Source organism: Dromaius novaehollandiae, chromosome 19 (assembly GCF_036370855.1).
Source record: "Dromaius novaehollandiae isolate bDroNov1 chromosome 19, bDroNov1.hap1, whole genome shotgun sequence".
NCBI classification, from domain to species: domain Eukaryota; kingdom Metazoa; phylum Chordata; class Aves; order Casuariiformes; family Dromaiidae; genus Dromaius; species Dromaius novaehollandiae.
The window spans coordinates 7,977,006-8,087,525 of NC_088116.1; the positions used below are offsets into that span (position 1 = coordinate 7,977,006).

A 110,520-nucleotide genomic window follows, 5' to 3' on the forward strand; every position below is an offset into this window, starting at 1 on the left:
GGGAAACTGAGGAAGGGGCTTGCCTTCGTCAAGGCGACCCCGCGGCACCGGCAGAGCCAGCATTAGCTTTTGGCGAAATCAGGGCTCGTGGTTGCATCCGTGCCGGGAGGCAGCGCAGGCACCGCTGTGGGACTGCGGGGAGCTCACGGCTTTCCAGAGGCCGGAGAGCCTGGAGCCAAGCGCCGGTGAGAGCATCTCCGCTTACCCGCGCGCGCCTTTTCCCGGAGCGGCGGCTCCCGCGGACGCGTGGGCTGCGGCTGAGCAGTGTTGGGGGGCTCGGAAACGCGCCGAGCGCCTCGCAGCCTGCCCGCGCCCGCGGTGATGCTCGCTGCCACCTCGGCTCCGGGCGCCCGGCGCGGCCGCGTCCCTCCTCTCCAGCGCTCCGGCAGCGCGCACCGAAGCCGCAGCAGCTCATTACCGCTCCGGCTGTCCTCTTCCAAGGGGTTATTTTTGGAGCCAAGCGAGGAAGAATCGAATGTGATCGTGGAGAAAGGAGACGGGGACACGTGAAGGGGAAAGAGCAGGAGCAGAAGCCGCTCTGCCTGGCCTGGTTTCCCCCGCCGGGAGAGCAGACGCGCTGGCCGCCGGAGCAGAGGGCGTTTGCCGTCCCCAGCCGCGGGAGCTTCCTGCAGCCCCTGACCCTGGCTGCTTGGGAACGGGGACCGAGGCTCTGCTTTCCCGAGAGGAAAAGCCCTTAACGCCGCCGGCAGCGCGGCCTGGGGCTGAGCCTCAGCCCCGCCGGTTGGAAGCCGCAGAGCACTGCCAAACTCGCTACGCAGCCGGGGCTGAGCCGCGCTGCTCGAAGGAGGGCGTGAGGGACAGGGCTGTCCCCGCGCACAGGCTGGCCCTCCCGGGGCCCAGCGCCGGCCCGTCCACGCCTCGTCCCGCGGCTCAGCTCGAAGCCCTTTCCTCGAGGTGGTGCTGGCCTCGGGCATGGTGGCAGGCCACCTCGTCACCGCGGGGCGGAGAGGGGCGCCGGGACAGGGACTGACCCCGGGCTCCGTTTCTCTCCCGCAGGCGCTGCCGGACGCGAGGCCGCCCGCGCCGCCATGGCGCTCTACAACAACGGGGCCAACGCGCCGTCGCCCCCGGAGGCCTCCAACGGCTTCTCCCAGCCCGGCGCCTCGGGCACCTGGCACAAGGGCGAGGAGGAGGTGCGGCTGGTGGAGCCCAGCCTGGTGAAGAAGGCTCACCGCGAGATCCTGGACCACGAGCGCAAGCGGCGGGTGGAGCTCAAGTGCATGGAGCTGCAGGAGATGATGGAAGAGCAGGGGTGAGTGACGGCCTCGGGCTGGACCGCAGACGTGCGCCTTTCCTATATAAAACACCCAGAAGTGGTAAATATCCCCACTTGGAAGTAAATCCGCTTTGGCTGTGTTTGGATACGTTCAGCGTATCGGACAACACTGGGGTGGGTTGATGGCTTGGGCTTGTGATGCTAAATCGCTGCTGGAAATCCAAACCCAGGTGTGCTTGGGTTTGGAGCCTCCCTGTAGGCACCGCTGCTCGGAAGTCTCAGCTCCCAGCTCCCAGCGATGACGGCTGGGAAAGCCGAGACAAGAGAGACAAGGGAGTTGCCCAAGGCCGTGCAAGAAGTCAGTGTCAGAGGAAGGGGTAGCCCCCAGCGCTGCCGGACTGGTGCCCTGCTCACCTGTGCAGCGCCTTTGCAGGGGCTCGTCGGGCAGCGAGAGGCCACCGGCAGTGATGGTGGAGGTGGTGGTGGTGGTAGAGGCAGAGGCGGGCGACGCTGGCAGAGGAGCAGGGAGGGAGGTGGTCGGTCTCACCTGCGTGTGTTGGGGAACTGAAGCTGTGGCTGGTTTAGGTGGGACTGGAGGACCCGTCTGCGGCCCCGGGGACAGCATCCAGCTGGCACGTCCCCTGGGCTGTGCGGGAGGGCTCCCGACGTCTCAGGGGCTTTAAACCCCATTGACGGGGCGGGCGGGCGTGGAGCGTGCCGTGCCGCGAAGGGGACCCCATGCAGCGGGAGGGGACCTACCAGGGGAGGCAGGGTCATGTCCCTGCCATCTCCTCGTCCTGCAACCAGGCAGGGGCTGCCGGTCCCCATCCCCGGCCCCCGCTGCCCGCCCCCGCAGTGGCAGCCCCAGCACGGCTTGGCAGGCAGTGCCCGGGCCACCGTGGGACCCTCGGTAGTGTCACGACCTGCTTTTGTCGGGGGCAGGGAGGGGGAAAAGGCAGCGAAACGATTTTTTTGTGCCATCTGAGACATGAACTGTCAGGATTTCTGCTCTCCGTGTTTCATTTGGGAATTCACCGCGCTTTGGGTTTTCACCATGCTAAAAAAAAATACAAGAGCTGCCGTTCAGCCCCAAGCGAGGCCGTTTCAGTGCGTCGGTCTGGTCACCGCCTCGCTCCTCTCCCTGCGGTTTTGGGAGCCGGCCGGGGCGAGAGGGTCCCCTCTGCCCCCAGGTCCCCTCCGGGCACCCAGCCAGGTGCCGCGAGCTGCTCGCCCGCCTTCGCCGTCCGCCCGGGTGAGGCGACGGGCTGGCAGGAGAGCCCGGTACCCCTGACAGCTCGGTAAAACCTGATTGATAGACCAAATTCTTCAGCACGCGGGTAGACGGGGACTCATATCAGCTGGGGAGAAGGAAAATGGATTGAGAGACGACTTCACCAAGGCTTTCATTAAGAGCCCGAGCGTGACCTAGAATTAAATTGTCTCACACAGACTGGAATAATGATTGTGCCTAATTTGTCATTATGGAAATAAATAACGCTGACCTGGTGCCTTGGGGAGCCCCGCTCCTCCTTTCAGGTCCCCATGCCCTACTAGGATCCTTACTATTAATATTATTACTGCAGCGAGTAATAGTGATGTTGCAATCTGTGTTGTTGGTATTGCTATAATTGTCTTTGCTATTATTAATACTATTAATAATGGTGATGACGGTGATACAGCTAAATGATAATATAATTACAGTAAAAATCTTGGTCAGCTTGTTCAATCTCCCCGCCTGCTCTCCCCCGGTGCACAGGGGCTCTCCGGGGCTTTGCGCGGGAAGCGCTTTGGACCCAAGAGGTTTCTGCCTGTCCCGGTGGCCGTGTCCCAGCCATGTCCCCTGTGCCCCGAGGAGATTTATCTCCAAGGGCAGGGCCCCTGGGATTAAAAGGCTTCGTGGCAGAGGAGGCTGCGTGGGGATCGAAGCGCTCGGTGGCCTCCTTGGCGCTGACAGCTCCTCCTGCTTGCTCCGCACCCGGCTGTGCCTCTCGCTCCCAGGCTGCCCGCGTGGTTATTTAGCGGCTGGTGGTTGGATTTCTTTCCTGCAAAAGAGACGTCAGCATTTCTTGTGCTGTTCCCAAACCTGCTAAATGTGTTAAATGCAAAAAAATCCCTCTGACGGGGTTAAAAGCAGAGACAAGGCAGGGAAGGCACTGGAGGGGGCTGGGGCAGGTCGGGGGATTTTCCAGCTCCGGGAGCCTCCTGTCACCGGATCGCTGGGACCCAGCGGGACCCAGGGGTGCCCACACGGGTCTTTTCCTGCAGTGGCTTTGCTGCCCTGCAGCCCTGCTAAGCGCCCACTCCAGGCCCATGGGACCGTTTTGTCACCCATTCCCCAGGCGTTTTCTCAGCCCCGGCTGGGAGGAGAAGGCAGTCAGGGAGAAGGGCAAATCCCCGCCTCGGCCATAGCATCTAAATATCTCCATGGCAGGACACACCTGGGAGTAAAACCCTTAATCTGGGATTGCTCCCAAAGCACCTTGCTTCAGGGGACAGGGCTTCGGGCCCCAGCTCGGGAGCACGCGGGCGCCCACGCAGCCGGGGTGGCCGGTCGGCGCTGAGCCCTGGGCAGCTCCTCCGCTTCCTGCCGCCAGGTCCCTCCACACTGCGTTGCAGTCGCGGGGCTGCGCAGACCTACAAACCCTCGGTGTCATGGCCGGGTTTGGCCGCCAGCCCCGCGGTGCCATCGGGTGCACCCGGACGCCCGGACCAGCCGGCAGGGAGCCGCAGAGCAGCGGCGGAGGAGCTGGCTGCGCTGCCGGGGAGGACAGCAGCACGCTGCAGAGCAATGCCTGTCTGCCGTGTCGGAGAGGGAGCAGCACGGGAACCGCAGCGCCTTGCGGGGCGGGGGAGCATGCTGCGGGCTGGTGTCCCGCCGGCCGCCTCTCCCTGCTCCGCGCCGCCCTTCGCCAAGCCGCAGCCACCCATCTGCTGCTCCCTGTTCTGCTCCACGGCCCCGTGCCAAGAGCACCGGTCGTGGGAATAACCCACGGCAGCAAATATTTGTCTTCCCGGGCGGACATCTCCCCGCTTGCCGAGTGCACGGCTGGCTCGCGGGATGCCCGGCTGCAGGGATCCGTCCTCCCGGCGCGGCCGCCGTGCCCGGCTCATGCACCCACCGGCTAGGATGCCGCGCGGGGTTTGGGGCTGCTGCCCCGTTTTTGGGCTGAGCCGAGGGGCTGCCGTGGTGCTGGGCGGTCGGTGCTGCTCGCCGCCCTCCGCCCACTCCCTGGCTGCAGTAGTAATGAGGCTGCTTCGGTGCAAATCAGCTCATTAATATTAATCCTCCCCATCACCGTCACGCTGTTCACGGCGCCCTGCTGCGAGCGGCACCTCTTCAAAGAGAGTTTGGGGAGATTAAACCCACGCCCGCCGGCGGTGCGTGTGGATGCGGGAGGCAGCACTCGTGGCATCGGTTCTCTGCATTGGCTGCAGCGGGTTACGGCTGGGCAAACGCGGCCGCATCCGTTCCCCTTCGTGGGCCTGAACCGCTGCAGATTTTCCCCATGTTGGGGCACGGAAAAAGCCACCCCAGTGGCTGGGAAGTGCTGCGCGTGGGAGGAGGCGGCTGGCGCAGGGGGTGACGTGGGCCCGCGAGGACGGGGAGCCAAGCGGGGTCCCGCGCTCCCGAACGCAGCCTTGCGAGGTGCCCGCCCGCGGAAACCACAGGGTTTCATCCCACCGTGACTCCCGGCAGCTTCCTGGGTTCATCAGAGGGAAAGCTGATGGGATCTGACTGGAGGCCCCGGTGCAGCTGCTCGAGCAGCCCCTGCTAGACGGTGCATCCGAGGACAGCGCGCGGGCGGGAGCGGCCGTGACGGAGGACATGGACCCTTTCCTCCCGCTGACGCTGGCCGCCTCCTCCGCTTTCAGCTCCTCCCCGGCCTTGTCTCCAGCGCCTGCATCGCCCCTTCCCTGGGGCCAGGACCTGCCATGGTGGGGGAGACGGGCAGCCGTCACGGCCCAGCTACCCAGCGCTGTGCCGCCTTTGAAGCGAGATGACTAGGAATGATTTATTCCTTGATTTCCCGCAGCGCCGCAGGTGCTTGGGCTGGTCTCCGTCCGCGAGGGCTCTGCAACCCTTCACGCCCGTGCGGGTGCTGCAGCCCCGGACAGGTCAGGCACCTCCTGCTCCTCATCCTGCCCTGTCCCCGGGGACGGTGCCATGAGCTCAATGCTGTTTCTTGGGGCAACCTGGTTGGAGGGGAGGACATTTTGGGTGCTAAAGGGATCTTCCTTGATTTTCTAGGGAGCAAAAATGCTCCTCCTGAGAGTAGCACTCCCTTTGGACATTTGCTGCACAGGAGCTATGATTCTGATCATTTTTTTTCTGCCATTAACATACCATGTGAACTGGCCCAGATGCATCGTCCCACTTGGTTGCCATCCTGTCTCTGTTGGTAGCCAACAGTGGATTCCCAGGATGGAGTATAAGGACAGGGCAAGTGTGTTGTGAATCTCTTTGCTTTCCTAATCTAAAACCTAAAAAAAAAAGCCTGTATAAATAGATTAAATAACCAATGAACCACTGTGATCAGAGCAGGGGGTTGCATTTAGCCACAAGAAATATTTCTGGGTGTCTGACAAGAATTTCTTTCCAGCTCATTTCTTTCCAGAACTTTATTCTGCAGGAAAACATATGGAAGAGAAGGAAAAGACAACGACTGTGGCATTAAACCACAGAGCAGCTTTGGTCAGGAGGGACTGCAGGGGCTCTTGGCCCGGGCCCACCGCAAGCAGGGCTGCAGCGCGGGAGAGGCTCCTTGCTCTGGGCGGGAGGGTGGCTGGATCCCGGGGGCCGGGAAGGGCCGGGAGCGTGGGGACACGCGCCAGCCCCTTGCGCTGCGGGGGGAAATCGCAGCCCTGCGGTCCCCCGGCAGCCGTCCTGCCCCGCGGCACCCGCGCTCCGGCCACGGCAGCCCTGACTGTGTGCTCCCCGCTCCAGGTACTCCGAAGAGGAGATCCGGCAGAAAGTGGGGACCTTCCGGCAAATGCTGATGGAGAAGGAAGGCGTGCTCACCCGGGAGGACCAGCACGGGCGCCAAATGTAAGTGAGTCCGGTACGGCTGCGGGCCCTGGCAGCAGCTGGGCTGGCCTCCCGCGGCGGCGGGGACGGCCTTTTCTGTGAGCCGCGTGGAGCAGGGATACGTAAAACCCGACCTCCAAACTTGCTCTGGATGCTGAGAGCTGGAAGAGTGGCTTTGCGAGATCCCAGCTCTTCTGGGAAATCTCACTGCCAGATTCCCTCTAACATGGAGGGATCGAAGGCAGGACCCCATCTCTAGCGAGGTTATCCAGCACTGGTCCTCTGGAGACCTCGGGGCGCTGCGTGACGAGGCCGGTGTTGCAGTGCTCATGTCATGGATGCTGACAGGGAAGCACAGATGGTCTCGATGCTGAGCTCACCCCGCCGGACGGCAGCAGAGACCTCGCAGGTCTTTTGAGCCACAGGTTTGGTGCATCCGGCCAAGGCAGGACTGGGAGTCTGTGGGCAGATCCATCTTCTCCTGCACCGTGCAGTCTGGCTCAGTGCAGTCACTTGGCAGCTGTCGCAAATCTGGCCCGAGTCCTGTGTCTCCCTCTGCCTTAAATGCAAACTGCAGCAAGGGCAGTAGAGCAAAGTGATGCACCAGCTCTGTTTTGGGGGGATGCAAGGGGGTTTGGGCTGTCTCACCTCTGCCCGTTCTCTGTGGATTGGGTCCCCTCTCCTGCCCTTCTTGGGGCTGCAATTGCAGCTCCTGCCCCTCTCCGGGCAAGGGACATGTATGATCGTAATGACAAGTTGTGCTGTAAGGGGCCCAGGCTGGATCAGCAGGGCTGGAGCCTTCGTGGTTTTCCCCGGGGCAGATCCAGAGCCATCCTCTCGGTGCCTGGTTATCAGGCTGGTGTAAATCCTGCGTGGCCTCACTGAGGAAGCTGCTCCAAGTAGCTCCTGCCCCGTGACTCTGTCTTCTAAGAGCTCCTTGCTCTGCCTCTTCCCTGGGGGCTGCTTCTGCCTCGGGGTCTTGGAGCTGAGGTTAGTCATTCAAAATGGCACAGCTCTCGCTGAAGACCTGCCGCCCTCTGCTCCCAGCCGGTTGCTTCCCCTCCTGCCCGCCCAGCGCAGGAGCATCCCCATCCTCGCCAGAGTCCGCCCTGGACTGATCATGATTTATCTGTGAAAAGCTTAATGGCCCAGGCAGCGTGGCTGGCCTGGCGTGCTCCATCTATCAGCCTGGAAACCAGGTCACTTGGGACAGGAATAGCTCCTGCAGGTTCACTGAATATTAATGCTTCATTAGGGTCAGGAAATCAGGGCGAGGGGGGAGGCAGGGAACCCGCGGCGGCAGGGAGAGCCTTCTTCCCGCAGCTCCGCCGCACCAGCGCTGCCACCAAGGAGCCGGGAGGGCCCGGGATCCCGGTCCTCTGCGGCAACCGGTTGCACAAGGAGGGCGTGAGAGACCCAGTCCCTTGCGAGGCAGCTCCCAATCCCTTCCAGCCTCCAGCATCACCATCTTCTAACAGCCCGGGTGAGTGGGGCAGCACTCTGGGAGTGAGGAGAGACCTGGAACGACGGAGTGGAGTGAGGGCTGTTCCTGCATTGAGGCAGTGAAAGGGAAGAGAGCAGCCCTGGCTGTGCCGCTGCCCTGGGCTTGCAGGCAGCCCACCCAAGGCAGAAAGCCTGGCTGGCTGCCCATGGCCATACCAACCAGCACCCGTTGCCCGTTGGGGTGTGAGTCGTCCCCAGAGCATCCTCCCGGGCAGGCTGGGAAGCTCTGTGTGCTGGAGGGGTGCTGCGACCGCTGGCGGGAACCCGGGCTGGCTCTCCCGTTGGAGCTGGCACCGTGATAAATAAGCAGATAGGGAAACAGAAGGGAGGGGAGGGCGAACAGCCACTGCTCTGCCCTTTCCCCACTTGCAGACTTGCTTTTGCACTGTGAAGGGTAATCATTGAAGATTAGTCTAGGGGCTATAAATAGTAGTGCTGATCTGGAAGGACCAGTCTCAAAGTGCAGGATTGCTCAGAGGAAGGTGCCAAGACTGATCCCAGGAGTGGCACTGCCTCCGTACAAGCTACAGTGGAGTAGCTGGCAACCCTGCAGCCTGGAAGAGAGATGATGGAGGGCAGAAAGAGAGCTGCCATATCCTGAGTGGCCTGGGGAAGGTGGCTCGGCACTGACTGTCCCTCCCAGCACAAAGCCAAGAGGTGCTCAGATGAAGCTAGTTGGAGCCAGGTCCAAAAGAAGTGGTTCTTCATGCAACATGCAAACATGCAAAGGCCTTTCCAAAGGGTGCCCTGGGTGTAAAAGCTCTGCACTGGTTCCAGAAGAGGCTGGACAGAGGAGATGCACTAGAGTTACTAAATAAACACACGCTCCTGTCCTTGAAATGGTGTGGAGGCTGGGAGAATACTCAGCAGAAATATCACGTATGCTGATCCTGCTCTGATGCTTCTCTGGACATCTAGTGTTACAGATCAGATATTGGGCTGGACAGACTATTTGTCTGGACCTGGGCAGCTGTTCTTCTTTCAAAGCTCATGTGAAAGATCAGCATCATCTGCAAAATCCCCAAGGGAAACTGAGGCACAGAGCCGAGACATGACCACCTGAGCCCCTAACTGGCTCTCTGCACAATTCCAGCTGTCTTCTCCATCTACGCACATGTAGCCTGGTGGTACAGCCCAGCTCCCGAAGGAGTAACTGCTTGATGGACAGGCTGGTGGGACTGAAAAAAAACCTGATAGCATGTGTCAGGAGGGGAGATATATCTGGAGCAGTACAACCCGGTCTTGAACCGCTGAGCACAGCTAATGGAAGAAAAGCTGCCAGCAGGCTCTGTCTCGGAGCACGTGGTTGGCGATCCGCTCACGGTGCTGAATTTCATCAGCTGCTCACAGAGCAGAGCAAAAATCCCACAGATAATGACTTCTCTTTGCTCCTCTCACTTCCTCCTTTCTTCCCTCTTTCCATGTTTTTATTATTATTTGAAAGGCATATGCTGCCCCTGGGGCATGGCCAAGCCAGAAGGCGTTTGGAAAGGACTCAAAAGGTAGTTGCTCCAAAGCAGGCTGGGGGAATGGCAACCTGAGACCCACGCCATCTCTCCCCCTCTGCCAGCCGACATGGCCTGCTCAGCTGAGCAATCATTTGCAGCAAGGAGAAGGTTGTCTCGCTTGTATTTTCAATCCAAAATACTTTTAATTGGGTTAAACTCCCCAGGGCCTGTCTGCGGCCAGTGAAGCCAACACGTGCCGTTCTCAGATTTGCCGTGTCTATGTAGAAATGCCCCTTCGTTGGCTGGAGGCCTTGGCAGGGCTGGCAAGCAGCTTGGTGCCAAGGGACTGTGTGGCCCCAGCAGCTGCAGGGGATGCACTTCTCCATTAGCTTTGCCTGCAAAATGCTTCCAAGACTGGAAAGTCTGGAGGGACCCACCTTTGGGACATTAGCTAGAGAGTCCAGCTTCCAAAGCTAAATCTGCCCTTGGTAGGTGAAAGATTGGGCTTGTTTGATGTAGGGCATCTCCCAGACATGGCACCATCCATTACAGTTTCAGCCAGGGCACCTGGAGTCTCCTTCTTGAAGGCCATGTCCCTCCCATCTTCCCTGGATGCGATATCCTACATCAGAGCAATTTTCCCCCAGCAGAGATGGGGCTGCTGATACGAACATGATGGAGAACTGGGATGTCCCTACCACTCCACTGTTTCTCTTAGCCCTGCTCTGACTAGGCTATTTCTGAGCTTTTGGGCTTACGTGCTGTTGTTATCAAGAACTTTGGGCTTTGCTTCTGCCCCTGCGGCGCCCAGTGTGACCCCGGTGCCCTTGGCACTACCAGGAGCTTGCCTGGGTCAGCTTGCAGGCAACCGTGGCAGGTCACCTGGGAACAGCACCACTCTGCTCCTTCCAGGAGGGATGCTGGAGAAAAACTCATGCTGGAGAAAACAACCCCTGCTTAACATGGACCAGGCAGAGCAGATCCTCTCACCAATGGGAGAGGATACTGAGGTGCAGGGATTATGGGCTCGGTTTTCAGGTTCCTCAGTGTCTCCCATTCTTTTGGGGGAGGGGATGAATCCTGGGGCTTGCACCCTTGCCCAGGCAGCTGGATGCCGAGTTACTTCTTGTTGGTCACCCAAGGACTTTAGCCTAAAATGGGGCTTTGAGTCCCCGTTCCTGGTACTGTGAGGCTTCCAAGGCCCTGGACGGCTTCTCCTCCTGGGATTTAACTTCTGATATCGCACAAGGAGGGTGCGACTGGTGTGATCACAGAGTATGCCAGAAGTACGTGCTGGAAGGGCAGATCCCACCCAGACATCCTCTGCTGCCAAACACAGCTTGAATACTGGGAGCATAGGAAGAATGGAAAACAAACAGCCTGCACCATCTCCTGTGGATCCTCCAACAAGTCTGGCTCCAGCTCAGCTTCAGGGATCTGTGCAAGGGGCTGAGCTGGAGGCCAGGGAAGCTTGCTCTGTCCTGAGCTCCTGCAGCTGGCGTTGGAGACAGCCCTCTGGTTGTCATCTCCAAGCAGGGACATTGCTAGGAAACGCTTCGTCAGGGCTCTTTGACGTGTTTTTATCTGCTCCACCCCCTTCTTCTCAGCTGCTGTCACCAAGTCTCAGCACCCTCAGCCACCTTTTTGGCCTAACAGCTCTTCCTCTGCTCAGGGCCCAAATCACTAGCAAAGCACCCCCATCCATCCGTAGGTGGAGGCATTTGCCTTTGCCTTGTGCATGGAGGGGCTCCGGCTGGGTTTTTGGAAAAAGGGGGAGCTGGGGGCGGCAGGGGGAGCGGGGGGAGCCCAGGGGACGTGAGGAGAGTGCTGGGTGCCACCACCGCGTGCAGGGGCTGAGCTTGGCGGCAGAGCAGGGAGGTCGCTGTGTCCCCGGGCATGGGCGTCCCTCCGGCTGCTCCTGCACCGACCTCGGTGCAAGAGGCTCAGCGAGCAAGAGGCTGGGAGGCCGGCGGCGCATCCCACCCCTGGCGCCGCTGTCGTCAATGGCAACCTGCCCGCCGTTTCCATGGCAGCAGCAGAATTAATGCTGACGAACTCGGAGGCAGAGGAGACCCCGGGGGTTTCGGGCCTTACGCCTGTCTCAGCTGGCCCGGGGAAGCACAGCCTGGCCGGACCCCCATCGCCCCGGGACCTCAGCCCGCCACCCCCACGTGTCCTCGGGCGGCCCAGGCTGAGCCCACGGCACGTTCCCGCGCCTGGCACAAAGCCTGGATAATCTCGGGTGGCTCCCGCCGACGGCCAGATAATCCCCCCCGGATCCCCCGATCCTCCTGCCGTCTCCTCTCCCTCTAATCCAGCGCCTGCGGCCGGCCTGGGCTGACCCCGCTGGGGAGACCCAGCACCCTCCGCTGAGCCCTGGGATGGGACACGGAGAGCCCCGAAATAATCCGGCTTCTCCTCCTTTGCCAGAGTGATAGAAAACCACCACGTGGTGGATGGGGAGGAGTACGCGGCCGAGTACCCCGAGTACGGCGAGGGCTGCCTGCTGCAGTGCGACTGCTCGGCCGAGTGCTACCGCGACGACAGCAGCCACCGCGAGTACAGGTGCGCCGCGGCCGGCGTTTCCCGGGAACGCTGCTCCCCGCAGCCCGCGCAAGGGGCAGGGTGGCCGGCACGGTCCCGACCGGGTCCGCTTTTTCCCGCAGGCTGAAGAGACGGTCAAGCAGCTCCACCTCTCCCCCGCCCAAGAAGAAAAAGAAAAAGAAATCGGGTCACCGCCGGAGCCGGTGAGTCCCGGGCTGTCCCAGCAGGGCAGGAGGGGACCGGGCTTTCCGCCTGGCCCTCTGCTCCTTCCTTACCCTCTGCTGAGGCTCAAATCCCCCCAGATGCGAGGATTTAATGACTCTGGTCATTATCTCGGCCCTTGCCCAGCTCTGGGGTCGGGGCTGTGGTCCGCAGGGGCTGGTGCTGGGGGCAAGGTCCAGACCTGTCTCCCATCTGCACCCCAACGTGCCCGGCTGCCCCTCCACAGCACTGCAGGGCCCCAAACCTCACCCAGCCTGAGCACACAGCACGGACCTGCATCGCCCTGGTCGACACGTACATAAATACACCGTATACCAACCCCAAAGGCAGTATGTGCACCCTGCCCAGGGAGGCAAGGCAGCCAAACACACCCCCAAGTGCAACACATCTATACGGGCAGGAGATGCAACACATGCCTCCAGCCCGGCCCCTCTGGAAGGGGCTCCTGCGCGCCGGCGAGCCCCGCTTTGGCACTGCCGTTTGACCCGCCGTGGGGGACCCGACCACACAGCCACAGCCAGCTGCTTTGTGGAGATGTGACTTAATGAGGCAATTAGCACAGGGGCTAGTTGATGTGGGTAATTGCAGCATTAAGAGATGCACTATCACCCTTCAGCCTGTTCAGCTGGAAGTGCTGACAAGGACCTCAGGAAGGAAGGACCCGGCTGATCTAAGGCACAGCACTGGGCAGGATCTGGCCCCTAGAGGGGTCTGTCTCTGTCCTCCTGCTGATCCCCTCTCCCCAGTTAGTGCCTGGGGCCTGCTTCCCCCCTGCGCAGCCCATGCTGGGACTAGGAGCTGCTCTCTTTAACATGCCTTTCTTTGCCTTCCCTGTGGCAGCAAAAAGAGGAAACCTGGCTCGGAGCGCAGGTGAGTGCCCTGGCCGCGGTGGGTGGCTCGGTGCAGCAGCGTGCCTGTTGCCCTGGCATGACACCATCGCCCACAGCCAACCGGTACACACGGGGAGCCCGTGCAGGCTGGCCTTTGCCACTTGCTGTCCGGCTGGGAAATGGTAGCGGGAATTGACTCCTCCAGCTGCGTTTCCTGCTGGAGACAGCGGAGCCCACAAGGTGGCAATGGGACACAGCGGGATGCACGTGGTCTGGGACCAAAGTTAATCAAAGTCCATGCTCTAAGAGCTGCTTTCTACCCCTATCGCAGATCCCCTAAGGAAACGGTTTCTGTTTGATGTTCATGTGTCTAAGTCCCATTGGTTGCTCCAGGGAAGTGGGGTGGTGGTGCACTGGAGGGACAGGGTCCCGTGGGCCATGGGGATGGGCCTCGGGGTCCCTGCAGCACCCTGGCCAGGGTCGAAGAGCCCCTCACTCTCAGCTCAAGGGCTTCCACTTTTATTCATTCCAGCTGTGACAGCTCTTCGCCAATCCGCAAGGAGAAGAAAAAGAAGGCTGGAAAGAAACACAGACGTGACAGGTAAGAAGGGCAGCACGTCAGCCTGCGTTTCCTCTCCCTCCTCTCCTCCCTCCTGGGGTGACAGAGAGGGACAGGCACCAAGAAGGGGCTGGTTAGGGGTGAGCTTGGCAAGGACCAATGCACAGAGATGGGGCATGAACCTGCCTGCTCTGTCCCACTCCCACTGTGAATCTGGCCGCGAGGCTGCCTGGGGCCCTGCGGGGGCATGGCAGCACCCTGGCACCCATGAACCGCCATCACCGTGTCCCCACCCTGGGTACCACCTCAGCAGTGCAGCCTGCCCGGTGTCCCCAGCTTCCACGAAGTCCAGGCCCGAGAGCAGCCGAGCCATTGCGAATGGCCAGCCTGAGGTGGCCCTGGGTGCAAGACACCTTGGAAAGGACCTTGGGTGGCGGGGCCTCCTGCAGCCACAATGGACATGCTATAGTAAATCTGGAGGGAGGTGCTTTGGCAGGCAGGAGGAGGTAAGAGGGTGCCAGAGAGCTGGTACCCTGCTGCCTGCCAAGGATGTGCCAGGCACCTGGTGTGTCCCCGCGACATGGGGATGGCATTACTCAGGGTGCTGGGGCTGTCTGAGCAGCAGCCGCCCTGCTCCTGGCTCCCTCGCTGATGGACTCTCACATCCATCGGCCCATCCTGGTGGTTTGTTGCCTCCTGCCCACCTGCCCTCATCCCCATTCACCTCTGGCCCTGGGGGCTGCCCAGCCTTTCCTCCCTGTTAGCCAGCTCAATGCGTCTCCTTTGCCTCTGTCTCGTCTTCGTCCCTCAGGTCTGAGTCTGGATCCCGGAAGAAGAGAAGACACAGGTGAGAGCGAAGGCTGCAGGAAGCCATCCTGCCAGGACCTGCTCTAGGTCCCAGCTTCTCCCCTTGTCGGGAGAGCCCCCAGCCCTCATCCCTCCCGCTGCCCCTGCCACCTCCACCCTGCAGGGGTGGGTCCTCCCTGACGCTGAGCATTGGGGCAGGGGGAGCAGCACACTGAGGAGTTATGGATCCCATAAGTGACTGCCCCATCACAGCCATGGGAGTGAGGCGGGGGGAGCATGGAGATTTCTATGCAGGTTCCATGTTTTATCTGTGATGGGAGATACCAGCCTTGTGATGGCCACTTGACTGGGCTGGAACACCTGTTGGTGATCCGAGCAGGGGCTGGCACATGTTTCCAGCACCCAACAGATGTTGATTCCCTTGGGACTGTGGGGCAGGAATGTGCCTTGAGGTTGGGGCATCCCCCTGAACCCAAAGGCTGGGCACCACTGGTTGTCCATCTACCTCGGAGGTAGCAAGGGGCTACCATGCTGAGGTCTTACCAGCTTCTAAAGTAGCCAGCCATGTTCTGGGCCCAAGTAGGCCTGGGCTCAGCAAGCCCACCCATCGCAGCCTATCATGCTCCCTGTGGCTGGACATTTTGGGTGCAGTAGGACTGCAGAACGCAGGTCTTGCCCGGTGAGGGACTGCTTCTCTGCCAAACGTTGAGACAAAGCCCTGGACCAGTTAGCTAGCACCTAGCTATCTCCTGAGGGCTGCCCAAAGGACCACTTTCTCCTGCCACCAGTCTGCAAACAAGTCCTCTTCTGCTGGGGGCAAACTCATGGCTCTGGGGGAACTGCCTGCCTGCTGCTGGGCAGGCAGGGCTGGCATATTCCTGTGCAGGCACCACTGAGCTGTGCCTGGCCTCCAGGCTTTCTCCAGCCCAGCCTGCATGGCCCTGCAGGTCCCCACCCGTAGGACCAACGAGCCTCTGATCTGCCTGGGGAGGAAAGGATGGATCTCAGAAAGCTTTGCCATGGCAAATCCTGGACATGCCTTGTTCTGCAGATGCCCTCTGCTGGCCCTGCTATTTAGGGAGCCAGGAGGAAAAGACGGCCAAAAGGGCCATCTGTGGGCAGAGCAGCTCAGGAGGTGGGTGAAGCAGGGAAAGGTGAGCAGAGAGGTGACAACTGCCCTAAAACCTGCTGATCCAGAGCAGAAATGGCCCCCTTCTCCTTGGCACTAGCCTGTCCCATCCGGCTGGCCTCATTGAGTGACTTGGTTGGGGCTTGCACGTGGTGGAGACAGTAGCCACCCTCGTCAGTAAGGTCTTGTAACAGGGATGGCCCAGCCCCAAGCAAATCCCCCCCTCCGCTCCCCCCAAATCTTGGAGTTTGCAATGTTTGGAGTCATGACAGGCCTGTTGGGAGCCCCACAAAGGTTTGTTCCTCAGGTGGTCCCCAGCTCTGGGTCAGACCATCTCCAGGCAGAGCTGAGCCTGCAGCTGGGCTCCAATGCCTGCCGTCATGCTGCAAAGTGAGGGGATGGCCAGCAAGGACAGGGAAGACTGGGCACTGAAGGCTCAACCCCGACCTGGTCCTGAGATTGAGCGCCGGGTGCCTGGCATGGGGCAAGGAGTGGCATCACTGCTGTGTGGGCGTCAGCAGTAGAGAGATGCCCACTGGGATGTGGGGCCTGCCCATGCTCCTGCATCTGCATTTTCAGCCTTCTGCTGTTTCCATAGGTCCAGGAGCCCCAAGAACAAAAGGAAAGAGAAAAACAAAGACCGTAAGAGGTGAGATGCCAGCGGCCAGCCCTTGCCGTAGTTGGTCTTACTCCAGCTCTGTGGAGACAGCAGGTCCCAGTGGGACAGGGCTCCCAGAGCCTGTGCTGTGTCAGGAGGGGGTGTGGGGCTATCCCTGCTGGGGTGGGTGGGGGTCCAGCCCATGACCAGGCTGGGAGGGATATCCTGCTGCCAGCAGCACCATGCTGCCCCTCTGTCCCTGTCACCATCCGGCAATTCAACCAGCCCTTCCTCCTTGTCCACTCTGCAGGTCCCACAGCGAGTCCCCAGCCTGGCGGTCACACAGACGCAGTAGCTGCAGCTCCCACAGTGCTTCGCTCTCCTCTGATTACAGCAACTCCAAATCCCCCAGCAGGTAGGAAGACCCCTGCCTTGACCACCACCAGCAGAAACAGCCCTAAAACCTCCCTTTTGGGGTGGTGGAAAGGCGATGAGGAGGGCAGGGAGCCTTTGGATGCAGGTGTCAAGATGTCCAGGGATTGGGATGGGGACCGCAGTGCAGGCGAGGCTCTGGGAGGTGCATGACAAACCTGTCTGTCCCATGCAGGGATGTGAGCCATGGCAGGCCCTTGTGGTCTTAACACAGTCTTGCTGGACTGGAGCCTTTTTCCCCCTTAAATCATCAGCTCCTGGAGTCCCATGAATATGTGGGCATCCCTAGCTGCGTTTCCAAAGCAGATCAGAAAAAAAATGACTTGGCCTCTTGGCTGCAGAGTCTTGTTTGGAAATGTGGCACCTGGCAGGGGTTTCAAACTGCATAGCAAAATTTGAAAGAGTGAAAGCCCAAAACACATTTTTTTCAGCCCATTTTCTGCTTTGGCAAGGCCTGACCTGCAGTTTTGGTCGTGGCCTGTGCCTGGCAGCCCCATGGGAATGAGGCGAAGGGTGAGGCTGTGCCAGGGATGGGAGGCAACTCAGTCCCCGGTGGCTGCCCGTGCGCGCGTGTGTGTCTCTGCCATGGCTTTGCACCGCTTCTTGTGCCCCAGTGTGCTGGCCCGTGGTCACCCGGTCCCCTCGGTGTCCCCACAGGCTGAGCCCCAAGCACCGTGAGGACGGCCCCAAGGGCAGCAGTGCCCACTCCAGCCGCAGCCCGTCCTCCTCGCCCCGCCGCTCGGCCACGCCGCGCCAGAACGGGCACAAGGGCAGCGCCCAGAACGGCAGCCGCAGCGCCTCGCTCGAGAAGCCGCAGGATGTACGTACGCTTTTCTTGGATCACGGTTCGCTTCCCCGACCACCTCCCTCCCCTCCTGCCTAACCAGGACCCCCCCCCGGCTCTCCTCTCCCACCTCATCTCCTCTTCCTCCTCCAGTCACTTTGCTCCAAGCTCATGACGCCTGGCTGGCCGGACCGGGTGGCTCGCTGGGGTCTCGGCACCAGCCCCGTCGGGCAAAGCCCCACCACGATCCAGCTGCCCCTTCCTGATCCCCGCCGGCTTTGCAGGCATGAGCTGGCACCCGGACAGGAGGACACCAGCCATGGCGCTCACCAGCGTTTCTCTGGGTGCCAAATCCCCCCCCCAGAGGGCAGCACCCAGTTGCTTGCAGGCTGGCATTGCCTGCCAGGGCCACCTCTGTGCTCAGCACCTCTGCTTTGAGCCCAGTCAGCCAAGAAATGGGTAAAGCTGGAAAAATTATTTCCCTGCCACCACCAAGGTGAAGGTGTTGACCCCAGAGCTCTGGACCATGGAGCCCAGTCTGCACCTGAGTCTGGGGACAGGATTTAGGCCAGGACAGGCTTTGGAGCTGGTTTGGTGCTGGGTGCTCAGTTTTCGGGAATTCAGGGTCTCCGGGGAGGCTTGTCCTGGGGTTGCCTGTCCCTGGCTGTGCCTCACTCCCCGGGGAAGCCCCTGCTGCTTCAGGGGTTTGTTCCCATAATACAAGTGCTCACGTTAAGGCATAGCCAGTGTGGCGAAAGAGCCGGCCCCAGCCTCACTACCGCCGGGGTGGAGATGAGCCCAGTTCAGCTCCCGGGGCAGGACAGGCGATGGAGGCAGGGTTGAGCCAAGGCACCCAGCGGCACCCAGGTGCCCTGGAGCTGTCCTTGGACACCTCCCGCCCTGAAGCCTGCCGCGGGCTGCCATCAGCCCTCCAGCGGTCTCAGCATCACCCGGGGTGCCGAGGACCCCCCGGTGCTCCCCGGCCCCACGCCGGCCCTGTGCTGGAGAGCATCGCCCAGGCCCCTGAGCTCCTTCTGCTCCCGGGCACTAGTGGTACTTTTCTCCAACAACTTTCTCTCTCTCTCTCTTTCTCTCTCTCTCTCTTTTTTTCTTTTTTTAATCCCATCTGTGTTTTTCTTTAGCCTCCCATTTGAAAAAACCCCAAACGGTAATATACAATTCCATTTCTTGCTCAGCAGAAGCAGGGAAGAGGGGGCGGGAAGGGAAATGAAACGTGCTTTTTCTTTTTTCCTCCTTGTTTAGTTTCCTTTATTATTACTTTTTTTTTTCCTTCGTGATGTACAGAAATGCAAACGATATTTCTATTTTTTTTCTGTCGTCGTTGTGTTGTTCTAGAATTTTTTGCTTTCGTGTGTGTTAATGTGGAGAAGAAAAAAAACAAAAAACAAAAAGCAGATGTGTTTTCTTAATATTTACAACCGTTGAACATTGTATTTCCATTTCTATATTTTGACCAAGGGATTTAAAAGGGAAGGTAACAGTGCCGATCTAAAGCAAAAAGCCATGTGGCTCTACAAAATTGGGAAGTGAATTGCCATTTGTCTCCTTACGTTTAGCCCCCAGTTGCTGCTCGTGGCCGGCGCCGAGCGCCCTTGCAGGCGCGGGCAGAAGCAGGGCTGAGCCCCATCGCTCTCCCCGCCGTGCTGGGGAGATGCCCCAAAGAGCTGCTTTTGCCCTGAAGACTCGACTTCCCTTTTAAATGCACAATCCCCGTCTCCATGCGTCCCCCTGCCGGCTGGCTCCCCTCCATCCTCGCGCTCTCTCGTTCTTCCTCCTCTCTCCTCCTCCTCCTCCTCTCTCTCGCGCTCTCTCTCTCCCACACGCACTCTCTCCAGCACTTCTTTCTCTCTGTTATTTTTTTCTTTGGGCCGCTCCGAGCCGATCCCGGTGCCAAAACGACCCGACGAACCTTGACATGGTCTGCCTCCATCCGTTGCTTTACTTGCATGTGGTTTGGGACTTTGTAATGTTGCGTAGCGCCTTTTTGAGACAGAAGCGCGGTGCTGCTATGTAGAGGCCGGGTGACGCACGCAAGCGAGCAAACCCGCCGCGTCTGGCCGCCCGCCAGAGACTTTCGATTAAAGAAAGAAAAAAAATCGAATGAGACCAAAAAAAATTGAAAATCTAAGCGAAGCAAGCTTTATTAGCAAAGGGGTCTAAATCACATTACTAAAGAGTCATTGTCTTTTTCCCATTCTGCACTCCAAATGTGGAGATTATTGTTTTCTTTTTTTATTATTGCATTCCTGTCACTGACAATTCAGAAGGTAGGTATTTCGTCCACCTCTGCACGTTCACTTCTGCAGATGAGCCTGTTGAAAAGCACCGTAGCTTGATTTAATGTTATTTTCTCTTTCTTACTTTCTTTCTCTTTCTTTCTCTCAGTCTCTCTCTTTCTCTGTCTCTTTCATTTTGTCTCTTTTTGGTGGCTCTATATAATTTTTTTGTATTTTTTTCCCTCAATTAGCTACAAAGCCATGCTCTTTTATGTTTTTTTTTTCTGTTCATGTAATATTTTTTTTCTTTCCTCCCTTTTCTCTTCCTCGTTTACTCGTTCTGTTGGTAGAATGCATTTCTGTGTGTTTTAGCCCTCCGATTTTGTGTTCGTTTCCATAAACGGTACAATTATGTCTAGTCGATTTGATTTCCTCTGTGGCTTTTTAGGGGCTGGATAACAAAGCGAGCAAAACTAACAGCAAATAGAGACAAAGGGCAGGGACAAAACCCCAGCGTGTGAAAAGGAGCGGCAGTGCCAGCAGGGATGGCGGTGGGGGTGGCGCCGGGGTAGCCGAAGCGCAGGAACACAAAATGCTGAATGTGGAAATGCTGCGTTTTTCAGAGGAAATCTCTCTCTATATCTCTACCTCTCTATCTTTTTTTGGTTGCTTTTGTTTTTCCCTTCCTGGCTGGCCCGTGGCAGGGCCGCTGCCGGCTCGGGGCTCGCTCCTGGGAATGCCTCACGGCCGCGGCCCCTCCGGCAGCTGGAGCCTGGCGTTTCTGGGGTCATTTTGCCGTTTGTAGGGTTTAGCGATCACCGCGCTAGCTAGTGGCTTTTCCCTCTCCCTAAAGCAACTGGAAAACTAACAGCTTGTTAGAGAAAGTGTTTAAAAAAAGGAGGAAACCCCAGTGCCCTTCTTCTGCTCCGGAGGGCAGTGGGAGCGATGGCAGTGGTGGTGTACTGGCCCTGCCTGGCCACTAAGGGACGTGTCCCTGTCAGTGATGTCCCCTGGCTGCTCATGGCTTGGGGATGTGTCCCCATCGGTGGTGTCCCATGGCCCTGGCCCTGTCTGGCCACCTGTGGCTCAGGGACGTGTCCCCATCAGTGGCATCCCACAGCCCTGGCCTTGCCTGGCCACGTGGGGACGTGTCCCTGTTGGAGGCGTCCCATGGCCCCAGCCCTGCCTGGCTGCTTGCGCTCGTGGTGTGAAGCCGTGTCCCCCTTGGTGGGGTCTCCGCCGTGGCCACCATTGCCCCTTGGGCTCTGACCCCCTCCCTCTTTTTGGGAGGGAGAAGCTGGGTTTTAGGAGCCAAAGAGGAGGCTGGAGGGAGGGCAGTGGGAGCCTCTTCCCATCCACTTACCCCTGCGTGTCTGAGGTGAGGGGACGGCAGGGAAATGGGCTCGTCGGTGTCGTGCGTGACCCCCAGGCTTGGCCCTGACGCTGCTGCGATCCCCTTCAGCCTAGCGAGGCCTCATGGCCAGCTCGGCGCTGCGGCTGCCCTCCCCACGGTGTTGGGCGCTCGGGAGCCATGGACGGTGGAGAGAAACCCCCCAAGCCGCCCCACAGTGTGGGCCCAGAGCTGGCAGCCCCCGCAACCTCTGGTTTCCGTTCCTCAGGCACCAGCCCCCAGCCGGCAGGCGAGCGGCGGCCGCCATCTTGCCCCACCTTGCCTTTGGGTTCCTCATGAAATGGCGGCCCTGGGGAGCAGCTGGCCTTCACGCGCAGCCTGGGGCGGGTTTCCCTCGGGGTTTCTCATCAACAGGATACTTGCTAGGAGAGGATGAAGAAAGGGGAAAGAAAAACAAAAAAGGAAGATTTTGGGGCTGCCAGAAGTGGAAGTTTTCAGGCGGGTTGCTGTTGGCAGTGGCCGATGCCGCTGGTGTTCGGGGCGGCCATCCGCCCCCAAAGCGAGGGCTGAGCCCCAGGGCGCAGCCGGGCATCCCCAAAGGCGACATGAGGACGGGCCCTGTGCGGGAAAGGGCCCCCGTCTGCTCTGGACGTGGCCCCAGGGCCGACTCCGGAGAAACTCCCGCTGCGCACCGTGGGCATCCCGCTCCCGCCGCCGCTGGAACGTGGGGCCGGGGCCGCCCCCGCGGTGCCGCCGCCGCTGTGCGAGCGTAGCTAGGGTCCGGGGCCTAGGCCAGGCGAGCTGTTTTGTTTTATTTCTCTTCTCCTCCTCGCTCTCGTCTCTCGCTGTCTCTTGCTTTCTCTCTCTCTCTTTCTTTCTCTCTTGCATTTTTGTGAATCTAATGATGCACTTATATTGCCCCGCTTTTCCCTTCTCTTCATACCTTACCTACTAAAGGAGGAAATGCCACTTTTTTGGTAAGTGGATGTTAACCAAGAGGGACTTAAAAAAAAAAAAAAAAAAAAAAAAAAAAGCATATAACAGAAAAAAAGGAAGCAGAAAGCAAAGTCTGTGTTGCGTGCTGATGAGAACTTAGCAGTTCCCTGCAGAGTCACAGCTAAAAAATCAATGAGTATCCCAGGAAGAGTTCAGAGACATTCGTTTATCTCAGTAACGATGACATTTGTGGAGTTTTGGTTTGGTTTTTATTTGATTTTTTTTTTTATGTTTTCTTCTTTCTTTTGGTTTCTTTCAACCTTCTCTCCCCGTCCCCTGTGGCTCCCTGCCTTGCCCTCCATTGTTGCTCTGTGCTGTCTTCCTCATTTTCTTGATTTGTTTTGAGCCAAAATCTGTACTATATGTAAAAACTATGCATATTTAAACATATATATAAATATATATATATGTGCATGCATCTGTGTGAGCAGAGCTCCCAGCCCCTTCCCACCTCCCCGGTCCCACTACCTCCAGTCCTGTTTGGTCTGATCCTGCAGTTCAGTCTAATTTACTCTCTCCCCCATCCCTCCCTTCTCCCCCCACCGCCTTCCCTCCTCTCATTTTTTTCTTTTTTTCTCGTTTTTCCTTAGTTCGTTTGGGTTTTACATCCCTTTTCCTTTCGCCTTTCTTGTTTGGGCCGGGAGGGGGCCAGGGGTTTGCTTTATCTCCGTTCCAGATGTTTGGGGGGTTGTTTCTTTCCCTTTGAGCTCTCCCTCCCTGACTATTTTGGGTTTCTTGGCTTTTTTATTTTCCCCTCCCCTCTCTCTTTGTTTTTTGCGTTTTGCATGCGGAGAGTTGCATGACCCACGTTGTTGAGGGCGAGAGGCTGAGGCGAGAGGAAGGTGCAGAGTAGCGTCTGTGTAGCCTGCCTTATGCAATGTGCGTTGACGTTGTGACTTGAGCCTCCAGCCCGGTGCGCCCCGTTAAAGACCACTCTCTCCTTCTTTCTTCTTTTCTTTCCTCCCCTCCGCCTCTCCCCCTCTCTCTGTCTGTCTCTCCCCCCTGCCAGAGGCCGGCCTCGGTGTCCCCGTCTCCCTGGGCCCACGGCAGGAGCGACCCGCCGTCGCCCCGCACCCGGGGCGGCAGACATGGTGCCAGGAGCCCCCGCTCGCCCTCGCCGGAGAAGGCGGCCCGATGCGGCGGGGCCGAGAAGCACGGCCACCGGCACCGCTCCCGCACCGCCTCGCCGCCCCGGCACCGGGGCCAGAGCAAGGCCAGGGCTGCGGCCCCCCGGGAGATGTCGCCGCCAGCGCTCAGCCCCACGGGCTACAGCAGCGACTCGGAGGGCTCGGTGTGCTCACACGCCTACCACCTGCAGCCCGGTGCCGAGAAGAACCACAGCGTTCATGCCAAGAAGTAAGAGGGGGCTTGCAGGCAAACGGGTGCAATTCAGCCCTTCCTGGGGACGCTGGGCCTTTGGCCTCCAATATTCAGGGCACAGCTGCATGGTCTGACATGGATGTCCATGGGCAGCTTTTTCCTGTACACTTTCATTTCTCAGCACCTTGTTTCCCCCCAGGGCAAGCTTCGGCCCTGCACTGCATGGTGGTGATGGGGCTAAGCCGGAGGAACGGGGAGGCTTGGGGTGAGCTCGGCTCATCTGAAAATCACAGTCCCATAGGACTACTTCTGATGCTCCCTCCTGGGTACCCAGGGGCTTTGCTGTGTTTCTCAGCTCCTTCAGGGACAAAGCAAAAGCTGTGGTGGGAAAAGAGCTTTGGACGAGGCTGTGGCTGTGGGGACAGCCTAGGGATTGCCTTTTCTCTGCCCACTGCAGGATGAAGGAGAGACACCATCGGGGCAGGCCAAACAGCAGCTCAGAGTCATCAGCTAAGCACTCCCGGCATGCATCTGAGCGGAAGAAGAGCCTGTCCCACAGCACGGGGCACAGGAGCAGCTCCTGGAGCTCCAGCGGCTCCCTGTCCAAGTCCCGGTCCCGCTCCCGGGAGAAGCGAGCAGCACGGAGCAGGACCCGGTCTCCATCGCAGAAAAAAAACGCGAGCAGGTCAGCCCCCAAGGATGGTGTGAGACACCCTGTGGGGTTGTCCAACAACCACACTTCCCTGGAGAGAGTTGGTTGCACCATGCAGCCTGAGTCCTTGGGACGCAAGTCCCGACACACTCATTGCCTGCACAAGTCCTTCCCCAGAATTGAGGCCAAAGGCCAAAAAGCCCTTTCTAGACTGGTGGTCTTTCTGTAGAAGTGTCCCTACTGCAGAGGAGAAAGGCCCAAGGTCTCAAGGGGTCTGGTACCCTGGTCTCTGTAGATCCAGGCCCAGTACCGTTCCCAGTGCTGGCTTTGGGTGTCGGTCTCACTCCGTGCGGGTGGTCACCATGCATGGTGTCTACCCAGCATTCATGTCCCCAAGCTTCAAGTCTGCTCACTGGACCCCTGTGCAACGCTCCAGCCAAGCACGGGTATTTGCTTCCCCATGGTCACTAATATGAGTTGTGATTTTTGATTTAGAGAGAAGGACAACGAGCCCCGAACACGCCACAGCGACCCTGATCCTGCCCGGGCCAGGCGTCGCTCCAGAAGCTATTCTCCCATCAGGAAGAGGAGACGTGACTCTCCCAGTTTCATGGAGCCCAGGAGGATTACAAGGTAGATTTCAGCACATGCCATATTCCCCACCCCTAGTGCTGGTGTGGCCTTGGGGCTGAGCTCTGCTGCCAGGGAGCCCAGGGTGGATGGATGGACAGACTGATGAACATCTCTGAGGACAGATAGAGCCTGAGCATGAATGGATGGGTGCATCAGGCTAGCTAGACAGATGGCTAACCAGACAGACTGCCTTCAATATTAAAAACTTCTGATGTCTTCACATTTAGAAATAGAAAATATGAAATTGTGTATGTATACATACACAATTGTTTGAATCGTTTGAAATTGTGTATGTATATTCCAGCAAAAGGTACTGTCTCAAACGTGTTTCTCTCCTGCCCTCTAAAAGCAGTTATCTCCTCCTTGAGATCCTATTGATTCAGGGTCCTGGGCTTTAAGACAGGCAATATTTAGTGCCAGACAAAACACTGTATGCATATATAGTATCTCATTAGCATTCAGTGCTGGTGAGATTACTGGTGTGGAGCTGAGATTACCTCTTCTCTGACCTATTTGTCACGAGCTCTTATCAGCTGGGAGATCTAAGACTGTAATGCGAAGGTGGCTGGATTTTTAGAAATCAGCTCAGTATGGGAGGATTTTTTTTGCCTTGGCTGGACTGAAGTTTTAAGGAGAGAAGATAGGAGAAATAGCTGTTCATATATTGTTTTAAAGCTCTCTGCAGGCTTCTGCTAATAGATTGCCTGTAAAGTATACGGGCCAGGAAAGCTCTTCACAGCACAAAGGTTTCTCAGCCTCTCTACCACATGGTGGCTTTGCTGCTCCAGGGTGGTGCAGCCCTTCCTCTCCCAGGCCAAAATCCCTGTTGGGGCAAGCATATGTCAAAGAAGCCACAGTGCGGCGGGACTAAGGCGTTAGTGGTGGGCAGCCTGCTCTTCCCAGCCCTCCCTCTGCCGTCACCTGCACAGCTCGGCCGTGGTGCAGTGCCCCTGTCCCTGCCCTGAGCTAGTTTTTCCCAGGCTGCCTTGTGTGGGGCTCTCTCCTTGTCCTCGCTGCCTCTCTTGACCCCCCCTCATCGTGTCCCTGCTGCAGTACTGGTAACGAGTCCGGGCTCTCCATCGGCCTCAGAAGCTGCCACCGGTTGCTGTCGTTGGGGCTGGTTGGCCAGGGCATACGGCAGCGGGTCTGGCCGTTTAGTCCTGGAGGCTTGAGATAAGGAGCGAGGCGATGTGCCGTGCAGCCAGGCTGCCGGAGATGGGGCTGCTGCGCTGTGGTCTGTCTCATCCTCTGCCGCGATAGCTCTGCAGACCTCAGTGGGAGAAGGGCAGGGCTCTCCCTGGCCCCAGCCTTGAGCCACCCTGAGGAAAGGGAGAGGAAGGGGCCACACGGCCCTGTTTGAGGGGCCAGCCCTCAGTCCCTGTGGGGACTGTCCCCGGCTCCCAGGAGACAGAGACCAGAGACTGATGCCATCTTTGCTAAGGGAGCTCAGGACAGAGCAATCTGGAGCTCCTGCCTTTTCATCCCTTGTCCAAGGCTTGGTGGTTTCCATAAAGCCTCAGCTCCCAGAGCCTGGGGGTCACAAAGAGAAACATCATTTTCTTTTTTTCAGTCGCTGAAAGGAAAGAGCATTTCCAGCCCAGGGCCTCAGGCCCAGATAAAGGCAGAGGCTGGTCCAGGGAGAGGGCAGCAGGGGGAACAAGTCACAGTCCTTGTCTGCATCTGGGCAAGCTCTGCAGCCTGACGAGGAGCCCCTGGATACCTTTCCTTTCCCTCCCATCCTGTCCTCAGTGCCCACCTGCCCTCCCTGCTGGCCCCGGGTGGGCTAGCACCGCGCGGTCCTGCCTCCTCCGTCAATGATGCCAACATCTCCTTCTCCATTTCATCCCAAGGTTCCTCTCGGAGAGCATCGCCGCAGGCCTGGTTAGCAGGGTAACCTCTCCCCACTCCTCTTCCTCACGGACCCCACTGCATCTCCTCGAACTTGCCGTACGCGGCCTTCAGTGCTAAGCCATGTCTGTGCCATGTGTGTCTCTGTTAGTCCCACTAACACCGCTCACTCTGGTGCGCCCTGCGCCAAGCAGGGCCAGGAGAAGGGGGCAAGGAGCTGCTTCGCGCTGGCAGTCTGCTGCCACCTTTCGCCCCTTGCTGCTACCTCCCGGCTGGGAAGCGTCCTGATCGGGGCAGATTTCTGGGGCTGGCATCCTCGAGACATTGCTGCATCCTGGGGGATGCGGGCACTCTCGTGGGTGCCCCTCTTGCTGAGTCTCATGTGGCAGAGGGGCTCAGCAGGGCTGCCGGGGAACTGAGGGAAAAGGGAGAAACGCAGAGAGAAACCACCTCAGAAGGTGCCCAGAGCTGCCTGGAGGCCCAGAGCCGGAAGGGCCAAGGAGAGGCCGCGCTGCTCCCCAGGACCCAGGAGTCCAGAGGGAGATGGGGAGGCAGCACCCACATCCCAGGCAGAGGCACAGAGGCCCTGGGCAACAGGCGGAGGCCACGGGGCTGTGGCGAGGATGCCGCATGGGGCAGGGGGGCAGCGAGGCCGCCAAGAGCCCCCTAAGCCCGTGCAGCAGTCCCTGGGACCCTCGGCAGGAGTTGAGGGGGGCTGTGAGAGGGTTGCCAGAGCCCCTGCACTCCCCCCTGCCCTCTCTCTGGGTTTGCCCCCTTATTTCTCCCTCTGCCCCATTCCCCTGGCCTTGCCACGTCCCTCCTCTTCCTCAGGAGCCGGTGGGGAGGGTCTGACCCCGGGGCAGGCTCAGCACCCCGCAGCAGCCCGGCTCTCCTGGCGGCCGCCACATCCTGCCTCCCACTAATCCCTAACTTCTCTTTTTCAGCAGCTTTAAATCTTTGGTGTCTGGGAAACACAAAAGCCACATTAACCCGCTCACTTTCTGTCCTCGTCGCTGCCTAATCCAGGACTAACACCCCGGGGTGGCGGCGGGGGCAGCCGGGGCTCGGGGAGGCCGCCGGAGCCGGGCGGGCGCAGGCGGGGGGTGACACCGGGCGGCTGGCTCGCCCACGGACCCCCCGGTCACCCCGCGGCCGGCCCAAGCCCTGCTGCTCTGGGCCTGCGCTCCCCCTCCCCGAGCTGCTCCCAGGGCCTGACTCAGTTTCCCTTTTCCCTTCGCAGCGCTCGCAAGCGGCCCATCCCCTACTACCGCCCCAGCCCCTCGTCCTCCAGCTCCCTGAGCAGCTACTCGTACAGCCGGAGCCGCAGCCGCAGCTACGACAGCTACAGCACCAGCCGCAGCCGCAGCCGGACTCGCAGCCCTTTGAGCCGCTCGCGGAGCCCCAGCCGCAGCCCCAGCTACAACAGCCGCAGCAGCTCGGAGAGCGCGGGCTTCTGAGCCGCGGGGCCCGGCCCCGCCGGACGCAGCCCCCCAGCCCTCCTCGCCGGCCCCCCGCGCCCCGGCCCTCGTGGGGCAGCCAACACCAGCCTCGTCGTGCCCACCCCGCTGCCGCGTGCCACGTCTTCCCCATCGCCCCGAGCAGGGACGGAGCCGGCTTGCCCCGCGGGTCCTGCTCTGGCCCGTCCCAGAAGAGTCCCTGAGCCAGGACCACCGGGAAGGTGGGAAAAAACCTGGGAGCTGCTACAAGGCAGGCCTGGGGGCTGGGGAAAGCAGGGGCATGATGGAAAAGTCAGCTGGATCCGCGCACATCCCCGCATGGCCCACGGTGACTGCATCACGCAGCCCCTCCGTCTGGGACAGGGTGGACTCCAAACCTCTAGGATATTTTGGGGGTGGGGAAGGGAGGGGGGAATATCTCTTGATTTCTGCAAATGCTGGGGGGGGGGGGGGACGGGGTGGGCAAGCACAGAGCGAGGGAACAAATTGCTTAGCAAAGACCTTGGACTGAGCTGGCACGGGGCGGCTGTGGAGCCTGTGGGAGCGAGGAGCTCGCTGGCCCCCTGTGCCCTGGGTCCCATCCTATTTCACTTGCTCCAGCCAGCGAGAGGCCCTCATGCTTTCTTTGATTTGTTTAATTTTTTTTTAGCACAAGTGTATCCTTGGGGGGGTTGGGGAGGGGAAAAAGATGAGGAAAGGGTTTCTGGAGCCAATGCTTAATCGAAGGGGGCAATGCAATCTAGAGGAGAGCCCGGCCTTTCCACCGGCCCTGGCAAAGAAGAGGAATCGCTGCTTCCACGTGGCATTGCTGACTTACCCGGGCTCCTGTGGGCCTCCCAGGCTTGTACCTGTGAAGACAGAGGCAACATGAACTATTTTGGGGGCCCTACAGGCCCAGGCAAGCCCAAGCACACTGAGAGCCACCGATGAACAAAGACTGTGGCCACGGCAAGCGCGCCCCGCTCCGGCACCAAGGCGTTGGCCCGTCTCCAAAGCCAGATGTGAGGAGGATCCTGGCATTGCCTTCAGCCTCGTCAGTCTGTTCCCAGGTGGGGAGGTCTGTCGGGCCACTCCGCACAGGTTCATGCTGCTCTTCTCAGCTCAGGACCTGGCCCTGCCAGTCCGGCACGGCCACCCGAAGCGCTGGCCCGGGGCTCACGGGCCCCACCCCTCTCGCCCCGGGAGGTCAGCCGAAAGCTCCTGGGCTCTTCCGCAGCCTCTCCCATCTCCTGGGGCGGATGGGGCTCGGTGTGGCAGTGGTCTGTGGCATCACGCTGGTGGGGGACGGTGAGGGGACCGTGTCGGCACCATCCAGCTTGTCTGCAGTGGGACGGAGCCGCAGGGCAGAGGACTGAGGAGGGGGGTCTTCCATCTTCGGGGCTGCGTTTCCCATGGATTTCATTTCATCCTGCACCCCCTTGCAGAACAAACTCCCCGGGACTGTCTACCCTGCCGTGGCTGCGGGTCCCTGGGGTGTCCCCTTCCTTATCGCTGGGATACGCTGTGTAGAGGGGAGCCGTGAACCGGCTCCCTGAGGCCAGGCTGGGAGACCAGCTGGAAAGCAAGAGTTTGGGGCCATGAAACATTAGCAGGCGGCTTTCACCCGGGAAAAAACCACACGGAAGACTGCAGCCAGGTCGGGAGGCTGGAGGGGAAAAGGTGCAAGTCTGGAGGTGGCTGCAGGACCCAGGCTGCAGGACTTGGGAGCGCGGGGTGTCCTCACGCAGGTGCCCAGCTCACAGCGGCCATCCTGACATCTCTTCTCTTGCAGAAGATTTGGCAACACAGTCCCTGTCTGCCCCAATATCTCAGTATTTTTCGATGGGGAAGAAAACAAAGAGGTAAAAATGCCCCCTGCTCTGCCCGTAGTCCCTCAGCAGTAGTAGGTGCAAGCCCCCACGCTGGGGCCAGTGCCTGGGCTGCCCGTCCCTTGTCCCTCCAGGGCAGAACTGGAAAAAAATCCAGGTCCCAAGAGCTTCAGCGCCCTGTTTTCATCCCTAAGCCCTTGTCATCGAGCCCCCTTCTCCTTGGTCTTCATGTGGACACACAGCAGCACCAGGAGCCCATTGAAAATGAACAGTTTGAGGGAAGAAGCCACGTGAGATGGCGTTTGAGCCCAGAGCTGAGGTGCCCCCACAGTGTGTCTCCCAACAGGCCCCGCTCCCCTTCCTGCAGAACTAGGAAGCTCTGGAGGACTGTGCAATTGTCCTCACACCCTTCCCTTTCTTGGACACTTCTTCTTTCTTTAAGACACCCAGGTTCATGCATGGAGCCACACTAGGAAGACCCGTTGCATGAAGACACCTTCTCAGAGTATCCCCTGGAGCACAGTAACCTCCTTGGGGTCCATTTCCCCAAGCGGCTGTGCAGTGTCATGGCCTCTTCCCTGCTCAGGGACTGTCTCAGTAGGCCCCTGGGCTGCAGCCACATGTAGGGCCAGTGGAGTGGGGCGAGGTGGTGCCCAAGGACAAGGGCTTGAGATGCTGCCCAGGTGGAGAGGAATGAATCTAGTCCAGCAGGCCTGCAGCTTCAGCAGCACAAGCCCACTTCTTGCCCCATGTTGGGTTCACAGCCCCCCCCACCTCCTTATCTAAATTCATGATCCACTGCCTGGCCCAGATCTGGTCTCGATGGCACTTTTGTCTCACAGCCAGGGCTCCTGACCCATCTTCCAGTTGCATGGCTCGTTCCTTGGGTGAGGTTGCCCTGTTCGCAGTCCAGCCCCTTTCCCAGGAAGCGCAGCCCCAGCTGAAGGCTTCAGCTCCCTTTCTGGAAGATGCTGCCCCTGGTCCCCCTTCGCTGGCACACGTAGGGTGGCTGTGCTTCAGGGTGTGACATGTGAGCAGGACACAGGAGTGCAGAGCAGGTAGGATCTGTCCCAGCCACTCTGGCCACACTTGACTCTCGATCCCATTGGCTCCCATCTCTCAGCCTAGCACAGGCACTTGCTGAAGCTCCTTGAGCAGCAGCAGGGCACAGCCTGCATGTCAGCTTAAGTTTAAAAAGAGAGGGAGGAAGGTCCCGTGAGTATGGGAATTTGCTGAGAAGAAGCAGAGCGGTGTAGCTGGTAGCCCTGATTTTGCAGAGCTTTCCTTCTCACGATTTTCCAAAAAGCTCTTCCCAGCTGCCTGGGGGCTGAGGACAGCTCCCAAGCCCTCCTGCGTGACAGCACCCTGCGGCTGTTTGCATTTAATCCACATGGGCCACGCATTTTCCGCCTCACTGGAGAAAGACGATACGGATGAGCCTCCTTTGGTGGAGAGAGCAGCTGCCCGGATTAACCCGTTGCCCCCAGATTGAAAGCTGGGCTTTGTCAATCCCTCTTGACATCAGTTTCCAGCCAGCCTGGCTGGCTCGGGGGGATTGGTAGGACCGAGTCATCCTTTTTGAATCCTGCTCAGCCGGTAATGCAAAGGCCTCGTTAGTCCATGGCCACTGCATGATGAATTGAAGGTCTCAGGAGGGCAGAAATATGAGTTAAGCCAGGATTGCATCTGGGGCCAGACCCCACTGCGCAGGGCTGAGGTGGTCACAGTTTGCCCAGCCCCTTTCCAAACCTGCCGCTGGAGAAAATGAGCCAAACTCAGAGAGACGAGTCAGGCTGGGAGGATGGAGAGGGCCCTGTGTTGGTGGCAGAGGTGCTCTGGGGAGCCTGGAGACTGAGCAGGGTGGGATGAGAGGGCGAGGGTCTGGGCGCAGCTCCTTTTTGGTGTGGAGACAAGAGCTGCAGGTCATCTTCCAAGCCCGGCACAGGCTGCTTTGAGAAATCGGTTTCCCCTAGGCAGGGAGTCACTAATGTTTGCACTGAGGCCAGGACAATTCACCAGGCCTTGGAGAAGTATCTCTAGGGCCTGGGACATCTCCTGATCCAAGCCCCCTAGTTTTCCAGCCCATCTCTCCATGCAGCCAGTCCTGCTGCACTTGCTCAGCTAGGAGACCCTCTTCCCCACGGAAGCGGCTGCTGTCTGCAGCAAAATTTGCTTCCTGGCAAATGTTCCTTTGCGCAAGGACGTGACAAAGCCTCAGAGATACCTCGCGGAGGTGCTGCAGGGTGGGCAGGGGCCAGGGAGAGACGGGGCCTCATTGTGATTCCAGGCTGGTGCGCCCGATCTGGAAAGGAGCTGAACCAATTGCCCAGAAAAGAAAAGCAATTAGAAACGGATTTAACAGGTAAGGAGGAGAAATGATTGTGTTTCTCAATTGCTTGGCTTGTTCCAGCATACCAGGCTGAAAGCCCCGGGCAGGACAGCCACCCCGGCAGTGTGCTGGGACACACGGACCAGGTGGGCGCAGGGGGCAGGAGTGCCGTGGCACAACCCCTCGCTCCCCCCGCGCAGGCTCCCTTGCTGGGACGGGGCGCTCCCAGGGTGCTGGTGGCTGAGGCGGCTGGGCCTCTCTCTGGTCCAGGTTGTTCCAGCTCTCCGTGGGCCTGGCCTGCCCGTCTTCCCGAGATGCCCCATTGCAAAGCCAGAGTGGGGGTCGCAATGGGCCTGGGTGATGCAGAGACAAGGGTGAGCCGCAGGGCCTCGGAGGGCTGAAGTTTCTCCAAAGCCTGGCGTCAGCGTGGCACGGTCGGGGCCATGCCTTGCCCTCCTCGGTCCCCGCGGGTTTCCTGCACGGTACCTCGGTGGCACCGCGGCTCGTCCCCTCCTTGCAGCCCTGCAGCTCCCCAGCCTGGCCAGCATCTCCTGGATGGCTGGTGGGGCGCTTTGCCCTGCTTTGCACCCACTCACCTGCTGTACCTGAGCAGGGGTGGCCTCAGCCGTGGGCTCCTGCTCATCCTCCCAGCTTGCACTGGCCTCAGACTGGCTGTGGGAGCCCCAAAATTGAGACCAAATCTGAGTTTGAACCACCAGAGCAGGTTTATTTTGTGGCATTTTTGCACCAGCCTGGGGAGGCTGTTGCCAGCCCCTGACAAGGCGCCTAGGTTGGACGCACTATGCCATCAACCCCGTGCGCCCCAAAACGCTGCAGTTTTGGCCTCTTCTCCCTCTTCGTCCCCCTGAGCAGAAGCAGCTGCCGGGGGGGCTCTGCTGCCCGCACGCCCCCCGCCCCAGCGCCTTCCCCCGCACCGTCCCTGGTGGCAGCGTCCCCGAGCCCTGCCACCCCCGAGTCCTGCTCTGCGACAGCAACCCAGCTGCAGCGCCGGCGCCGACAAAGACAGCACATCAGGGAAAATTTCCAGTCTTCCTCTTTTACAGTCTCTGTCTCCTGCCCGCGGAGGGAGCTAACTGGAACAAATACTCTGTAGGAATACTTCAGTATTTTCCTCGCGCGCGCGCTCTCTCTTTTTTTCTGGATTGTGAGTACAGCTGTAGATTCAGTGAGCTGGTTCAATTATAATAAAATATACAGTATATATTGTAAATGACTCTGCTGGGCACGGAGCAGGTTCTTCCTGGCGGGGCCGCGGCACGGGGTTAGCACAGCGTTAACCCTGCTCACTCCGTCCAGCCCTTTCCAGGCTCCATCTGTCTGTCTGCCTCCCTGCGGACCCGGCCAGCTCTCGTCCTCGGCCTCCGTCTCCATCCGCCCATCCATCTCCCTCCTCACATCCCTCCTCCCCTCCCTCCCACCCCCACAGCCCCTCCGGCACCTACCGCCTCCCCCATCCCCGCGGGGCTCCCCGCCAGCTCCGGGCAGGATGCGGCCCTCCGCATCCAGCCCTATCCAATTCGGCTGGTTTTATCCCTTTTTCCCCCTGCGGTTTCCATGGCAACGCTCCGGCTCTCCCAGCCGCTCCCCTTCCCCAAACAAAAGGGTTTGCCAGCTGCCGCGGCACGGGGTGGAGGGACCCCCGACCCCCCTTTCCTGAACATCCCCTCTCCAGTCCTCACCACAGCCTCATCGGTGTCCTGCAGGGGGGGGGATCCCTGGGTTTCTGTGTCCCTGCACTGAGTGCGTCAGGTCTCAGCTGCACCCCTTCCTCTGGCATCAGGCTGCTGCGGAGGAGCCCCCTTCCCCCCGCCCCGGCCTCGCCCCGCGCCGGGGCAGGTTGTGCCGGGCCCGGGAACCTGGTTTTCTGGGGCCACCGTGAACTGATTCATTGGCAGAATATGGGTCAAAATATGGGACAAAGAGGCCAAATTTCAGTGCTGGGCCTTAAAAACAAAGCTGTGAGGCTGCAGGGAGCTGGGAAGGGAGCGAGGACGGGGCGGGGGGGAAGTGATGAAAAGCCAGCTTGAGGCTAAGTCAAAGCTCAGCCCCGGGGAGGCACGTCCTTGGAGAGGGGCTGCGGGGCCGTGGGGCAACTCTTCCCTGGGTCTGGGGGCCTGGAAGGTCCCTCTGGAACTGGGAATGAGGAGTCTGGTTGAAACCAGCACTGCTGCCCAGGTGGCAGCGGGTGCCGCTGGCCAGAGGATGATATTTGGACATGAGAGCAAAGGACTCCGGGAAGGAGCCATCCTCCTGCCCCGGAGTGCGGGCTGCCCTTGTCATCCCCATCATCTTCCACCCCCCAGCAACTCATTGGTCCCCATCAGTCCCATCACCCTCACCAGTCCCCATGAGCCCCATCAGCTGCAGTTGCCCCTGTTGGCCCCGTCAGTCCCATCAGCCCCACTGGCCCCCAGCAGCCCCCATGGACCCCCCCCCCCATTGACCCTGTCAGCTCTATCAGCACCCACCAGTTTCTGTCACTCCCCCATCAGCCCCTTTGGCCCACATCAGTCCCTTTCCCCCATCAACCCCCGTTGGCCCTCCTGGCCCCCATTAGGCCCTACAAGCCCCCACCAACCCCCACTGGTCCTCATCAGCCCCATGGACCTGCACTGACCCCACGGGGCCACATCAGACCCACCAGCCCCTATTAACCCTCCTCAGCTCCATCAGCTGTGTCAGCCAGCACGGACTCCACCAGCCCCATCAACCCCTGAAGGTCCCCACTACCCCCCATCGACTCCTGCCAGCCCCAGCAGCCCCATAGGCTGCCATCCCCCCCCCCCCATCAGCCCCAGCAAGCCCCGCCAGCCCCACCAGCCCCACAGGCTGCCATCAGCCCCCATCACCCCCATGAATCCCGGTCAGCCCCAATCAGCCCCATAGGCTGCCATCACCCCCCCATAGCCCCATCATCCCCCGTCAGCCCAGTAAGCTCCTACTGGCCCCACAGGCTGCCATCAGCCCCCATCAGCCCCATCAGCCCCATCAGCCCCATCAGCCCCCATCAGCCCCCATCAGCCCCATCAGCCCCGTCGGCACCCACCAGTCCCACAGGACTCCCCGGCTGCCTCGGGCAGCGCTGGATGTTTCTGAAGACGCCGTCCCCGGCCGGGAGCGCAGGGCCGCGGGGACGAGGCCGTCGCGCTCTCGCGGGAAAGCGCCGGCAGCGCCGCGGAGGCTCCCGGCCGCTCCAGAAGGTTCTGGCCGCGTCTGGCGGGGCCGCGGCCGGGTGACACAGCAGGCGCAGGGCCGAGCGCCGCTGCTCCACTGACTCATCCCTCGCAGCCCGCCCTGCCGGGATGCACCGGCCCCGAGCGCCGGGCTGCTGCTGGCGGCTGCCCAGCCGCGCCGCCCCCTCCCCGCAGCGCCGCGCGGCCCTGCGGCTTTTACGGGAAAGGGGGAGAGAAAGGCCGGGAGCAGCTCCAAGCGCAATCCGTCACCTGCGCCGAGCGGCGCGGAGGCACTCGCAGCCGCGGCGGGGATGGGGAGGCCGGGGCGCTGGGGAGGCCCGCGGCTGGCCGGGGCCGGCGGCTGCGCACTGCCGCCCGGGCCTGGGAAAGTTGGCAGCGCCGGCTCCCGGCCGCTCCTCGGCCGTTCCCAGGCCCTGCTGCAATTTCCATTAATAGCCAGCTGAGAGGCCCGGCTAAAAATAACCGCCCGCCCTCTTCATAAGGCCCCGGCGCCGCCCCGGCAGCAGCCGCAGCCCCGGCAGCCCCTCCGCACCGCGCGAGATGGCCGAGCGCCGCGTGCCCTTCACCTTCCTCCGCAGCCCCAGCTGGGAGCCCTTCCGGGACTGGTACCACGGCAGCCGCCTCTTCGACCAGTCCTTCGGGATGCCCCACATCCCCGAGGACTGGTACAAGTGGCCCAGCGGCAGCGCCTGGCCGGGCTACTACCGGCTGCTGCCCAGCGAGAGCCCGCTGGTGCCGGCGGTGGGTGCAGCCTACGGCCGGGCGCTCACCCGGCAGCTCAGCAGCGGCGTCTCCGAGATCCGCCACACCGCCGACAGCTGGAAGGTCACCCTGGACGTCAACCACTTCGCGCCCGAAGAGCTGGTGGTCAAGACCAAGGACAACATCGTGGAGATAACCGGTGAGTCCTCGCCACCGCAGGCCAAAGCGGCAGCGGGGCCGGTCCTGCTGGCAAAGTGGTGATGGGAAACCAGAAAAGAGGGAGCAGGGGGAGGCAGGGAGGGGAGGAGGCACGGCACGGCGTGGCCATCCCGGGGGGGCTCGGAGCGAGGCGCTGCACGGGCTGCAGGGACACTGGAGGAGCCGCGGGGACACTGGCGCGGGGCTGCGCTCGCCCACCCGGCCGGGATGGTCCCAGCAAATCCCCCGGCTGGGGCCAGGCACCGGGGAGGCGAAGCCCCGCGGCTGCGATGGGCCGAGGCTCGGCCAGGGCCGCCCTGACGAAGAACAGCACCTGCGGCACTGGGCCAGACACATGCCAGTGCCTCGTGCTCTGGGGGGGCTGGCGGCCGTGGGCGGCCTTGTGCGTCCCCCCCCCCGCAGCGCCGGTGGGTTTGGGCTGCGCTGGGTGCAATTCCCCAGCCGGTGGGATTTGGGACCCCCGTTCGAGGCCTTGGGGCCAGCTGGGGTGCAGAGGTGGGCTGCAAACCCTGCAGCTGGGTCTGGTCCCCGCTGCCAGCACCGGCTCCTTGTGCCGCCGGGAGCAACTGGCTGCCCCTGAGTTTGGGGATGCTCCTGGAGGGGCCAGTCCTGGGCCCTGCTTCCTGCTGGGGATGTGGGAAGGGGAGGAAATCCTCCACCCCCATCATCCAGCCCTGCTTCTAGCCTGATACCAAGGCAGGGAAACCCAGTGCCCTTGTCCCCATCCCACGCCATCACCCCAGCTCTGCAGGGAGCAGAGATGAGCCCCCACCCCATGCCTCCCTCCCCGCAGCTCTCAGCCTTCGACCCAATCCTGCACAGCAGGGAGGGTGCCCAGCCCCTTGTCTCCCCAAAACGCTGCCTCGTTTGAGCTGCACCATGGCTGGGATCTCGCCCCGCGGCATGGGGACCTCCCCGGGGTGCTACCATGGGGAAGGTGGACCTGAGCATGGAGGCCCTTCCAGCTGTGGTGCCCAGCCACCAGGCTTCAACTTTTCCTGGCTTTTCTTCCTCCAGGGAAACACGAGGAGAAGCAGGATGAACACGGCTTCATCTCCCGCTGCTTCACCCGCAAATACACGTAAGTGCCAGAGCGAGACGGGATCCTGGCAGCCCCACACCCCTTTGGGGACCTCTCCCATCCACCAAGTCCTGCCCTATCCCCTCCGGTGCCTCCCCTGGGCAAGCTGGGGTTGTCGCTAGCCCAAACGGGGAGGACGGGAGGCAAAAAAATGGGGCTTTTGAGAGCACTGGGGCCTCACGGCGCTGATCCCGCTCTCCTGCCCGCAGCCTCCCGCCCGGCGTTGATGCCACGGCCGTGCGCTCCTCGCTCTCGCCGGACGGCATGCTCACCGTGGAAGCGCCCCTGCCCAAGCCGGCCATCCAGTCCGCCGAGATCACCATCCCCGTCACCGTCGAGAGCCAAGGCAAGAAGGCAGAGGAGCCGGCCAAGAAGTAGCCGGCCCTGAGGAGGGAGCGAACCCACCGCCTGCCGCCACTGCCCTGCACAAAACAGCTCCTCACGCTGCCCCCCGCTTTGATCCCCCTTTTTATTCGTTATTTTGTACTCACTCTGTCACTGAGTGTCTCAAATAAATGTGAAGAAAAAAGTAGAATCAACCGGAATAAACGGCCGTGAAATAAAGCCGCCCTGTGCCCTGTGTCCCCCGGGCAACAGGCCTGGCCGGTGGAGCCGGGCTGGGACATGTGCTGCAGGCATCCATGCTCCCCCTCCGGTGGGGCTGGCTGAGCCGGTGGCCCTGGCCATGACGGGGCACATGTGGGTGCTGCCTGGGACCAGCATTGCTTTCGGATGGGGCACAGATGCTGCTTGTGCTCGCACCATCCCCATCCTCTGATATCCCTGGCCTCCAAAATGCCAGGTCTCCAATATCGCAGATCTCCAGTATCTCTGGTCTCAACATTCCTGGTCTCCAATGTTCTGGGTCTCCAATATCCCACATCTCCAATATCCCACATCTCTAATATCCCAGGTCTCTGATATCCCAGGTCTCCAATATCCCAAGTCTCAACATCCCTTGTCTCCAGTATCCCAAGTCTCCAATATCCCGAGTCTCCAATATCCCAAGTCTCAACATTCCTGGTCTCAGCATCCCAGGTCTCCAATGTTCTGGATCTCCAGCATTGCAGATCTCAATATCCCACATCTCCAATATCCCACATCTCCAATATTCCAAGTCTCTGATATCCCAGGTCTCCAATATCCCAAGTCTCAATATCCCAAGTCTCCAGTATCCCAAGTCTCCAATATCCTGGGTCTCCAATATCCCAAGTCTCAACATCCCTGGTCTCAACATCCGAGGTCTCCAGTGTTCTGGATCTCTGACATCCCGGATCTCAATACCCCACATCTCCAATATCCCTGGTCTCCAACATCCCGGATCTCCACTATCCCAGGTCTCCAATATCCCAAGTCTGAACATCCCAGGTCCCAACATCCCAGGCCTACAATAGCCTGTGTCTCTGATATCCCAGGTCTGAACATCCCACATCTCCAATATCCTGGTTCTCCAACATCCTAGGTGTCATCATCCCAGGTCTCCAGTATCCCTGGTCTCAACATCCCAGGTCTCCGTTACCCTGAGTACGTGGCTCCGGGGGGATCCCAGCCCCTAACACCCACCCCACTGCGTCCCCTCCTTCCACCTCCCCCCCAGGCACCGAACGTGCCCCAGGCCCCAAAACCAAGCAAAGCGCCTGCAGGCCGCAGGGGAGCCGGTGGGCAAAGCCGTGCCCGCGGGACGGAGCGCAGCCCCGACGCCTTTCAGACACCGGCTCCGTCCCCCGGTCCTGCCTTCGGGCGGGAGCAGCCGTGCCGGGGCCAGCTGCAGGCAGGGGTCTGCCGCGGGAGGGCTGGGGCCGGCGCCCGGGCGGACGGGAGCCGCGGCGGTTGCGTTCCCGCTCGGCCAAATCCCCGCTAATCTCCCCGTGAGTCATCCCGGAGGCAGGAAGCCTCTCCGGGCGCCGCTGACCTGCCAGGAATCCCGCGGCCACCGGCCCCTTCCCGCCCGCTTGGCAGCCCCCTTCCCCCGGGCTGCCAGCCCCTCGCCTCCAGCACGGCCTGTGCTTGGTGCAGCGAGTTTGGCAGGTCTCAGACACCCCGGGTGGCGGTGGCGAGCGGAGGTGCTCCTGCGCGGGGGCAGGCGTTGGCTGCGTGTGCCCCCCCTCCACACCGCCCCGGCCCTGCATCCCGGAGTGGGAGACGTGCGGGACCCCCCTCCCCCCTTGCTCTTCCCACCCCCCCTCCCGCCGGCTCCAGCCCTCCATCATTTTGGGGACGGTGGCCACGGCAACGGGCGCGATGGAGACGGTTGCCATAGCGAGCGGCAGCCCTCTGGCACCCTGCCCGCTGCGGAGGCACCAGGCAGCCCGCGGGGAGGAGACGCAGCAAAGCTAGCATGGCCCCCCCCGCCCCCGGCCGGCGCTGAGGCCCCGGGACCCCCCTCCAGTGCTCGGTGCAATGAGTTTGGCAGGCCTCGGGCAGGCACCGTGGCCCAGGCCGCTGGGGCGAGGAGGCAGGTGCTGCAGCGCTCCGCGGCAGGGAGGTTTCCAGGTGCCAGGGCTTCGCTTTCCCTTGCAGCAAGAGCCGAGCTGGCCAGTGCTCTTGGGTGTGATGAACTGCCCCATCCTCAGCCGGAGGCTGGAAAGAGCCCCAGGACACCGGCCATGTCCCTGCCCTGTCCCCCACCGGGGGAGGCCTGTTGACTCCCTCGGTGAGAGGAGGGGAAGGTCATCTGTGACACAAGTGGGGCCGGGCTCAGCTTGGCAATGCAGCGATCTTGCTTTAGAAGAGAAAAAAATAAAGGGCAAAAAAAAAGAAAAAAAAAAAAGGCGGGGAGACTTCGCCCCATGGCCCCAGGGTGGGAGCTCGGTTGGGGCATCCCACCCTGCCCGGCCCCGCGAGCCCCTCCGCGTGGCTCCGTGCCCCCTCGGGGACCCCGTCACCTCCCACGCTGTCCCCCGCATTGCAGTTCCCAGCGCCGTGCTGAAGGCGCCGGGCGCTGAATCCTGCCTGAGCCAGCGGAGACAACGCTCCTGTGCTCCCTGCCGCTCGCTTGTCCTCCCTCCGCCTCCCTCCTCTCCCCATTTGCCGTTTTGCAGCCCCCTCCCCGCCACTGCCGGGTTCAGCACCAAGGCCGTGGGCCGGGGAAGGCAGCGGGGACGCGATGGCCACTGTCAGCCCCCCCTGCTCCACCCCCGTGCTGTGCCTGGGATGGTCACCCTGGATGCGCCGTGCACGGCACCCCCCCTCCCCCCCGTGACTCCACGTAGGGAAACCGAGGCCTCCCCCGGCGAGGGGACAGGGATGGGACGCAGGCGGCGCAGGGCTAATCGATCAGGGCTTTAGGGGCTAATTTGCTGGCACAGCGCAGCCCCGCCCGGCCCCAATTTCCCCGGTGAGCCCGGCTGCCTGGGACCGTCCCCAGGGCTGAGCCTCCCCCGTGGCAGGGAGAGGCCCCCCGGGGCCCCGTCCCGGCAAAGAGCCGAGGGGCCGCGGGGGCCTCCCTGCTGGAAGCAGGCATGGCCCGAGCAACAGGGAGGGAGGGAGGGATGCAGGGATGCGGGGAGGGATGCAGGGATGCAGTGAGGGATGCAGGGATGCACAGAGGGATGCAGGGAGGGATGCAGGGATGGAGGGTGGGATGAAGCGTGGGAAAGCCGGAGGGACGGGAGATAAATACAAATCCCTGCAAACCGTGCTGCGAGCGCCAAGGCGCAGGGAAGGGCTCTGCCTTGGCTGCCCGAGGAGCGAGCCAGAGAGGGGGCATCTCCTACCGCAGCCCCGGGACAGCCCGTTCCGGCACCGCGAGCACCTCTCGGAGGGAGGAGACCCCCGCGGAGGCATTCCTGCCCCCGCCCCACTCCCGGGGAGCCAGGGCCACCCCGTGCAGCACAGCTGGCGTTTTGGGGTTCACCTGCCCGGTGTTTCCCCGCTGGCCCCTTCGGGCGCGGGGCGGCCAGCCGTGGTTACGTAAAGCCGCGGGCAAGCGGGCAGGAGGCAGGCCGGGAAGCGCTGCCGGCGCTCTCACCTCCTGAAAAGCCGCTGCAGCCTTAGCAACAGGCAGGCCATTGGCGCGCGGCGGTGTCGGCAGCGTTGCGGCCCGCTCCCCGGGGTGCCCACGGGGCTCGCCGCGCGCGGAGGCAGCGGCGGGGCGGGAGCATCCTCCCGCAGGGCTGCCCGCACCGCCGGGGCTCGGGAGCCGCCGGCTGCATCCTCCGCGAGGCCAGAGCAACCCTCGCGCCAAGGGGCGAAGAGGCCTCGGCGGGGGCGCGAAGCAAAGCCGGCCGCCTAATTCAGCTGCCTTCACCCGCCGGGCCCCCTTCCCGGGGGCTATTCCCCCGCACCAGCCCCCGGCCCCCTTTTCCCGGGACGGCCCGCCCCGCCAGCGCATGAGTCAACGCACATTTTCGGTTTACGGTTTCAAAGGGAGGGGATTATTTTTACAGCGTGAGTCACCGCACGCAGCTTCGAGTGGAAAAAGCCGCGGGGAGGGAGGCCAGGGCCGGGCGCCCCCCGCTTCGCCCACGGCCGCTCAGCCAGTGTCGTCCGCCGCGGGGCCCCGCGTGCCGGCGGGGAGACCCTGCCCGTGGCTCCCCCCATAGGGAAGAGCTCGGGCGCAGCCCTGCCGCCATTTGCCCTCTCCCAGGATCCGAAGGTTAAGCGCAGGCCGGGAGGGAGGCGAGGGACTAGTCAACCATTAACCCGCCGCAGCAGCCAGCCCCAGCGCGCGCTTGAAACCGGAGCCGAGGGCGACGCGCCGGGTTTAACGTTCACGGCGGAGCGCAAAGACCGCCGCCTTCCCCTGCTCCCGCTGCAAGGAGCCGGGGCCCGAGGAGGAGGGTGTTTGTCGCAGGCCACTCCGGCTGTCCGGCCCGCGATAAGCGAGCGGGGCCCCAGATAAAGGCGCTTCCCCATCTGGGGCACGCAGCCGCCCCTCGGACCGGGCCTGCCCTCCCGGCAGAGCCGCGAATAAACTCGACACATGCAATACAAGTAAGCAGCACTGACATCAGATCTGTAAGTTTATTTGCTCAATGTACGACGGCTACATAATGACTCACATTCATGATATTCCATCACTGAGGAAAACTGCTAAGAATGGTCCGTGTGTGAAATAATTCCTTACAGAAACACGGAGTTGGAAAAATAATCACTGATTAGACCTTAAAAATAGTTCACTGCATAACATGACAAAAAGCACAAACAAAGGCTCATTCAAAGAACACAGTCATTGTTCTCCTACACTGTAATAGTTATAATTTCACCATGACGAACACCAGACATTAAGATTAAGCTAACACTGGTGTTTTCTTTTGCTTTTTTCCTTTTTAAAAACAAAATCATATATAATTGCATGTCACTATAGCAACATCCATAACAGATCAGTTTGTTACGATCACTATTTGGTAGAGCAAACTTTACCCCCAAAAGAAAAATAAATTAAAAAACTTTAAAAAATTTTTGAAGACTATTTTGTCATAGGAATACATAACATCTACAGTATAAGTTAATAAATTTCAAGCTACTGTATAGAAATACGACACTAGCATGCACAATATTGTATCAATAGAGTAATGGAGCAGTAATCATTTCACTGGAGAGACAGTATCATAGGCAAGTGCATTTCTTAAAAAACGAAAGAAACCATTCAAGCTGCTTAAAAATCAAGTCCCCCACCCCACTCCACTTTTAGCCCTCTTGTGCGATCTTTCCTGCATAATTTCTCTAAAGCAGCCAGAGCAAAAGCTGAAAATAAAAACAGGTTTTGTAATTCCAGTAAATCACTTCCAAATTATACAGCTGGGACAACACTGCTCACTGGACATGAAGGTAAATCAAATAAAGTTAAGAAGCCTAAATAAATCTTCCAGTCCATGGCGTTTACTGCAGGTTTCTGTCAGCTACCTGGGCCGCGAGGGGCTCACGGGCCGGGCGAGCGGCCGCCCGAGTCGCTCCTGCCTGCGACAGGGTGTTGCACGCAGTACCCGCGGCTCCCGCCCGCGCCGGCTGCCGCGAGCAAGGCTCTGCGCCTCTCCGCGTTTAGGGATCCAGGTCGTCAGCTTTGCTAGTATCGCCGGGGCAATCTCGTCATGAGCATCAGCTACACACTCATCTCTGCTTGCTCCCTTAGGAAGGGAGGGGGGTAAATAACTTCGTTTGACTGCTACGGAGGGGCCACAGCCGGAGCCGAGTCCAGCAGTGCCAGACTCCCCGTGCAAGCGAACAACAGAACGGACTGTACTGCGTGTGCAACACCGCGATGCTCTGTTTACAGACTGACTCTCAAAAGGGACAATGAAAGCCTGTTTTAAAAATGCATGAGTGCGATTTTCCCTACTGCGTAGCTTTAGTTAAAAAGCTACGTGGTACAGCACTCCGCAAGCCAAAGAGAACAGCAGTGAACTTCCAACAGTTATGTAAAAAAATTTACTCAAAATGGGGTAAATATTACCTGCTAAGCAATTCAGGTGCCCCGTCTCCCACCCCCAGCCGAATAGGACAGACTTGGAAAAGAGAACTAAGTTCCTGGGCTCCCGATGTTTGATAGAAATGTCTATGATTGTAGCTCTTCCCTTGTGGATTTCTCTACCAAATTAGTTTCTCAGCTCCTGAAGTTCACTCATTACACCACAAGCTTCCTCAGGAGAAAGAAAACACACCCAGCTTCCCTGATGACAAACAAGGGAGCCTGGGTGCCGGAGATCTGCTGACAAACCTCATGGTACAGTGGGAGAAAGTCAGGCAGAGTGAAATGGCAGTGCAATCCCTGAGGAAGCAGCTGTGGCACCTTAAATCAGGATGGTCTTTGAAATACCAAACACAGTACATGACATACAGACCTGAATTCTCTTTATTTAGTGGCATTTTAGTTAAACACTTCCCCCTTTTCTAATTAAGTTCTTAAACCTTTTGCTGTGGACTAAAATAGTTTAAACAGCCGCTAGCCAAGCACCTGTTAAGCTGTTGACCAAAAAACTAGAGCAGCTTTGATGTTCCTCGGGCGGGCAGTCTTCTTGCCTTGGGCGACACAGAACAGCTAAGCCAGTCCACAGGCGAGGACTGATTAGGAAGGCAAGCCAAAAGAACTAGCAAAAGAAAACAGACAGTCAAAGGCTTGATGTCATATGGCTGTAATGTAGAAATACTGTAAACTGCGTTTTAGTGTTAATACTGTAAGCTACCCTAATAAATATCTTAACAAAAAGGTTAAGTGGCCTAAATCCTGGGGCTTTACGAGCCCCAAATTCTTTTATTTATTTATTTTTTTAAATATTCCTTTTCAATTTGGGGATTTTAAGCCATGCCCTGACAGGCAGAGCGCTCCGGAGAGACGCCCTGCTACGTGGTAACAAACACACGGCACTTGAACTGAAGAAACAAACGCACATAAGCCTTACTGGAACCACAGAACTTCCTTTTTGTGTTGCTATTCTCAAAAACGAGGGCCATTCCATTCAAGTTATTTCATCTTAAAACCCTTTTATTTCTAGCAATAAACTTAAATTAAAGACAGCTCCACTTGTATTAATAATCTACAGAACAGTCCATATGCCAGTGAGGCTGCTATTCCATACCAGCACAGCCAGCCTGACTTCCACTAGTGGTGTTTTGGCAAAAATGTCAAAGAGGCAATCAAAGACAGGTTGTGGGGGGCCTCCCTGGGAAGGTGTCCCCTCCCTTTCCCTCCCCCACCCCTGACCCCCCCACTCGTGGGAAAAAAATAAAGACTGCAGTAGTTAGCATCAGCGTGCGGCTGCCAGTCCATCTGGGGGTCTAATTGTTGCCTTCTCCACCGTCGTCGTCTTGCTGATCGCTTGTCCAGAGCGTTAGGTTGTCGCGAAGGAGCTGCATGATCAGCGTTGAGTCCTTGTAGGAGTCCTCGTTGAGGGTGTCCAGCTCGGCAATCGCATCGTCGAACGCCGTCTTGGCCAGGTGGCAGGCCTGCTCCGGAGCGTTCTGGATCTCGTAGTAGAAAACTGAGTAGTTAAGTGCCAGGCCGAGCCTGATGGGATGGGTCGGCTGCATGTGCTCCTTGCTGATCTCATGAGCTTCGCTATAGGCTTTCTCTGAAGACTCCACCACGGTCGCCCTCTTCTCACCAGTGGCCACTTCAGCCAGGTAGCGGTAATAGTCCCCTTTCATCTTCAGGTAGAAGACTTTGCTCTCGTACTGCGTCTCACTGCAGTTCTTGATCAGGTAGTTGTCTAGCAGGCTCAGCACATCCTGGCATACAGCTTCCAACTCCTTCTCTATTTTCTCACGGTAGGCCCGTACCATTTCTATCTTCTTCTCGTTACCATCAGCAGATGTCTTCTGCTCAATGCTGCTAATTACTCGCCAAGAAGAGCGCCGTGCCCCTACTACATTTTTATAAGCTACGGACAACAGATTCCTCTCTTCATTGGACAGAGGCTCGTTCAGTTCCGTCACCTGTATCGAGAGAGGAAGAAAGAAGAGAAAGACTTGGGTTAAGCTGCAGTCACTTGCCGTTCCTGTCATTACTTAGCATTCAGGTGCTCCCACATGTCTCTAGAGAGGCACAGAAGAACACAGCTGGCTCGTGAAATCCCAATTTCTCATCAGACATTCAATCTCATCCTAGAGGGAGCCAGCTGGGAAACCATGCTGCAGTCCAGTCCCCCTGCAAAAGGGGTAGGTTCAGTTTTATTCAAGGTATTCTCCAGCTCTTAGAAGATGAGTATTTTCCAGACCAGAAAAATCCTTTAGGAACGAGATGCATTTCACCTGCAGAAACAGTGTCAGACTTCAAGAAGCAGAAGGGAGGGACAGTCAAAGCAAGAGGGTGTAGATGTTCTACAGTTACAAGCTAGCTGAATGGATTAACAATACAGAAAATTCAGCTACAGGGTGTTCATCTTTTCTGTTTCCCATGAGCACAGTACATGCTTTTGAGATGCCTAAAGAATACGTTAGGTATTAAAATTATAGCTGCCTTAAGGCATCTATAGGGATAAGGAATTTAAAAGCTCACGTGGTAAGAGTACGTTCCTCCCACACAGGATTTTCTTCATTGAAGATAAGAGTGTTAATGCACAGTATCATTTCTACCTGCCTCACACAACATGGCAATTTAGTCATTATAGCACACAGCAACAGAATGATTAAGGAGACGACGGAGCATAGAGCCATTTCACAAGCAGGCTGCCAAATGCTGTCTTGGCCGATTCAATTACTGGGAAGCATCACGCTTGATACTGTGGTTTCATTCCAGTTCCCACAAATCCATCGCTGGCTGCAGCACCTCCGACAATGGCGAGGCAGCCAGCCAGCGGCTGCACCAGCTACCCTGCCTGACAGGCAGCAGGCAGCTCGGCGGAGGGCTCACGTCCCGCTGACTCCATGCTGCGCGCTGCAGCCACATCTCCACACCTTTGGAGCAGCTCTTTCCACAGCCTCCTGGGGTGGTACAACTGCGCAAGATGCTGCAGCAGCCAGCTTGCTCCATACAGTCACTCAATTCTGTTAGTTATACCTGCACCAACGGACTAAAGAGGGCTCCAACCATTCCTCAACAGATGTTACTTTGAGCCTGGGTGTCATTAATAGCCCACAGGGGAGCTGTTGTCCCCCTCCCCAAAGAGCGTACCCACGCTGCCCATACACGTGTCCTCCAGGCTGGTGCTTTCACTGGGTACTCCACACCTGAGACAGGCTAACAGAGCAGATTTGGCAGGATCCTGTAGTTGTCCACTATGCAGTCACTTTCCATGAGGATTAGATAACAGTTTGGACCAGAAAGCCTTCTGCAAATACTGAGTCATTTTCACAAGCATTTGCAAGGACGGGGTTTGCTTTGGGCCTTGACACCACATTCACGATGGTGTCCAGGAAGCCAAGGGCTCATGCTGGAAGGTTTAAGATGGTTTGGCCCAGAATCTCATTTGAGTGGTCTGGAATGATGCATGCTAGCTTGCATCATGTTGGGCTGTTTATTCCAGTAACATCTATTCATGCCATCACTTCTCCCTTGCAGCTGCTTGGACCCTATTGCTACAGCCTGGCCAATGCGTTGTCCCAAAAACAAGCTATAGTTAAGCATTAGTTTCAAGAAGCTTGCAGAGTACCCCAGTGCTCTGATCTGGACCCCCTCTACTTCTTTCTCAAGATACAGGCAGTAAAAAAGCTTCCTTCCACTGACCCTTTGCACTACTGCGGCAGACTGTGAGGTGCCCTCCTGCCTTAGCACACGAGACAGACTTGTGCTGCTCTCATGGGGCACTCTCAGCCCTGGCAGGGTAACCAGCAAAATAGACTATTTCCATACAGAAGAGGATCTTAGTATGCAAGCTGGGCACAGTTGTCTTCTGTACCAAGGGTAAAAGACAGCTGAGGGACCAGAGAAAGGGGTGTTCTGTTAAAAAGGGTGGAGTCCTCCGTGACTGTCAGCAGTCACCAACGACACAGGACAAGGTGCAGGGCACAGGGTGCCAAGACAGTCCCAGCTTTCACGCTCCAAGGTAAATAGGGCGTGCAACACCCAGGCCATCTGACAGCTCTCGATGCCAAGAGACTAATCCACATCCCACCCCGCCCCAGGCCAGCAGCGGCTGTTTAGCCGCACAGCCCTTGGTTTCGTGTGATATGCTACTTCCTGCAGAGGGACATGTGGCAGCAGCTTAGCCTTGCACACAGGCGGTGACATGCTAAGCTACTCTCCAATTCAACCTGAAATAACAGGTGGCAAGAGCTGAAGGTTCTGCAGTAGTTCACAGCAACCTTGAGCACCAGAGAAATCCCTAGGACAGGCCTCCTTGCCTTCGACTTCAGGGATGCAAACCTCCTTCCCTTCCCTCAATGCTGGGCAGAAATTTCCATCCAACCTGCGAATCGTGTACTGCTCTCAGTACAGTACTGCAGCGAGCCATTTACATTCTGCTTTCAGACTGCCTTGTACCGTAAGCCTGGAGGACTCCAGCTGTCCATATCTACAGGACTTAGTAACTTTGAGATGATTCCATTCATTCTTCCCTTCAGTTGAATGACATCTGCACAAACAGATTAAAGATACTGTGGCTTGAAGCCATCTTTGAAAGATATTGGAGCACAGTAAGGTGTCCCCCTGCCCTAGAGGTTTATGGGTTGTCCATTGTTGGAGATATTCAAACCTTGGCTGCACGGGACCCTGCGCAACCTGACCTAGGTAGCCCTGCTTTGAGCAGAGGGGTTGGACTAGAGCCCTCCAGAAATCCTTTTCAACCTGGAGTACTCTCTTACCTCCTGGCTCAAATCCAAGAGTGTCTGGCAGAAGCCACATTGACGGTTACACTGCAACAGCAGCAAGGGAGTCTGATTCCAACAGTTTTCTGTCTTGACACTAATTATGAAGGTTCATAACCAAATTAGCATCTTGCTTTTAGCAAGATGCTCTTTTGCTATCACAGACCAGGCAGGTACACTTTAAAGCTATCCCACAATCAAGTCTGCAGATATTTATCATGGCAGAGAGCATACCTTAGAAGTACAATTACCTCCTCTCATCAGAAGAGTCTTGCAGGAGGACAAATTTATTAAAACTACAGGGAGTTTAGTAGGATTAGCTTACCATAAACATTTTAAATTGGAAGCTATTAAGGATTATGGAAGAAAGTTGCCTGTCAAAATCCTTTCAACAAACTCGCCGACAGATGGAACATACACCTGTGGAGAAGCAAAAATTCCTCCAGGGAGCTCACGGGGAACTTATCAAAGCACAAAGGATACCTAGTTCATCCCATAGCTCCTTTCTAGCAGGACCCAGGTTCTCAGTAAAACAGAGCATTGCAATGATACATGGAAGAGAAATGCAAAGGTGCATCATGGCTGGCGACAGGGTCAGTGTCCCTCAATACCAGCAGTGGGGAGGGAAGAGCCTACAATCCCACACTTATTTCAGTTTACAATTAAACCAAGAAAGAGAGAAAAGCCATCCAGCACCTGCATTCCCAGCAGGAAGCTAGGAGAAAACATAAGACGAGCAGGACACTGGAGAGTAAGTATGTTTAGCTGCCTTAATTAGACAATCACCGTAAGGCGAAAAACAAGTATCCCAGGATTAACCTGCCTTTGAGAACTGCCATTGCCACAGCCTCTTGGTCTGCTCAGAGCTTGCCTGCCACCTCCCCATGCTACAGCTAAGATGTTAGTACCTGCTCATCTGCCCCACTGCACTGCACACGGTCACCAGAAGGGAAGGTGTGCTGGTGGCAATCAGGTGAAGCAAGTCTGGTGTCTTAGCCTGAGCTGCCACAAAACATTTAGCACTCCGATGCGGGGTTCCATGACACGGCCATGCTGCTTTTGCCAGTAGCCCTGTATGAGTCGACATCTCCAGCAGAAGACCACCCCAGAAACCTCTGCAGCAATTCGTCAGGTGAATGAGGGTCCGCGCCTTCATTGTAATCCTGCTGGTCAACCAAATGCTGTTTTTTCCCCGCACAGCAGGATACCAAGACAAGAAGAGTCTCAATCATGTCAGAGGGCAAACAGCAAGCTCCAATATACTTAATTTATAGCACTGCATGAACCGAATGCCTCTGATGCGACATCGGTAAGGCAATATCCTGCATCAAGCCTGGATCGGATTGCAGAGGTCACATTCCAAGCCCTTTCAGAAAATTTTTGCTATTGTTTCCAGCATCAGCATTAATATTGCCAGAACTCTCACCTTCTTAACCCAGGTCCTGGAGGTGTCTAACCTTCCCCAAGAAGGACAACACCTTCACAGGATAGACCAACCCTGCAAGCGACAGGCCATCTGATGCCATTCCCAAACCAACTCTTAAAATAAAAGCCTGCTAAATCCCCACAGTCATAGCAACATCAATCAGGACTGCCCATTTAAAAGACAAGAGGAAAAGTGTCAGTGCTCTGTTGTGACAAGCCCCATCGGCAGGCCAAGGTGCAGCCATCACTTTGGGCAGACAGACTTCCAGGTCCATAACAGAACAGCAACGTGCAGAGCCAGAGCCATGGACACAAGTCAGCCAGAGGAATATGCCGCTCCGCCAGAATTAACCTTCCACTTAAGACTCATGGCCAGGTCTTAGCACAGGACTGTCATGCTCATTTTGTTCCCCATTTTTGCATGGCACAATAAGATCAACCTGTTTGCTGCAACACCTTCAGGCAGTTGAAGGAAACCCAACTCTCACTGAGTAAAGGTAGGTTCTCATCCAGGAAGGGCTTAGGAAAGGTAGAAGAGTAAACATCAGTGCCTACCCAAGCTTCCTATGCCATGGAGATACTGTTGTTAGTCTAACAGCAAACAGCACCATCACATGCAGTTAGAGACTTGGAATATCAAAGAAATCACAGTCTGACATTCAAAGGGCTTGGCAGGAACACGAAGCCATCAGCTTCTGACTGAAAGTCTACCCACTCTCCGGGAAGCTCAGTCATTTCAGAGTTCTGCTTCCCTGGCTGACAGGCCTCACTGAAAAGCAGAACTTGCACTGCAGATCTCAGTAACCTTCCAGCTTCGTTTCACCCTCGTGCCCCTGCAGATCAACAAGGTAGGGGAGGCAGGAGATACGTGCATTGGAAACGGAGTCAAGCCTTGAATGTTGCATAAGAAGCCAAGTGCGAAGAGCTGGTTCACACTCTCCTGCAGCTGGAAGCTTGATAAATGCAAATCTTTTAGCCATTCTGGAAAAAAGGCCCTTTTCACCTTCCCTTCTACTTCCTCCCACAAAACAAGCCCAGCCTGCAAGACCAGCCACAAGACTAGCTCTATATCTATGCAGAACAGCAGTAGATATCTGCTGTGGTGCCTCTAATTTCCATGCAAGTCTGCAGACACATGACTCACTTGCAAGAGCTTCACCCATGCTCGCTTGCAACATGTAATATGCATGTCAGTAGCCACCCTCTTTGCACACTGAAGAAGGCAGCACTGTGCTCAGCAACCAGAAGCCCTGTGCAAGGGGAGGTGTGGAGGGGGAAGACACCTTGTCAGGGAGTGCAGCTCTAGGCAGCGCTTGGACTGGCTCAGTTTATGCTGATGGGCTTGTGCTTGGAGGCATGTTCCATCACCAAGTTCAAGGACGCTGCCAAGTTCCAGTCTCACCAGTTTCCGCAGCCTTTGAGGGTGCAGCATCTGAACCACCAAGACTCAAGTGCCCTAAAGCAACAGCAGTAGTCCAACGGTTCCCATTAGACAAAAACTCCTGGAGGTTTAGGGTTTCTACTGCCTGAGAGTCCAGAGATTTGTACGCATTTAAAACCCTCTCATTTGTAAAAGAAAAAAAAAAAAGAAAAAAAAAAGAAAAAAGAAAAAACCCTCTTACTTCAGAGAGAGTAAAACCACAGAGAAGGTTCTCCCGATTTCTATATTACAGTGCTGAGTCAGAGCTCACAGTTATGTCCAAAACCTGGCAAGCTCCCAGCATGCTCAAATATCACTTTGCAGCCAGGGGAAGGTTCAGCCTCACACTGAAAACTCAGGGAGCAGGCAAAACTTCTGCCTACACCTAATGTCAAGGTCCATGCTCTCCAAAAGCCCAAGGGTTGGTCCTCCTCCATCTTCTTTCCAGAAACGGCCTAATTAACAGGTTTCTTTGGGATCTATGGGGAAGTTCGCTCTTAGCCACTGACAGGCTTGTTTGCTTATGAGGCTTATTCCAGGACTCTTTACCCTGCATTTCTTACCCTGCATCAGTGCAAGCCTGAAGTAACCATTTTTAAGTGAACGTTGACTCTCCAGCTACAGAGTAGCTGCAGTGGAGATCCATCAGGAGATTTAGTTCTACCCGTTTATTCCCTTACACAGGAATTTTCACTGAGCTTTTGTAACAAAGTGCCTCCGTCCACCCATTTATGGCTGTTGCCTAGCTTTGATGCCTTATCTGAAAGCACACAGCAGAGCAGCTAAACACACCCAGAGATTCTTCCCCTGGGAATACCATCAACATTTGACAGTTTAATCCAATTTATAAGCCTCAATATTTTTGCTCTTTTGATTACCCAGAAGAGATCTTGAAGTCCTGAAGATGCTATTTAGATAGCTAAAATAGAGCCAACCTTTTCTGAAGAGAAATACAACCATGAGAACTTTCAACTGTCCACAACACGTCCCTACCTGTCACAGAGCAGTCACCAATTACTGTGATGCTGTGATCCTGCATGAGGCTAATTTATGATCTGATATTACATACAATTAATGAGATCAGCATACATCCATCAGCTGTTCATTTGCTTCATAGGCCACTCAAACATTTTCAGTCTTAGTCCGGAAGAGCCTGCCACTTGTGAGTCCAGCCTTCTGCTGCTCGCCTGTTTCAGGCCAAGGAGTAGGAACATTTCCTAGGACAAGTTTTGAACATAGCCAGAGTTCATCATCCATCAGGAGAAGCAACAACCATTTCTCCCTCAGCACTTGAGTCTTCACGGTTCTATCTATGGTTTCTGTTCCACATAATTAAGTACGTTATCTTTCAACAGAAACCCTAGCACTTGCCTTGCTTTCCCTCATACGCAATCTGCTAGTCACACTGAGGTCTGGCCTTTTCTGTTTCATTTTTTTTAAAAGGCACACGTGCTTTTAGAACAATGCAGAGGTCCTGCTACTGAAAGTGTGTCTCAGTCTGAAGCCACCGACAACGTGAGCAACCAGCCAACACACGAGCAGCTGGTCCAGGTTCAAGCAGTTGACAAGTGTTCAGGATTACCTGAAGCCATGCCATCTCACCCTCATCCTCCATTTCTCAGCTGCATTTTTTTTGTCTCATGGTAGAGCTCTGCTACCCCTTTGCAAGCATCAGATCACATTCAGCAGCCAGCACCCTATGCAGAAAGGCAAGATATGAATGCTGTCACTTGGAAGTGACAGGTCTGAGAAGCCAATTTTAGATTTCCACATTGCACCCTGATTTTCCCACTCCCATCTCACTCTACGTGTAGTTTCTGAAGAAATGGCTTTTTTTAAAGCCTATTAAATTGTCACCATTACGTGGTGGCTTGATTATAGTCACGACTAAATGCCACACAACTTCAATCAGTCAGTCAAGAATGACCTCTCCTTCTATGCTCAAGAACAAACTGTCCTATGAAACTATCACAGCATTAGGAAAGATGCCTTTTGAAAGGGTTGTCCTACCTTGACACAAAGTAGGTGCATCAAACTAGATCTAAATTAGAAAACCCTTCTCAGACTTCATTGGCTCTGGTCTTTTTCACCTTTGTTTTCCTCTTTTCCCTAGTATTATATTTATGAAATGAAAGTGGTACCATAACTATTTCTCTCCTTGCCAACCTCCTCCCTCCACTGTCCTCTGCGCTCATGTTTTATCCAAGTGCAGCCAGGGTTACAGATCGGGCCCTTCTCTTGTCTCAGACACAGCCAGAAAAGCACAGGAAGACTGTGGCCAGAAGTTAGTTCCCCACTGCTGTCTCGTTTGACTGTTTCGGTATGAATAATATTATTCTAGTTCCTATTTTTAAGTTTATAGAGCCTGCTTTCATCACAAGACAATAGTCAGTAGCTGGAAAAAGCTGAAGGCACATGTAGTAATAGATGGTTCTGCCATTAATTTTCAAATTGCTGAGAGCAAATCAAGGACTAGTGTCTGGAAAGTAAGACTGTATTACTTGCAGCATAACTGGATCTTAGAGGCTATTTAGACACTCCAGACACTGATTAGGATTTCTGCATGCTCCTACAGCCAACAGCAAGCTTTCATCACATCCTGCACCCTTTATTATTTACGACAACTTTGAACCACCTGAGATGAAGTCTTCAAATTAAAAAAAGACATTAAAACCTAGAGCTCATTTATTTCATTGGCCTCTGTAGCTTATTAACTACTTAAGTCAATGTGAACTTCATCATACTACATACAAGTCTGATCAGTTTTTGGAGCCTGGAGATTTACTTCAGTTCAGTCTTGCTCTGATGGATTGAACTTAGAGAAAGAACAGTTTCAACTACACAGAATCATTCCTGCCTTAAGTCTCTATCACATTCTGCATGTGGATGGTCATAAGGGACCCGAGGAGAGAAAGCTAGTGACAAAAGCAGGCTCTGAGCTGTTCCTTTTCTGCACGTATCATTCCTTATCTGCAGAGCTACAGTCTCAGCATTTGGTCTAACCGTTCAAGTTCAAGTAACAGAAGACCTGGACCTCACAGATCTGCCCACCAGCTTCTTCTGTAGCTTTTGAGATAAAGCAAGCATAAGAGAGCACCATCTGCCTTTCAGAGGTAGTTTCCAGGTATGTTGTTAGACCTTGCAATCTGACATGGCTATTGACTTGAAGAGGGCAACCTAGACACCGCAGTAGCTGCAAGGGGTAACCCGAGCTCCCTAGCATGGTCACGTGCACACATTTCGAGTGCATCTGTGTAAAGCTGTAAACTATTTCTGAATTAGCATTCCACAGTCTGTAGCAGTGAGTTGCTTCTATAGCTAGTATCTGGTTTTTGTCATTAAGAAATTTAAGCCCGAGTTCTTCTCATGGTCTGGATTCCTTATTAATATCCTGATTCTTCTTAGCCTTATCAAAAAGGCAGCCTATTAAACAAGATGAAAACTGGTTCATAGGACAAATTGTTTCACTATCTTGCTGCCACTAGCTGCCTTGCACCCATAAAAAAAACTCTTGGGAAAAATAAGCAATCTCTGTCGGTCTAGTGCCTTCCTGCCACCAGATGGAGAAAGCAGCAAATCGAGCTACATCAGTCCTAGCATTTAAAAAGGTCTGTCACTCAGGGCTCATCACGCTGTCTCCAGCAGATGGGATACCAGCACCTTTGCCTGCTAACTACAAAGGAACAGAAGGGACATCAAGTTATTCTTTCCCCAAGATACAGCAGGCTGGCAAGCAACATCTGCCCACTTTTGCATTTCTGCAAGCACCTTAACAGCAGGCCAAGATCACCACCCTACTCCGTCACTCAACAGCTTGGGGAACTCTTCCGCCTTAAGATTATTCAGTCTGTTTCCTGCTAATGAGCCTTTGCTACAAGCTTTCTGCAGAGCGTGTGGAGCATACCACAGCGTTCTGCTGCCACGGGCACAGATAGGTCCTGGTGCAGGATCGAAGTTTTTAGAGCTCAGAATAGATCCTTTTCAAATGAGAATCCCAATTAAGTGGCTTCTAGAGGCTTTTCTGAGCTGCATGAAGAAACTTCAAGGTGTCAGTTTAAAAACTCCTTGATGATGACTGCTGCTCTTTCCTCCACAGCATTTCAACACAGGTTTAGAGACTTCATTTATTTTCCATTCAAGCATTATTCTTCAGAAATTTCATCCACTTACAGGCTTTAAACTGAAGAAGCCAGGCACAGGACCACCACTGGCCATTTATAGAGTCCTAAGACTTGATCAGCACAGGGGAAGACTCACTATTTTTCCAATTTGAGGTAAAACAATAAAAACTAAGACTGACTTCTGCTACTCCAGTCATGTAAACAAGGACAACCCAAATAAATAAACCAAGCTTCATGGGGAAGGGCTTTTAGTGCTGCTGGGAGTATTAGCTGCTTAAAGATTTACCTCACAGCTTCCAAGAGTACTAATCTGGCACAGATATCAGTGTTTCCCTACTCATCTCCAACCCCACTGCTAAGCAAGTAAGTATCCTACTACCAGGTCATTAAATCCTTCCTGGAGCTTCAAGGAACCAGGCCAATGTGAGAAGTTTGTCCTTAATCAGGGGCTCAAAAAAATGACCCTGTGACACTGTACCCGTGAACACTATTCACATCTACCAAGTAGAGAGAGGATAGCAGATGTGCCCCAGGCAGGATGCCCCAGGGAAGGCTGAGAGCAACTTCTGGCTGCTGGAAGTTATGGTCTCCACACCTCTTGGCCTGCTCCCCTGGGCTGGCAACGCCTGCCCCAGCACTGTCGGGCTGCATGCATCCGGATGCTCCGCTCGAGCCTGCTCCCAGGTTGGCCAGAGCAGTGCAAAAGAGGCAATTCTTGTCTTCTCACATCATCTGTTCCTGCTAGGAAAAGCCATCGTACTGCTGCAGTCAGCAAGTGACTGCTACAGCAGAACAAAGTGGGAGAAGTTGCCACCACGCAAACAGCTCCCTGCAGCTACTGATTAAGCTTTTAACTGTTTCATTCCATTACTTCAAACGCTTTGGGAAAGTTTGTTCACTGCATCAAGGCAAGGCTCTGGAAGTGTAAAAAACAAGATTTTTTGCTCTGGGTCTCCTGGCCTGCAGAACCAGCAGTTCCTTTCAGAGTCTGAAATGTGTTATATTAGATGAAAAGACTTTCCAGAATGCCCAAGCAGCCAGGTGGACTCCAGCACGCCAGCTCCACAATAGGTTTAATTTCCACATCAGCGACCAAGGTGATTATCCCTCCAGATGTACTTTCTATCCTCCCACTGCTTCAGGAATTTCAGGCTTGACCTTGCACACCTCTAGTGAAGACAGTTTTCTTTAGTTTCTTAAATGAACTCGTAGAACAGAAATTTAAGTTTTTACACTAGCAACATTCTGGAGCACTGCAGCCAATTTTACATTGTTATCTCCATGAGAACAGTCAGTTTGCTATTCTAGATCTGAGTGCCAATTTAACTACCCTTGCCTGGTTCCAGCCATCTCTTCCCAGCTCTCATTTCGTTTTAGTCCAAGGGACTACACTACTACTGCAGATTTGATCTCAGTTCATCCCCAGTAACAGAGCACTTCAGGCACTGACATCTTGACACCACCACATGCAAGCAGCCAAACTCCCAACTTCAACATAATGAAAAATTTATCACATGTAACAAAGCCCAACAGCATGAAAAGGCAAAGCTCCAATGACTTCCTTAGCTTGGTGTAAATCAAAGGCTGTTAATCTTCCCCAAGTTCTCATTCACTGCTGAATACTAAGTATTAGTCTTTCACAAGCACAGATCTCTTACAGCAGTTTTCATGGGTATGTTAGCATACAGCACAGCAACTGCTTTTCCAACTACTATTAATAAACTTTCTGCTGCAGAGAACCACAACTGTCCAAACAACAACATGTCCATTAGCAACTGAGTTAACTCTGAAGCTGAGACTTCTCACTGGTATTTTTCTAGAGCCTTGCTGAAGACACTTTAAAGCCATATCAGAAGCATAGCGACATGCCAAGTATCTTTGATACATAAGCAAAGACATGTACCAAGCAAGCAAGTTAACTCATTGACTAAGATCAGAGGGAAGCTGCAAACAATTAAGGTGTTTTGTACTTTGAGTTCAAGCAGACTTAGCACGTTCAAGTGCAAGTCTCAAACACCCATAGACTGACTCAGTTCTAACCAACATCTCCTTTATACAGGAAAAACATTAAGTATTCTAATTCCTAATCTGTGGATCCTCTTAAGGGAATCTCATGCCATCAGTGACATGTTCTCTAGTTACTCTCCTATGGCTATTAACTAATACTCTGCCTTTGGTCACTACATCAGCTTTTGGACCGGTATCAGGTTTGTTTAATACCCAACTGGGCATGTGCTGGGTCATTCCCAAGATGTGACTAAGCCTGTTTAACACAGAACAAACTACCACCTCCTCTCCCTACTGACTTTTTTATCTTCCTTTATACTCTGCAGCTGCTTCATATCACCTGCTCAATAGATTTTTAGTTGTAGCCACACTGTCATTGCTACATTTTCGGCTATGTGATCTCACCATGTTTTCAGCCCCAGAGCACTCTTGTGCCTACTCGCAAAGGAGGTTGCAGCTTACCTAGGACAGAGCCAGCATACACTAACTGCATGTCTAAGTAGAATGTGTGTGCAGAACAAACATTTCATTATCTGCTTAATAAAACACCAAAAAAATTGAGATTCAGGGAAAGTTTGTACTAAAATGGGTTGACAGAGGCTTTAACCAAGTACATGAAAGCATTACTTTCAAGCGCCTGTCTTGTAGTATTTCCTGCATCCCTAGAGTTGCTGCCTCACATTTCTTTTCCCTTCTGTTTCCAGATTACACTGTGCAAGTGCTTCTAGACTCCACTGAGCAATCCTCAGTATGGCAGAAAATATGACTGAACGATATTGCAACCACAGCAAGATTCCTATGTAGATATCAAGTCCTGCCTCCATCAACCCCAACCAGTAAGAGAACAACAGCTTCCCAAGATCTAGCCTGCCAAAGGCAGCAGCATGCATTACACAGGGCTGGAGAGATGGAACAGCTTAAACTAGCTGTCACTGTGCACTCAGACAAGCTGGACAAAGCCAAGTTGCTGCTGAACTCCTCCCCAAGGCAGGCTTCCCACTCGAGCAATCCTGTGACAACACTGGCTCCGTGCTGGAATAGCAGCAATGCACAGCACCGTAGGGGAGAAGTCCACAGTCTCGACATCTGGATTCTGGACACAGGAGTCAGGCCTTTTACTTAAAGCAATGTAGAGACTAGAATGAAAGTCCTTTTGTCATCATTTTCCTTGGCTTTAAGATGGGAGGAGGGACTCTGTTCATTAGATTAAGCAGCTGGCGGGAGGGGGAACAAGAGAAAGTTGAATATAACTGCATTGGCTGTGACTATCCAAGACTACACAATACTGAGTTATGTAACCTCCGCAGCCAGCTGGTTGCAGGTTTATATCCTTCCCCTTTCCTATTTGTTCAAGGTCAAGTGCAGATTTATGAAGTCACCCACATGCCACTCAAGAGCTCAACTCTCTCCACTCTGAAGGAGGTAGAGAGGTGGCAGGAGGAGGAGGCAAGAACAGGTACCAGGAGGGGACAGTCCTGGACTTCAGTAATGGTCAATGCACAGCCAGAAGTCTACACAAGAGACCAGAGCCAAGGATTCTTGCAATCTCACTTACACAACTTGGATAGTCCTTTACCACCAATTTGTAAATGCATGGTGTTTTCAAACAGTGCAGCACAAACTGTGAGCTGGTTTTGGATTATAAGAAAATCATTTTGTCTCCACAAGGGAATAAGAGTTCCCACATCCAAAAAGATGGAAAGCTTTCCAGAGGCAGGAGGACAAACAAAGCCTGGCAAACAATAATAATGGCAGAACATTTTATCTGACTACTGTCAGCATGAAACTGGCCTGTGACTATTTATCTGAACACCATCTTGAAGCCAAGATGAAGGCTTCAAAGGCTGAAAGACAAGAACATTGTATATTCAGCAGTACGGCAACAAATTCACAGCTACTTCCATTTCCTTTTAGCAGGTACTAAATGGGTTTCCAAGCTATCGCTTTGCAGCAAAATGACTACCACTTGCAGAAACTGATCAAGTAAATATTTGCTACTGTTTTAATGGAATTTTTGCTTTCCGGACATAAGGTTTTAATTTGTCCACAGTCACATGAACCTAATAGGAGGGAGGGAGGGAGGGAGATTTCAGCCAAGGACAAGTTACATTACTTATCTTTCCAATAAACAACAGAAGCTGGTTAAGAGCTGCAGTCTTCCAGAAGGGAATAAAGAAGGCGTAGATAGCAAGGCAAAGAAGGTCTAAGCTGGCTCCAGACCAGTTAGCACAAAAATATTCAGAATAGCACTAGCTTCAGAAGAAAGGGGGAAAAAAAACAGCAACAAAAAAACTTATCTTTGAGTTGGAGAGCACTGAAGCGTAGAAGAATGCCTGGAAGCATCAAGGGTGCATTAGCTTTTCAGAGATGACTAGAGCCCTAAATCACAGCTCTGCTACAATGAAGTGGAAGATGATGTCTGTATCCAATCAAGACTCAGAAGTGCTTGGGATGCCAGGCAAATCCTGTTTTACCATTATTTGTACTGCAGTTATTCCACTAAGTGTTAATGTTTCACTATCAGTCACAGGTCAGGATGTGGAAGTGGGCAGAAAAGCAGAAAGTACCTTCAGATCTGCAGGGTCCTAAATGTCCCAGATACTAACCCCACCATGGAAAGGCTCTCTTCAGTCCAACTGTAGGCATTTTTCAAACAATACTTCCTCTGTACCTGCCACTGAACAATCTGGTGTCTGATTAACATATACCAAGTAGCTAGCTCTGAATTACTCTGACACTTCTTTCTTCTCCTCCTCACCAGACTGGTACTGAGCTCCCACCACACTACACACCTCTGCCAAGGGAGAGGAGCAGCACCAACAAGTCAAGCAGTGCTCAACTTCCAAAGACACATCTGAAGCTCAGACAAAGGCACCTCCCAAAAAGTAGCTGGTTAATCAAGTACTGGCAATAGGAAAAATGAAAGCTTCTTTTTCCTCTAAATACGTATCCTTTCCCACAACTTTCTATGCATTCATATGCACATAGTTTACTTAGCATGAAGTTGCTTAAAATGGAAGGCTGAAGAGTATAGTTGCAGAGTTTGTGTTATAGCTTGCTAGGTGGGCTATAGCCAGATCTGTCACTGTTCATGGAGGTTTCTCCAGATATGAAGTCAAGGCTACCACAATCTTCTCTCAGCCATAATAGTCAACACAGCCCCTACTCTACAAACTGAGTCCAAAGACATCTTTCTTCCTTTATCCTCAAGAGTCACAGCAAGCAGGGGATCAATTCCTAAACCTAAACTGAAACTGCAAGTGTGTATTACCCAACCAGAGAGGTAAATGCGACGAGCACACCTCACCTTTTGTGACATTTCTTGATGTGAAAATCTGAATACTTACTGCTTCATCCTACCCAAATCCATGCAATTCTACAAAGCCAGATAGGCTAACTGGCCCCCCCATTCTCTCAGAGCATTTACTGGATCTGAGGGAGCACCAATTCTTCAGAGATTTAAGACAGAAGGCTGTATTTCACAGAAACACAGGTTGGAAGGCACCTCTGGAGATCATCTAGTCCAACCCCCCTGCTCAAGCAGAGTCACCTTGAGCACTTTGCCCAAGACCATGTTCAGATGGCTTTTGAGTATCTCCAAGGATGGAGACTCCACAACCTGTTCCAGTGCTCAGTCACCCTCACAGTAAACAAGTTCTTCCATATGTTCAGACAGAGCTTCCTGTGTTTCAGTTTGTGTCCGTTGCCTCTTGTCCTATTGCTGGGCACCACTGAAGAGAGTCTGGCCCCATCCTCTTCACACCCTCCCTTCGGATACTTATACACATTGATGAGATTCCCCCCTCAGTCTTCTCTTCTTGAGGCTGAACAGTGCCAGCTCTCTCAGCCTTTCCTCATATGAGAGATACCCCAGTCCCTTAATCACCTTAGTAGCCCTTCACTGGACTCGCTCCAGTAGCTCCATGTCTCTCTTGTATTGGGGAGCCCCGCTCTGGACACAGCACTCCAGATGCAGCCTCACCTGGGCTGAGTAGAGGGGGAAGGTTACCTCCCTCAGCCTGCTGGCAATGCTCTTCCAAATGCAACCCAGGATACCATTGGCCTTCTTGGCCACCAGGGCACGTTGCTGGCTCACGGTCACCTTGTTGTCCACCCAGACTCCCAGGTCCTTCTCTGCAGAGCTGCTTTCCAGGAGGTCAGCCCCCAGCCTGCACTGGTGCAGGGGGTTATTTCCAAGGCTAAGTTATTGCTAACTGATACAACCATACCAGAAGCTCCTTGATCAGAAGAGACATGCTGACAAAGCTCCCACCATGTGCATTTCATACTGGCAGAGTCCTTTCACCAGCACTGCTTAAACCCACATCCTGAATGGCATGAACCATCCCAGCACAGCTTTACAGAGATATCCTCAGCCTCTTTGAGCAGAGCAGCTCACTAGTACAGCTAGTTCTCAGCTTAGATCCCAGCCTATGAACACTGACATCTTTCTCTGTCTCAGAGCTAACTGTACTTCTTTGAAGTATGTGACGCCCCGGTATGGAGTGGTCCAGTGAAATATTAGGCTGTAAAAATCCTTGTGCCTGTGGTTAAGAGGCTTGGTGTCACCCACCTGCCTGGGAACAAAACACTGGTCAAGCCAGATATTCTCTACAGGCTGCAGGAAGCCATCAGGTCACTTACCCCATCTGCCCAGTTCAAAGCTCTGTGAGGCTGAGTCACCTTATTCCTACCCAGAAAGTCATGCTGACCATGCTCCTGACCAATTCTAACACTGTGCCTGACAGCAGCTAGACCAACCCAGACATGGCAGCGAAAACAGCTTTAAGGAAGGTAAGCCAGTAAGAGTCAGTGACAAAGAGATGGTGCAGAGAGGAAGAAAAAAAGAAAAAAAAGATGAGGGATCCTCAAATTAAGGAAAAGTTTCCTGCTACCAGTAATAGAGAGCAAGGAAGAAGCAGTTTCCCCAGCTGATCACAATCCAAATCCCAAAGAACATCCATGAGTAGTCCTAGGCATCGCCTTACCAGAGGAAGCAGAGCAGGCAATAGGATACACTATTATCTGTATAGCCCTTACTTCTCTTGCAAGCATCATCCAGTAGGTTAATGAGAACTGGTAACATGATGCCAAATAACATTGCCAGGTTCAGAGGAGACAAGCCAAGAATGCAGTGTATATGTTCCAGTGGTCCATAATAAGAGTTTTTGATTCAGAAAACATTTTTGGAGTTGAAGTTCTGTTTCTGTGGTTGCCCTTAAATTGCTGTTCCTGTAATTTTTAGTAAGTCTGAGTTCACATCAGCGTGCCCTAAGAATCTATTCCAGACAGTGACTTTGAGATAAGCTGGTGAACAAGGCTTGGGGAGACAGGGCTGTCCATGCACATTATTTACTGCATGGTGTAACAATAAGATGAGTCTCCCATGAGCCAGCCATCTTTAACCATGAGCACAACCAGCTCAAGCAAACCCAACCCTCCTCCCCCCGCCAGAAAAGAAAAGAAAAAAAAATAGAAAAAACAAGCAAACATAAAAACAACAAGAAAATCCTACCACTCCCACTTTCCTCCACTTTCAGAGCCAGCCACCATCTAAAACTTCTATTGGCTAAGGGCAAAATGTCTAAGGGCTCCTGAAGAGCATTACCCAAGAGTTTTATTGTTTCCATGTACCCCAGTTACCAGGAGCCTTAGAGGAGGATTCAAGAGCTATATTCTCCACTACAACCTCAAGCTCATTTTCATTTAGTTTAAGAGGAGCTATTTCTGGTCAAATGCATATTTAGGTGCTACACTTGACCAACTGAGGGAAACCCATCATGGTCTTACAAGCCAGTGGCTTTTCCTAAAGCCTGTACATAAAGGCTTATTAAGAGCTTAAAGGGAAAAGTCTAAAAGCTTGAGCTGCTGAAGACTAGCCAGTTAATACAGCAAATGCATGTAACACCCGACTGTATTTATGTACAGGACATCTTGGTACCTGTCCACAGCTTGAGTGCAGATGTGCAACTCAGCCTACTGCTGGAATGTCCTGAAGTTGATTTTAGCAGAGGCAACACCAAGACAATCCATGCTGTGAACCGTTATGAGGTCAGAAGTGCAGCAGAGCAGCAGTTTATGACAACAGCCATCCTGTCCTGGCCCCACAGACCTCTGCAAAGGAAGCCCTGTTCACTGCTCATGAATCATGCTCTCACCCAGCTCACAGACCCACGTTCTCACCACACACACATAACAAAACAGCAACTGTGTGATGCAAGAAGCAACTCAGATGAGCAGTGGCACTACCCACAGTTCTTCAGATACTTTGTGCAGCTCAAGCCAAGGCCGATACATCAGCTCTTCATTTGCAAGGTTACAGTGAAGCTGTTTCCATATAAGCCCGTGTTCAGCTCAGAGCCCAGAACAGGGTGCCCTGCCCCTTCATCAGTTACCCTTCCACCCGCACAGGGCTTTGAATGCCCTTGTCTCCTGGTGCTGCAAGCATCTCAAGTCAGGAACAGCAAGGTTACAACTAGGACACGCCTTCCTCAGCACAACATACTAGACCTCAGTTCTGCAGCACAACCTGGGAATTTCCCAGAAACAGCTAGAAAGGCACGTTTGACGTTTCAAGGAGAGTTATGCCTCAGCTCAGGTTGCTGACAGCATTCAAGCAGGCCCAAGGGAGCCTCCTGGAAGTCTCTGGGCCCATTTTTCTGCCTGCACTGAAAGGGTCTCTGCCACTGCCCAAAGCTCAGGGCCCAAGTCACAGAAAGCCACTGCAGCTTTGGCCATCAGAGACATCTGAGTGCAGAGAGAAAGCGAGCACCCGCCCGGGAAGCTTTCCTGGGCTCAGAGCCCCAAGCAAGCTTTCTAGCTGCCATATGAGGGTGGTGGGAGCCATGCAGTAGCCCTCACCCATCAGGAGGTCACCATGGGCCCAGAGCCAAGCAGGCCTTGGCACACCCCCCCCTCACTCTGGCCTGAGCATGCCTTTGCTGCAGAAGGGCTGGAGAGGACTGCTCATCCGCATGCAAGGGTGGGTCTGGTGGCATAACTGGCAGTTGCCCAGCGCTGTGCTGCAGTGCTCCAGGAGACACCACAAGGCTGAAGGGCATTCGATGCGCTTGCACAAGGGGCAGAAGCAAGAACAGCAACACACACGTTAGATGCCAACAAATCTTCTCCACCTTGGTACTGGAAATTGTTCCTCCAAGGCCTTCCCTAGCTCCCCTGGGAAGTGCTACTACAACAGCTTACAATCCTTGCTCTACAACCTTGGCTTTTTTACCATCACAGATGGCCTGCACAGCACTCCTCCAAGGGATGCCCTTCCCTCTCACCTTTTTGTCTCTATTCTACGCTGAGAAGCAGAAAGCAGCTAATCAACTCTACTCCCTTCCCCTGTCACTCTTCAGACATCTGGGTTATTTGTATTTGCATTGCTTCTACCCTTTCCAGGGACAAGTCTGCTATCTGCGTTACAGTGGACACAGTACTTGACGGATGATACCTTGCCAGTCTGAGCAGGTTGGTGAGCTGATATGTCAGGAGCCTGCACAACCCATGCCATGGAAAGCCTGCAGTTCTTTATGCTTGGTCTCCTCCTCCACACAAAATGGTCATTCACTGCATCAAAAAAATATGTTGCATCTAAAGCTTGGGCAACAGCAGCCTGATTTTTGGCATCTCTAACATTTGCCCCTCCACGCCCACCACTGCAGTTGTTAATCCTCACACACAGGACTGACACTATCCTGTACTCTGAGGCTGGTTTCCCACAGTCAAGTAGCCAGGTGTTCCTCACAAAAGGGGCTTTAGGTGGGCCCAAGGAGTCTGCCATATGGTCCCATTCCTACAGAGTATGTGGGTGCAATTTAATATTCTTCCTAGGCAACTTATTCGCTGCAAATGTCATTCCAATACCTTTCTTGTTCATCTACACACCCCCACCCTGAAGGCCCCAAAAGCTAAGGGGATACAAGTTCTCTTACAGAGAAGGATGACTGCGCCCTGCTCCACAGCCCAAAGGAGACCTGCTGGACAGCGCCCGGGAAGCGCTTTAACAGGGATACAAAACTACGAGAGGCACCTTCAGAGATCCCGATTTCTGCACGCCATTACTATTGAGTGCAAACAGGCCCAAGCCAGAGCCTTTCAGGAGCAAGCTCCACCTGAGCAAGCAGCACCCGCTTTCTGCGGGAGAGGCAGAGCACCACCTGAGCCAGACCAGCAACGCATAATCCTTCGCTCAAGGGAGGAAACAGCCCCCCAGGCAGCACACAGCCCAGGAGCTTGGCACGACTCCACCTCCAAAAAGCTTCCATCATTGCTCCACAGCTAATGGATATTGATCTAGAGCCCTGGCGTGAACAGCTGGGTCAGAGAGAAAACTTTTTAGTGGAGCTGAAGCCAAAAAGGCAGCTCACTTCAGCCAGAGGCATTAAGGGCAGCACAGAACCTCTGCAGGTGGTGAGCTAGGAAGAAAAGCCCTGGCACTGCTTGGGCATCAGGCAGGTTGCGATGGCAAGCCCAATGCCTGCCCATATGTGCAGCAAACAGCTAGCAGGCACGGTGACCACTTGAGAGACCAGTGGGAGGGTTTGCAGGCCACAGCATAGCTCCTGTTCTCCGAGTGACTCGAGCACTTTATAGGGCTGGTTTTATCCCCGTGCAGACAGGGCTGAGGTGACAAGACACCCAACAACATGATCAAGGTCACACAGACACACACTGGTGGGGCCATAAGGACAGGCCCAGTCCCACCCGCAGAGCGATCAGCCCCATCATCCTTCACCAGCACAGTTTCACCTTTTGTCCTCCCCAGCAAACCCAGGGGACTGTACGCTGTGTTTTACTGAGACATCTCAGTAACCCTGTAAAATTCAATGACTGAAGTAATAAGCCCGCTTCTGCGGCAGCAATTACCCTGTTTGCGAGTACCAATTAAGGACACCACTGGCTAATGCAGCAAGGAAGAAACTAGTACTTATTACATGTATTATCACTTAGAAGAAACTACTTTGATTCAATGCATCACTGTAACAAGAAGCATTCAGTGAATCAGTAGACATTAAATTAGAAAAACCATAGTATACTCTTTCCATTTTAAGCCATTACAAGCAGACATTTAGCAAAAGGCTCCTAAGCATACAGAGGTGAGGCTTGCTGAGTGATGTGACTGGGTGCTGTGTCACAACCCATTAGGTTACCATTAAAATGTAAGAGACCAGACTGCAGAAGAATTAGGCTCTTTTGTGCATTAGCTACCACTCTAGACTTTTTTTTTTTTTTTTTTTTTTTGGGGGGGGGGGGGGGCAGGCGGGGAGAAAGAGCAACATTTCTCAACATGGTGTCCAGAAAAGAGAACGGAGCAGGCAAATAGCTAACCTCAGATGACATGAGGCGAAACCACGATGTCTGTACTTTCTGGAAAAAGGGATTTGGTCAGACGAGCTACAGGAACACTTCTGCATTACCTTAGCTAGATGCAGTCTGCATGCTCTCTGCTACCACCTGGGTGCATTGCAGCTTGTATCAGTGCATATGACATCACTAGCGTTGCTACGGAAATGAGTGCGAGGTCACAAGCCTCCTGCACAACTGGAATTGGGGGATGGGCAGGACAGAGGACAGTATCAGGAATAACTAAGTGTGACATGCCCATTACCGTGGGACTGAGCCAGAGTTTAAGCAGCATACTGCAGAAATTAAGAACAAAGCTCTGCCTTTTGTTTGCTGTAGGAAGAGGCATCAGCACTCCCACTGTGAATCATTTTCTTATGGCTAAACTACATGAAAACTGATAAGCAGCATTAGCCTGAGTTACTGTTTCACCAGGAGCAGTAAGGGCTAAAAGGGGGGGAAAAAAATGCGTGCGCGCATGTGTGTGTATATATATATATATATACACACATATATGTGTATATATATATAATCTCTAACAACTTTGGTTTAAATACAGATCCACCATAAGTAGGTTAGTGAAATTCACACAACAGAAATATTGCAAAAGACTATGTGTAAAGTCCTCAGGCATATCACTGTTGGCTTTGTAATAATGGCTATATTCTCCATATGAAATAAGCTGTGGCAACTGCACATATTGCAAGCTTTACTTTAAAATGAATAGATGCTGTTCTGTTATCAGAAAATAGTATAAAATCCATAGTGCAGCAGCGGAATAACCCAGTTGTTTTAATATGATATTATCTTGTTCTGATTATCCATATTTCATTCCTTGATAAGACGTCTCCTCCCTCCCCATATCAGGCTGTGACAGTTTTGTCCATTTGATAAATGCAAGGTTATTGACAAAATGGTGCAATATAGGCAAACGGAGCTGCATCCAAGACAGACTGCGACATTCCTAGATCAGCATTCACTTTTCATCAGCAAGGGAGGACACCCCAGCTTCTCTTAAAGGTTCAGACCTGACTAAGAAGACAAACATAAAGAACAGTTTTCCCCTTTAAAGCACCCCCTCCCTCCCTCCACCCAGTCTAGCCTCTCTGCAATATGACAAATGCAGAATCTTCTGGAATGACTTGATCCTGCCTCCCACGATTGCTTTGTTTGCAAGATCAGATCAGAGATATGTTTTTTTACTTCTTATATTGTCAAAATGTCAGTATTGAAGAGGAGCGTTCAGTGTCACAAATCAGATCAGCCTGCTATATGCAGAGTCTTTATTTTAAGAGCGTGAAATGAATACAACATGACTCAATTCATAAATCTCGGAACAAGTGCAGTAAAAATAAGAGCTCTGGCAGCTAAAGGCTCCGATCTTTGGGGTCACAAGCGCACAAGCCCTGCAGACCTGCCGCAGACAGTGCACGGGAAGGGATGCACGCGAGCGGCGGGGTGGCACTTGGGCAGTGGCTGCAGGGAGAGGTGGGCACGCGAATCCCTCCGCAGGGTTTCCTGCGGGCTCACCCCGAGGGGCGGAAAGCCCCTAGGCAGGTTTAGTGCGACCCCGGAGAGAGCGCAGCAGGGAGCCCCGCACCCCAAGGGCGGCTCCTCTGCCCTCCGAGCAGGGGCAAGGACAAGGGACAGGAGTACAGCGGAGGATGCACGTAGGGGGCCTTAGGGCAGGGGAGAAGACAAGGGACAGGGGCATGGCAGAAGATGCATGGGGCAGTGTGGGGGGCCTTAGGGCAGGGGAGGGGATGGCAGCATGGCAGAGGATGAAGGGGGCAGGGCAGGGGGGCCCTGGGGTGGGGGAGAAGACAACAGACAGGGGCACAGCAAAGGATGCAGGGGGACCATAGGGCGAAGGAGAGAACAAGGTATATAGGGCACAGCAAAAGGCGCATGGGAGCCATGGGGTGAAGGAGAAGATCAGGGATGGGGTAGCACAAAGGATGCAGGGGGCCTGTGGGGCAAAGGAGAGGAAAAGGGATGAGGCACAGCAAAAGACAGGCAGGGTCAGGGACCCTAGGGCAGAGGAGAGGACGAGAGATGGGGCAGGGCAGAGGATGCAGGGGGGGCCATAGGGTGAAGGAGAGGACCAGGTATGGCGCAGGGTCAGAGGATGCAGGGGGGGGGCCCATAGGGCAAAGTAAAGGCTCAGGGATGGGGCAGGGCAGAGGATGCAGGGGGGCCATAGGGCAAAGGGGAGGACAAGGGATGGGGCAGGGCAGAGGACACGGGGGGGTGCCATAGGGCAGAGGAGAGGACAAGGGATGGGGCAGGGCAGAGGATGCAGGGGGGAGGCCGTGGGGCAAAGCAGAAGCTTAGGGATGGGGCAGGGCAGAGGATGCGGGGAGGGGGGCACCGTGGGGCGAAGGAGAGGACGCGGGATGGGGCAGCACAGAGGCCAAGCAGGGCAGGGGCGAGGCCCCGGGCCCCGGCTCGGCAGAGGATGCCGCGGCAGGGCGGGGGGTGCCCGGGGCCGGGGCGGCGGCAGCGCGGCGAGGCCCGGAGCGGGGCGCCCCGCACCCGCCCTGCCTGCGGCGCGGCGCGACACCCCCAGCTCAGGCGCGGGAGGGGCGGGTAGGGGGGTCCCGCTGCCTCGCACTGCGGGAGCCCCGCGGCGGGCACGGGGGGGGGGCCGGGGGAGGCGGGCGGGCGGGCGCCGCGCACCCCCCGCCCTCCCGCAGCTCCCGGGCCGGGCGGCGAGGCCCGGCGGCGGCGGCGGGGGACTCACGTTCTTCATGGCGGCCGCCATGTCGTCGTAGCGCTCGGCTTGCTCGGCCAGCCGGGCCTTCTGCACCAGCTGCTCGCGGTCCACCATCTTCGCGGGGCCGGGGGAGGGCGCGGAGGCTGCGGGCGGCGGTTGGGCGGCGGCGGCGGTTGGGCGGCGGCGGCTCCTGGCGCTGCTGCTGCTGCGGCGGCGACGGCAGCGGCTGCACCCGGCTGCTGTGCGCGCGCCGCGGGCCACCACAACCCCCCTGCGGCCCCGCCCCGCCCCGCGCGCCGCGTCACCCGCGCGCCGCCCCGCCCCGCCCCCGCCAACCGCCGCCCGCCAACCGCCGCCGCCCAACCGCCCCCCCGCGGGCCGCCCGCGCGGGGCGCGCCGGGAGTCGTAGTCCGCCGCGCCGCCGCGCCAACGCCCCCCGCCCCGCCGCGAGACTCCATTTCCCGGCGCGCCGCGCGCCCGCCCTGCCTCGCCCCCCCACCCGGCAGGATGGGCCCCCCTGCTCTGGCGGAGGGGCGGCCGCCCTGCCCGCCGGTGGGCTCCCCGCCCCCGCGGTGGGGGAAGCACGGCGGCCGCCGGCTCCCCGGTGCTGATTCACCGGGCGGTGCGCCCCGAGCCTCCCCGCGCGCGGGGCGGGCGGCTGCCATCGCGCAGGCCCCGCACGCGATGGCCGCCCTCGCGCTGGTGGCCTCCTCGCGGCCCCGGTGGGCGAGGGGATGGGGGCCGCCGGCTGCCCCCGAGGAGCCGCCCCAGGCAGCGGACGCCGCGTGTCCCCTCGCCTCGGCGTCTCGCTGCCTGCAGCGACTTTGGGGGGCGCCCCAAAATGGCCGAGCCCCAGAGGCCGGGGCCCCTGTCGAGGTTCAGGCCCAGCTGCCACCATAACCCTCAGCGTGTCACCTCATGGCTCTGGGGCTTCCCTGGTGGTGTTGTGTTGCCCCTGTGTTACTGTGAGACACATCGCATTTGGGGCTCCGAGTTATCCTGTTTCCGTGAAGGATTTTGACAGCGTCAGCCTGAGTTCAGAAATCATGTTTCCAGTCCATTCAGCTGCAGAGCCAAGTTTAAAAGCATAAAACCAGAGCTTTCAAAAGTCTAAAATCTTAAGGGCAAGCCAAAGAAGCTTGGGTTTCAATCTCACGGCTTGCAAGCCAACTTCAGGATTTCTGCTGCCTGACTCATGGTTTCTGAGCCTGGGGAGTGAGCAATGCTGTCCGCTGCCATGTTTGAAAAGGAGCTGGAAGTCTCCATCAGCATCTGCAAATTGCTGCTCGGAAGAGCACCACGTTGTCGAGCTGCGAAGAGCTCCTCCAATTTGGAGACTAGCTCTGTAGCCCCAGAAGGTGCTGCCATGTGTATTAGTACATGGTGTCATGACAGTGCTGAGTCACGCTGTTGTGATACAGTCAGGGACAAACAGCCAACGCTCGGCTTTTCGTGCTTTTCCTTTGGCAGGCCGTGGGGCCGGGGTCTTTCCAGACGGACTGCAGAGGAGAGCAACCTTACTTAAGAATGACGCTGTATAATTTATGAGTGGCCAGCTCACAAGTACGTTACACTAACTCATCAATAACAGATGAAATAAAAATGCATGTTCACTCGCTGCCTAGAAGAGCTTCTAGTGCACATTAGGAATTCTATTAGAAACCATAAGAGATCCTTTTTCCTAAAAAGCCTATAGATAAAGCAGTATTTAGAGGACACTCCAGCATTGTGGAGAAGGAAACGGGTCTAATGAAAGGCAATGCGCTGATCAAGACAGGAGTGCTTTATTCCTAATCAGATAGAGGCCTGGCTGTGCATTTCCCCCGCTGGTGAGTGCCATCTTACCTCAAATATGGTGAGCATGCCCCAAAGGCGTGCTCTGCCCATCCCTCGGCCTTCCTGACAAGCCTGTCGGTGCGTGGATGGGTTGGGAGACCTGACTACAATTCAGGTTGAAGCAGGAATGGTGCTTCGGCCTGCTGACTCTTGCCATCATGTTTGTTGATCCCCTTGTTCTCCGGTTTTCTTTGAAACTTCGTAGGAAACACTCGTGACAGTGGGGACATACGTGGTGTTGGCTTTCACGGGGGCAGTATCTTGGCCACAGCCCATTGTGGCTATTTAAAATCTGTGGAGACAGTCTTGCCCAAATAGGTGGTGACGAACTGAGTTTGGAAATGATGATTGTACTTTATGACAGCGGGCAACACAATTTTGGGATAAGATCTCCATCTTTGTTGTATTTTTAGCACTCTTACAATGCTTTACAGGTAACAAATAATGGTAATGAATGGACTTGTTTTACTTAAACAAAATATTTAATTGTTTATAGCTTCTGAGACTAGAAGATATCAGGTCTTCTCATAAATAGTTCCTTCTCATAAATAGTTCCTGAAAACTAGAAATATGCCCAGATCATATCTATTCCCTGTATAAAATAAAACATTGTCTAACATGTTCTTTCTTTTCTGGCCTCCTTCCTTTGTGCAACTTCTTGCTCAACAACTGACCAATTCATGTTGTAAGACTTGGGCGAGGTCACATAGACGTCTAACAAAGTGAATATTAAGCCTTCCACTTCAAACTGGCTTTTCCCCATAAGCTGTGTAAGGCACGAGCGCATTTAAAAGGTCCAGTTCCAGACATTTGTAATAAGACCTGTGGAGAGGAATCTTGCCAGGGCTGCAGAAATACATTACAGCATGCCTTTTCCCCCTCGCTCACCTTCCCAAAGGTGTTTTCTCTTGCTGACCTTCTCAGCACGCAGCTCGGTATTTTTGCAAGCCGTTTCCTTTTGCCCAGATGGGTAGTCTGACACCTGGCCTCCCCTGTGGATGGCACACAGCTCTTCCCAGGCTCAGCTTGGCCGATCTGGGACTCGACATGACCCTTTTAAAGAGAAAGTGGAAGTTTTGCTGTTGTGCAGGCCTGCTGAAGCCCAAGCGCAGAGCAGGACTCCTGAGTCAATTGCTGTAAATATGCCTCTAAAAGCACTGAAGTGTTCCTGCATCCCGGACTCAGCTCCTTCCTGGCCGCCCGGCTATCTGGCCTCACACCCCGCTGCACATGTGATTCTCGGATGTGAAAACGCCCATTGTCCCGTGCTTTTGTTTACCATGGCAGCTATCCTGAGGATCGTGCCCTGTAGACAACAGCAGTTTATTCCTCTTTTATGATAATGGTGCATTCATTCTCCTAACAAGGTTCGCAATCTCTGGAGAGCTCAATAACAGTTTGTGTGTTGTTTTTAGTATGCCCCTGATGATGCCAGCTTTGGGGATACAATTTGAGCAAAGATGTGCAGAACACAAGAGAACATTAAAATACTTTGTAGGTCCCAGAATTAGCACTAGTGTTTCAGCTATAACTGCTCTTTCTTATGAAGTCTGGAGGTATTTAGAAATGCCACAAGGCATCCGATGCCCCTTTGCGTGTGGTGCTGTACAAAGATTATAAGAGAAAAAGTTTGCCCAAAGAGCCACGCTCTAACCTAGGAAAAAACTGCAATTCCAGCAGATGGGTTTCCAGATAAAAGAGAAAGCTGGCAGCGAGAGACCCGCTGATGAGGGCACGTGTTCTCTACCTTAGGAGCCAAACAAGACTATCCGCCACAATAAAGTTAGATCTGTCTACGCGGACCAGACGAGGGTTGTGTGCTATTCCTGGATGCCGAGGTCCTAAGGCTATTTCAAATGTTGCTTCAATCTTTGTGTTGAATATATTGTTCCGCTAACTTGCAAAAAAAAAACTTGGGTACAACTACTGGATTCTCACAGATAATATTTAACGCAAGTCTAGACCTGAAGAAGAGCTTGTATGTCTTGAAGCTTGTCTATTTTTTCCAAATATATCAACTGGCCTAATAAAAAATAATGCCTCTCCATACAAACCTTATGACACTTATCTAGGAATTTACATAAATATGGCAGATTCTTAGCTAGTCCAAATTATTGCAGCTCTGCCTATTTATGGTGAATAAGTGCTGATTTATACCTGTCAAAGCACCACAGCAATAAATAAATACCACAGGGTGGACAATTTCCTTCCCCATCACAGGTCAGACTAATATTCGTAACGCTGTAAATTCTTCAGAACAGCAGTCTTGCTGTAATTTTTATCTGCAATGTATCCAGGCACCTTTGGGGGCTCTGATACATAAATCAGTTCTCATCACACCACTTAATTATTCTGTTTTACAGACTGGGAAAGTGGCTTGATGGAGGTGGCTGGTGGATGGCTGCTGGTGAGCAGGCCGCAGGTTTTCGCTGCTGTGTAATCCGGACGCTCATTAATAAACGTCTTCCTCCCCGTCCTCCCTGTTGCATATCCTCGGCAAGAGCCTGCAAGGTTGCTGGTTGGGGAAGTTACAAAGACCCGAAGGATGTGGGTCTGTTCTGCAGATGTCCCTGAAAACCCTAATGACCCTTCTTCCACCTACGGTATGGAAATAGCTCTGGAGTGTTCAAACGTGCCACTTTGTTAATTCCTGCGGCCGGGAAGATGAGTCCTTCTCTTCACTGTTTCTTGCCTTCCCTGCTGGGTGTTGCAAATGCCTTGTGACACTGCAAGGGAAGACGGTAAATTCCCTTTGACTTGGAGGCTCGTTTCGTTTGGGCACTGACTGCTCTGAAAATGTGTTTGGGAGTCCTCGCACCTCGCTGGCCGCGGGAAGGTGAGCGTGACGCTTGCGCTCCCCTTCCCTCCGCGCTGGCTCGCTGGGAGCTGGGGAGCTGCACGTCACCGCCGCCGCGCGCCCGGCCCCATGCTGCGAGCTGCACGTCGGGTCCGGGATGCCGAGGGATCGCCTCCCTGAAACCCAGCGGAAAACAGGCAGTGAGGAAGCAAACTGGAGAGCTGCCTTCCTCCTTCAGGCTAAGGGAACGGCCTCCCACTTCGGAAACGCTTGTGGGGTCACTTCGATGTGCGGAGAGGGGCTGGAGGCACCTCGGTGCTTCCCAAAGGGACCTTCTCCTCCCGGCTCCTGCAAACCCGCTGCCCCAAGGGGGATGGACGGCTCCCGTGCCAAGCCCCCTCCCCGCAAGCCCAAATTAATCTTGCCGCTGTCACCCGCCCCGCTGGCCCGCAGGCTGTCCCAGGGCCTGGCTGGTGGCACGTTGGCCCCGAGGCCGCGGCCCCGGCGCGGGTGGGCGATGGGCAGCCCCGGTGGCACGGCGCTGGGCGGCGAGGGAGGCCGGGCCCGCCGCCTCCCCGCGGGGCGTTAATAATTAAGCAGGCGAGTCGGGCTCGGGTGTCAGCTCTTATTTAAGCGGCCGATATAAATACCGCCCAGACAGCGCTTATGGAGAGCCTAAAAAAAGCCCCGGCTGTCTCCGTCGCCGCGGAAGCGGGCGCTGAGCCCTGCGAGGCCGGCGGTGCCCCGGGGAAGGGGCTGCACAGGACCCTGTGCCGCGGCCCCCCCCACGCGGGGACCCCCAGCTGAACGGTGCCGCGGGGCCGCGCAGCGCTGAGTGTCCCCTGCGGGGTGGCAGCACCGTGCCTCAGTTTCCCTCTGCCGAGGGGACCTGCCTTGGCCCTGCGTCCTGGTGCAGGGCTGGGTGCTCAGCCGGAGGCTGGTGGGGCCGGGTGGGAGCTGGGGGGGCTCTGCCATCCACCCTGGCCGCAGGGCTCCCTTTGCACCGGGGACAGCTCAGCCCTGCCCTCTCCCCCCAGGACCCCTCCGAGCACCCCCTCCTCCAAGGGAGGGGGCTGGGAGCCTAGGGATGGAACCGAGCCAGGGGGCAGCAGCAGCCCCTGCCCCCCCCCGCCCGGCGTGGACATCGCCCCTGCCAGCGTCGCCTGCTCCGGGGCTGTCCCGTCCCGTCCCATCCCGTCCCGTCCGTCTGTCCATCCCCGCTGGAGGCGGCGAGCGGCGCCGGAGCCGCTTGCTGCAGTCTCGCTGCGCGGCTCCGCAGCGTGAGTCAGCACAGCCCGGCCCCGCTGCCCGCCGCCCCACGGCCCCCGCCGGCCCCACGGCCCCCACTGCCGCCGGCCCCACGGCCCCCGCCAGCCCCCTCCTGCCAGGGACGCCCAGGGCTGGCGGGGAGAGCCGAGCGCTCGCTGCTTTTGCAGCACCTTCCCAGCCTTTTCCAGGCTTTAGGAAAAAGGATTTTTTTTTTTCCCTTTCTTTCTCTTTTCGTGGGGGATGGGGCCTAGCGGCGGTGCCAGCGTCACGTGGGGAAGTCTGGGGATTTTTAAAGCAATCTGGCGATTGCCGCTGCGCGGGTTTGCGGGAGCCGGCCGGCGGCCTACCGAGCTGAGCTGCGCGCCGGAGCCGGCCCGTCCCCTCGGCTGCTCGGGGGGACGCGGGAGGAGGCCGGGGAAGCCCCGGCGCCCCCAGCCCCGGGCGGGAGGGTCCCCTCGGCCCCACGCCAACGCGTGCAGGGCCAGAGCCGGCCCCGGCTTGCGCGGGGTCCCCAGAGCCACAGCCGGGCCCAGGCCCGTGCGGGGCATCGCCACGGCGGGCGCATTGCTTCCATGGCTCTCCGCGAACGAGGGCGATCACGGCGCAGGCTGCAGCGCGGCCGCGCTCTGGGTTGTGCCAGGGCTCGGCAGCGCACGTGGGAAGGCTCCTGCCGCGGGAACAGGAAAAAAAAAAGGAAAAAGCGAGAGCAGGAGATGATAGATGGGCAGATCTGCAAACGTGGCTATTTGCCGCCTCGGAGGGAGTCCTTGGGCCCGCGGGCGCAAGGAGAGGCGCAAACCCGGCTGCGCCCGCGGGCTGCAGCCATGCGGCCCCCCCGGGCGGCCGGCACCGCGGCCCCCCCAGCGCCGCCCTCCCTTCGCCAGCGGACTAATTGCACCAGTGACTTTGCAGTTCCCAAAATAGCTGCCGGCTCCGCCGGGTGACGTCACCGCGAGGCAGCGGGCCGCACGGGGAGGACGCGGCGCCGGCGGAGGGCCCAGCCGGGGGGCAACGCCGACCCCGCACCCCCCGCCACGGCTCGGCCGGGACCACGTCACCAGCTCGGCGTGGCACACCGGTCCAGGGGACGCCGAGGCCGGGGGTGGCCGGAGGGGCAGACCCACGCGCGAGGGGCACCACGGGCAGGGCAGCGGCACAGCCCAAGGTCACCGGGCGGTGCCGGGCCCGGCAGCACCGGGGATGCTCTCCAGGCCGGGCTGCCTCCGGCGGTGACTCACCCGCGCCGGTGCCCAGCTCCTCCGGTTACAGGCGCACACAGCATTGCCTTACAGGGACACGGCGCGGCCGGGAAGGGCACCCCGGCAGCGGGGGCTCCCCACGGGGCGCTCTCGGCACCTCGCAGCAAGGCCTGGCCTCCGGCAAGGCCACCCCACATCGGTCCCGCACCGGGCTCGCCCACCCCTCCCGGTGCCCCCAGGCTCGGCAGCCCCCCGCGTCCCCGTTCCCGGCGGGAGCGCTGCCGCGCCGCTCCCTGACGTCCTGCCCGGGGACCGCGATATTGTTCTGGAACGCGGCGAAATAATTAAAAACTCCTCCATTTCCCCTTGCTCGTTTGTGCCCCTTCAGCCGGGATTAATGGGTCTCCTCTCCCCAGCGCAGACTCATTCCTTATTCCTAATAGGCCATAAATCCAAGCCCCAAAATAACCCCGGCTTTTGCCCAGGCCTTGTGAAATATTTATTCCCTCTCCCCGGCCCCCCCTGCCCTGCAGCTCCCCCCGCTCCAGCTCCTCTCCGGCGACGGCGAAGGGAACGAATCGATGGCATCGATCAGGGCAGGATCGCAGCTGCTCCGGGCGGGAGAAGGAGCCACGGGAGCGCGGGGGGAGGCAGAAACAGCTGAGGTCGGCAAGAGGGAAGGAGCCCGGCGGGTGTGCGCGGGTGCTCCCGGCACCGCCGGGCTCCTGCAGCGGGCTCTGGAGCAGGTCCTGGCCCTGCCAGCCTCCCCGCTCCGGCAGGCACGGGGGGGCAGAGCCGGGGGGCTCGCGGCACCCTCTTGACCGCTCCGCAGCTGGTGGCGGCCGCGGGGGGCCCAGGTGCGACTGCAGCCCTCCCCTCCGCCTGCCTCCCACTCCGGCAAGCCCCGGGCATCCCCCAGCTGTCCTGGAAGCAGCAGGCGAGACGGGAGGCGGCGGTGCCAGCGGGGGGGGGGGGGGGGTGATGGGAGGAGAGAGGAGGCAGCGGGCTGGGCAGCCGAGCGTGCGGGAGCCTGGGAAAAGGGTGAAAACCAAATCTTTTATTCACCCCTACCCCTCCCCCCCCCCAGGGTGTGACATCAGGGAAAACAAGGTTCGAGCAAGGCCTCCAGAGCCCACGGCTAATTGCGTTGTGAGGGACTGTCTGCAAGATGCTCCCGTGCCTCAGTTTCCCCACGGGTGGCAATGGGGACTCAGCATGGTGCCCTGCTGCCCGCTCCCCGAGCACGCTGCCAGGAGCCCCCCGGGAGCCACACAGTGCCCCACTCGGACACTTCCCTGACGTTAGCGGGGGCCCGGTGGCCGGGACACGTCGTGTCGCAGCACATCACTGCTCAAACCAGCACCGCGGGACGCAGCTGGAGCCTTTCCAAGCTGCCTGGTGATCCGGTCGCAGAAAAGCCTCCCCGAATCGGGCTGCGGGCTCGCGGCCGGCCCGACAGCCCTCTCCCCTCCCTGCGGCCCTTTGCGGCTGCCCCGCGGCCACAGCCCCTCCCGGCAGACGGCCGCAGGCACGTGGCGGTGGCGGCCCCGGGGTCTGCAGCCCCCGAAGCTCCCGGCATGGCTGTTCCTCCCATCTGCTGCTCTGTCTTCAGCAAGCAGCACCAAATTTACTGCCGTCAGCACTGCAGAGCCGCTCCAGCTGCACCGCAGCTACACCCGCTCCGGCAGCTCCCCTGCAGCCTCCGGCGCTGCCAAGCCCGGCCGGCAGCGGAGCGGGAGCCGGAGCCAGACCCGCTCCCCGGGCTGCGGGACCGCGGGAACGGGGGCTGGAAAGGCCCAGGCTCTGCTCCTGGCTGGCTGTAAATCACGGGCTGCTCCAGGGACAGCGAGGGATTTGCACCGACTTTACACAGCCGTAACGGAGCCCTTTCCCCCGGCTGCGGGCACCACCTGTTCCCAAGCCATTTGCCTTCGCCGCGTCGTCGAGGTGTTTATAGAGAAACAAGTGCGCCAGTTCTCAGCACACTTTAAACGGGCTTTTATTTATTCACAAAACAACCCCCAAACGTATAAGAAAAGTGGAAAACCTGGAATATGCACAAGCTATTATTAACAGAAGAATTGTACAAACACAGGAGCAGGTGGGGACGGGCGAGCAGCCGGGACCGCCCCGTGCCGCCGAGGAGCTCCCCCTCCCTCGCACCCATTACACAGGAACGAAGGGGCCGTTTCGCCGGGTCCCAGCAGAAGTCGCCGCCGCTTCACTGCACGTGTCGAGGATCGTGCTGCAAAGGGCAGGCCAGGCTCTTCCACGCGATCTGAGAAGGGAAACGGGGCTTTGCTGCCAACGCCACCGGCCTGGCGGGGCACAGGGAGCAGGCGGGTGCCAACCCCCCCCCCCCATACGGGACGTAAGGGGAGAGCCCGCGTTGACACGGCGGGGCTCGGCGCTGCGGCACGTCTCCAGGGACAGGCCTTCACCCGGGGCACAGCTCCTCCCGCCTCAGCGGGACCCTGGGGATGCACCCGCTGCATTTGGGTCCCCAGCCCTGATTTTTAGTGTTCAAGCTAGCGAGAGCCGCAGTTCGGGAGGAGAGAGGCCGCCACCCGAGCGGGGCTGTGCGAAAGCACCGGGCACTGCTCCCTCCTGCAAATCTGCTCCCATCACTCAGCCCACGGAGCTCAGCTCCTGCGGCACTTAGGTATTTTGGAAACGTGACCTTTCTCCCTAGGGCTAGAAGGGCAGGTGGGGGCCCTTTGCTGCCTGAAGCCCCCAGCCCGGCCAGCCGCTGCCCAGCCGCCCGGAGCAGCGGTGCAAAGGAGCCTCCTCCCTGCTCGGCTGCATCCAGGACACGGGCGGAGGCGTGAGGCCTGATCCCGCATCCCCTGGAGCCTGCGGCAATCGGGAAACGCCCCCAAATTCCCTATCTGCCCTTACGGGGAACAGAAATCTCAGATGAGCTCTGCAAACTGAGCTGGGTTTGCAGAAGGGACAGCAGGAGCGGAGACGAGGCGGGCGCGAGAGCAACCACCGGGCAGCCGAGACACAGCACGGGGCTGCAACGCAGCGCCCAGCCCTGCGCTGCTGCTGCGTGGAAGTCTGGGACCACTCGTTATTACTCCTGCAACCAAAGTGGGAGGAAAACAACACCCCTCATATTTTGATTACTGGGGGCTTTGCAAAGCAAACTGAAAAATGCCAGCAACTCGCTTCAGAGCAGCTGGAATATTCTGGGTTTTATCTCAGCCCTGTTTTACATTTTCAAAGTGAAATCTCCAGTCGATTTCACAGCAGAAAATCCATTTTTCTCTCCTCATCTTTTAAACGACATGGGTGAAACCGACCAAATTTCACACCAAAAACTGTTTTGTTTTTTCCAAAGGCAGCTTGGGGGGAAAGGCTCAGCCAATATTTTATTGTCACTAGTGGGGAAACCGAGGCAGAGCGGTGCGGTGCCCCAGGCCTGGGCCTGTGTCTGCTGCGGTGGGTGGCCCCCACTGCAGCGCGAAGGGAGCTAGGGAAGCCTGGCTCCCACCAGCGCTGCCGGTGCAGATTCTCTGATGTCTCATGAAGTGTTGAGCTCGTTAGGTTTTCCCTCCGTAGAGGCTTCTCCCTCCCCCCGCTGCCTATTTTAAAGACGTTAATGGGAACACATCAGCTCGGAGACCTCTACCCTTCTGTCCAATTTGGGTGAAGTCAGCCGACAGATTCATGAGACAGAGAGACACCCTCACACGCGCAGACAGCGTGATTGCCTAAGCCTCATTTCCCTGGGAAACTGGGCTAGAAACACACCTAATGTCTCATTTGAATGTGCCTGGTGTTGGCTCCCGTCCATCTGATTTATATTCTCACTTTCCTCCAGCTAGATTAAAAAGCCCTTTTGAGGCCGCTGACTTCTCCCCAGCAGGTGCTCCTGCACTCGGTGTCACCTCCCCGCTCTCCGCCAGCGACGCTGCAGCACCTGGCGCTCAGTCCCTCTCCGCCAGGTCCCACCACCAGCTCTCAAGGCACGTCCCCGCCCTGCTTCTGGGCACCTTTCCACGGTCCCCATCCCCTCCACCGCCTGGCCCCACCTTGCCTGTCCCAGGACTCAGTCTCCCAGGCTTGCCCCTGTGCAGCTTGAGCAGCGGGGGAGAAAACCCAGGCACGCGGGGGCTCGCAGCCGGGAGGGCAAGAGGAGCTCTGGGAGGGGTGATGCCCTTTTGGGAGCCCTGCCCATGGACGTGCCCCTCGCCCTGGAGCCCGGCTGCAGATCAGCGTCCCCGTGTGCCGGGCAGCGCCCCACCGTACCTGCGTGAGGTCCCCGCGGGCAGGCCGGGGCGGTCATAGGAGGCTGCAGAGAACACCGGCGTCTTCCGAGTGGTCGCAGTTGTGGACGTCCCAGCGGATGTGGGAGCAGCGCAGCAGCGAGGCCTCGCTGCCTCTGCACTTGAGGTTGTCCAGGAAGATGTAGCCAAGGCCCCGGCCGTAGCGCGCCTCCCCCCAGGCCGCCACGGCGGGCCCGCAGCCCAGCTGCCGACACACCACCCTGGCGTCCCGCAGGTCCCAGGCGTCATCGCACACCGTCCCCCACTGGGACAGGTAGAACATCTCCACGCGCCCCTCGCACCGGTGGCTGCCGTTCACCAGGCGCAGGAACCCTGCAGAGGGGAAACGGTGCTGGGTGGTGAGACAGCACGGGGGCCGCCCCGGCCAGGGTCCTCCAGGTCCCCAGTACCGGACCCCCTCTGCTCTCCGGACTGCTTGCGGCCACAGGATCTCAGCCTTGCTGCCCCGGGACAGGCGGAGAGCAGAGCTGCTGCTCCTTCCGTCCTTCTTGATTAACACTAACAGCCAACTGGGCTGATCTCCCAGGGCCGGTGGAGAAAGGAGCTCTATCCGGGCAGGCCACGGCAGGGGCAAGAAGACACCAGGTCTCCCTTGCCTCTTCCAGGCAGCACCTCCAAAGCAGGGCAGACGGCTGCTGCTCCTCCCAGCTCTGGCACCACCTCCACGCAGACAGGGAAGCAGAGTGCACAGGGGATGCCCACAAATTATGTCGAAGCTAGGTCTGGCCTTAAAAGCATTATGGTGATGAAAAACAACATGGCACAGCAGCTGGAGCTGGGAAGCGGATGCTCAGGTTCCAGAACCAGACAATTTCTGCTGCTGGCTCAGCCCCGCTGGTAAATCATGCCACCTCCCCACCCCGAGCTGCCTGCCTGGTCTGCCTCTCGGGGACACTGCGAGAACTGGGAGACTGTGACAGCAAGCAGTGGTATAGTGCTTTGAGATCCACAGCTTAACAGTGCTGGGAGAGCCACGAGCACAGTTTTTCTCCCCCACACAACTGGGCTGCTTCAGATTAGTGTTTCGGTCACTATCAAAGCTGCTGGCCTCTACCCAAACCACTTCCATTTCTACCCTCCGCCAATGCGTAGCTCCAGACCTCTCCCGGGGCACTCTGGACCTCCTGTCTACGCAAGATACCTACCGTCCTTGGGATGAGTTGGGGCCAACACGGTGGTTGTAAAAGTAGCTTCTTGGAAATCATCTCCTGAGTCATCAGCACCTGGCACAGCAGGGAAGGGGTGAGAAAAACAATTTAAGAGACGTCTGTGCTCTCCAGGGACAGGCCAGAGCCCCAGCACAAGCGATGTGGGGCCAGCAGAGGATGGGCACGGGCCAGCTGGAGGCAAGTGATGCGGGAAGTCACAGTCACCGTGTTTATAGCCTCAGCGGGGGAAGGACCCTGTTAAAGCATGGGCAGAGGTGTCTCCCATGCTTCAGCCATCAGCTTCAAAACATCCAAGTAAGCGTTGTCCTCTGCTTGTAAGGAGGAACCAGACTGGCCTTCGGGGTCAAATGAGGCCCTCCCCTCGGGGTTCACGTTCAAGTGCCCACGTCCCACCGTGCTATTTTAGAGGACTCAGCGAGCAGGAGTCTGTTTCCCGTGGTCAGCCTGAGTGGGGCCGAAATCCTTTCTAGACCTATTACCCTGTGGGATTTCAAAGCTACTGAGATGGACACTAATGAGCCCCCACGGGGGCCCCTGCATGGCCCAGGCAGCGTGACCCAAGGCCACCTCTCCAAGGAACCCGGCAGCCCAGGCGGCTCCTGGCAGGCCACGGTGCCGCGCAAGGGCAACGCTAGCAAGAGCGAACCGCCGGCAGCCGCGCCGGCTCCGGACGCGGGGCGACGCTTGCGCCCGCCCGCCCCTCACCTCGGCAGACGACCCCGGCGTCCTCGTGGTGGCCGCAGTTGTGCTGTCCCCAGCCCAGGTGGAAGCAGTCGGCCAGGCGGGCCTCGCTGCCGGCGCAGCCCACGTTGTCCAGCAGCACGGGCCCGCTGCCGTAGCCGAAGGAGCCGAGGCCGGTGGCGGCGAGGGCCGCGCCGCAGCCCAGCTGCCTGCAGACCACCTGGGCGTCGGGGAAGTCCCAGTCGTCGTCGCAGACGGTGCCCCAGGCGCCGCGGTGCCGCACCTCCACCCGCCCGCGGCAGCTCCCGTTCCCGTTCGCCAGCCGCACGCCGCCACCTGCGGGTGGGCCGCGGCACGGCACAGCGGCGGCACCGGCACCGCCACCGCCACCGGCACCGGCACCGGCACCGGCACCGGCACCGCCCTCCGCGGCATCCACCCCGCTGTCACCCGGGGCGTGGGGTGACCCCCCGGGAGATCCCTTGGGGAGGGGGGGTGACCCCCTGGGAGCCTGTGGGGTAACCCGTGGGGGCGTGGGGAGAGCCCTGGGGATGTGGGGTGACCCCCGGGGGGGCGTGGGAGATCCCCTGGGATTGCGGGGTAACCGCTGGGATGAGCCCTGGGGATGTGGGGTGAGCCCTGGGGACATGGGAGGTCCCTTGGCAGTGTAGGGTAACCCCTGGGGATGTGGGGTGAGCCCTGGGGTGTGGGGTGGGCCTCGGGGTTGTGGGAGATCACTACGGAAGCATGGGGTAACCCCCGGGAGTGCCGGTAAACCTTTGGGGGAGTGGGGTGAGCCCTGAGAGTGGGGTGAGCCATGGGGGTGGGAGACCCCCTGGGGACATGGGTGAACACTAGGAGCATGGGGTGACACTCAAGGGATGTGGGTGACCCCGAGAGCACGGGAGATCCTCTGGGTGCTGGGGGATGACCACCTAGAGGCATGGGGTGAGCTCTGGGGGTGTGGGGCACGTTCCCACCGCAGTCCAGGGCTCCGCGGCAGCCTTTACAGCTGCCCTCGCGTTGGGGCACGCTGAGGACGGAGGACACCATGTGCCGCAGCCATGGTGCCTGAGCAGCACCGCGTCTGCACCCGGGGCTGCAAAAAGAGAGCCGCCGAGGCCGGGGGCCGGGTGCCGAGGGGCTGCGCCGGCAGGGCCTGGCACTTACTGTCCTGCTCCACGGTCAGGAGAGCCGTGGTGATCTCCTCGGTCGCCTGCGAGGGCTGCTCTCGGCCGTCTGTGGCTGCTGAGCCAAGCACAGGGACACGTGGGCATGGGGGGGCAGCACCCACAGCTCCCGCACCCCCTGCGCCCGCCCGGCACGGGGCCCTTCGCCCCCAACAGCGCCGGGGACATCGAGGCGCTGTGGGGAGCCCCTCCATGGGGAAGACTCCCACGGGGAGGAAGAGGAGGAGGAGGAGGAGGAGGAGGAGGAGGAGGAGGAGGAGGCGGCCTGCTTTTGCCAGGCGTTTCCCGGGGACCTCGCCATGGGGAAGCGCCAGCCAAGAGCCCCGTGCGGGAAGCCACGTCTGCGTGGACAGTGAAGTCCTGGCTCTCCCGGCTGCGACCCAAGAGCGAGCCTGGTGGCTGCAGGCGTCCCGCTCGGCCCGGGCCGGGCAGCCTACCTGTGGCCGTGGCAGTGAGCGTCTCTTCGTACTCCAGGGCCACCGAGGTGGTGAAGGAAGTGACGGTGGACATGTCCAGGCCTGCGGGGACGCAGAGCGGCAGAGGTTACACGTACAGGGAGAAGCCGAAGAGCAGTGAGCTCTCTGCCTCCGGCTCCAGGATGCAGACCAGGGTGGTTCAGGTAATCCAGGGCAGCAGGTTAGACCTTGTTGGTCCAGGTATCCCCACTGGCACCAGCGTGGTTTTGCATTAGTGCTGGGCTGGTAAGAAAAGGGCTGGAGAAGGGCTTGTTTCTCAGGCTCAAACCACGCTCGTGCCAGGGTTCCCACCCGCGGGGCCAAGGAGACCCTCGCTTTTTCAAGGCTTAATACGCACAAGATTTATCACCCCACCCAGGCAGGGTCAACAGCAGCACTGCACAGCGGCGGAGGCCAGGGAGCCAGGCAGCAAGCTCTCCGGAAAACTCCTGCCCGGGTATTCCTGTGTCAGGCTGAGCACGGCGGGTGCCAGGGGGCTGCAGGGCGGGTGCCCCCCGAGCTCTGCCCAGGCGAGCGGCCAGGCCGGCGCTTCCCGCTGCCTCCCGCCCGGCACAAAGGATGCTGGAGGAAGAGGCGCAGCCTGCGCAAATCGCCCAGTTCTCCCCACATCAGCCCCTTTGTTAGTTAATAGTGGGAAAGCGAAAGTGGCGGCACTTAGTGCTCCAGTCATTAGCCATGATAATGAGGGAATTCAAGGGGATTATTAACATTATAAATGGTAATCAGTGGATAATGACAGAAATACATAATTTAGAGAGGGGAAGAGAAAGGCAGGCCGGGCCTGGCTGAGCGCCCGGCCGCGACAGCCAATCGCTCACTTCCGGACGAGGCAGCTTGTTTTCCACCGAGCAGAGCAGGGAAAGCGCAGGCAGGCAGAGTCATTTCCCTTGCAAATTGCTGCTCAGACATGTCCCAGCCTCTCCTGCTCTCACTGCTGGGTTTTATCCTTCTCCTGCCTGCCAGCATGACAGCAGATAAGGAGAGAGGATGCTTCAGCGGCCAAGCGCCTAGTCAAGGACCTGTGTTCAGTTCCCTGCACGACCTTGGGCACATTGGTGTCTCTCCGCAGCTCGGGTTCCCCTTGGAGGCCGAGAGGTCCCCACTTTTCTCCCCCGGTAGGGTGGTCCTAACGGCAAGGCTCTGCTCCATTACCTGTGCAAATGACTCCAGCATCCTCGTGGTGGCCGCAGTTGTGGATCCCCCAGCCAAGGCTGTAGCAGGCAGAGAGGAAGGGCTCGCTGCCGTCACAGTTGACGTTGTCTAGGAGGATGTGCCCCGTGCCGTAGCCGAAATAGGCATTGCTCTTGTAATCCAGGGCTTGGCCACAGCCCACCTGCTTGCACACCACGCTGGCGTCACTCAGGCCCCAGTCGTCATCGCACACGGTGCCCCAGTTCCCACGGTAGAAGATCTCCACCCGGCCCTGGCAGGTGTCGGTCCCACTCACCAGGCGGATGCTGCCATCACCTAGAGGACCACAGCACACGGTGAGAGGTGTTTTGCTTTCATCCTGGGGGCAGGTGCCGCAGCGTAAAGGGAGTTGGATCTGGCTGTGCCTGTGATGGCAAAGAAGCTGGCCCAGAGCTTGGCGGCTGGCTGGAAGAGGCAGTGTTTTGGGGCAGCATTATTGGTGGGAACCTTGATAACCTTCTGTAATAGGATTTGACCATGGCAGGCACAAAGTGGGGTCCCCAGAGGTCTTCCCCTCTCAGCCAGAGGGTTTGGGCTGATTCATGGAGGTCTGGAGGGGAAGCAGGTATCGGGCTGGTGGATGGGAGAGGGACAGAGGCTGCTTTCTGCTAGCCTCTCCCAGAAGGACCTGAGGCAGGCAGGGCCCTGCGCGAAGGGGAGGGACGGCGAAGCAGCTTACTTTCCCCATGCTGCACCGAGGCTGTGACGGTCCTGCTGGTCGGTCCTTCACTTGCCTGCACGGGTGAGAGCTCTGGAAAGGGAACCAAAGAGACGGCATCAATTCCTGCCTGCAGAAATCCTTGCGGAGGGGAGCTGGAAGCAGTGCCCCTGCTGTAACCGCAGGCCCCCACGCGCTCCTACGCCGCTGCTCCTCCCGTAGCGGCGCAAGCAGCACCGTGCACACGCTGGCGAGCACGCTGCCTGGCACACGCACCCCGCCAGCCTGCCCAAAGCAGAAGGGCTTGCACCAAAATGAAGCAACCCCAAGAGGTAAAGAAAGAGGGCTTTGCAGTTGCATAGTAAAGAAAGGCACTTGGGGCCAGGCTGTCCACTGGAGGCTGGCAAGAAGCTGTACCCCCATGTGCCCCGAGGCATGGCACAGTCACTGGAGCTAAATTATAATGCCCGGGCAGTCAGGAGTCAAGGCTCTCACCTATCGAGGCACTGGATTCAAAGTCATGGCATTAAGATAGAAAAGAACAGTAATCTTCTAATTTTCCTGATGGTTTCACGTGTATTTCCTTTGGTAACAATTTTGTTTCAAGCAACTGTAATTCCCATCCTATATCAGCCCCCGTTTTACCAGCTGTGCTGGTAAAGCTTTCTGTGGGCTGGGTGGCAAACGGGGTAGGAGAATGGAGCCAAATTATACAAGAACTGGCCACACGCACACAAAACGGCTGAGGGAAATATCGCTCATAGGCCGAACCCCTTTGCTCACAGAAATGCTGACAGCGTGTGAACAGCTGTCTGACTTCATGCTTTTCTCTGTGACCACAACAGCTAGAAAGCTGGCTCTTTAAAAGCAAAGCTAACGTAATGGCACTGGTCCAGGAGCCAGGACATCACAAAACACCACAAAGTTATCACAAACCTCAAGCAAACACGGTGAGAACTCGCAATGCTGAGCAACGGCTGGCTGGCCATGTCCTTGTCCTGGCTCAATGACTCTCGCAGTGGTTTTCAACAAATCACGTAGCCTTTCTGCCTCGCTCAGCCTACCGCAGTTTGGGAACAAAGACATTCCCCTTCCTGCCCATGGAGAGCTTCTCTGGGAGTCCAAGATGGCTCAAGGCCTCTCTACAAGCTGGATTTTGCTGCCCCATGAGGGCCAAAGCCAGAGTGCTTCTCCCACAGGGCCACAGCTGATGCTGAGCTCGCCTGTGCCTTGCTGGCTGTCGGTTCAGTGTGGGAATATTGCCGGAGGGCTGCGTACGGCAGAGCAGCAGGCCCTGGGCTCTGAGAGGGGGCTGTGGCACTGTTGGCTGGACGCACTGTCCCAGCTCGGGCGCGTTTGGGTCTGCGCCTTGCGGGTACCACCATCCGGCTGGTGTCCCTGCTTTCCCGCTGTGCGGTGAGGGAGCATCTCCCCTCAAAGATCAGCTTTGCCCAGTGCTTAGGTTAGAGCCCTGCATCGCCCCGAGAGCCCCCTCAGACCATACCCTCTTAATGACTGCACACTTCACAGCCTACGTCTCCCTTCACCAAAAGCCACCTAAAAGCTCAAGCCGCTCCTCTCCCCCTAGATCCACCTTCCCCAGCTCCCTTCTTCAGCCCTTTTGTGTTTCCTCTCCAGCTGCGCCTTCAGTCAGGGTTCCTCCCTGGCCAGCCCCATCCATAACCTCCTTTCCCCAGTCACTGCTAGATCAATCCATCAGTTAATCCAGCAGCCTCCCTTTCCAGCCCTCCCCCTTCTGCAGGAAATACGGATTCACTGAGCATCTGCAGCTGTGGCCAAGCCCTGGGTCTGCACATCCTCACATTTGCCAGTGTCGGATGCTGAAACGCAGCAGACGATTTTTATGCGCTGTGTATCTGATGAGCAAACTATCACAGCAGTAAAGAGCAAATGCGTATGGTGTGTAGGGGTTGACATGGAGGTGTTCCACTTTCACATGTCAAGTTCAAACACTTTCCACTTCTTTTCTCACCTTGAAGAACATTTCCTACTGAAAAGCTCAGCAATTCAAATAAAGGCAGTCAAGAGGTGAAAAAGCACTTGGGCAGTGGCTGACTCAGAGCCAGCAGCGTAGGTGGGTATGTGCTCCTTCCCCACGGATCACTCTGGAGAGGCTGAGAAGTCCCTGACCTGGGAGTGGTGAGGAATACAAAACAGGCTGGTCACCCTAGCGAGCACCAAAGTGATGAGCTGGGAGATGACCTGGATTGAAAAAGGGGGTAGGGAGAAGACACAGAGGCGCTTTGGCTTCAGAGGAAAAAACTCTGAGATATGACTGCTGGGCTCCCCCAGAGTGTCTGTAGGCACCCAGGCTTGAAACACTGTCAGCACCCCCATCCCCTCCGTGCCCCGGTGGAACCAAGCCTTGTTACCATTGCATATGACAGCCACATCCTCGTAGTGGTAGCAGTTGTGGATGCCCCAGCCGTGGCTCCAGCACTCGCTCAGAGCTGCCTCCCGGCCCTTGCAGTCCACGTTGTCCAGGAAGATGGGTCCGCTGCCTTGGCCAAAGGTCATGGCGGCTGGGAGGGCGATGGCGTGGCCACAGCCCAGCTGGCGACACACCACGTTGGCGTCCACGATGTCCCAGTCGTCATCGCACACCGTCCCCCAGGAGCCGTTGTAGAGGATCTCCACTCGCCCCTGGCACCGGCTCGGCCCGTTGGCAAGCCGTATCTCTGAAAGGACGGGCACAGGGATTGCTCAGCAGGCAATGAGCTAGCCCGTGGCTAGGAGGTGGCAAGCACAGAAGACCATTCAGCAGATGTCAACGAGAGGGTTTGAAGCCTTTCTGAACCAGATCATAGGTCTCTGCTAATTAAACTAAACAGGTGACTCCACCAGCTACAGCACAAGTCAGCTGTTAACTTGCTGCTACTTGACGGTGAGGTACAGCTTTCTGCTGGAAACAGCGGACGCGAATACTTGATACATAAGTATTTGCACCAGACAAAATATCACCCCACCATCTTGACTACTAATGGCCTGGGAAACTACCCAACGGGAGAAGAGGAAAGCTATCATGTGACATCATGTGATGACACGTGACTTTGGTGACAAGTGACAAGATGCAATTAGCAAATTGTTATTAGTCTCAACAAATGCGTCCAGAGTTGGTCCCAAGTGGGAACTGGTGGCATGGAAATGGTTTCTCAGACTGCTGGCAAAAGGGAACATGCATGTACGCGACCCTGACTTGCAGCGTCGAGGGAATTATTCACGTGGGCATGAGGAATGACACAATGACAGGCAGTTAGCAGGAGGTGGCAAAATTTTCCTCTCATGATAATAAGCAGAATAGGGACAATAAAGAATCTCTATTTCCTTTCTGTGAAGAACCTTAGCTTTTTGTTGCCGTTTTTTGTTCAAAACCAATATGCTTTCCTTTTGAAATTCCCTAACCCCCATTTTTAACAAAAATGCATTTTTTCAACTACAGAACTTTCCAGAGAAAAGCAGCTCTAAGAGGAGACGCTCACCTGGGAATGGCAACAGAGCAGGCTCGGAGATGTAGCCTGGAACAGAGGAAGAAAAGGATTAGATCTCTCCAGTGTCCTCGCAGCAGGCAGAGGAAGGAGGTAACTCAAAGAATGACGGCAGCAGTGATTCAGGAGGGCAGTGCTGAGGGCCAGCAGGCCAGCGAGCCCCTGCGGACCGACCGTGCGTGCTCTCCGGAAGCCAGCAGCTCTAATCCCAGGAGCACTCCCACTCTCCTAAGTAACCTGCTTTCTCTCCGTTCAAGCGAGAGGGCTCTCTAAGGGCAGGATTTGTCTTGCAGGCTCTTCGTAACCATCGGCTGGTGCTGGGTGAGGGATGACCTTTCATGGGGGGGCCCTTCTCAGCACACTGCTACATTTTACAAATCACACTGAAATGCAAGTGACTGCCCAAGCTTCAGGGATAAGTTTTGTTGTCCTGGATTGGCCGACGTTACGCTAGCAGAACATCCCTTGTATCTGGGCAACCCTACACTAAAGACCAAGGGAGGAGGATGCTGGTGGGAACTGCTGGGTAATTACAGGTGTAAAACCAAGGTGCATCCCTAGGGCTGCTAGACCTGCCTTAGCTCATGAAATCAGCCTTGGTGCAGAGCCAACACACCACTCAGCTCCTCAAAACACAGCATAGAAGCAAGTGTTGCACGCTGCTGTGCTGCACGTCTGCTGGTGGGGGGACATCTCCATTCAGCTTGCTTCTGAGGCCTCTCAGATCCTGCCTTTGATCTCTCCTGCCTAAAACAGTTCATTTGAACTGATTTTGGAAACTCTGAGCACTTGAATTTTCGGCTTACTTGTGCCTTCCCTTTTCCACAAAGATCTGAGGTTTGTAAGGAAAAAAAAGAAAAACTCTACACCAGAACATCATTTCATCTGCTTTGCAGGTGAGGAAACTGAGGCAACGGCATGTGATGTGAATTATTTTGGGTCTGCAGTGGGACTGTGCCACAGGAGAAAAGAACGCCGGCCTCTCAGCTCCTGCCCACGTGCTGTAACCACTAGATTACATGTCCCCCCACCACCGTCCTAAATCTTAGTTCACCAGTGCTTGTGCAGCTCCCTGAAATCCTTAGATGAAACATGAAAGAGAGGTGCCAAGGGTTGCTATTAACAGCTTAATGAAACCAAGCTGCTCTCCTGGCTCACGCCTGAGAATTGCTAGCTTTCAGACAGAAGGAGCCTTTTCTTCCTCTCTCTCTCCCCTTTTTTCTCCTTCCATTGTTTCACTGCCAGCAGCTTGTATTATGAAAATGGTGACTGACAGCGGCAGGCCCAAGCGGATTGCACATGGGGCTGGGTCTCAGGAGACCTCATTTCTATTCCTGGCTTTGTTGTTGACTTGCTGTGAGACCTTGGGCAGCATACTCCCTCGTCCTCCTTCCCTGGTCTCCGTTTCCCCATCTGAAAAACTGGGGGATGAGATGGGAATGAGGAGAAGTGATTCTGCCTGTCACGGGAAACCTGTCGGTGATCTACTGATGGAAAATGCCGCACTGGGCATTTCTATGTGACTCTTTTCACAATGCAGACAGTAATATTTGCGAGCTGTATATTTATATGCATGTGCCAGCACATCCATGGAGCCACCCCGGGATGGAGGACGGCAGCCTTTGACCACAGGAGCATTGCAGGCAGTCACTGCGGCACCACGGCACGCAGGCTAACGCTTCTGCTCCTGGGGGCATCCTGTCTGACGAGCAAACCGGGGTGAGATCTGTTTTCCAGCGCACACGAAGGGCTGCAGCTCACAAACACCAGCTGATCTGGCTGCACTGGACTGACCAGCAACCACGCTCCTCCCACACAGTGCAGAGGGACTTCTGTCTCCTGAGCAAAGAAATGTGCTAGTCACAAGCTACAAACACACATCTTTATTGTGCAGTGTCTCACACCCTTGTCACACTGGTGCGAGTACCTGAGGGACCCGCTAACTACAATTTTCTCAAGGAACCAGAGAAAAAAGACTGAAGACCCTTGGGACCCTTCTCCCTCCTCCACAGCAGGGATGGCCTGGATGTGTCCTGGGAAATGAGAAGAGGCACATTAAAAACTTGACCTAACCAGAGAGAGAGTGAAGAGGAGCAAGCAGCACAGACTCGGCCAAGAATCATCTGCTGGTAATTGATCCCTTCTGGTAACTGGAGCCCGGGATGCACTGCCAAGGTTTTAACAAGAGGCTGCCTCAGAAATGTTCTGCCGCAGCCTGCAATGAGCTCTGCGGAGCAGAAAGAGCAAGTGCTGGAGAGAGGAGGGACTCTTCATTTGTTCTCCCAATTAAACAAAACTGCTTTCGTGTAACTGGCAGAGCAGGCAGCACCCCAGGGCACGTGCAATTTGTAACATCCATTGGCTAGTGCTGCTTGTCCCTCCTCCTGCAACTCCAGCAGAGCCAGGGCAGAGCTGGTGTAATCAGGGGATGCTGGAAAGTCAGGATGAGCGTGTCTTGTTCCCAGCTGGCTCGGGAAAGATAGCACCAGGTTTGCGACATGCAGCGCACCATCATGCAATGTGTAGGGCTTTCCTTCAAGTCCCTCTGGGGGGGAGTCTCCTGGAGTCCTGGGATATAACAAAAGTCTCACTTTCACTTAAAAATTTCTAACTCTCATAGCTCAGAAAATGATCGCTCACTACTCACAGATTGGAGGGGAAATGAAAAGCACCAATATTTATTCTATTTCTTTCAGTCTCCTGCTTTTCAGCCAACCTTGGCGTGTTAGGGAACCCAGCTCACAGGGTTCTCGTGCTTGGTGCTGGCCAGACCGTGTCCATCCCCAAGAGGGGTGATGGGAGCGAAGGCTTCGGGGAAGCAGATGGATTTCCCGGTGATTTCTGCGTTTGTGCTCCACCCTAAGCATCTCTACTGGCAGGTGAAACAAAAAGAAATCGAGCTGCCGTAGGATTTTGGTTGTCTAATTCTCAGCCATCGGCGCGAACAAGCAGCATCCAGAGACAGGCGAACATCGGCAGAATGTAATCCACACCCAGATCGGCTGGATTTTAAACAGGGACTCCGGGAAGCTCCCCGCCCGGCAGCCCTGTACCCCCGGGCGGTGGAAGGAGCGTCCCCCCGGCAGGGATGGAGACGCCGGGAATGAGCAGCGTAACAGCTCCACCCGCTGGCCCAGCCGCTCTCGGCTCCCCCTCCTCCTCTGCAGCCAAAGGACCATTGGGACATAAAAACCCCCTTTGCCTCAATTCTGAACGAAGCGGGGTCCCCTCCGCTCCCTCCTCGCTGGGGAGCTCCCAGCACAAGGGGCAGAGGATGGGACGAGCCTCTGCTCCGGGTGTTTCAAGGCATGGTCAGGAGACAGCGGCAATACTAGGATCTCCTCGTCGGGGGGCCTTGGGGGAAGGTGTCACCCCGCTCCTGCTGCTGGACAGACCAGACCCAAGTTCAACCTGGCATGAGCAAGCTGTGGATTCCCTTTCCACCCCCACCATAAGCAAATCAATGCCTAGACACAAACCAGGACCCCAGTTTTGGTCTCAGGTGCCACAACCCTGCCCTTCCTCTCCACAGTCCTGGGCAACGGGACCTGGCACACGGAGCATCAACACCGCACTTTCAGCGTGTCTGGGGCTCCCACCTGCCCACGCGTCCCACCGGTTTGCAACCACCAGGCCTAATCCCCTGCCCTGGGAATTCGTCTGGCAGGATCTTCTCAGCAGGCACCGGGCTTGCAGGAACGAAAGCACAAATCTAACCTCCAGATCCAGAAAGCCTCCGGCTGTAAACTTTGACTCCAAAGCCCTCCCCTCGGCGTTACATGTTCCAAACAAATTAAATCCCCCCACATTAATTATAGCAACCGGGGGCCAGTCAATACACCCTTGTCGGCTCTGTGGCCTCTTTCCTTACACCTGGCTTGAACCAGCCCTGTGCTGCTTGTTCCAGCCCTGTCTTTTCTCCCTGGAGCAACAACATAAAGGTCAGGTCCTGTCACTCAGGAGGCGGATATCACAGCCGTGAAAAGCAATATAACGTGAACCTGAAGGGGAAGGTCAAACACATGAACTCACTGTCCCTTTTGCCTTGTTAGGATGTGGCCTGCCAGAGCGTTAAGTCAGCTACAAAAAAGGGCTGTCAAGGAAAGACCTAGCGGCCCCATGAGAAATGACAGTAAAACAACTGTGTCACTGTAATTATCACTTAGCAACAAGAAGCATGGTCTGGGATTGAGATGCCATCCATTCCCACAGCTCGCCGTCCTGCCCAGATTACCCGCAGGAGCTGAGCAGAACCAGCTATGGTCAAACACTGCTGCTCTTCCCAGCCGCCCCAGCTGAACACGAGCAGGCTGGTGAATCGGCCCGCTGCTGCGGCGCACAGCCTGCTACGCGAGCGAAAGCTGAACTCCACGCCGGGCTGCGTGACCAGTGATTGACATCTGCCAAAGCGTCTGCTTCAGTGGCAGAGGGTAGCACCCAGCTCAGAGACAGGGCAGGCAACTGGGAGAGGGTCCTCTTAAATGGTCCCAGCATGAATCACTGGAGCTCTGAGGGAGACCCCCCCTCGCTCCCACGAGCCCGAGGTGGGAACGGGTGAAACCAAGGGAGCACACAGAGAGGCCAGCTCGCTGAACAAGAGGACAGGGAAGGACACGGCAGTGTGAGCTGCTCCCATGCTGAGAGCCTGCTCCCACGTGGACTGGACTCCTCGGAGAGACAATTCGGCTGCAGATCACTGCTGCGCCAAAACCGTGGAAGTGGAAGGCTTTTTAGGAAGAGTGTTTGACTCTGTTCACGTTGGTTTTTAACACCTGTTCCACTCCAGTGCCTAAAAAGCAGTGGATGAAAAGGGCATTGTTAAATATTCAATATTCATGCCCCTTTGGTCAAAGTCAAAGCTTTGAAATACTCATTTAGGAGCATCCTCCAGCAAAGTCAAGAGAGACCAGAAGAAATATTCCTGGTATTTCTGCATTAATGAGGAAACATGAAAATGGTATTTTTGCAGAATAGATGAAGCATCCCAGGTTTCTCTGATCCATCTTCACAAAGCAAAAAAAAAAAAAAGAAAAAGAAAAGAAAAGAACTAGCTCAAACTAAACACAATCCCTTTCAGGGCACATTTATAAATAAACCGAAACGGGAGGACAAATCGTCCTTCATTATCGACTTAGCGGAGCCCATTCACGAAAAGAAACATGAGAGTCCAGAGCGCTTGGTTTCTGCCTACCAGAGGTTTCGAGTTACACAGTCCTGCAGCCAGTGCTCCGGTGGGGAGGAGGCGGCTGGGCTCAGCCGCGCTGCATGCAACACGCTGGGGGAGAAGGTGCAACATCAGCTGAAGCACAAACATCGGCCCCTTCCCAAGGCCGTGAGTGAGAAACACGGTTTGCTGCCGTCAATGCCGCCCTTTGAGGCAGCTGAAGGGTTGACACACACACATGCGCACACACACACACACACACATGCACGCACGCACACACACACACATGCACACACACACTGCAGATCAGAGGCTGCTGCAGGAGTGAAACAGAGCAGAAAGCCCATCTGCAAAGCTCTCGGGGGGTTCCACGGAAGATGGCTTTGCCTCCTGCTGACAGGGCAGCGGCACGGAGCGGGACCGGCCCACGGCACGCCAGGGTGTCGGGGAGGAGCCGCGCTCAGCTCCAGGCTGCTGACAACCTTCAACCGAGAGCCAGGGCCGAGCCGAGGGGACGCAGCCCACCGCGGACAGCGTGTGCACAGAAGCCCCCCGGGAGATGTGTGCGCAGGCTCCCCGGGAAGCGCAGTGCTGCCAAGGCTGCAGTCAGACGCGCTGGCAGCTGAGCCTAAGCAGTCTGCAAGGAGCAGCCTTGGAGGCTGAGACGAACCTGCTCCAATTCTGCGCTGAAACAGGCTCCTGAGGGGAGTCCCTGCGTCTCGGCTCAGGGAGCAGCCGCTGCCACCAGAAGAGGAGCTCTGGGAATGGGAAGCACCAGCTGAGGGGGTGGGAACTTTGAGAACTGATTTAATCCAATTACAGTGTCTGACTACACCTTAATTGCCTGGCTTCGAGCTCGCTTTGTCTTGTCTTAGCTTTATTGAGGCGGAAAGGTTTTACCAACTGCATCACTATAATTACACTGATAAAGTCGAACCAGCGTAATTACACTAACACAGCTCTCGTGTGGACCCTTTCAGTCTAGACTAGGAATAGCTTTTTCCGATTTAAAGTACATGCTTTCCAGTCAGCACAAACAAGAGTGAAAATCGCCAGTACTTGCATCGGAGAGTGCCCACCGGGAGCAATTTCGGATACCCAGCCCAGCCTGTTTCCTCGGGAGACGTGTACTCCTCATGCCCATCGCCTCCGCATAAATGGGTTTCAGCACCTCCTGTCCCTTGGCTCTCAGCGCCTTCCTGTGAACCGGGAGTGCAAAAGGCCCAGGGGACTGCCTGCTCTGAGGCCCACGTCTGCACCGCTTCCATCAGCGGTCACTGCCTGCACCAGTTACCAGCCATCCCTGAATGCTGTACTTGCCATCACGCATCATTCATGGTGGAAGATAGGAGCTGAACTTGCTCCCTTTTTCACTGCCCACACTTAATGCTGCTGGGGACATCACGGCATTCATGCCTATGCCTCTGCATCAAGAAAATGTTACTCAGAAGGCCAATGGCACAGCCAGATGGAAGATCTCCAGTGCCTAAAATTCATCCCCCCTCCTGCTAGACGAAGGGATAGCTCACCGGCTGGGCCGAGGAGGAGGAGCAGCGCGGCTGGCATCAGGGGCACGCGCAGCACCCAACGGCCTGGCCTCCACGCTCTGTGCCTGGTCGCTGGGCAGGGACCAGTTCTCATTTCTGCTCTTCGTTCGTCCCACAGATGGTCGTCGAGCTCTCTCAGAGAAGCGGATAAGAAGTTGCCCCTGAAACAGGCAGACACCAGCATCAGCAGTCGCAGCAGCAAGGTGGGGGACAAGCGCTTTGCCCTGCTGAGGGCCACGCAGGGCTTGCAGGTGCCTCCCCAGCTCTCTGTGCCATATATGACATATATATGACACACAGCCACAATGGACAAACTGAGGCACACATTAAATGGCTCAGTGTCCTGTAAGAGCTGGGAAAGGACTTCCAACCTATAGCGGCCTGAAAGGCACTTCCCAAGCCACTGAGTGGCCTTACTGTCCCAGGAAATCACATCACGCAGACCCTGTTTGGAAAGCGATGGTGCTCCACCTCGTGTCCAGCCAGGCTTCCAGCCCCTATTGCCCCTCCTGCAAGGCTGCTCCAGGCTCTCACTGCTCTGCTGATGAGAGACCTTCACCTAACGCCCAGCCTGGCTAGATCTGTGGCCAACCTTGTGCTTTGCCTTAAGCAGCTCATCTCTCTGTGGTGTTCACCTCCCAGTACATTTCTAGGGGCCATGCCCATCTCTTCTTCATGCGTGTTTTGCTGCGGTGAAGAGGCGATCTCTTCCCCTTAAGGAACTGCCTCCCCATCCCACAATCTCCCCGGCACCTTCTCAGCACTCCTTGCCCAGCTGCTCACAGCTCCCGGCGAGGCCGCCCCGGTTACTGCTTGCTCATGTACCGCGCTCGAGTCACCCACCCAGCGCGTCCTAATACATCCAGCTCTCCTCAAGGCTCTGTCACCAGGTGTCTTACAGTCACCTGTGATGGATTAACACACTCAGGTGCTCTCTGCTGCACAGCTCCAGTCACTAGTCACAGGTGATCTCTGAGAGCTCCTAGAAACCGCGAGTCCAGGCTCCCAGCCCACTCCTGCGCTAACCACTGAACACAGCACCTCCCTCCCTCGGCTGGCAAGCTCACGGGTGCTTTACCACGAGACCCCACTATGTCCCCTCTTTCCCCTTTGGGAAGAAGGGGGCAAAGCCATTTCTGTGGGAACACAGATCAGATGTGACAATGTCATTCATTCGGTGGGAGGAAGGGAAGAGATGCAAACCCCCCGGGGACACGCTCAAAAGCAAACAGGAGAATGTCAGGGAGAAAATGAAGAAGAGATTAAAAATAATAAGATGCAATTTCCCCTTCATTTACTGCTCTCTTCATAAATTACTGACGAAGTGGTGAATTTCTAGCTCTGTTTAATTTACGCTCTCGAGAGGACCTGGAGAGAGATCTGGCTGGGGGCTAAATTCTGCTCTGCATTACACCTTTATAAATCCAGAGCAACTCTGCCATAGTCCAGCTGATGCCAGAGTGACAGGGAGCACCATGACCTGCTGGAAGCAGGACCTGCTGGATAGCGTCCGTCATATGGATGCTATCAGATGGTGGCTGTAAAGCCAGGCTGTAATTTTCAGATAACTGGAGGTCTGACATTAGACCCTTAAGTCTACATGAAGCACAAGATTTCTTGAAGTGATGGGCACTTACTGTTACTGCTTGAAGCATTTACTGATGGTCAGAAACTTTGAAAATCAGGCCTAGGTTCCCCTCTGTCTGGGCACTGAAGACCAAAGCCTGTCTTTGGAGACTTGGGCCCCAGGTTGGCTGCACCAGGAGACACTGTGCATCTCCTCCCTTTCCGACTGCTCACTGCCCCACTGCAGGCCCAAGCTCCCTTCAGACCACTGCTTCCACCTCTTCCAGGGCCTGGCTGGCCCATGGAAGGAGTTACAGTCGCTTTCCTGCCTGATTCACTTCGTTTTCAAAGCCCATCTCTGTTATGTCACTGAAAGCCGAGGGCCTGGTGGCCAGCTTTTTTTTTCCTGCTGCTCCTTGTGTGTGTGTGCACGTAACCGTACAAATTCAGTACCTAGTGGACTGGCACGCAGTGGAGGTAGGCTCTGCTCCTGGAGCTCAGGTAAGAGTATTGGCCCTGAAGCAGGCCCCAGGCATTTTAGATTCAGCTTCTGAACCTTCCTGGTAAGTCAGAAAGATTTTCCAAGGTCTTTCAAGACCGAAGGTGGGGTGGGCTGAGACAGCACCAAGGAATTTCCAGCGAGCACCCAAATTTCCAAAGCAAACCTTGGATTTCTTTTGCCTGCACCAGAAGATAACACAACGCAGGAGGTGGCTAGGTGAGCCCTCAGCGCTGGTGCAGGACAGAGCTGCCGCAGACGGGTATGACCCTGTGCAGCCTTCCCTCTCTCCCGCTCTTGCTGCGCAGATCCTGCTAAGCGAGCCCTCCGAGGGGACCGCCAGCAGACAAATGGCTCAGTTATGAGGGATGAAAATCAATCTAGTCCCTAATGTTATGTTTTTCAATACTCCATTCATCCATAACGCAGCGAGGCTCCATTCGGAATAATATCGCCTTTTGTCCTGCCGGGCCCTCCCCGCTCTCCCGCGGAGGATGACCGATGGCAGACAAGGCTGCCACGGGCCAGCCCGCACCTCCGCCTCACCGAGGGACGCAGCCGTCTCCCCCAGCCCCAGGGCCTTCCCTCCCTCCTCCAGCGCAGCCGGACCGGGGCGTGGGGCCGGCGGTGGGAACTCGCCCGCACGTCCCTGTTTCCGGCACGAGTTATTATCACAGGCGACTTTTGTGAAGGAGCCAGAGCACGGTCCTGCGCCCCTGGCAGGGGAAGCCGCCGGCGTTAACCACTAACACGCCGAGCACAGGGACAGTCACACACGGCACGGCTGTCCTTCTCCCGCCGTGCTCCCGCACTTCTCTACCTGCAGCCTCCATCTTCACCCAGGTGGTTTCCCTTCGCTCTGCGTTACACCGCAGATTGGACTGATCTTCCTCAAATGCAGTGGCGTCATGGCCATTTAAGAATTCCTATATATTAAAGACTGACTTTAAGCTGTTACGAGCCATTGTGGCACTGCAGAAAAGCACAGCATCAGTTTTGAAAGATTTCTGAACGCAGAAGGTTTCCGAAAGTGCCTTCAAGCTAATGTCTTTTAAGCTGCTAGGCATCTCGAATGTCTGAAACAAACCAACCACACGTCCTATATAACAAGTAACATCTACCATGAACAGCCCAAATATTTCCCAAGTACTAAGCAATGCATCTGAAGCGAGACGTACACAAAAGGAACATGGATCAAACAGAGGGCACTGACAGTCCTAGCTCTGTTCTTACCCAAAATAACCTGTATCACAGCAAACAAATTATGACAAAAGATCTCTTTTCATTCATTGAAAAATCCTTCCTTCTGACTGAACATGAAACATATTTGGTCCAGTACTGAGCCAGCATGTCACACTCCCAGAACTGGACCTATCCTTCCTGCTTTCTAGCTGTGATTTCTTTCTGCTTTTCAACTACTCAAACGATCTCCTTAGAAACTAAATTCTTTCAATCTCCATCACCCTGCCGGATCATTATATATTTGTAATTACCACACTGACCAAAAAAAAGTGTCATAAATCCACATACCTGCTTGTTATTTTCTTTCCAGTATAAGGATGGATATATTAAATCCCAAAAATAAATATTCTTTTTTGAAGTAAAGAGCTGGCTAGTTAGTTAAAAATTAAAAAAAATAATTGATGAAATGAATATTTCCTCTTTCCCCATGAAGGGTGATGGGGGAAAGGCAGGTTTTTTTTCCCTTAGGCGTGGGGGAAGATGAGATTTTGTTTAGTAAATTAAAAAAAAAAAAAGAAGGAAGAGAAGAAGAATCTCATCCATCAACCGAACAGCTCCAATCTGTCATCTCTTTTCACCTTGGGGGACTGGATGCTGCTGCTGTCAGAGGTAAGTTGGCTTAAAGCTCTATTGTAGGAAGGCAGCCCTGTGTTCACCGTGTGCCATCCTGGGGCAGATTATCTCCAAGCAAAATGACAAAGAAAGGGAGAGAGAGGGAGGGAAAGAAGAAGAGGATGAAGAAGAAAGAGGAAGAGAGAGAGAAAGAAAGGAAGATAAGGAACACCTTTAAAGAGACATAGTGGGGTGGGGAATGGCTCAGGTTTCAGGAAGGCAGACAAGGATACATGCTTAAATTGGGCTCTGGCTCAGTGCTGCTGAGGGAAAGTGGAGCCTGGTTTACGTCTTTGGGGAAGGGAGACAGCGTTTCCTGACGCTGTTTGAGAGGATTTGGGCTTTTTAGCTCCCTCTACCTTCCTCCCTCCTTCCACTGTCTTCTGTCATAACTAAATACTCACTTTGGGGGAAGTCAGTTATACCATTTTGCTGCAAGCATTTTTGTCAATCCCTTAGCCAGCAGCCAGGATCCAGCAGAAGGGGAGACTCTAGAAGCCTGTTGCCCTTCCCAGGGGACTTGGAGGCTGCTTGCTCAGGGGCTCCCATTCCTCGTGCAAAATCCTCATTGCCTAGATCAGACCATTTCCATGGGTGGTTGAGGCACGATAAGGTCACCAAAGCCACTGTCTTCCCTGAGTGTTCCTGGGCAGACCCAACAGGGAGTTCCCTTCTGAGGTTCCTTTTGCAGGCTCTTTCCTGCAGCAGGCTTCAGAGGTGACCTCTCTATTTGGTTGAAGACATTAGAGAGGCCTGTCATATGCTTTCAATGGATTCAAGCCTGTTCTCCTTGTCCAGCGGTGAAGGACACCAAGATACCAGGTCTGGAGCATCCTCATCAGGCCCCTTGCTGGTTCAACAGCTCAGCCTACAGTTACTGTCCAAGACTTTGGTGGCAGCTGGGCTCCTCTTTTCTGAGGATGAAGCCCAGGAAATATTTTCCAAACTCTCCAAAGTCAAAAGATCAGAAGATTTGGGTTGTTGTTCCCCAACCTCCCATTCATGAGAAACCTCACTCATCTACCTCCATCACCATGCATGATCTGCATGTATGTGTTGTCTCCCTGAGCTCCCAGCTAGGACCAAATCCACACTTCTGCCAACCTGCAAGTCCCACAGGCTGGGGGTGATCTCTTAGAGCCCCGTCTTCTGGAGTCACATGGTTATATGGGCATCTTGCTCTCTTCTTTTAAAAGGAAGTGTGTGTTTAACCATCACCATTGCAAGTGATGCCTGACAGCGTAAGACACATCTCAGCAGCCTTGAAAGCAAACAAAAAAGAACCCCCAAAATGCTGGGTTTCTTCATCTTGTGAATCCTTGCCCAACAAGCTGAGGAGTCTGGTGTGCTTCTGGTTTTGAAGGAGTTGAACCTATGATCAGGAGGATTTTTGCCCTTGCTTTCAGTGGAGGCAGTAGTGGCTTCCTTGTTCTTCCTGCTGGATTGCTCATTCCCTTTAATGTCTGGGCTTTGTGTTTTAACTCAACACAAAGCAGACTCCAGCTACAACTGTCACTAACTGCATGGTTACCCATCTGCTATTACTTTCTTCTATGGATTCAGTAATTAGCAATTAGGCATTTACTTTTTATTTCCTAGTAGCAGCAAAGTTATAATTAGCCTGCTTACAAATGCAAGAGTTTCAAAGGTGCCTTTTAAGCCTGTTTTGCCTAAACTTTGAAAAACTCTCAGCCATCCTGGCTATCTGCCAGGGCCTGTGGGCTGTAAATCATCATCTTTAAAACTGAAGCAAGATCCAAGTCCAGACTTTGAACACAACAGACTAAGCCTCCCTAAATGCAAATGTGCAAGCATAGAGCCAGCATCCTGAGGAAGCTCTGCGCTCTGTGCATGGACGTGATTTCTCTGGTCATTTGGGTAGAATCTAAAACAGCTTATTTTCAACGTCTACATTGCTACTGCAATGTGTGTGTTGATTGGTTTGGCAGTATGAAGCTATGCACTTAGGCTGATTCGAGGAACAGAAAACACAGCCAGCTTATCCAAGGAAACAGCCATAACATAAGAAAGGCTAATTATAACATCCCACAGGAGAGAACTTCTGTTCTCTTATTTGCTAGGAAAAAAAAGCTCTTTTTTACCTGCCTGACAGTCCTGCTGTCTAGTCACTCGTGGGCACTGGTGATCTTCACCACGCTCACGGAAAGCCCAGCCCCGGGGTGGGTCGGGGCTGATCAAGGCCATTCTCACGTCCAGTCAACATCTGACGTGCAACAAACAGCATCTGCTACAGCTACCTACAGCGAGGCGAATAACACCTAGAGCAGCTGCCACCGCATCTCTCTTTTATGGCAGGCGGCTCGATCAGGGGTGGAAGCCGGGGAAAACAAGCAGCCCACAAATCTGCAGAAAACGCAGAGCCTCGGGGAGGGGGGGAGCTTCCCTTTCCAGCTATCTGGAAAGTACAGAGATGAGGGAGAAACTAATTTGTATGTAATACACCATTGCTAGGAAATATGTTGGTGATTTATAAGAAGGACCTGGTGCAATATAAAAAAGCCATAAGCTAAAAAATAGGCATCTTTTTGCTGACAAGAGAAATTGTCAGGGGCTGATCTGTTCCTCAGGGCACCAGTTGCTGTTGTGAGTCATTAACTGGATTATAATGAACTACAGGTTTCCCCTGTTGTTTGTTGAGCTAAAGCACCAGGCGTTTATGAGTTTCTTTCTAGCTGTCGTCTGCATTTCGGAGAGAACAGCTCAGCACAAAGGATGCTTTGCCTGCAGCAGGATCGGGAAGGGAAGGAAAAGCTGCGGCTGGTAGACACTGTGGAGCAGGGCTGCACCTGTGGGAACCAAACGCTGTTCCCAGGTACACCTCGCTGCTGGTTTCACGGTGTAGGAGAGCCCAGGGACCTGCGTCCTTGGGGGCCACGCTGCAACCCCACTCCAGGACAAGGAGTGTTTCCTTACCTGATCCCCCAAACAAAACACAGATCTTGAAGGCTGCCAGCAATCTCATTAGACACTGTAAGACCTGACAGTAGCAGAGAAGAGGAAACCCACAGCTCCCCACGGAGCTCAGCTCATAAATGCAAACCAAGAACCAGCCCAAACCATTAAGACTGAGGAGGGATGACCTCCTAGAGAAATTAAATACCAGCTTCTTCCATTTATACTGTCCTTGCAGCAGCTTGGGGGTGCTTAGGCAATGCTCAGCCAACAGCAAACACAGTGGAAAGGCAGCAGGACTGGTCCGTGTGCCACATTCGGACTGTGATCCAGCAGCACTGTTCAGCTCTGCGGATGGTCTGCTGTCACAGGGAATAAGGGCTGACACATTCTTGGATGCACAATTTTTTGGACTGGTTTTCCAGTCCCATTCTAACCTTTTGCAGGTATTTTTTTTCCATATGTTCTCCCTGGGAAACATTATGCCTGATCCTCTTCTCACCCTGTGAGCGTAAGCCAGGCAGATCTCCCACATGGAGTGGGAGACTCATCCTCGCCCCATCCCACAACCTCCTTTTCTTACAGTGGCTTGCTCTGCTCTTTCTGCCGCTCCAGGACCCCAGATATCTGGTACGACTGCCTGCAATGTGGGATCCCAGAGAGAGGAAGAAGCAGTGCTGATGCTAGAAGGCACGTTCCCTAGTGACAGCTTAGGACCACGAATTCCTCCCTTCTCCATGACCCAGGGTGCTCCCATCACATCGCAAGACCAAGCACCTGCCCCCGTCACGCCTGTGAACCTCGGTGCTGGGATCCCAGGAACCTGAAAGGCCTGTGAGAAGTCTGACTCAGGCCACCGCTAGCTGTGCTCAGTTTTCCTTAAAGAAAATCAGCCCTTCAGCCCTCGCTCAACTCCACAGGGCCAAGCTCAGTACAAGAACTGGATTTTCAGTGGTCTTTGCATGTATCTGAATGGGGCTGTGACCAGGGCTCACCACGATGATTTCAGCTACTACTGGCCAGCAGAAAGGTGCTTTTAAGTTGGAGCTGATTCAGGACAGCTCCCGCACCCAAAACAAACTGGGCTGCCACAGTCTTAGGAGAAAGGGAAACACTTAATCATAGCATGAGACCATGTGTTTCACCTCCTGTACAGGTGTGTAAATTCTGTCTTGGTGCAGCTGGACATGTGGCCCAGAGCATCTTACTGGTTGGCCTTTGTCCTATTCGATAATTATTTTCTATATTTAACACATTCTCTGACAGCTCTGTGCACCAGTAAGAGCAGAAGGAAGGAAAAGGCAGAGGAAACAGCAGCTGCAGCCTCCGGGAAGGAATGGCATTTGCACACGGCTGCAGCAAGATGGAGCTCAGTGGAAGGTACCCATCCCCTTCCCAAACAAAACCACCTTTGTTCGCTCCAGTAATCTGTTTCCTGACAGAAACGTGCTGCAGAAATCACCGCAGCCAGGTGAGAAAGAGCAGCCCAAGGACACCCCATGAAAGGAGGCTCTCGGGAGGCCAGCTGATCTGCGCTGCCCAGCTGGGATCCGGAGCAGCAGCTCAGCCGCTGCAGTCCTTAGGGGGAAAGGGGAGACGGGACCCTGGGAGCAGCTGCATCCCCCCCGCTCCCCCAGCCAGCAGACAGGCACTGCCGAGGCACGGGACATGGGCTGCTGCACGGGAAGCACAGAAAAACATCTTCCTGAAAGCACCTAAGGCACCCAGAGACACTGCACGATCAACACCCCTGGAGAATTTCAGCTGTTTGCTGAGCGTGTCTAAGCTAGGCAGCTATTTATCTAAGTATTTATTTGAGTATTTATCTGAGTGCCCAAAGACCACTGGTGCCAGCAGAGAGGGTGAGAGTTTTGGGTTCTTCTCCTTGCACAGCATGAGCAGGGCTGAGTCCTAAGATGGTGCCCTGGAGCAGCCTGGAGACAAAACTACTGCTAGATAAAACCTGTGTTTGGGTTGCCCAACGGCCACCCATTACTGCTGGGGGCTGCCTGCAACTCCTTCACTCTTCTGCATCCTCTCTCACGACATCACTTCTCCTTGGGGCAAAATCTCATCCAGGCTCCAGGCAACAGAATCCCATGGGACAACAACACTTATAAATAACATGTCCTTTGGGACTAGCACGCGGTGCACTTCCCTGCTCAGGTCTGCGGGCACTGGTGAGCACAGGCAGCCTGCTTTTGCTGAAGCATTACTTATTTTAAACACGACTGCTTAAGTCACAGCATAGGAGATTTTTAATAAAAGCCGTATAGCCCAAACCTTGCTGAGGTTTATGATTTAGGAAGTGCTGATCCACATGGGAATATACAGTCCGAGAAGGTAGGCAGTGGTGGACACTGCTGCTTTCCACAGCAGAAGAACCTGTATGGGGCAGAGATGCCCTGTCCGAGCCACCCTGCTCATACGTGTTCATGCAGAGTTGGCTCTGATCTTCCACAGAGACCTGGAAAAGCAACCACTCATTTCAGAGAGGACCTCGAAGGCTCCAAATTCACATTCTCTCCAAACAAAACCAGAAAAAAAAAAGAGGTTGCACAATCTCCCCCCAAATAGCTGTGTTTTACCAGCATCTCATTATAACCCCCGGCCCTTCCTCCCAGCTCCTGGGGATGAATCCTGTTTTAACCAGCCACTTTTGGGAAGCAGAGGGGAGTTTTGCTTTTTCAGCTGCCACACAGTTCAGTTTACACTAGGTGGCACACATTTTCAGGAAGAAACACTTGCTGCAGCTCCAGCAGGATTTAGTTTGGGAAGAGACCAAACCTTAGCTGTTCCCGGCCCACAGGTCAGAGACGGCTGACACAACAGACTGGGTAATTAAAGCAATTGGCAAACGAGCCTAATCCGGAGTCGGGAATGTTTGCTGCTAGTCAGCCACAAAGCAACAGACAGATGAGAAAAAGCCAATGAAAACACCAGAGGAGGGGAAAGCACCGGGAAACAGAGGCGGGAAGCGCTCTCTGTAATTAGCACTCCAACTAGTGTCCAGGTCAGACCAGCCCGAGCAGGAGACACGAGCACACGACCGGAGAATCCCTGAGGACGCAGCACTGGCAGTTCCTTGGATGCATTTCTCTAGCTCTATAAAGGTAGATAGAAATTTCCCTAGAGAATAAATGACGAATATGAGGCACAGAAAGGTTAACAGACGTTGATGGTCCTCTGACCCTCCCACCAGCTTAACGTGCAACCTCAGGCAAGTCTCCGACACTGCGGCTGTCTCCGCTGGGAAGACTGTTTCAAAAAGTGCCTTGTCGAACTTGTAAGGCTTTCCTACGGATCTGCATCAGCCCCCTTTGGCTTCAGCTGTGAACATTGGGATCTTCTGCGATATCTCAAGTTCAGCACCCTGAGCGGTAGCCGCTACTAAAACGTTTCACCTAATCAGCTCAAACATCAAGTTAACCAAGCACAGCCAAGGAGAGAACAGCAGATCCTCGGACCGCAGGCTGGCACCACGCCATGTCCCCCCTGGCACTGCAGGGCACCCTGGGCATCTCCCGTCTCAGCGAGGGACAGAGGACACGTCCTCTTCAGCAGCCAAAGTAATTGCTGTTTCCCATGGGTCGGAAAGCAAGGTCACGCAGTAAAAGAGGAATTTCCATAACAGATCAGATCTGTGGTTTCTCTAATCAGTCCCTGACAGAAACCAGCGCCAGCTGCTGCAGAGAGAAATAAAAAGAAGTTTCACCCATTGCACTCTGCCTGCAGAGGAATTTCTTCCTAATTCCTGTCACTTTGGGTTTGTCTGCCCAGGGAAATTAATTTGAAATCAAGTAGGCTGTGAATTTAGAGTGCCACAGCAATCCCAGAATAGCTTGGTCAGACCGTTTTCTAAGCAGCTGGGTTATTCCCCAAAGCACAGGGCTAACCCTAGCAATTTAACTGAGCCTGTAGCATGAAGTTTTATATACATTAGTACAGAACTTTGAGTTAAAAACACGTGAGATGGAGCAGCCACGGCAAAATTAATTCAACAAACTTGCAGCCTTGCTGCAAGAAAAGAAACGGAGAAAAGACAAACATTTAGATAGTTACCCCAGTGTCCAGATTGCTCAGACAGAAGACGATCCCATGTTGGAGGACTTAACTGCTTTGCATACTGATTTGCAGAGAAAGTCATTTGAGTGTGTGTGTGTGAAGGAAATAAAGCAGGCAGATGAAAAAAATGCATAAAGGACTTCGTTAAACTCTGGGTTGTTAGGGTAAAAAACATATTGAACATTTCTGGGGCAGGGAGGACTATGAAGTCTGCATCCATGTAAATAGTAAACAGAGTCCACAAAGAGAACTGGACACTGAAGTGCACGTTTCAAGCTCAAGGAACATGTTGGCTTTTTTGCAGATGCTCTCATACAAAATAGTTGAAGGAATTTGCCCAGTGGGATCTGAAGTTCACAAACAGTTTATCAGACCCAGAATTCATATTGTATATGATGCCTGGGCTCTGCTAACCCCTCCCAGAGTACTTGGACTGCCATGGCATAAAAATGTGGCTTGTACAAATGAAGAAATGCTGTGAGAAAAGGACAACTGAGATCCAGCGAAGTGCTCGTGCTGCCGAGGTGTTCAATACCTTAGCTGTTTAGTGTGCATCACAGAGCCTTGCGCGTACTCTGCTGCAGGATGTCCTACTAGATCAGCTAATGAACCTCTGCCCTCTCCCAACAGCTCAGCCAGTGCGCTTCTAGCTCGTTCCTCCAGCTCACCCAACCCTTCTCTAGTTTATTCCGGTCATACAGATGATGCCCCTTCGCCAATAACCACACCTAACGCACCTCTGTTCTGCTCTTCCACAATCCTGCCAATGCCCTGCGGACCTCATCGGTGGCATCTGTCAAACCCTGGGGGTCCAAAGCCCGCATCCAGCTCCATCCAGTTCAGCCAGCATCCCTCAGTCCTTATCTGCATCACCTCTTCATATTGCAGGCATGTCCTGCTATCGTGGATGTATAGCTCTGCCAGGGGCCCACAGGCTTAATACAATATACTCTTGTCCTTCTTGATTCTCCCCTGAAAAGTTTTTCCTATTTAGGATCAGAGGATATGTAATGCCTGTCCAACTGTGCAGCCATACAAATACAAGTCTGTTCACTGCATGGTTTTATAAAGCATATCTATCCTTTTTCCAGGCCCATGTTTTTCTGGGTATAAAAGAAAAAACCTTAATATTGCTCTTCTGGTTCCTTATTACAGCTGCAGGAGACATGAATTCTAAGCATCTATGCTGTAAATGTGAAACTTATTGCTTAAACAGACACATTACAAGCCCACTATCAATCACATGTGGCAATTATTAGTATTTTGTGAGCATTTTGAACTGAAGTATGTGACAGTCTCATCTATCCTGGAACAGATAAATTTATGCACATTTGCATACAAGGCAAAGTTGCAGGGAGCTACAGCTCAGGACAATTTTCACTTAAGTAGCAATGTTTACGTGCTCAGCACTATGCATGTGAGATCTGTAACCAGAAAACTGACCCAATATTAACGCTGGAAAGATGAGTTCCGGGTATCTAACCCAGGAAGCAGAATTTTACAATACTGCTCCATGTCCATGGTGCAAAGTAGCTCTATACAGTGCTTTTGCTATAATTATTGACTCCAAACAGAATTTATTCTATAAGCTTTTTTTTTTTGAGCATGAATGTGTTCATAATGGAGATAGCATCCCTATGGGTAATAGTGGCAGTACTGGTACAGGCCACCAGGGAATCTTTTCAAGACATTATTGAAATGAAAAATGTGTAATTATGAGAAATATTATTCTGTCAGACAGTGGTCACAAATCTTAATTAGCCCATGCTCCTGAAAGACTGGTGGTAAAAATGAACTGGAGAAATTGAATAAAATCTGTTCAAAATGACAAAATGGCTGGACGGCAAATGATGTTGAATTACGTACCTGAAAGATGCAACAGAGAGACCTTTGGAGTAGGTACACCAAGATACACCATACCCCACCTCGGATGAATCAGTACCACCAGCTGTAAAGTCCAGAGAAGTTTAAAGTCTAAGCAGGTTCAATAAGGATTGGTGAATGCTTCCTGATTTTGAAACGTCTTGTTGATCCTACCTGTAGTGCTACATCTGGAAATAATCTACCTACCAGCAAGGTGTTCCAGAATCAACAATTAACGTGTGCTCTAAATAAATGCATATGTCTCGCAAGAGGTTTAATCAAGATTAATCAGGCAGCTCTCCGATAGAACAAAACAGTACTCTATTGTTAGGTATCTGCGATGCAGATGCATTATACTTAACGATTCTCATTCTGTGCTTAAACAACCAACATGTCATTAATCTCCAGGCAGTTATTTCTGATTTACATGAACGTAAATGAAACAAAAAATAACCTCTCCTCAAGGACATAGCTGAGCAGCTGATCAATCCCTCAGCTGAATTTGGTTGCAGGTAGTTACAGCCTCCCTAAGAATCATGAGCCACCTTCAACAAAATGAGTTAGTGCCTAGAAAGCAGTGCCTGAAGTCTGCACCTAGAAGCATTAAGCAGTGCTCCTAGCTATAACTCTACAGAGGCATAGATACCATATGCATTCATGTATATATACAGCGTATCGGTGCATTCTACTCAACAGTGATCATGAAGCTGACAGTACTAGGAACACAAGCATGTGATCTGCCATTTTTCTAAAAAGAACAAATTCTTTATCCTAGGACCCGAGTTATCCTAGAATCTGAGGCAGAAGGAGACCCCAATCCAACATGCTCCATGGAAACCCATGGCCACTGAAAGACATTCGTCTCCAGCAACGAGCAACAACGCACACCACCCCATTCTTCTGGTGCAATTTGCTTTGCACAGACCAAACCAGCAGATAAGAGATACAAGAAATATAGAAGAAAGCAGCTACCAGGCTACTCCACTTCAGATTTATATTCTCCTCCAGGAGATCTGACCAGAAGTTTTGACAGCCTCCCAAACTTCTCCAATTGTTTTGCAGGCCTGCAGGTGTGCATTCAATACTTGGCAAATCTACAAAGCATGTCGAACCTTTCCCAGCCCTGTACACCCTTCCCATCACTGAGATCAAAATCTGACCCTTGCTAAATCCAAAGGGGAAGGAGAACAGAGAAAGCAAAGCTGTTCCAAGGCACAGAAGAGAGCTAGAGCTATATATCAATTGCTAAGCAACAGCACCAATATCTCTCTTGCTAGATGTGACAAAAAGATTTCAACAAAAGGCATCAAAATAAAAATCTTCAAAGTCTCAAAAGTAAGGAAGAGCAGGGTCATTTTATCTCCTGCTCTTTCTCACTAATCCTGGATTGTCCCTGCAAAAGTACCTGATTTAGATCGTCCCAGAATTTTCAGCAGAGAGAACTGACAACTGCCCTTTGCTTCTCTCCATGTTTTCAGATCTTTTAAAGACACAAATCCCGTTCTCTCTTTGTTGCTCACCTTTACAGTAAAATACAAAAAGCTCCTTTAATCCACCAGGTGATTCTCTCTTTTGCTGTTGCTTTTATAATCCTCCCTTT

At 55.5% G+C, this 110,520-nt stretch overlaps 4 protein-coding genes and 1 long non-coding RNA gene across 5 annotated transcripts; 2 read left to right on the plus strand and 3 right to left on the minus strand.

The window, feature by feature from the left end:
- The first annotated feature begins 1,031 nt into the window (after window positions 1-1,031).
- On the plus strand, window positions 1,032-28,007 carry SRRM3 (serine/arginine repetitive matrix 3). The gene is made up of 14 exons (XM_026107251.2): window positions 1,032-1,273; window positions 6,183-6,284; window positions 11,645-11,779; window positions 11,881-11,961; window positions 12,821-12,850; window positions 13,343-13,411; window positions 14,181-14,216; window positions 15,904-15,954; window positions 16,214-16,318; window positions 16,993-17,155; window positions 22,713-23,059; window positions 23,481-23,708; window positions 24,171-24,308; window positions 27,397-28,007. Exons 1-14 carry the CDS (start codon window positions 1,050-1,052, stop codon window positions 27,611-27,613), a joined length of 1,926 nt encoding a protein of 641 aa, XP_025963036.2. The 5' UTR covers window positions 1,032-1,049; the 3' UTR covers window positions 27,614-28,007.
- A 4,808-nt stretch (window positions 28,008-32,815) lies between these two features.
- Window positions 32,816-34,065, minus strand: LOC135330331 (uncharacterized). The gene is made up of 2 exons (XR_010392289.1): window positions 33,451-34,065; window positions 32,816-32,941 (listed from the first exon to the last, which is right to left on the minus strand). It is a non-coding gene; the product is annotated as an uncharacterized LOC135330331 (long non-coding RNA).
- Window positions 34,066-35,061: 996 nt separating this feature from the next.
- HSPB1 (heat shock protein family B (small) member 1) lies at window positions 35,062-37,531 on the plus strand. Its single transcript, XM_026107252.2, has 3 exons — window positions 35,062-35,866; window positions 36,904-36,967; window positions 37,177-37,531. The coding sequence occupies exons 1-3, from the start codon at window positions 35,506-35,508 to the stop codon at window positions 37,343-37,345; spliced, it is 594 nt and encodes a 197-aa protein (XP_025963037.1). The 5' UTR covers window positions 35,062-35,505; the 3' UTR covers window positions 37,346-37,531.
- A 4,387-nt stretch (window positions 37,532-41,918) lies between these two features.
- YWHAG (tyrosine 3-monooxygenase/tryptophan 5-monooxygenase activation protein gamma) lies at window positions 41,919-69,481 on the minus strand. Its single transcript, XM_064523378.1, has 2 exons — window positions 69,213-69,481; window positions 41,919-45,340 (listed from the first exon to the last, which is right to left on the minus strand). The coding sequence occupies exons 1-2, from the start codon at window positions 69,297-69,299 to the stop codon at window positions 44,684-44,686; spliced, it is 744 nt and encodes a 247-aa protein (XP_064379448.1). The 5' UTR covers window positions 69,300-69,481; the 3' UTR covers window positions 41,919-44,683.
- Window positions 69,482-78,269: 8,788 nt separating this feature from the next.
- Window positions 78,270-100,191, minus strand: SSC4D (scavenger receptor cysteine rich family member with 4 domains). Its single transcript, XM_026107265.2, has 12 exons — window positions 99,756-100,191; window positions 96,143-96,321; window positions 89,444-89,479; window positions 88,337-88,642; window positions 85,965-86,036; window positions 85,247-85,561; window positions 84,056-84,136; window positions 83,599-83,676; window positions 82,453-82,764; window positions 81,724-81,801; window positions 80,541-80,890; window positions 78,270-78,564 (listed from the first exon to the last, which is right to left on the minus strand). Exons 2-11 carry the CDS (start codon window positions 96,252-96,254, stop codon window positions 80,574-80,576), a joined length of 1,707 nt encoding a protein of 568 aa, XP_025963050.2. The 5' UTR covers window positions 96,255-96,321; window positions 99,756-100,191; the 3' UTR covers window positions 78,270-78,564; window positions 80,541-80,573.
- Between the last annotated feature and the right edge of the window lie 10,329 nt (window positions 100,192-110,520).

Coding starts and splice junctions, on each gene's coding strand:
- SRRM3 (XM_026107251.2), top strand. CDS start 1,050: ATGGCGCTCTACAACAACGGGGCCAACGCGCCGTCGCCCCCGGAGGCC. Junction 14,217..15,903: donor CGGAAGAAGAGAAGACACAG/GTGAGAGCGAAG, acceptor CTGTTTCCATAG/GTCCAGGAGCCCCAAGAACA. Junction 24,309..27,396: donor GAGCCCAGGAGGATTACAAG/GTAGATTTCAGC, acceptor TTCCCTTCGCAG/CGCTCGCAAGCGGCCCATCC.
- HSPB1 (XM_026107252.2), top strand. CDS start 35,506: ATGGCCGAGCGCCGCGTGCCCTTCACCTTCCTCCGCAGCCCCAGCTGG. Junction 35,867..36,903: donor CAACATCGTGGAGATAACCG/GTGAGTCCTCGC, acceptor TTCTTCCTCCAG/GGAAACACGAGGAGAAGCAG. Junction 36,968..37,176: donor TGCTTCACCCGCAAATACAC/GTAAGTGCCAGA, acceptor TCCTGCCCGCAG/CCTCCCGCCCGGCGTTGATG.
- YWHAG (XM_064523378.1), bottom strand. CDS start 69,299: ATGGTGGACCGCGAGCAGCTGGTGCAGAAGGCCCGGCTGGCCGAGCAA. Junction 45,341..69,212: donor TGGCGGCCGCCATGAAGAAC/GTGAGTCCCCCG, acceptor CTCTCGATACAG/GTGACGGAACTGAACGAGCC.
- SSC4D (XM_026107265.2), bottom strand. CDS start 96,254: ATGAGAACTGGTCCCTGCCCAGCGACCAGGCACAGAGCGTGGAGGCCA. Junction 83,677..84,055: donor GCTCACTGCCACGGCCACAG/GTAGGCTGCCCG, acceptor TGCTTGGCTCAG/CAGCCACAGACGGCCGAGAG. Junction 82,765..83,598: donor CCTGACCGTGGAGCAGGACA/GTAAGTGCCAGG, acceptor GCCCACCCGCAG/GTGGCGGCGTGCGGCTGGCG.